This window comes from Cheilinus undulatus, linkage group 9 (assembly GCF_018320785.1).
Source record: "Cheilinus undulatus linkage group 9, ASM1832078v1, whole genome shotgun sequence".
In the NCBI taxonomy this organism is placed as follows: domain Eukaryota; kingdom Metazoa; phylum Chordata; class Actinopteri; order Labriformes; family Labridae; genus Cheilinus; species Cheilinus undulatus.
The window spans coordinates 385175-529353 of record NC_054873.1 but is presented as its reverse complement, the minus strand read 5'-3'; the positions used below and the strand labels follow the sequence as shown (position 1 = coordinate 529353).

At 41.4% G+C, this 144179-nt stretch overlaps 4 protein-coding genes across 4 annotated transcripts in view; 1 reads left to right on the top strand and 3 right to left on the bottom strand.

Moving 5' to 3' along the window:
- The window catches only part of nup160 (nucleoporin 160), a 23113-nt gene extending 15708 nt beyond the window's left edge, over window positions 1-7405 (top strand). Inside the window, exons 18-19 of the mRNA XM_041795774.1 lie at window positions 6986-7081; window positions 7158-7405. Of these exons, the coding sequence (XP_041651708.1) occupies window positions 6986-7081; window positions 7158-7241 (180 nt within the window). The 3' untranslated portion in view covers window positions 7242-7405. The remainder of the gene's footprint in view (window positions 1-6985; window positions 7082-7157) is intronic.
- Window positions 7406-12806: 5401 nt separating this feature from the next.
- LOC121514684 (fibroblast growth factor receptor substrate 2-like) lies at window positions 12807-48412 on the bottom strand. The gene is given in 9 exon segments (XM_041794913.1): window positions 12807-13719; window positions 13721-13956; window positions 14517-14680; window positions 15239-15370; window positions 15530-15716; window positions 20478-20568; window positions 25260-25351; window positions 39952-40618; window positions 48012-48412. Coding segments are annotated over 6 exon segments (1455 nt in total). The 5' UTR covers window positions 20544-20568; window positions 25260-25351; window positions 39952-40618; window positions 48012-48412; the 3' UTR covers window positions 12807-13049.
- Window positions 48413-48477: 65 nt separating this feature from the next.
- LOC121514685 (receptor-type tyrosine-protein phosphatase beta-like) lies at window positions 48478-51124 on the bottom strand. The gene is made up of 6 exons (XM_041794914.1): window positions 50982-51124; window positions 50781-50903; window positions 50472-50635; window positions 50257-50392; window positions 48851-49031; window positions 48478-48774 (listed from the first exon to the last, which is right to left on the bottom strand). The coding sequence occupies exons 1-6, from the start codon at window positions 51042-51044 to the stop codon at window positions 48752-48754; spliced, it is 690 nt and encodes a 229-aa protein (XP_041650848.1). The 5' UTR covers window positions 51045-51124; the 3' UTR covers window positions 48478-48751.
- A 3254-nt stretch (window positions 51125-54378) lies between these two features.
- On the bottom strand, window positions 54379-127300 carry LOC121515576 (receptor-type tyrosine-protein phosphatase beta-like). Its single transcript, XM_041796407.1, has 26 exons — window positions 127226-127300; window positions 118287-121024; window positions 117042-117333; window positions 115830-116090; window positions 114685-114948; window positions 114327-114596; window positions 113901-114167; window positions 108383-108649; window positions 102553-102816; window positions 100668-100931; window positions 88145-88408; window positions 86668-86931; window positions 86115-86384; window positions 85673-85936; window positions 85304-85570; window positions 76944-77234; window positions 76547-76825; window positions 69479-69628; window positions 69137-69395; window positions 67079-67191; window positions 64088-64193; window positions 63854-63931; window positions 59810-59827; window positions 59644-59725; window positions 54589-54679; window positions 54379-54479 (listed from the first exon to the last, which is right to left on the bottom strand). The coding sequence occupies exons 1-26, from the start codon at window positions 127272-127274 to the stop codon at window positions 54379-54381; spliced, it is 7833 nt and encodes a 2610-aa protein (XP_041652341.1). The 5' UTR covers window positions 127275-127300.
- Between the last annotated feature and the right edge of the window lie 16879 nt (window positions 127301-144179).

The following is a 144179-nucleotide window of genomic DNA, read 5'->3' as shown; positions in this document are numbered from 1 at the left end:
AGTTATTAGGGTATAAATACTACAGTTATCAGGGTATAAAAACTACAGTTATTAGTGTATAAATACTACAGATTATAGGGTATAAATACTACAGATTATAGGGTATAAATACTACAGATACTAGGGTATAAATACTACAGATACTAGAGTATAAATACTACAGTTATTAGGGTATAAATACTACAGATACTAGGGTATAAATACTACAGTTATTAGGGTATAAATACTACAGATTATAGGGTATAAATACTACAGATACTAGGGTATAAATACTACAGTTATTAGGGTATAAATACTACAGTTATCAGGGTATAAAAACTACAGTTATTAGTGTATAAATACTACAGATTATAGGGTATAAATACTACAGTTATTAGGGTATAAATACTACAGTTATCAGGGTATAAAAACTACAGTTATTAGGGTATAAATACTACAGATTATAGGGTATAAATACTACAGATACTAGGGTATAAATACTACAGTTATTAGGGTATAAATACTACAGTTATCAGGGTATAAAAACTACAGTTATTAGTGTATAAATACTACAGATTATAGGGTATAAATACTACAGTTATCAGGGTATAAAAACTACAGTTATTAGGGTATAAATACTACAGATACTAGGGTATAAATACTACAGTTATTAGGGTATAAATACTACAGTTATTAGGGTATAAATACTACAGTTATTAGGGTATAAATACTACAGATACTAGGGTATAAATACTACAGTTATTAGGGTATAAATACTACAGTTATTAGGGTATAAATACTACAGATACTAGGGTATAAATACTACAGATTATAGGGTATAAATACTACAGATACTAGGGTATAAATACTACAGTTATTAGGGTATAAATACTACAGATTATAGGGTATAAATACTACAGATACTAGGGTATAAATACTACAGATACTAGGGTATAAATACTACAGTTATTAGGGTATAAATACTACAGATACTAGGGTATAAATACTACAGTTATTAGGGTATAAATACTACAGATATTAGGGTATAAATACTACAGTTATTAGGGTATAAATACTACAGTTATTAGGGTATAAATACTACAGTTATTAGGGTATAAATACTACAGTTATTAGGGTATAAATACTACAGATACTAGGGTATAAATACTACAGTTATTAGGGTATAAATACTACAGTTATTAGGGTATAAATACTACAGTTATTAGGGTATAAATACTACAGTTATTAGGGTATAAATACTACAGATTATAGGGTATAAATACTACAGATACTAGGGTATAAATACTACAGTTATTAGGGTATAAATACTACAGATACTAGGGTATAAATACTACAGTAATTAGGGTATAAATACTACAGTTATTAGGGTATAAATACTACAGATACTAGGGTATAAATACTACAGTTATTAGGGTATAAATACTACAGTTATTAGGGTATAAATACTACAGATACTAGGGTATAAATACTACAGATACTAGGGTATAAATACTACAGTTATTAGGGTATAAATACTACAGATACTAGGGTATAAATACTACAGATACTAGGGTATAAATACTACAGTTATTAGGGTATAAATACTACAGTTATTAGGGTATAAATACTACAGATACTAGGGTATAAATACTACAGATACTAGCGTATAAATACTACAGTTATTAGGGTATAAATACTACAGATACTAGGGTTTAAATACTACAGTTATTAGGGTATAAATACTACAGATACTAGGGTATAAATACTACAGATACTAGGGTATAAATACTACAGATACTAGCGTATAAATACTACAGTTATTAGGGTATAAATACTACAGATACTAGCGTATAAATACTACAGTTATTAGGGTATAAATACTACAGATACTAGGGTATAAATACTACAGTTATTAGGGTATAAATACTACAGTTATTAGGGTATAAATACTACAGATACTAGGGTATAAATACTACAGTTATTAGGGTATAAATACTACAGATACTAGGGGTTTAAATACTAGTTATTAGGGTATAAATACTACAGATACTAGGTATAAATACTACAGATACTAGGGTATAAATACTACAGATACTAGCGTATAAATACTACAGTTATTAGGGTATAAATACTACAGATACTAGCGTATAAATACTACAGTTATTAGGGTATAAATACTACAGATACTAGGGTATAAATACTACAGTTATTAGGGTATAAATACTACAGATACTAGGGTATAAATACTACAGTTATTAGGGTATAAATACTACAGTTATTAGTGTAAAAATACTACATATTATAGGGTATAAATACTACAGATATTAGGGTATAAATACTACAGATACTTAGGGTATAAATACTACAGTTATAGGTATAAATACTACAGTTATTAGGCATAAATACTACAGATACTAGGGTATAAACACTACAGATAATTAGGCATAAATACTACAGATATTAGGGTATAAATACTACAGATTAGGGCATAAATACTACAGATTAGGTATAAATACCACAGCTACAGATACTAGGGTATAAATACTACAGTTATTAGGGTATAAATACTACAGTTATTAGGGTATAAATACTACAGTTATTAGGTATAAATACTACAGATACTAGGGCATAAATACTACAGATACTAGGCATAAATACTACAGATACTAGGGCATAAACACACTACAGTTATTAGGGTATAAATACTACAGTTATTAGGCATAAATACTACAGATACTAGGGCATAAATACTACAGATACTAGGGTATAAATACTACAGATACTAGGTATAAATACTACAGTTATTAGGGCTATAAATACTACAGTTATTAGGGTATAAATACTACAGTTATTAGGCATAAATACTACAGATACTACAGATACTAGGGTATAAATACTACAGATACTAGGCATAAATACTACAGTTATTAGGGTATAAATACTACAGTTATTAGGGTATAAATACTACAGATACTAGGGTATAAATACTACAGATATAGGGTATAAATACTACAGTTATTAGGGTATAAATACTACAGTTATTAGGGTATAAATACTCACAGATACTATTAGGGTATAAATACTACAGATACTAGGGTATAAATACTACAGATACTAGGGGTATAAATACTACAGATTACTAGGGTATAAATACTACAGAAATACTACAGTTATTAGGGTATAAATACTACAGATACTAGGTATAAATACTACAGATATTAGGGTATAAATACTACAGTTATTAGGGTATAAATACTACAGTATTAGGGTATAAATACTACAGATACTAGGTATAAATACTACAGATACTAGGCATAAATACTACAGATACTAGGGTATAAATACTACAGTTATTAGGGTATAAATACTACAGATTAGGTATAAATACTACAGTTATTAGGGTATAAATACTATAAATACTACAGATACTAGGGTATAAATACTACAGATACTAGGCATAAATACTACAGTTATTAGGGTATAAATACTACAGTTATTAGGGTATAAATACTACAGTTATTAGGGGTATAAATACTACAGATACTAGGGTATAAATACTACAGTTATTAGGGTATAAATACTACAGATACTAGGCATAAATACTACAGATTATAGGGTATAAATACTACAGATTATAGGCATAAATACTACAGATACTAGGCATAAATACTACAGATACTAGGGTATAAATACTACAGTTATTAGGTATAAATACTACAGTTATTAGGCATAAATACTACAGATTATTAGGGTATAAATACTACAGTTATTAGGGTATAAATACTACAGATTACTAGGGGTATAAATACTACAGATACTAGGGTATAAATACTACAGATATTAGGGGTATAAATACTACAGATACTAGGGTATAAATACTACAGTTATTAGGGTATAAATACTACAGTTATTAGGGGTATAAATACTACAGTTATTAGGTATAAATACTGCAGATATAGGGTATAAATACTACAGTTATTAGGGTATAAATACTACAGAATACTACAGATACTAGGGTATAAATACTACAGATACTAGAGTATAAATACTACAGTTATTAGGGTATAAATACTACAGATACTAGGGTATAAATACTACAGATTAGGGTATAAATACTACAGATTATAGGGCATAAATACTACAGATACTAGGGTATAAATACTACAGTTATTAGGCATAAATACTACAGTTAAGGGTATAAATACTACAGTTATTAGGGTATAAATACTACAGTTATTAGGGTATAAATACTACAGTTATTAGGGTATAAATACTACAGTTATTAGGGTATAAATACTACAGTTATTAGGGTATAAATACTACAGATACTAGGGTATAAATACTACAGATACTAGGGTATAAATACTACAGATACTAGGGTATAAATACTACAGTTATTAGGGTATAAATACTACAGACATAGGGTATAAATACTACAGATACTAGGGTATAAATACTACAGATACTAGGGTATAAATACTACAGTTATTAGGGTATAAATACTACAGATACTAGGGTATAAATACTACAGTTATTAGGGTATAAATACTACAGTTATTAGGGTATAAATACTACAGTTATTAGGGTATAAATACTACAGATACTAGGGTATAAATACTACAGTTATTAGGGTATAAATACTACAGTTATTAGGGTATAAATACTACAGATACTAGGGTATAAATACTACAGATTATAGTGTATAAATACTACACAGTTATTAGGGTATAAATACTACAGTTATTAGGTATAAATACTACAGATACTAGGGTATAAATACTACAGTTATTAGGGTATAAATACTACAGATAATAGGGTATAAATACTACAGATACTAGGGTATAAATACTACAGTTATTAGGGTATAAATAATACAGATACTAGGGTATAAATACTACAGTTATTAGGGTATAAATACTACAGATTATAGGGTATAAATACTACAGATACTAGGGTATAAATACTACAGATACTAGGGTATAAATACTACAGTTATTAGGGTATAAATACTACAGATACTAGGGTATAAATACTACAGTTATTAGGGTATAAATACTACAGATATTAGGGTATAAATACTACAGTTATTAGGGTATAAATACTACAGTTATTAGGTATAAATACTACAGTTATTAGGGCATAAATACTACAGTTATTAGGGTATAAATACTACAGATACTAGGGTATAAATACTACAGTTATTAGGTATAAATACTACAGTTATTAGGCATATACTACAGTTATTAGGGTATAAATACTACAGTTATTAGGGTATAAATACTACAGATTAGGTATAAATACTACAGATACTAGGGTATAAATACTACAGATACTAGGGTATAAATACTACAGTTATTAGGCATAAATACTACAGACTAGGGTATAAATACTACAGTTAGGGTATAAATACTACAGTTATTAGGGTATAAATACTACAGTTATTAGGCATAAATACTACAGTTATTAGGTATAAATACTACAGATACTAGGGTATAAATACTACAGAGATTAGGCATAAATACTACAGATACTAGGGTATAAATACTACAGATTAGGGTATAAATACTACAGATACTAGGGTATAAATACTACAGATATTAGGGTATAAATACTACAGATTAGGGCATAAATACTACAGATACTAGGGTATAAATACTACAGATATTAGGGTATAAATACTACAGATACTAGGGTATAAATACTACAGTTATTAGGCATAAAATACACAGTTATTAGGGTATAAATACTACAGTTATTAGGGTATAAATACTACAGATACTAGGGTATAAATACCACAGATACTAGGGTATAAATACTACAGATATAAATACTACAGTTATTAGGGTATAAATACTACAGTTATTAGGGTATAAATACTACAGATACTAGGTATAAATACTACAGTTATTAGGTATAAATACTACAGTTATTAGGTATAAATACTACAGTTATTAGGCATAAATACTACAGTTATTAGGGTATAAATACTACAGATACTAGGTAAATACTACAGTTATTAGGGTATAAATACCACAGATACTAGGCATAAATACTGACAGAATATTAGGCATAAATACTACAGCCATTAGGGCATAAATACTACAGATACTAGGCATAAATACCACAGATATTAGGGCATAAATACTCACAGATACTAGGCATAAATACTACAGCCATTAGGCATAAATACTACATTAGGCTAATAAATACCACAGATACTAGGGCATAAATACTACAGATACTAGGCATAAATACCACAGATACTAGGCATAAACACTACAGTTATTAGGCATAACACTACAGTCATTAGGCATAAATACTACAGCTATTAGGCATAAACACAGACAATTAGGGCATAAATACAGATACTAGGGCATAAATACTACAGATACTAGGCATAAATACTACAGTTAGCTATTAGGCATAAACACTACAGCCTTAGGCATAAATACTACAGATACTAGGCATAAATACCACAGATACAGGCATAAATACTACAGACAATTAGGCATAAACACTACAGCCATTAGGGCATAAATACCACAGTTATTAGGCATAAATACTACAGATACTAGGCATAAATACTACAGATACTAGGCATAAATACTACAGATACTAGGCATAAATACTCACAGCTATTAGGTATAAATACAGTTATTAGGGTATAAATACTACAGATACTAGGGTATAAATACTACAGATACTAGGGTATAAATACTACAGATACTAGGGTATAAATACTACAGTTATTAGGGTATAAATACTACAGTTATTAGGGTATAAATACTACAGATACTAGGGTATAAATACTACAGATACTAGGGTATAAATACTACAGATACTAGGGTATAAATACTACAGTTATTAGGGTATAAATACTACAGTTATTAGGGTATAAATACTGCAGATACTAGGGTGTCTGTCGTTGATGCGTCCGTTTCATAATGGTTGTTGAACCTTCATGGTCAAACTTGCCGTTGACCAGGCTCCTCCCCCTGTCTTTCAGAGACCTCTGTCAGCCACCTCGTCCTCCGTCTGGTTGCCGTACACGTCCATCGATCAGCTGCTGCACACGCTCAATGAGACGCAGACCAACAGCAGTGTGAGTGTCACTTCCTGTTTACATGTTAACTGTGATGTCACTTCCTGTTTCCTGATGAGCCTGTGTGTGTTTTCAGATCTACCACAGAGTCCGGGAAAAGCTGAACGATTATCACAAACTGGTGGAGCAGACGACCAAACGCCGACTAATTGCTCCCTGAACCAACCAATCAGAGAGCAGCAAACAGCAGATCCTATTTTTGTACTCTGTGAGGTCAAATGTGTTCAGAACGAGTGTTGTTTAAAAAAAAGCTTTTTTTATATTTCTTTTTGTACTTGTGTCGTTTTGTAAATTTTGATCTAAATAAAGTTGAGTGTAAGCAAACGTGTCGTCATTCAGAACAAAAACGACGGTCCACAACGTTACATCATCTTTAGAGGCAAGGATGGAATGTTCAGATTATCTTTGATAATCTCACCTGAAGAGGCAAGGATGGAACATTTAAATCACCTTATCTTAAGAGGCCCCGAGAGAATGTTTCAGTTATCTTTGACATCATCTTATCTATCTGTAGCTGAACCGTGTTCTAGCGGCCTTGCCCAGGGCTCCAACGGGATTCAAACCCCCAATCCTCTACACCAAAGTCCATGTTGTGACCCACTGAGCTATTGAGGCTTGTGTATGAGTGCACACATATTTGAGGGTGTATTCTGTGATCAGTGAATTGTCGTGTTCTGTCGTCACTGCCTCAGTTTTTTAAGATAAAATCTTAATCATAAATTCATGTTTCACTCTATTATTTCCGGGTCAAATATGATTTTAATGATGCCTTAAACTTTGTTTTTAATTTAATCATCTAGAACATTTTCAGGGAGGAAATCAAAATACCAAATTTTGAGATTAAACGAAACTTAAAAGGCTTCAGCTGCTGACATTCAATCAGTAAATCTGATATCTAAAATAAATCTGGGATTATTTGTCATTGAAAATATTTAAATCATCAATCATCGTCTGTACTGAGAACTAAAATGGCTCAACAGCTCCACCATGTGGATGATTCCAAACCTTTTTAATTCCATTATCAGAGATGATCTTGGTTTTTTGTGATGTCACTGATTGGTTCTCTTTGATTGGTTCCCAAGCAACAAGAGGCGGAGCCAGTTTCACAGTGGACATTAAATCACAGTACTTTCATTTTCTTACCTTTTCACGGACCACCAGGTGACGCTTCAGGAAAACATCTTCCTGTCCCATCCTTTCAAAATAAACGTGTTTCCTCAAATCAAAAGTGCCTCCAAAATAAAATGTTACATCTTCCACCTGGTCACACTGAGACTTTGAGTCTAGACTCTTACTTTGAAAGGACATTTTAACATGTTTAGTCACCAGTAAATAGAAATGGGCTTAAACATTTAGACTGATCCTGGTCCTGATCCTGGTCTCTTCAGATTCCTCTCGTGTTTCGACCGTGACACCTGACCGTCCTCAGGAGGTTACACCTGTCAGGTAAATCTGGTCTCTGAATCAGGATTCTGTGTCAGTATAAAAACATGTCTACTGACGTCAGCTGATGCTTCGTCCTGCTCTGATTGGCTGATGATGGTCAGATGATCAATACCCACAGATCTCTGAACCGCTTTAACTTTTCAGTCATTTTTAAATGTTGTCGGAGGTTTTCCACTCAGATCTGTTCAGTCACATCCAGAGTTTTAATCTTATAAAGAATGAAAGGACTGCAGGAGGGCTGACGAAGAGTTAATAAAACCAACAGGATTTCAAAATAAAGTGTCTGTTAAATAAACTTTAAATATTTGATGATGTCTTCAGAAACTTTCTGGTCCCAGAACTAAAAAAATCTCCCAGCAGTAAATTTAACAAACATTTAACCTAGGATCATTTGTTTTGTCTAAAGAACCGGTGTCACGGTTTAACTGGTGTTGGATTAACTGGTGACACATGGTTCAATAATTCTACTTCCTGATTCTGAGGATCTACCAGGACCCGGTTTAAGCAGAGCCATGTTTATTTAAAATACTGAAGGTGGAACTTCAGACTGTGCTTGGGTGTAAAGACAGATCATCTCTGCGGCATGTCCCAACTATTCTGGTTTTATCTTCACTAACGTTCTCCAGCTTTCAAAGAGAGAATCAACATGAAGCAGACCTGGGTCTGACCCTCTCACCTCATCACCCACAGACACCTAGTGGGTGTCTGTAGGTTTATGATCGACAGTGGGACGGCCCTAAACCCTCAGACTTAATGATCGACAGTGGGACGGCCCTAAACCCTCAGACTTAATGATCGACAGTGGGACAGCCCTAAACCCTCAGACTTAATGATCGACAGTGGGACGGCCCTAAACCCTCAGACTTAATGATCGACAGTGGGACGGCCCTAAACCCTCAGACTTAATGACTGACAGTGGGACGGCCCTAAACCCTCAGACTTGATGATCGACAGTGGGACGGCCCTAAACCCTCAGACTTGATGATCGACAGTGGGACGGCCCTAAACCCTCAGACTTAATGATCGACAGTGGGACGGCCCTAAACCCTCAGACTTAATGATCGACAGTGGGACGGCCCTAAACCCTCAGACTTTATGACTGACAGTGGGACGGCCCTAAACCCTCAGACTTAATGATCGACAGTGGGACGGCCCTAAACCCTCAGACTTTATGACTGACAGTGGGACGGCCCTAAACCCTCAGACTTAATGACTGACAGTGGGACGGCCCTAAACCCTCAGACTTAATGATCGACAGTGGGACGGCCCTAAACCCTCAGACTTAATGATCGACAGTGGGACGGCCCTAAACCCTCAGACTTAATGATCGACAGTGGGACGGCCCTAAACCCTCAGACTTAATGACTGACAGTGGGACGGCCCTAAACCCTCAGTCTTAATGATGACAGTGGGGCGGCCTAAACCCTCAGACTTAATGATCGACAGTGGGACGGCCCTAAACCCTCAGACTTAATGATCGACAGTGGGACGGCCCTAAACCCTCAGACTTAATGATCGACAGTGGGACGGCCCTAAACCCTCAGACTTAATGACTGACAGTGGGACGGCCCTAAACCCTCAGACTTAATGATCGACAGTGGGACGGCCCTAAACCCTCAGACTTAATGATCGACAGTGGGACGGCCCTAAACCCTCAGACTTAATGATCGACAGTGGGACGGCCCTAAACCCTCAGACTTAATGATCGACAGTGGGACGGCCCTAAACCCTCAGACTTAATGATCGACAGTGGGACGGCCCTAAACCCTCAGACTTTATGACTGACAGTGGGACGGCCCTAAACCCTCAGACTTAATGATCGACAGTGGGACGGCCCTAAACCCTCAGACTTAATGATCGACAGTGGGACGGCCCTAAACCCTCAGACTTAATGATCGACAGTGGGACGGCCCTAAACCCTCAGACTTAATGATCGACAGTGGGACGGCCCTAAACCCTCAGACTTAATGATCGACAGTGGGACGGCCCTAAACCCTCAGACTTTATGATCGACAGTGGGACGGCCCTAAACCCTCAGACTTAATGATCGACAGTGGGACGGCCCTAAACCCTCAGACTTGATGATCGACAGTGGGACGGCCCTAAACCCTCAGACTTGATGATCGACAGTGGGACGGCCCTAAACCCTCAGACTTAATGATCGACAGTGGGACGGCCCTAAACCCTCAGACTTAATGATCGACAGTGGGACGGCCCTAAACCCTCAGACTTAATGATCGACAGTGGGATGGCCCTAAACCCTCAGACTTTATGATCGACAGTGGGACGGCCCTAAACCCTCAGACTTTATGATCGACAGTGGGACGGCCCTAAACCCTCAGACTTAATGATCGACAGTGGGACGGCCCTAAACCCTCAGACTTAATGATCGACAGTGGGACGGCCCTAAACCCTCAGACTTAATGATCGACAGTGGGACGGCCCTAAACCCTCAGACTTAATGATCGACAGTGGGACGGCCCTAAACCCTCAGACTTAATGATCGACAGTGGGACGGCCCTAAACCCTCAGACTTTATGACTGACAGTGGGACGGCCCTAAACCCTCAGACTTAATGATCGACAGTGGGACGGCCCTAAACCCTCAGACTTTATGACTGACAGTGGGACGGCCCTAAACCCTCAGACTTAATGACTGACAGTGGGACGGCCCTAAACCCTCAGACTTTATGAGTGACGCGCCTCAAAGTTAGTGAGGGTGGACATTGAGACCAGGTCCCAGTCTTGGTGTAGGCTAACTCAGGTGTCTACAGCAGAATGTTTACCATGTATCTCTGTCACACTAAGGATTGTGGGTAGTGGAGTTCTTTTCCATTGGATCATGGGTAAACCAGGTTAGACCAGCTTAGAGGTGACCCTGTAGAGGAGCATCAGTCATGGCTTTAGACCCCGGTCTGCGTGGCCAGTCTCCCTTTCATGGTTGTGACATCACGGCGAGTCACTGACAGATTTACTGCAGGAACTGCGGGGGAGGAGGTGAAGGTTAACTCAGTTTAACTTTACCGTAGATGTACGCACGTAGATAGGTGCAGCTGTGATTGGTCTAAACCAGAGGTTCCTAAACGGGGTCCAGTCTAGGCGTTCTGTGGGAACGTTCTCACTACAGCGGTGCGTCAGCCACTGCAGCGCGTTTAGATAGGCTGTTTTTATGGCTATAGAGAGGGAGTGGCTTAGGCTAAAGAAGATTAAAAACCTCTGTTCTAAACAGAAGTCAGGATCCTGTCAGTATAAACTGACTTATAAACCCTCCAGCTTTTACTGACATTCATTGAGAGCTCTAACCCCTCTCCAAGATGGCCGCCAGTGGGACGGCCCTAAACCAGACTAGCAGCATCTACAGTGGGCATATACCTCAGACTTTCTACAGCACCATCTCTGAACCAGAACCAATCAGACTCGTCTGAGCTCTACCTTGATGACATCACAATGAGCTGACAGAGGGACGGCCCTAAACCCTCAGACTTGTGACAGAGTAGAAATAAAAACAGAGAGACTTTTATTGTGGCGATCTACTGTACATACTGAGCGTGCTCAGTACAGCAGCAGGAAGGGACATTGAGACCAGGTCCCAGTCTTGGTGTAGGCTAACTCAGGTGTCTACAGCAGAATGTTTACCATGTATCTCTGTCACACTAAGGATTGTGGGTAGTGGAGTTCTTTTCCATTGGATCATGGGTAAACCAGGTTAGACCAGCTTAGAGGTGACCCTGTAGAGGAGCATCAGTCATGGCTTTAGACCCCGGTCTGCGTGGCCAGTCTCCCTTTCATGGTTGTGACATCACGGCGAGTCACTGACAGATTTACTGCAGGAACTGCGGGGGAGGAGGTGAAGGTTAACTCAGTTTAACTTTACCGTAGATGTACGCACGTAGATAGGTGCAGCTGTGATTGGTCTAAACCAGAGGTTCCTAAACGGGGTCCAGTCTAGGCGTTCTTAGATAGGCTGTTTTTATGGCTATAGAGAGGGAGTGGCTTAGGCTAAAGAAGATTAAAAACCTCTGTTCTAAACAGAAGTCAGGATCCTGTCAGTATAAACTGACTTATAAACCCTCCAGCTTTTACTGACATTCATTGAGAGCTCTAACCCCTCTCCAAGATGGCCGCCACTCAGGCACCTCACCAGCCTAGCAGCATCTACATGCATATACCTATGTTTCTACAGCACCATCTCTGAACCAGAACCAATCAGATCGTCTGAAGCTCTACCTTGATGACATCACAATCAGCTGACAGAGGGACAGGACGGCGTGTGCACAGAGTAGAAATAAAAACAGAGAGACTTTTATTGTGGCGATCTACTGTACATACTGAGCGTGCTCAGTACAGCAGCAGGAAGTGAACATAGAATAAATGGAATGCTTCAGTAATACTGATCTGACCATATAAGGAAAGAGAGTCTGTGACATCATCACCAGCGTCCAATGGTAGGGTCCGTCTGAGGGAGTACCTGCTCAGGCGAGCTCACAGGAAGTTTGATTATAAACAGCCCGTCGGGGGCGGGGTCACACGGCACTCTTGGTGGGCAGCTCCGTGCTGTTGTGTCTCGTCTTTCGTGACGTGCCGTCGTCCCGCGGCCGTGCTCGCTGCAGGTTGGACATGGCGGCGGTGCGTTCAATGTCAATGAGGGCGTAGAGCTCGGTGCGGCGTGTGGGTGTGGTAGGGGGCAGCGGCGAAGTCGGGGTGCGTGGCGTGTGAGGGTTGCTGCCGTCAGAGGTGCCCTTGTTGGCGCCGCCGTGCTCCATCTCCACCTCGATGTAGTTCAGAGTCTTTGGCGGCTCCGCCTGCCCAGGCAGCGGCGGCCGTCTGAAGTCAAAGTTAAAGATGGTGGGGCCATCGGCATGGCGGCGGGCCGTGTCGGGCCGGTGGGCGCTCAGCGGCGCCGTCACGTTCTCTGTGTTGACGTAGTTGTGCGAGGGCTCGAGGGTGGCCGACAGAGGGTGGGAGTAGGAGTGGTGCAGGGCGCCGTGGTGGTTGTAGCCGTTTAACGACGGCGTCCTCAGTCCGCCGCACACAGGCTCCTCCTCCTCACTGCTGGGCTTCCTGGCCTCCCAGACCGGAGGCAGCGCCGGCAGGTTCTCATAGTCCAGCAGGGCAGTGCGGCGCTGAGCTGAATTGTTGACATTCTGGAGGTCAGGGGTCAGGGGTAGCCGTGGAGGATTGACCACCTCCAATCAGCTGCCTCTGAACGGGGGTGGGGCCTAACACAAAGCGCACGCCCTGAGGCTCCAGCAGCACCTGGGGCTCCGGCTGAGGGGGCGGGGCTGGGGCCTCACTGCGGACCCTTGGGGGAGGAGGAGGAGTGGGAGGGCACTGAGACTGGGGGGAGGCGGGGCTCTCCAAAGGCGTGGTCACGGTCAGAGGGCTGGGCTGGTCCTCCAGGAGACCTGTGGTATTCACGTAGGTGTGCACCTGAGGGGGCGGGGCCACAGCACAACATCAACATGACATCAATGCTTCATCTCAGAATAAGACACAATTATATGCTCAGCTGTTGGTGCATCCTTTCAAAGTAAAAGCCTCCCAGAACAGCCTGATAAACAGATGAGGCTCAGGTCTGGTCTGGGATCAGGTCCACGCTGGGATCTACTGAAACTGAATTAGTCTGATCTTCTTCGATTGGCTGATCTGCAGCGCCATCTGTGGTCGCCTCTGAGCTCACCAGTTACCGCCCACTTCTTTAATTGGCTGTTAACTTCCATAAAAGCAGCTGAGACTCAGGCCCCACCAATCAGAGAAGCCGCTCTTTAAGGGTCAAGAAAACGCATGCTAGTGTCCTCTACACCAGGGGTTCTCGACAGGGGGGTCGGGACCCTCCTGAGGGTCACCAGACACTGACAGGGGTCAGCTGGTAGTTACAGAGAGTCTAAGAATATCTTATTTTGAAAAGCAAGGTGATAATAAATAAACTGGAACACTTTTATTCTGAAGGAGGCTCTGCTGAGTATTCAAACAGGAAGTTAGTGTCTTACCGCATCCTCTGTCACCAGCAGCGGGTGAGTTGACTCCTCCCCCACAGAGGGGAGGCGGGTGCTGGCCACAGACGGGTGACGAGTGGAGGGGTGAGACGGAGCCTCCCCCACTGACGGGATCCTGCTGACGCCGTTAGGAACAGACGGCACCGAGTAACCCAGAGCTACAGAGAGAGAGAGATGGTGATGTCAGCGATGATGTCACACAGATGAGTCACATGACCACGAATCACAGTCATCCTAGAGGTGACGTCACGATGAGTTAGTGGTTCCATCTGAGTGGATGTTTGAGGGAGTCAGTTTTATCCACGATGCACTGCAGCTGTCAGACTCTTCACAGAACATTAGAATCACTCCATCATCATCATCATCACCTGGTTTACAGTCGTTAGCCCAGATCAATGAAAAATACCAGAACCAGCTCCACGGTCCTGGCTGCCCCCTAAAGGCAGATCTGTATGGAGGTCGGTCCTGTTAGGCTCCACACTGGTCAGACTCCAGATCCTCCAGAGAGAGCAGAATCCTCAACTATGAGGCTTTTTCTTTATAAACTCAGACAACAACCTAAATCACCATGACAACAGCAGGAAGGAACGTCTGATGTCATCACACGTGTTGGTTTAATGACCACTGTAGTATAATACAGGTGTGTTTACCTGCAGGTGTGTGTTGTACACAGGTGTGTTTACCTGCAGGTGTGTGTTGTACACAGGTGTGTTTACCTGCAGGTGTGTGCTGGTGCTGTCCAGGCTCCATCACTGCCTCCTCCACCACACTGATGCTGTGACTGTGCATCACCTCCTGCAGCATGTTGAAGATCTCCTCAGCCCGAGGACACTTGAAGGCAAAGATACCTGGGGAGGCGAGGAACGGGGAGGGGTTAAAATAATACACCTTTACTGACCTGAGTGAACCTGAGTTTACCTGGGTTTTAACAGGATGATGACCCACACTTTAGCTGCCTTCAAAAGAACCTCTTCCACTAAAGTCGTTGTGAGTGCGTGCGTGCCTACCTTGTCCCGTCTGGCAACGGCGTCCGCTCTCAAACGAGAACAGGTTGGAGTCGTAACCATAGCGACGCAGGCACAGGTAAGGCCACCTGACGTCGTCTCGGCGATGAGTGTGGAGGACAAGCTCGGCGTCTGTCAGTTCCATCACACCTGAACCAAGCTCGTTCCCATCGTCATCCACATTGATCACCTGATCACAGACAGGTAAACACTCAGATCACAGACAGGTAAACACTCAGATCACAGACAGGTAAACACTCAGATCACAGACAGGTAAACACTCAGAGATCACAGACAGGTAAACACTCAGATCACAGACAGGTAAACACTCAGATCACAGACAGGTAGACACTCAGAGATCACAGACAGGTAAACACTCAGAGATCACAGACAGGTAGACACTCAGATCACAGACAGGTAGACACTCAGATCACAGACAGGTAAACACTCAGATCACAGACAGGTAGACACTCAGATCACAGACAGGTAAACACTCAGAGATAACAGACAGGTAAACACTCAGATCACAGACAGGTAGACACTCAGATCACAGACAGGTAGACACTCAGATCACAGACAGGTAGACACTCAGAGATCACAGACAGGTAAACACTCAGAGATCACAGACAGGTAAACACTCAGATCACAGACAGGTAGACACTCAGAGATCACAGACAGGTAGACACTCAGAGATCACAGACAGGTAAACACTCAGATCACAGACAGGTAGACACTCAGAGATCACAGACAGGTAGACACTCAGATCACAGACAGGTAGACACTCAGATCACAGACAGGTAGACACTCAGATCACAGACAGGTAAACACTCAGATCACAGACAGGTAGACACTCAGATCACAGACAGGTAAACACTCAGAGATCACAGACAGGTAAACACTCAGATCACAGACAGGTAAACACTCAGAGATCACAGACAGGTAAACACTCAGAGATCACAGACAGGTAAACACTCAGAGATCACAGACAGGTAAACACTCAGATCACAGACAGGTAAACACTCAGAGATCACAGACAGGTAGACACTCAGATCACAGACAGGTAAACACTCAGAGATCACAGACAGGTAAACACTCAGAGATCACAGACAGGTAAACACTCAGATCACAGACAGGTAAACACTCAGAGATCACAGACAGGTAGACACTCAGATCACAGACAGGTAAACACTCAGAGATCACAGACAGGTAAACACTCAGAGATCACAGACAGGTAAACACTCAGATCACAGACAGGTAAACACTCAGAGATCACAGACAGGTAGACACTCAGATCACAGACAGGTAAACACTCAGAGATCACAGACAGGTAAACACTCAGATCACAGACAGGTAGACACTCAGATCACAGACAGGTAAACACTCAGATCACAGACAGGTAAACACTCAGATCACAGACAGGTAAACACTCAGAGATCACAGACAGGTAAACACTCAGATCACAGACAGGTAGACACTCAGAGATCACAGACAGGTAAACACTCAGATCACAGACAGGTAAACACTCAGAGATCACAGACAGGTAAACACTCAGAGATCACAGACAGGTAAACACTCAGATCACAGACAGGTAAACACTCAGAGATCACAGACAGGTAAACACTCAGATCACAGACAGGTAAACACTCAGAGATAACAGACAGGTAAACACTCAGATCACAGACAGGTAAACACTCAGAGATCACAGACAGGTAGACACTCAGATCACAGACAGGTAAACACTCAGAGATAACAGACAGGTAAACACTCAGATCACAGACAGGTAAACACTCAGAGATCACAGACAGGTAAACACTCAGATCACAGACAGGTAGACACTCAGATCACAGACAGGTAGACACTCAGATCACAGACAGGTAGACACTCAGAGATCACAGACAGGTAAACACTCAGATCACAGACAGGTAAACACTCAGAGATCACAGACAGGTAAACACTCAGAGATCACAGACAGGTAAACACTCAGAGATCACAGACAGGTAAACACTCAGAGATCACAGACAGGTAAACACTCAGATCACAGACAGGTAGACACTCAGAGATCACAGACAGGTAAACACTCAGATCACAGACAGGTAAACACTCAGAGATCACAGACAGGTAAACACTCAGAGATCACAGACAGGTAAACACTCAGATCCCAGACAGGTAGACACTCAGATCACAGACAGGTAGACACTCAGAGATCACAGACAGGTAAACACTCAGATCACAGACAGGTAGACACTCAGATCACAGACAGGTAGACACTCAGAGATCACAGACAGGTAAACACTCAGATCACAGACAGGTAAACACTCAGATCACAGACAGGTAAACACTCAGAGATCACAGACAGGTAAACACTCAGATCACAGACAGGTAGACACTCAGATCACAGACAGGTAAACACTCAGATCACAGACAGGTAGACACTCAGATCACAGACAGGTAAACACTCAGATCACAGACAGGTAAACACTCAGAGATAACAGACAGGTAAACACTCAGATCCCAGACAGGTAGACACTCAGATCACAGACAGGTAGACACTCAGAGATCACAGACAGGTAAACACTCAGAGATCACAGACAGGTAAACACTCAGAGATCACAGACAGGTAGACACTCAGATCACAGACAGGTAGACACTCAGAGATCACAGACAGGTAAACACTCAGAGATCACAGACAGGTAAACACTCAGAGATCACAGACAGGTAGACACTCAGATCACAGACAGGTAAACACTCAGAGATAACAGACAGGTAAACACTCAGATCACAGACAGGTAAACACTCAGAGATCACAGACAGGTAAACACTCAGATCACAGACAGGTAGACACTCAGATCACAGACAGGTAGACACTCAGAGATCACAGACAGGTAAACACTCAGATCACAGACAGGTAAACACTCAGAGATCACAGACAGGTAAACACTCAGAGATCACAGACAGGTAAACACTCAGAGATCACAGACAGGTAAACACTCAGATCACAGACAGGTAGACACTCAGAGATCACAGACAGGTAAACACTCAGATCACAGACAGGTAAACACTCAGAGATCACAGACAGGTAAACACTCAGAGATCACAGACAGGTAAACACTCAGATCCCAGACAGGTAGACACTCAGATCACAGACAGGTAGACACTCAGAGATCACAGACAGGTAAACACTCAGATCACAGACAGGTAGACACTCAGATCACAGACAGGTAAACACTCAGATCACAGACAGGTAAACACTCAGAGATAACAGACAGGTAAACACTCAGATCCCAGACAGGTAGACACTCAGATCACAGACAGGTAGACACTCAGAGATCACAGACAGGTAAACACTCAGATCACAGACAGGTAAACACTCAGATCACAGACAGGTAAACACTCAGATCACAGACAGGTAAACACTCAGAGATCACAGACAGGTAAACACTCAGAGATCACAGACAGGTAGACACTCAGATCACAGACAGGTAAACACTCAGATCCCAGACAGGTAGACACTCAGATCACAGACAGGTAAACACTCAGATCACAGACAGGTAGACACTCAGAGATCACAGACAGGTAAACACTCAGATCACAGACAGGTAAACACTCAGATCACAGACAGGTAAACACTCAGATCCCAGACAGGTAGACACTCAGATCACAGACAGGTAAACACTCAGATCACAGACAGGTAGACACTCAGAGATCACAGACAGGTAAACACTCAGATCACAGACAGGTAAACACTCAGATCCCAGACAGGTAGACACTCAGATCACAGACAGGTAAACACTCAGATCACAGACAGGTAGACACTCAGAGATCACAGACAGGTAAACACTCAGAGATCACAGACAGGTAGACACTCAGATCACAGACAGGTAAACACTCAGAGATCACAGACAGGTAAACACTCAGAGATCACAGACAGGTAAACACTCAGAGATCACAGACAGGTAGACACTCAGAGATCACAGACAGGTAAACACTCAGATCACAGACAGGTAGACACTCAGATCACAGACAGGTAGACACTCAGAGATCACAGACAGGTAAACACTCAGATCACAGACAGGTAAACACTCAGATCACAGACAGGTAAACACTCAGATCACAGACAGGTAAACACTCAGATCACAGACAGGTAAACACTCAGATCACAGACAGGTAAACACTCAGAGATCACAGACAGGTAAACACTCAGAGATCACAGACAGGTAAACACTCAGAGATCACAGACAGGTAAACACTCAGAGATCACAGACAGGTAGACACTCAGAGATCACAGACAGGTAGACACTCAGATCACAGACAGGTAGACACTCAGAGATCACAGACAGGTAAACACTCAGATCACAGACAGGTAAACACTCAGATCACAGACAGGTAAACACTCAGATCACAGACAGGTAAACACTCAGATCACAGACAGGTAAACACTCAGATCACAGACAGGTAAACACTCAGATCACAGACAGGTAAACACTCAGAGATCACAGACAGGTAAACACTCAGATCACAGACAGGTAAACACTCAGATCACAGACAGGTAAACACTCAGATCACAGACAGGTAAACACTCAGATCACAGACAGGTAAACACTCAGATCACAGACAGGTAAACACTCAGAGATCTGACTTTATCACAGCCAATAGAAATGAAAATGCTGGCGCTGTTCAGCCCATGGTCACCAGAGAAAACGCCATGAGACGGTGATGGACAATGACTAGAGAGTGCTTTTGAACAGTGGGTCTTAACTGGCTGTCTGTGGAGCGCCCCCTACATGTCTCTAAGAAAAACTGAGAGAGAGGCTTACATCCTACCTGAGAGAGAGAGAGGTGTGGTCATGGATGGTGGGGGGTCCAGCAGCTAAGGTCTTTGACCCTTTGGTCTAATCTGACTCAGTGACCATGGTAACAGAAAAAAAACATCATGGCGTCAGAGGAAACTCACCTTAAACTTGCTCTGATGATTATCAGGGATTGACTCTTTCTCTGGACAGCTTAAACAGCTACCCATGATTCTTCACAGCACCATCTGATGTCTGAAACACATCAGCACAGGTGTTAGCACAGGTGTGTCTACATCTACATTAGCACAGGTGTGTCTGTATCTACATTAGCACAGGTGTGTCTACATCTACATTAGCACAGGTGTGTCTGTATCTACATTAGCACAGGTGTGTCTGTATCTACATTAGCACAGGTGTGTCTACATCTACATTAGCACAGGTGTGTCTGTATCTACATTAGCACAGGTGTGTCTGTATCTACATTAGCACAGGTGTGTCTACATCTACATTAGCACAGGTGTGTCTACATCTACATTAGCACAGGTGTGTCTACATCTACATTAGCACAGGTGTGTCTACATCTACATTAGCACAGGTGTGTCTGTATCTACATTAGCACAGGTGTGTCTACATCTACATTAGCACAGGTGTGTCTGTATCTACATTAGCACAGGTGTGTCTGTATCTACATTAGCACAGGTGTGTCTACATCTAGCACAGGTGTGTCTGTATCTACATTAGCACAGGTGTGTCTGTATCTACATTAGCACAGGTGTGTCTACATCTACATTAGCACAGGTGTGTCTACATCTACATTAGCACAGGTGTGTCTACATCTACATTAGCACAGGTGTGTCTACATCTACATTAGCACAGGTGTGTCTGTATCTACATTAGCACAGGTGTGTCTACATCTACATTAGCACAGGTGTGTCTGTATCTACATTAGCACAGGTGTGTCTGTATCTACATTAGCACAGGTGTGTCTGTATCTACATTAGCACAGGTGTGTCTACATCTACATTAGCACAGGTGTGTCTGTATCTACATTAGCACAGGTGTGTCTGTATCTACATTAGCACAGGTGTGTCTGTATCTACATTAGCACAGGTGTGTCTGTATCTACATTAGCACAGGTGTGTCTACATCTACATTAGCACAGGTGTGTCTGTATCTACATTAGCACAGGTGTGTCTGTATCTACATTAGCACAGGTGTGTCTACATCTACATTAGCACAGGTGTGTCTACATCTACATTAGCACAGGTGTGTCTGTATCTACATTAGCACAGGTGTGTCTGTATCTACATTAGCACAGGTGTGTCTACATCTACATTAGCACAGGTGTGTCTACATCTACATTAGCACAGGTGTGTCTGTATCTACATTAGCACAGGTGTGTCTACATCTACATTAGCACAGGTGTGTCTACATCTACATTAGCACAGGTGTGTCTGTATCTACATTAGCACAGCTGTGACTACATCTACATTAGCACAGGTGTGTCTGTATCTACATTAGCACAGGTGTGTCTGTATCTACATTAGCACAGCTGTGTCTACATCTACATTAGCACAGGTGTGTCTGTATCTACATTAGCACAGGTGTGTCTGCATCTACATTAGCACAGGTGTGTCTACATCTACATTAGCACAGCTGTGTCTACATCTACATTAGCACAGGTGTGTCTACATCTACATTAGCACAGGTGTGTCTACATCTACATTAGCACAGGTGTGTCTGTATCTACATTAGCACAGCTGTGTCTACATCTACATTAGCACAGCTGTGTCTACATCTACATTAGCACAGCTGTGTCTACATCTACATTAGCACAGGTGTGTCTGTATCTACATTAGCACAGGTGTGTCTGTATCTACATTAGCACAGGTGTGTCTGTATCTACATTAGCACAGGTGTGTCTACATCTACATTAGCACAGGTGTGTCTACATCTACATTAGCACAGGTGTGTCTGTATCTACATTAGCACAGCTGTGTCTACATCTACATTAGCACAGGTGTGTCTACATCTACATTAGCACAGGTGTGTCTGTATCTACATTAGCACAGGTGTGTCTACATCTACATTAGCACAGGTGTGTCTACATCTACATTAGCACAGGTGTGTCTGTATCTACATTAGCACAGGTGTGTCTACATCTACATTAGCACAGGTGTGTCTGTATCTACATTAGCACAGGTGTGTCTACATCTACATTAGCACAGGTGTGTCTACATCTACATTAGCACAGGTGTGTCTGTATCTACATTAGCACAGGTGTGTCTACATCTACATTAGCACAGGTGTGTCTGTATCTACATTAGCACAGGTGTGTCTGTATCTACATTAGCACAGGTGTGTCTACATCTACATTAGCACAGGTGTGTCTGTATCTACATTAGCACAGGTGTGTCTGTATCTACATTAGCACAGGTGTGTCTACATCTACATTAGCACAGGTGTGTCTGTATCTACATTAGCACAGGTGTGTCTACATCTACATTAGCACAGGTGTGTCTGTATCTACATTAGCACAGGTGTGTCTGTATCTACATTAGCACAGGTGTGTCTGTATCTACATTAGCACAGGTGTGTCTCTACATTAGCACAGGTGTGTCTACATCTACATTAGCACAGGTGTGTCTGTATCTACATTAGCACAGGTGTGTCTGTATCTACATTAGCACAGGTGTGTCTACATCTACATTAGCACAGGTGTGTCTACATCTACATTAGCACAGGTGTGTCTACATCTACATTAGCACAGGTGTGTCTGCATCTACATTAGCACAGGTGTCTGTATCTACATTAGCACAGGTGTGTCTACATCTACATTAGCACAGGTGTGTCTGTATCTACATTAGCACAGGTGTGTCTGTATCTACATTAGCACAGGTGTGTCTACATCTACATTAGCACAGGTGTGTCTGTATCTACATTAGCACAGGTGTGTCTGTATCTACATTAGCACAGGTGTGTCTACATCTACATTAGCACAGGTGTGTCTACATCTACATTAGCACAGGTGTGTCTACATCTACATTAGCACAGGTGTGTCTACATCTACATTAGCACAGGTGTGTCTGTATCTACATTAGCACAGGTGTGTCTACATCTACATTAGCACAGGTGTGTCTGTATCTACATTAGCACAGGTGTGTCTGTATCTACATTAGCACAGGTGTGTCTACATCTACATTAGCACAGGTGTGTCTGTATCTACATTAGCACAGGTGTGTCTGTATCTACATTAGCACAGGTGTGTCTACATCTACATTAGCACAGGTGTGTCTACATCTACATTAGCACAGGTGTGTCTGTATCTACATTAGCACAGGTGTGTCTACATCTACATTAGCACAGGTGTGTCTGTATCTACATTAGCACAGGTGTGTCTGTATCTACATTAGCACAGGTGTGTCTGTATCTACATTAGCACAGGTGTGTCTACATCTACATTAGCACAGGTGTGTCTACATCTACATTAGCACAGGTGTGTCTACATCTACATTAGCACAGGTGTGTCTACATCTACATTAGCACAGGTGTGTCTGTATCTACATTAGCACAGGTGTGTCTACATCTACATTAGCACAGGTGTGTCTGTATCTACATTAGCACAGGTGTGTCTGTATCTACATTAGCACAGGTGTGTCTACATCTACATTAGCACAGGTGTGTCTGTATCTACATTAGCACAGGTGTGTCTGTATCTACATTAGCACAGGTGTGTCTACATCTACATTAGCACAGGTGTGTCTACATCTACATTAGCACAGGTGTGTCTACATCTACATTAGCACAGCTGTGTCTACATCTACATTAGCACAGGTGTGTCTACATCTACATTAGCACAGGTGTGTCTGTATCTACATTAGCACAGCTGTGTCTACATCTACATTAGCACAGGTGTGTCTGTATCTACATTAGCACAGGTGTGTCTGTATCTACATTAGCACAGCTGTGTCTACATCTACATTAGCACAGGTGTGTCTACATCTACATTAGCACAGGTGTGTCTGCATCTACATTAGCACAGGTGTGTCTACATCTACATTAGCACAGCTGTGTCTACATCTACATTAGCACAGGTGTGTCTACATCTACATTAGCACAGGTGTGTCTACATCTACATTAGCACAGGTGTGTCTGTATCTACATTAGCACAGGTGTGTCTACATCTACATTAGCACAGCTGTGTCTACATCTACATTAGCACAGCTGTGTCTACATCTACATTAGCACAGGTGTGTCTGTATCTACATTAGCACAGGTGTGTCTGTATCTACATTAGCACAGGTGTGTCTGTATCTACATTAGCACAGGTGTGTCTGTATCTACATTGGCACAGGTGTGTCTACATCTACATTAGCACAGGTGTGTCTACATCTACATTAGCACAGGTGTGTCTACATCTACATTAGCACAGGTGTGTCTGTATCTACATTAGCACAGGTGTGTCTACATCTACATTAGCACAGGTGTGTCTGTATCTACATTAGCACAGGTGTGTCTACATCTACATTAGCACAGGTGTGTCTGTATCTACATTAGCACAGGTGTGTCTACATCTACATTAGCACAGGTGTGTCTACATCTACATTAGCACAGCTGTGTCTGCATCTACATTAGCACAGCTGTGTCTACATCTACATTAGCACAGGTGTGTCTGTATCTACATTAACACAGGTGTGTCTACATCTACATTAGCACAGGTGTGTCTGTATCTACATTAACACAGCTGTGTCTACATCTACATTAGCACAGCTGTGTCTGTATCTACATTAGCACAGCTGTGTCTGCATCTACATTAGCACAGGTGTGTCTGTATCTACATTAACACAGCTGTGTCTACATCTACATTAGCATAGGTGTGTCTACATCTACATTAGCACAGGTGTGTCTACATTAATCAATCATGGAGCATAGAGCTTTCTCACCTAGATCCTGCCTCCAGTAGCCCTGCTCCCATCCTCAGAGCCTGATGGACTCTCATTCTTCTGTAGTGATTCTGTGGACATGGACAGCAGCTCTGGACAAACAGACAGCACCAGTCAGACGTTCTGTTTTAGATAAACCAGGATCTTATAGAAACAGTGTACTGAGGGCAGAGCTACAGAGCTATGGGTGCAGAGGACGGCTGTTTAATACTTTGAGAAACCAACACAGTCTCAGTTAAAATGATGGAGAAGCACTACAACCGTTCTAAAGACGACCTCTTTGTCATGAGTAAGCTGTGTAGGAGTCTCTACTGTTATTCTTTATCTGCTGTTAGACCTGAGGGAGGCAGTCCGGAAGCTGAGCTCTCCAGTAAATATGGTTCTGTTTGTTTCCTGGCTGTTGTACTCTATGTGAACTAGTAAACATTAGGAGCATACAGGTGTGTAGGAGAGGGTTAAACCCATCAAGACTGCACACTTTTAAAGGTGCACCAACATTGGCAACCTTTGAAGGAGACGGTGCAGCTAGAGCTGAGGTTTTGTGCATAGCTAAGATCAAGCACAAATACACCCAGAACTTTGACCTGGTTCCTCTCCAGCTCCTGTTTGTCAGAAACTTCCCAACATGTTTGAGCAACTCTAACAGCATATTCTCTCTACTGTCATCTTGTTTGTGTTGATGTTTTCAGGTCCTTTAGTTTGATTCTTCAGCACTAAGAAGGACTTTCTAAAACATGTGTAAACGTGCCTAATAAAAATTAACTGTCTTTTCAGAAACTTGACAGTACCAGAGCATCACACAACTTTGAAAATGTGACATAAGACCGAATCGTCCATTTTTTAGGGCCCTTTCATTTCTTCGTAAACAGAATCACAGAATTGGCCGATAAAAACGGAATCTACTATTTAACAAAGAGGAACATATATCTGGGGAATATGTTCTGGGGGAACACTAAAGCGGGGCACAACTTGTGCCTCACTTCTCAAACACTCACGCTGCCCCCTCCTAAACAATAACAGCACGTCTAACAGCTGCAAACATCACGTAGCTCAACACGGGGCAGTACAGGGCGACATAATGTTCCCCTACAAGAAGGCTGTGTCCAGCATCTCTCCCTGTTCACCACAGAGTGAATACGCCATGTTGTAGTGGTGTCTGAATTCTGAGTCAGCATTTTTATTCACTATGTGCACTCATTCTATCCCACAATGCATTGTGAAAAGTAGTGAACAACCGATGCTCACTAGCCCAGCAGTATTTCCCATCATGCATCACGGTTGCTGCTGTCAAACGTGTCGGATGAACGAGAGGAGCACAGGAACACAGAGACATTTTTTTGAAGCTTTTTGTTGGTTGGTTTAACCACATCTGTGAGAAAATGTTAAGGATTTAAAACAGAGTACCTCTGAGGATTACAAGACATGAGACCACCATCTTTACGCAAAAATAAGTGACAACACACACAAAAATGTAGACTATTGTCTCACTAAAGTAGGGATGGGGGATATGGACTAAAACATTTATCACAATATTTTCTGTATTTATAGCGATAACAATAAATCACAACAAAAACAGCACCATTCAACACAACCTTTGTGGCTAAGTAAAATGTATGAAATGGCTGCTGAACTACACCAGCTACAGGTAGATTAGTGAAGGGTACTGCCACTGATCCTGAATCAATTCAATTCTGAGTTTTTCTCAAGGCCCCGATTCCATTCAGTTCTCAATATCAATTCATGTTGGGATATTTTAGTTAAAAAAAACTCAAGTGCTTCTACATTTAAGAGATTCAAAGAGAAATTTAGTTGGAAATAGTACAAAGAATGTTCCAACTAGGCATATTATTTGAAAAATATGAGGGTTTGCATTAAAAACGGACCCTAAACTGTAAGTCTTTATGTCACTATTTTAGCTCCATGTGGCACTCCTGGATATGTCCAGCCTGCCTCTATCTCTAGTGTCTGAATCCAGAATACAGTCTGATATCCTCTTTTAAGTCAGGAGGGTCCTTCAGAGCTGCCAGGCTCCACCATCTTTGTTTGCACACAGATAAGTCACTGACTGCCAGTCCAAGCTGAAACTCTTGTTGTTAAATTAATAAAAGATAAAAACAAATAAATTTGATCCATCATTTTTAACTGAGTTTGATTAAGTCTGTGATGTATAATGACACTGAAGCTTGTAGTGTGGTAGTAGTAATAGTCAGATATAGGACATACAGTGTGGTTCTTTAATGTTCATCTGTCCCTCCATCACACACCTCTGTCTGTCTGTGAGGTGTGAACTATAGACACACACCTGTGCTCTTTAAGTAGAACCCACAGCACTGATAAAAACAAGCATGCATAATGTTATCTATTTTATCATGTACATTCTATGTTGTTGTAAATGTTATATTATGCTAACTTTATAGAAAATCTACATGAGATGTGAGTTTATCACTCATGTATTTCTAAATATTAGACTAAGCGCTTATTTCCTGGTGGGGCCGTGTGTGAGCTGTGAAACGGTGAATAGGAGGTGGTAAAATAAAGAACTCTGTTAATGACCGCTGTCTGCTCCACGTCTGATTTCCTCCAGATCATGGCGGTAACAAAGTCATCCTCTGTTTCAGCTCCGTCTTCCGCCATGTTTGTTATGCTTCTGCATGCGAGTTAAGAGTGCGTGGCAGTGATGACGTGTGTTTGCGACGGTTGCACACAAACACACGTCATCAACCATAGTTATCATTATCGGTGAATGCCCTTTTCTAGTGATGCACGATAACTATTTTTCTGAACCGATACCGATAACCGATAATTTCCTACTCCCGATAACCAATAACCCATATATTTTTTTCAATTGTTGATTTAACAAAAGAAGTTTATTTGATGTGCTTATGCACATCTGGGGGAAAGAAGGGGTTAATATGTAGTGAGCAAAGATATTTATAACTAGTTTTAACTAATATCACTCATGCTTTTCAAAAACAGAGAACTATTCTGACTTTATAACTGTTATTATAGTTCACTGTTTTTAGTTAAATATTTGTGTACCAAGTACAGCAGACACAAACAGCTGACAGACAGTTTACCCTCATAAAACCAGATGATAACAGGCTGTTATGATTAACAGATGGAGATATTTGGGGGTCTGGGTTTTTTTTGTTTTTGTTTTTTGCTTAAGCCAGAATTAAAGCGAGCTGATGTTTGACATACAGATTAAAAATATGCACTGCCATCAGTCATATCAGAGATAGGTTAAGGATGTGAAGTCCTCCGTGGTCTGTGGCTAACTTCTGTTCCTAACGTGGATCAGACTGAATGAAACCACGTCAACCAGAGCAGGCAGGTCTACGTCTATGAAAGCAGTGATGGATCAGGAGACTGTCAGACTGATTTTGTTATTATAGCGTTGGGCCTTTTGGCTCTGGCAAGCTTTCTGCAGTTTTCAACGCCTGCTAATGCCCGCTGAGGCTAGTGGCTGCTGCCGCTTCGTTTTAACGTCGTTAGGATGATGACTATCAGTGACTTAGAAGATCCGTCGAGGACTTCTTTCTACTCTTTGGGAGCTTTGCAGATTCTACACACATGGTCGTGTTATCCTCCCTGTAAACACTGAATAACGCCACCGTGTTGTTAGCATTTTAGCACAGGGTCTGCTACTTTCTCTTCTTCTTTGGTGCTTTAATAGCAGGTCGTGTACTGCGGCGCCACCTGCTGTTTCGGAATGTGTAGTCTCCTGAGAAAGAAAACAAACACCAGCACTGCCGTACTGACAAAAATATAGATGTTATCGGGACTCGTAGTAATGATATCAGACCGATAAGAATGACGTAATAATTTCCTGTTATCGGCCCGATAGTTATCGTGCACCCCTACCCTTTTCTCATCAAGGAAAGTTTTTTTTTTTGCGGTATATCACAAACGGTAAGATATCGCCCATTCCTACACCAAAGACACAAAACTTTTTATCTGTTAGTAATTTTTATGTTTTGTGAAAGTACGTTACCTTCAGTATCAGTTTTCAGTCAAATTGTACCGCTCATGTCGATCCTCAGCCGTTGTCATGGAAATCTACCAGAGGTTGATGCTAAACCCTTAAACTGTGAGACGGCGATGGCGGCATTGCTCACGGCTGGAGTAGTGTCTGAAATCATTTTAGTGGTCTGTAGCTGAGTCCAGGGCTGCACTAATCAAGTACTCTATTGATTCTTCTGATGAGTGCTCTACTGAGAAATAGAGCTTTTTTTAATCAGTCACTTTTGCTTTTTTTAAGAGAAGTAGTGCTAGGCTTCAAACTTGATTCGGATGGACCCAAGATTTCATTAAGTCCTGCAGTCTAGATATCGTTCCGTTCTAGTAACAGTTTTCTTAGTTCCTCCTGTAGATGCTGTAGGTCCCTTTGGTTGTTAATGAGCCAACACGTGTCTGCATTAACGTAGCGCTCTGATAGAGGCAGGCGGACAGACGGCGAGGATGGAGAGAGACGAGAGAACCGTTACAGTCAGGAGGAGAACAATGCAGCATCATTTACAGGTTTACTTTAAGCTTTCAACTTTAATGTGGCCTTCTTATTAAGTCACTATCAGTCTGTGTTTGAGAGAACATTTCCATAAACATCAGTTAGGATGTGATTACACACCTGGATGTGTCTGAGAGTGCTGGAGGTATCTGTCAGACTGGTTAGAGTTATTTTATATCAGGGTTATCCAAACAATGGCTCCTGGGCCAACTGTGGCCCTTTTTCAATAAATTTAAGGTTATTTCTATTTAATTAGTGAACATTTGATTCATTTACATAAACAGGATGCTCTTTTATGGTAAAATTAGTGGAAAGGTTAAAAACAGAATTAGGACAAAACCAAAGAGATTTCCCAGGGCCCTCGTTTCTGGTGATTTCTAGATTCTAGTGCCCAGAGATGGCTGACATAGTCCCACAGAAATGCAGATACTCCTCTGTGGCTGAAGATGCTCGTGTCCAGACTAACCTGCAGAAACACTCTGGCAGATGTTAGGAGCTAGAGTGTTGGCGGTGTTTTTGTTAGGGTGCTGTACCAAAGAGGAGAGAGCTCTGGTTAGCAGAAATACACCAGAGATGTTTAGAAACAGAGGTTAAAGTCTTTGACACGCGCTCATTCTTCTTTTCAGTTATAATGCCGACAGACGGTTGTTACCTGCCTAAACGACACAAATATCAACCAGAACCCATGTGATTTAGTTTCTATCATTCAGAAATGCTGACAGAGCACTAAAGATAGCCTGGTCTAGTCTACCAGTCTGACAAAAACAGCTGGAATATTCTGGTACCAGACCACGTTTACATCACATGTAGCCACCAGGCAGGCACACTTCCACGCTTCTGGGTGATTCATATATCTTTAAAAATGAGATTTCTAGGTTTAAGGAGCTTTTACTCTAGAAAGTGCTGACAGACATCGGCACATTTCGGTCCCAGAGAAGATTGAGTCGCCCAGTTTTGGTTCATTTGTCATTCTTAGATTCCAAAAATTACTAACACACTTGAACAAAACAGCAGCGATGTTTTGGTGCAGATCATTAGGAAGGTGAAGTATTTTTTACCAGTATTGAGAGACTAAAGTCCAGCTGAGTAGCAGAAACATAGGATTACTTCCTGAAGTCCTGGACACCCAGGACCGGGCTGCCCCAGCTTTATCCTCACGTTGTGCTGTTTCATTCACGTTTCTGAAGGTCCAACACAAGTTTACAGTGGTTTATAAATAAAGTTTCTCTTATTAATCCATAACTGAGGAGAACACTGCTGTTAAATCAAGAAGGTTGATGGAGAATGGTTGTGAATGTTTGTAACATTATATGAAGGAGGATTAACCTCATATTAAGTACATAAAGTCAGATTTTTAGCCTTAAAAGGCGACGCTGGACCGCAGAAATACACCAGCACCAGTATGTAGAGCCCAGGTCACACAATGAGAGGATTTATTTAAAAATGAAAAAGATTTAAAAGGTGAAAAATATGAAAATGATCAACATAACTGATACATGTGGAGTGTAAATAATGACATGTACATTTTGAGAAAATGTTTTACATGTAATCTGTGAATTCTGACACTTTTTTCCTACATGCCATGATATTCAACAAAAATCTCTGAAAATCTCCCACTGTTTAACAAAATCAGGGTTGATCTGCTTTTAAACCTGGTGGTGCTTCCAGCCAATGGTAAAGTGTTCTTTAACTTAGAGAAAACTCAGAAACATGATCAGAACTTTATGTAAGAAAGGAACTCCTGTTTAAATAGATCTGAACACTAAAAGAACCAGCCGGAACGTGACGAAGAACGTGTTTAAACAACTAGAACAACAGCCAATCAGCCAGGTTTCTTTCAACTATGGCGAGATAAAACCAGGACGAATTATCATCATAATCATCATCATCTCTCCTCATCCATCGTGGCCGTACTGGGCTGGCAGGACCCAAAAGAACCTAAATATGAACTATAACCAAGGCTTTAGTACCACAGACATTTATAAACAGTCTAAATATGAACTATAACCAAGGCTTTACTACCACAGACATTTATAAACAGTCTAAATATGAACTATAACCAAGGCTTTAGTACCACAGACATTTATAAACAGTCTAAATATGAACTATAACCAAGGCTTTACTACCACAGACATTTATAAACAGTCTAAATATGAACTATAACCAAGGCTTTACTACCACAGACATTTATAAACAGTCTAAATATGAACTATAACCAAGGCTTTACTACCACAGACATTTATAAACAGTCTAAATATGAACTATAACTAACGCTTTAGTACCACAGACATTTATAAACAGTCTAAATATGAACTATAATCAAGGCTTTAGTACCACAGACATTTATAAACAGTCTAAATATGAACTATAACTAACGCTTTACTACCACAGACATTTATAAACAGCCTAAATATGAACTATAACTAACGCTTTAGTACCACAGACATTTATAAACAGTCTAAATATGAACTATAACTAACGCTTTAGTACCACAGACATTTATAAACAGTCTAAATATGAACTATAACTAACGCTTTACTACCACAGACATTTATAAACAGTCTAAATATGAACTATAACTAACGCTTTAGTACCACAGACATTTATAAACAGTCTAAATATGAACTATAACTAACGCTTTAGTACCACAGACATTTATAAACAGTCTAAATATGAACTATAACCAATGCTTTACTACCACAGACATTTATAAACAGTCTAAATATGAACTATAACTAACGCTTTAGTACCACAGACATTTATAAACAGTCTAAATATGAACTATAACTAACGCTTTAGTACCACAGACATTTATAAACAGTCTAAATATGAACTATAACCAACGCTTTACTACCACAGACATTTATAAACAGTCTAAATATGAACTATAACTAACGCTTTAGTACCACAGACATTTATAAACAGTCTAAATATGAACTATAACAAAGGCTTTACTACCACAGACATTTATAAACAGTCTAAATATGAACTATAACCAAGGCTTTACTACCACAGACATTTATAAACAGTCTAAATATGAACTATAACTAACGCTTTAGTACCACAGACATTTATAAACAGTCTAAATATGAACTATAACAAAGGCTTTACTACCACAGACATTTATAAACAGTCTAAATATGAACTATAACAAAGGCTTTACTACCACAGACATTTATAAACAGTCTAAATATGAACTATAACCAAGGCTTTACTACCACAGACATTTATAAACAGTCTAAATATGAACTATAACTAACGCTTTAGTACCACAGACATTTATAAACAGTCTAAATATGAACTATAACTAACGCTTTACTACCACAGACATTTATAAACAGTCTAAATATGAACTATAACTAACGCTTTAGTACCACAGACATTTATAAACAGTCTAAATATGAACTATAACTAACGCTTTAGTACCACAGACATTTATAAACAGCCTAAATATGAACTATAACCAACGCTTTAGTACCACAGACATTTATAAACAGTCTAAATATGAACTATAACCAACGCTTTACTACCACAGACATTTATAAACAGTCTAAATATGAACTATAACCAAGGCTTTACTACCACAGACATTTATAAACAGTCTAAATATGAACTATAACCAAGGCTTTACTACCACAGACATTTATAAACAGTCTAAATATGAACTATAACTAACGCTTTAGTACCACAGACATTTATAAACAGTCTAAATATGAACTATAACCAACGCTTTACTACCACAGACATTTATAAACAGTCTAAATATGAACTATAACCAAGGCTTTACTACCACAGACATTTATAAACAGTCTAAATATGAACTATAACCAAGGCTTTACTACCACAGACATTTATAAACAGTCTAAATATGAACTATAACTAACGCTTTAGTACCACAGACATTTATAAACAGTCTAAATATGAACTATAACAAAGGCTTTACTACCACAGACATTTATAAACAGCCTAAATATGAACTATAACCAAGGCTTTACTACCACAGACATTTATAAACAGTCTAAATATGAACTATAACCAAGGCTTTACTACCACAGACATTTATAAACAGTCTAAATATGAACTATAACAAAGGCTTTACTACCACAGACATTTATAAACAGTCTAAATATGAACTATAACCAAGGCTTTACTACCACAGACATTTATAAACAGTCTAAATATGAACTATAACCAAGGCTTTACTACCACAGACATTTATAAACAGTCTAAATATGAACTATAACTAACGCTTTAGTACCACAGACATTTATAAACAGTCTAAATATGAACTATAACTAACGCTTTACTACCACAGACATTTATAAACAGTCTAAATATGAACTATAACTAACGCTTTAGTACCACAGACATTTATAAACAGTCTAAATATGAACTATAACTAACGCTTTAGTACCACAGACATTTATAAACAGTCTAAATATGAACTATAACTAACGCTTTAGTACCACAGACATTTATAAACAGTCTAAATATGAACTATAACCGCTTTACTACCACAGACATTTATAAACAGTCTAAATATGAACTATAACCAAGGCTTTACTACCACAGACATTTATAAACAGTCTAAATATGAACTATAACCAAGGCTTTACTACCACAGACATTTATAAACAGTCTAAATATGAACTATAACTAACGCTTTAGTACCACAGACATTTATAAACAGTCTAAATATGAACTATAACAAAGGCTTTACTACCACAGACATTTATAAACAGTCTAAATATGAACTATAACCAAGGCTTTACTACCACAGACATTTATAAACAGCCTAAATATGAACTATAACCAAGGCTTTACTACCACAGACATTTATAAACAGTCTAAATATGAACTATAACCAAGGCTTTACTACCACAGACATTTATAAACAGTCTAAATATGAACTATAACAAAGGCTTTACTACCACAGACATTTATAAACAGCCTAAATATGAACTATAACCAAGGCTTTACTACCACAGACATTTATAAACAGTCTAAATATGAACTATAACCAAGGCTTTACTACCACAGACATTTATAAACAGTCTAAATATGAACTATAACTAACGCTTTAGTACCACAGACATTTATAAACAGTCTAAATATGAACTATAACTAACGCTTTAGTACCACAGACATTTATAAACAGTCTAAATATGAACTATAACTAACGCTTTAGTACCACAGACATTTATAAACAGTCTAAATATGAACTATAACTAACGCTTTAGTACCACAGACATTTATAAACAGTCTAAATATGAACTATAACTAACGCTTTAGTACCACAGACATTTATAAACAGTCTAAATATGAACTATAACTAACGCTTTAGTACCACAGACATTTATAAACAGTCTAAATATGAACTATAACCAACGCTTTAGTACCACAGACATTTATAAACAGCCTAAATATGAACTATAACCAACGCTTTAGTACCACAGACATTTATCAACGGTCTAAATATGAACTATAACCAACGCTTTAGTACCACAGACATTTATAAACAGCCTAAATATGAACTATAACCAACGCTTTACTACCACAGACATTTATAAACAGTCTAAATATGAACTATAACTAACGCTTTACTACCACAGACATTTATAAACGGCCTAAATATGAACTATAACCAACGCTTTAGTACCACAGACATTTATAAACAGCCTAAATATGAACTATAACCAACGCTTTACTACCACAGACATTTATAAACAGTCTAAATATGAACTATAACCAACGCTTTACTACCACAGACATTTATAAACGGCCTAAATATGAACTATAACCAACGCTTTACTACCACAGACATTTATAAACAGTCTAAATATGAACTATAACCAACGCTTTACTACCACAGACATTTATAAACGGCCTAAATATGAACTATAACTAACGCTTTAGTACCACAGACATTTATAAACGGTCTAAATATGAACTATAACTAACGCTTTAGTACCACAGACATTTATAAACATTCTAAATATGAACTATAACTAACGCTTTAGTACCACAGACATTTATAAACAGTCTAAATATGAACTATAACTAACGCTTTAGTACCACAGACATTTATAAACAGTCTAAATATGAACTATAACCAACGCTTTAGTACCACAGACATTTATAAACAGTCTAAATATGAACTATAACCAACGCTTTAGTACCACAGACATTTATAAACAGTCTAAATATGAACTATAACCAACGCTTTAGTACCACAGACATTTATAAACGGCCTAAATATGAACTATAACCAACGCTTTAGTACCACAGACATTTATAAACGGCCTAAATATGAACTATAACTAACGCTTTAGTACCACAGACATTTATAAACAGCCTAAATATGAACTATAACTAACGCTTTAGTACCACAGACATTTATAAACAGTCTAAATATGAACTATAACCAACGCTTTAGTACCACAGACATTTATAAACGGCCTAAATATGAACTATAACCAAGGCTTTACTACCACAGACATTTATAAACAGTCTAAATATGAACTATAACTAACACTTTAGTACCACAGACATTTATAAACAGTCTAAATATGAACTATAACCAACGCTTTAGTACCACAGACATTTATAAACGGCCTAAATATGAACTATAACCAACGCTTTAGTACCACAGACATTTATAAACGGCCTAAATATGAACTATAACTAACGCTTTAGTACCACAGACATTTATAAACAGCCTAAATATGAACTATAACTAACGCTTTAGTACCACAGACATTTATAAACAGTCTAAATATGAACTATAACCAACGCTTTAGTACCACAGACATTTATAAACGGCCTAAATATGAACTATAACCAAGGCTTTACTACCACAGACATTTATAAACAGTCTAAATATGAACTATAACCAACGCTTTAGTACCACAGACATTTATAAACAGTCTAAATATGAACTATAACCAACGCTTTAGTACCACAGACATTTATAAACAGTCTAAATATGAACTATAACCAACGCTTTACTACCACAGACATTTATAAACGGCCTAAATATGAACTATAACCAACACTTTAGTACCACAGACATTTATAAACAGTCTAAATATGAACTATAACCAACGCTTTAGTACCACAGACATTTATAAACAGCCTAAATATGAACTATAACTAACGCTTTAGTGCCACAGACATTTATAAACAGTCTAAATATGAACTATAACCAACGCTTTAGTACCACAGACATTTATAAACAGCCTAAATATGAACTATAACTAACGCTTTAGTACCACAGACATTTATAAACAGTCTAAATATGAACTATAACCAACGCTTTAGTACCACAGACATTTATAAACGGCCTAAATATGAACTATAACCAAGGCTTTACTACCACAGACATTTATAAACAGTCTAAATATGAACTATAACTAACGCTTTAGTACCACAGACATTTATAAACAGTCTAAATATGAACTATAACCAACGCTTTAGTACCACAGACATTTATAAACGGCCTAAATATGAACTATAACCAACGCTTTAGTACCACAGACATTTATAAACGGCCTAAATATGAACTATAACTAACGCTTTAGTACCACAGACATTTATAAACAGCCTAAATATGAACTATAACTAACGCTTTACTACCACAGACATTTATAAACAGTCTAAATATGAACTATAACCAACGCTTTAGTACCACAGACATTTATAAACAGTCTAAATATGAACTATAACCAACGCTTTAGTACCACAGACATTTATAAACGGCCTAAATATGAACTATAACCAAGGCTTTACTACCACAGACATTTATAAACAGTCTAAATATGAACTATAACCAACGCTTTAGTACCACAGACATTTATAAACAGTCTAAATATGAACTATAACCAACGCTTTAGTACCACAGACATTTATAAACGGCCTAAATATGAACTATAACCAACGCTTTAGTACCACAGACATTTATAAACGGCCTAAATATGAACTATAACTAACGCTTTAGTACCACAGACATTTATAAACAGCCTAAATATGAACTATAATCAAGGCTTTAGTACCACAGACATTTATAAACGGCCTAAATATGAACTATAACTAACGCTTTAGTACCACAGACATTTATAAACGGTCTAAATATTAACTATAACCAAGGCTTTAGTACCACAGACATTTATAAACAGCCTAAATATGAACTTTAACTAACGCTTTACTACCACAGACATTTGTTTTACATCCTGACACCCTTAGATAAACTTGAGCTGATGAAACAGAATATTTTACATCAATCTGACTGTGATAAGATGGTAAAATGTGAAATGTGAGCTGAATGACAGAAAGGTACTTAAATAATTAAAAAGCCTGATAAGCAGGAGAGATCAGTAAAGTAGAAGTCCTAGGTACAGATCAGGTTCTCATTCATATGCTCTTGGTTATCCAAACCTGTCTCAAAGGGGAACTGGACTGTTCAGGAACCTTAATCAGGTCTAGCTGCCCCCTTGATGAAGATTTGAGCGGTCTGCTGTTTTCAGTCGTCCAATGTTGCACCTACAGAGCTGTAAACTGCCCAAAATGGACGGTATGAAACATAACGAATGTTTTAACATCACTGAGACGGACTGAACATTCTGACAGCCTTTACTAAACTTCTGTCTCTTCTTCTTGGATGATCAATCAGACATTTAACAGACTGTAAAATTAGTCACGTGAGCTGAAAATGACAGAGATTTACTTTCCTGAATGAAAACAAAAAACTATCAATACAATAACGGCCCTAGACGCCTAATAGTGAGCAGCCATAGTCTTATAACCAGCTTAAATTACACAAATATGTTGTGTTGTGATGTATTTTACATTTTGATACCCATCAGTCATCATCCCTTTCTTACTGGGGACTGTCCTGAGTTGATTAAACAGAATATCTTCAGAAGTCCAGGACATCAACGTAAGACCATTCCTCCTTTTTATTTCCCCAAAACTGCAGGAAAAATCTGGCATTGTGTCTGAACGGCATAAATATGTTGGAAACTTTTGGACAAATGTAAACATGGTGTTGTAAACCACCCTAACTGCCTGAATATGACACATAACCGATGTTTTAGTGCCACTGACCTGGATTTGACTTTGTCAAACCGTTCAGTTATATCGTGTCTTTATTTTAGATTGTCCTGAGAAAAATTAGATTAATCTGACTTTTATAAGACTGTGAAATGAGCTGAAAATGACTTAAAATAATGGTTAAATAATGGTTATTCAGCAGGAGAGGTGTCAAGAATCATAAAACAGAAGTTCTAAAGCCAGAATAACGTGGTATCTTGATTTCAAATGCAGCCATAGTCTAGTAACCTGCCTGAAGGGCAAACACATGAAACAGAACCAATGTTTTAGTGCTAGAGATGTATTTTACATGTTAACAGCCTTCTGTCTCTCTATTTAAGCTGTCCTGGGGTAAAGAAACAGAATAATCTGACCTTTATAAGACTGTATAATGACTGTTATGAGCTGAATATGACTGAGGTGTATTTTAATGATTAAATAAAGACTAATAATCATTAAAATAGCAGTCCCTGACAGCCAATAACAGCCCGTATCTGTCAGTCAGCCACCAACATTTGTGATCATAGAGTTGTAAACTGCCTACATTGCTCACATATGAACTTCAACCAATGTTTTAGTAGCACAGAGATGTTTTACACCATGACACCCTTAAATAAAGCTCTGTCTCCAACACAATGATGTGACTTTTATAAGACTGTAATATGGACTGAAAGGTTTAAAGTTTAAAAACATAATAATAATGAGCAGAGAGAGAATAATCAGTGGTCTAGTCATACTGTGGGGATTGTTTTAACGTGTTTTAAAGAGTTTAGTGATGAACTGCTGATTTAACTCTGACTTAACCTTCACTAAGAGTTAACTAAACTAACTCACTCAGTCTGAAGCTATGAACTAACACACACCCCTCCATAGGAGCAGAATAACTCGGGTTAACCCAGGAAGAGTGAGGTCTGTGTTGGTGTAATGGCAGCTAGTTAGCTCGGAGCTAATCTGTCCTATCTGAATAAGCTAACACTGATTTCAGCTAACTAATTAGCTCCGAGGCTAACTCGGAGTCAGAAGTCTGAGGTTATTCCTGCTCTTAGCTCTGCCGTCGGACTGAATAACTGTGGTTTTATTAACATGATCCATACTTACTGAAGTCGGTCTCCAGGATGAATTGAAGCTCCTCTGGCTCCGGCTGAAGCCGCTCTGCTGAGTCCGTAAACTGGAGCTAGCTTCGGTTAGCCTCCGCTGCTACACCCGCAGAGCCTCCATCTTTCCTCCAGAGCGCCAAAAAAACAATCACAACTTCTTTCAAACGCTTTTAACGCCGCTGTTAGCGCGAATTACAGGCAGAAAAACCGGGTGAATCCATCGGCAGGCCTCCGTGCTTCACTGTGTGCTGGTTGTTTCGGCGCTAACGCGTTTTTTCCTCCTTTTTAACCAACTTTAACTCCTCACGGCGTCTTTTCTGCTGCTAGCCTCCGAGCTAACTCTCTGACACTTAGCTAAACTTCCCACAGTTCAGCCTCTCGATGTGTGGACACGCGCCGCTCTGCGCATGCGCGGGCCCTGTGGTTTGGGACAGCCGGGGCCTCTCCCAGCGGAGCCATAATGAATGACTAACAGAGTCATCTAAAATACATAATTAACTGTTTTATTCCAACACCCACGTACCTGCGTCATCAGGAGCCCAGAGACAGAGGAGGAGGGACGGATCGATCACCCCGATCAGCTCCGGTCCTCCCTGATACAGAGGTGATTGATCAGGAAGGAGACATTCCTGTAGACTGAGTTTACAGTCATGTTGGAGCAGGTCAGCCTGGGTACGGATGAAAAACCAGCCAGTCTCTGAGACCGGGACCTGAGACCGGGACCTGTCTCTGAGACCGGGACACGAGACCGGGGCCAGTCTCTGAGACTGGGACCTGAGCCCGGGACCAGTCTCTGAGACCGGGACACGAGACCGGGGCCAGTCTCTGAGACTGGGACACGAGACCAGGGCAAGTCTCTGAGACTGGGACCTGAGACCAGGACCAGTCTCTGAGACCGAGACACGAGACAGGGACCAGTCTCTGAGACCGGGACACGAGACCGGGGCCAGTCTCTGAGACTGGGACACGAGACCAGGGCCAGTCTCTGAGACTGGGACCTGAGACCAGGACCAGTCTCTGAGACCGGGACCTGTCTCTGAGACCAGGACCTGAGACCGGGACCTGTCTCTGAGACCGGGACCTGAGACCGGGACCTGTCTCTGAGACCGGGACCTGAGACCGGGACCTGTCTCTGAGACCGGGACCTGAGCCCGGGACCAGTCTCTGAGACCGGGACACGAGACCGGGGCCAGTCTCTGAGACTGGGACCTGAGCCCGGGACCAGTCTCTGAGACCGGGACACGAGACCGGGGCCAGTCTCTGAGACTGGGACACGAGACCAGGGCAAGTCTCTGAGACTGGGACACGAGACCGGGGCCAGTCTCTGAGACTGGGACACGAGACCAGGGCCAGTCTCTGAGACTGGGACCTGAGACCAGGACCAGTCTCTGAGACCGGGACCTGTCTCTGAGACCAGGTCCCAGGACCAGTCTCTGAGACCGGGACACGAGACCAGGGCCAGTCTCTGAGACCAGGTCCCAGGACCAGTCTCTGAGACCGGGATCAGTCTCTGAGACCGGGACACGAGACCAGGACCAGTCTCTGAGACCGGGACATGAGACCGGGACCAGTCTCTGAGACCAGGACACGAGACCAGGACCAGTCTCTGAGACCGGGACATGAGACCGGGACCAGTCTCTGAGACCAGGACATGAGACAGGGACCAGTCTCTGAGACCGGGACACGAGACCGGGGCCAGTCTCTGAGACTGGGACACGAGACCAGGGCCAGTCTCTGAGACTGGGACCTGAGACCAGGACCAGTCTCTGCGACCGGGACCTGAGACCGGGACCTGTCTCTGAGACCAGGTCCCAGGACCAGTCTCTGAGACCGGGACACGAGACCAGGGCCAGTCTCTGAGACCAGGTCCCAGGACCAGTCTCTGAGACCGGGATCAGTCTCTGAGACCGGGACACGAGACCGGGACCAGTCTCTGAGACCGGGACATGAGACCGGGACCAGTCTCTGAGACCAGGACACGAGACAGGGACCAGTCTCTGAGACCGGGACACGAGACCGGGACCAGTCTCTGAGACAGAGACATGAGACCGGGACCAGTCTCTGAGACCGGGACATGAGACCGGGACCAGTCTCTGAGACCAGGACACGAGACAGGGACCAGTCTCTGAGACAGGGACACGAGACCGGGACCAGTCTCTGAGACCGGGACACGAGACCGGGGCCAGTCTCTGAGACTGGGACACGAGACCAGGACCAGTCTCTGAGACCAGGTCCCAGGACCAGTCTCTGAGACCGGGACACGAGACCAGGGACCTGTCTCTGAGACCGGGACCTGAGACCGGGACCAGTCTCTGAGACCGGGACACAAGACCGGGACCAGTCTCTGAGACCAGGACACGAGACAGGGACCAGTCTCTGAGACCGGGACACGAGACCAGGGCCAGTCTCTGAGACCGGGACCTGAGACCGGAACCAGTCTCTGAGACCGGGACCTGAGACCGGAACCAGTCTCTGAGACCGGGACACGAGACCAGGGCCAGTCTCTGAGACCGGGACACGAGACCGGGACCTGTCTCTGAGACCGGGACACGAGACCGGGGCCAGTCTCTGAGACCGGGACACGAGACCGGGGCCAGTCTCTGAGACTTGGACACGAGACCAGGGCCAGTCTCTGAGACTGGGACCTGAGACCAGGACCAGTCTCTGAGACCAGGACCTGAGACCGGGGCCAGTCTCTGAGACCGGGACCTGAGACCAGGACCAGTCTCTGAGACCAGGACACGAGACAGGGACCAGTCTCTGAGACCGTGACACGAGACCGGGACCAGTCTCTGAGACCGAGACATGAGACCGGGACCAGTCTCTGAGACCGGGACACGAGACGGGGACCAGTCTCTGAGACCGGGACACGAGACCGGGGCCAGTCTCTGAGACTGGGACACGAGACCAGGACCAGTCTCTGAGACCAGGTCCCAGGACCAGTCTCTGAGAACGGGACACGAGACCAGGGCCAGTCTCTGAGACCAGGTCCCAGGACCAGTCTCTGAGACTGGGACACGAGACCAGGACCAGTCTCTGAGACCGAGACATGAGACCGGGACCAGTCCCTGAGACCGGGACATGAGACCGGGACCAGTCTCTGAGACCGAGACATGAGACCGGGACCAGTCTCTGAGACCGGAACCTGAGACCGGGACCTGTCTCTGAGACCGGGACACGAGACCGGGGCCTGTCTCTGAGACCGGGACACGAGACCGGGGCCAGTCTCTGAGACCGGGACACGAGACCGGGGCCAGTCTCTGAGACCAGGACCTGAGACCGGGACCTGTCTCTGAGACCGGGACACGAGACCGGGGCCAGTCTCTGAGACCAGGACCTGAGACCGGGACCTGTCTCTGAGACCGGGACACGAGACCGGGGCCAGTCTCTGAGACTGGGACACGAGACCAGGGCCAGTCTCTGAGACTGGGACCTGAGACCAGGACCAGTCTCTGAGACCGGGACAAGAGACCGGGACCAGTCTCTGAGACCGGGACACGAGACCAGGGCCGGTCTCTGAGACCAGGTCCCAGGACCAGTCTCTGAGACCGGGATCAGTCTCTGAGACCGGGACACGAGACCGGGACCAGTCTCTGAGACCGGGACATGAGACCGGGACCAGTCTCTGAGACCAGGACACGAGACAGGGACCAGTCTCTGAGACCGGGACACGAGACCGGGACCAGTCTCTGAGACCGAGACATGAGACCGGGACCAGTCTCTGAGACCGGGACATGAGACCGGGACCAGTCTCTGAGACCAGGACACGAGACAGGGACCAGTCTCTGAGACAGGGACATGAGACCGGGACCAGTCTCTGAGACCGGGACACGAGACCGGGGCCAGTCTCTGAGACTGGGACACGAGACCAGGACCAGTCTCTGAGACCAGGTCCCAGGACCAGTCTCTGAGACCGGGACACGAGACCAGGGCCAGTCTCTGAGACCGGGACCTGAGACCGGGACCAGTCTCTGAGACCGGGACACGAGACCGGGACCAGTCTCTGAGACCAGGACACGAGACAGGGACCAGTCTCTGAGACCGGGACACGAGACCAGGGCCAGTCTCTGAGACCGGGACCTGAGACCGGGACCAGTCTCTGAGACCGGGACCTGAGACCGGAACCAGTCTCTGAGACCAGGACACGAGACCAGGGCCAGTCTCTGAGACCGGGACCTGAGACCGGGACCTGTCTCTGAGACCGGGACATGAGACCGGGGCCAGTCTCTGAGACCGGGACACGAGACCGGGGCCAGTCTCTGAGACTTGGACACGAGACCAGGGCCAGTCTCTGAGACCGGGACCTGAGACCAGGACCAGTCTCTGAGACCAGGACACGAGACCGGGGCCAGTCTCTGAGACCGGGACCTGAGACCAGGACCAGTCTCTGAGACCAGGACACGAGACAGGGACCAGTCTCTGAGACCGTGACACGAGACCGGGACCAGTCTCTGAGACCGAGACATGAGACCGGGACCAGTCTCTGAGACCGGGACACGAGACGGGGATTAGTCTCTGAGATCGGGACACGAGACCGGGGCCAGTCTCTGAGACTGGGACACGAGACCAGGACCAGTCTCTGAGACCAGGTCCCAGGACCAGTCTCTGAGAACGGGACACGAGACCAGGGCCAGTCTCTGAGACCAGGTCCCAGGACCAGTCTCTGAGACTGGGACACGAGACCAGGACCAGTCTCTGAGACCAGGACACGAGACCGGGACTAGTCTCTGAGACCGAGATATGAGACCGGGACCAGTCCCTGAGACCGGGACATGAGACCGGGACCAGTCTCTGAGACCGAGACATGAGACCGGGACCAGTCTCTGAGACCGGAACCTGAGACCGGGACCTGTCTCTGAGACCGGGACAGGAGACCGGGGCCAGTCTCTGAGACCAGGACCTGAGACCAGGACCTGTCTCTGAGACCGGGACACGAGACCAGGGCCAGTCTCTGAGACTGGGACACGAGACCAGGGCCAGTCTCTGAGACTGGGACCTGAGACCAGGACCAGTCTCTGAGACCGGGACAAGAGACCGGGACCAGTCTCTGAGACCGGGACACGAGACCAGGGCAAGTCTCTGAGACCGGGACCTGAGACCGGAACCAGTCTCTGAGACCATGACACGAGACGGGGACCAGTCTCTGAGACCGGGACACGAGACGGGGACCAGTCTCTGAGACCGGGACACGAGACCGGGACCAGTCTCTGAGACCGGGACACGAGACCAGGACCAGTCTCTGAGCCTAGACCACAAGACCAGGTCCAGTCTCTGAGACCGGGACACGAGACGGGGACCAGTCTCTGAGCCTAGACCACAAGACCAGGGCCAGTCTCTGAGACCGGGACACGAGACGGGGACCAGTCTCTGAGACCGGGACACGAGACCGGGACCAGTCTCTGAGACCGAGACACGAGACCGGGACCAGTCTCTGAGACCGGGACACGAGACCGGGGCCAGTCTCTGAGACCGGGACAAGAGACCGGGACCAGTCTCTGAGACCGGGACACGAGACCGGGAACAGTCTCTGAGACCGATACATGAGACCGGGACCAGTCTCTGAGACCGGGACAAGAGACCGGGACCAGTCTCTCAGACCGGGACAGAAGACCAGGACCAGTCTCTGAGCCTAGACCACAAGACCAGGGCCAGTCTCTGAGACTGGGACCTGAGACCAGGACCAGTCTCTGAGACCGGGACACGAGACCGGGACCAGTCTCTGAGACTGGGACAAGAGACCGGGACCAGTCTCTGAGACCGGGAGAAGAGACTGGGACCAGTCTCTGAGACCGGGACAAGAGACCGGGACCAGTCTCTGAGACCGGGACATGAGACCATGGCCAGTCCCTGAGACCGGGACTTGAGACCAGGGCCAGTCTCTTAGAACAGGTCCGGAGACCAGGGCCAGTCTCTGAGACCGGGAAACGAGGCCAGGACCAGTCTCTGAGACCGGGACACGAGACCAGGACCTTTCTCTGAGACCGGGACACGAGACCAGGGCCAGTCTCTGAGACCGGGACACGAGACCAGGGCCAGTCTCTGAGACCAGGACACGAGACCAGGGCCAGAAATCTAAGAAGGAAATCTAGTCTAAGAACTCTCCAGAACAGTCTAGACACACCTGAGAGCTGATATGTCAGGATGAGTATAATCAATAATCTGCCCTCATCAGCACTCGGACCTGCTAGATTTAAAATGAATCAATAAAATATACTTTTAAGTATTTTTTATGACATTTTTTTCAAATTAAATGCAGTAGTTAAAATTCTTCTACCAGGGCTCTCAACCCAACCAATGACATAATATGACGAGTACAGACCAGCTTTGCCCATTTCCACTGTTTACTTCCTGTTTTGAACTGAGGACCCTTTTTAGAATTGTCCCCTCATTCATTCAGTTCTCATAATGAAGGAGAAAAGATGTTAAAAAGGCACTTCCAGTTTCAGGCTGGAGGTGAACCCAGCATGTGGTCTGGCATCACCTCCAGTCTGAGCATGGAGGTCCACCTTTAACAGCTTTTCTCCCTCATTATGATAAATCAAAGAATGAAAGACAAAGGTTTGTCTGTGTAGGAAGTAGACAGTGGAGCTGCTCTGAGATGATTCTATGAACAGGAAGTAGACAGTGGAGCTGCTCTGAGATGACTCTATGAACAGGAAGTAGACAGTGGAGCTGCTCTGAGATGACTCTATGAACAGGAAGTAGACAGTGGAGCTGCTCTGAGATTATTCTATGAACAGGAAGTAGACAGTGGAGCTGCTCTGAGATGACTCTATGAACAGGAAGTAGACAGTGGAGCTGCTCTGAGATGACTCTATGAACAGGAAGTAGACAGTGGAGCTGCTCTGAGATTACTCTATGAACAGGAAGTAGACATTGGAGCTGCTCTGAGATTATTCTATGAACAGGAAGTAGACAGTGGAGCTGGTCTGAGATGATTCTATGAACAGGAAGTAGACAGTGGAGCTGCTCTGAGATTATTCTATGAACAGGAAGTAGACAGTGGAGCTGCTCTGAGATTATTCTATGAACAGGAAGTAGACAGTGGAGCTGCTCTGAGATTATTCTATGAACAGGAAGTAGACAGTGGAGCTGCTCTGAGATTATTCTATGAACAGGAAGTAGACAGTGGAGCTGGTCTGAGATTATTCTATGAACAGGAAGTAGACAGTGGAGCTGCTCTGAGATGACTCTATGAACAGGAAGTAGACATTGGAGCTGCTCTGAGATTATTCTATGAACAGGAAGTAGACAGTGGAGCTGGTCTGAGATGATTCTATGAACAGGAAGTAGACAGTGGAGCTGCTCTGAGATGATTCTATGAACAGGAAGTAGACAGTGGAGCTGCTCTGAGATGACTCTATGAACAGGAAGTAGACAGTGGAGCTGCTCTGAGATGACTCTATGAACAGGAAGTAGACAGTGGAGCTGCTCTGAGATTATTCTATGAACAGGAAGTAGACAGTGGAGCTGCTCTGAGATGACTCTATGAACAGGAAGTAGACAGTGGAGCTGCTCTGAGATGACTCTATGAACAGGAAGTAGACAGTGGAGCTGCTCTGAGATTACTCTATGAACAGGAAGTAGACATTGGAGCTGCTCTGAGATTATTCCATGAACAGGAAGTAGACAGTGGAGCTGGTCTGAGATGATTCTATGAACAGGAAGTAGACAGTGGAGCTGCTCTGAGATTATTCTATGAACAGGAAGTAGACAGTGGAGCTGCTCTGAGATGACTCTATGAACAGGAAGTAGACAGTGGAGCTGCTCTGAGATGATTCTATGAACAGGAAGTAGACAGTGGAGCTGGTCTGAGATTACTCTATGAACAGGAAGTAGACATTGGAGCTGCTCTGAGATTATTCTATGAACAGGAAGTAGACAGTGGAGCTGGTCTGAGATGATTCTATGAACAGGAAGTAGACAGTGGAGCTGCTCTGAGATTATTCTATGAACAGGAAGTAGACAGTGGAGCTGCTCTGAGATTATTCTATGAACAGGAAGTAGACAGTGGAGCTGCTCTGAGATTATTCTATGAACAGGAAGTAGACATTGTTTTACCATTTATTTGAATTTGGATGCTCCTGATATCCTCCTCTCCTGTGTGCCCTCCGTGTTTGCACACTGCCCTGCAGTCTCATGTCCTTATATGGGCGTTTCTTTAAGAAAAACAACTTAAGAGCATGAGAGTACATTTCAGCAGTGTGAGAACATTTCATGAATGTTCCTCTGAGACTTTAAGAACCAGTCTGAGGGAGAGGTGAGATGGTCCGGAGTTTACTGCAGTAAATGTTTGAATAGAAGGACCATGATCAGAGATTAAGGGGGTGCTTTCACACCAGGGGACAATCTGGATCTGAGGACCCTTGACCCCAGAGTCCAGTTATATCTGGTCAGTGTGAACAAAAGTGGACTCAGCTACCGTGGTCTCAGACGTGTGCTCTGCTGCAGACGTTTCTTCACTGTCATACACTCACCAAACTCACAGATGTCTGTAAACATGAGCAAAGACACCTTAATGCCAAACTGATCAGAAATCCTTTATCATGGATCAATACATGAACAGTCATCATCATCATCGTCATCATCATCATCATCATCATCCTCATGGCTGCAGCATCAGAGATACAGGAGCCTGTAGAGTAACTGATAGAGCATCCTCTAAAGGGGAGTATATACAGAGATAGAGGTTTATGTACAGGCTCTCAGATCATCATATAAATAATCATAAAGTTTGTCTGAAATATAAACATTAGTACAAAAATAAAACTTCACGTTCCCTGCAGTGATCAGTGAAACCTTTACCGTCTGCTGCCCAGCATCTCTGAAAACAAAGATCAATACATCCGATTAGCACAGATTCACCACCACTGCCAGCTGGCTGTGGGTCCAGCACTCACCTCTCTGGGAGCTGTAGTTCTGGGAGCTGTAGTTCTGGGAGCTGTAGTTCTGGGAGCTGTAGTTCTGGGAGCTGAAGTTCACATTCTCATAGATGGGACAGAGGAGGAGCTCTTGCTCGCTGCGCAGCTTCCTGGCTCGGAGAACATCCCGTACACACTGATGGAGGTAAGAATACTGACCCTGGGGAGGAGAGGAGTCGGTCAGGGGTCCGTACGTGGACATTTCTGGTTTTACCCTTCTGCTTTCAAACTTAGCTACTTTTTATGTTGGCATTTATGTATGGAGTCATTATTGTTTCAAAACTCTAGAGCTCATTTTAACATTCTGAGATCATGACGGATTGATTTTGGGCTCAGATTTTTCTTCAGTCCTTCATTCTAAACTCTAAACTGCCCCCTAGTTCATCCTGTATCAGAGAGGTCTGAATCAGAGAGGTCTGAATCAGAGAGGTCTGTATCAGAGAGGTCTGAATCAGAGAGGTCTAAATCAGAGAGGTCTGAATCAGAGAGGTCTGAATCAGAGAGGTCTGAATCAGAGAGGTCTGTATCGGAGAGATCTGTATCAGAGAGGGTTTATCATAGGGGTTTGCTCTCTGATTCAGACCTCTCTGATTCAGACCTCTCTGATACAGACCTCTCTGATACAGACCTCTCTGATACAGACCCCTCTGCTACAGCCCTCTCTGATACAGACCCCTCTGCTACAGCCCTCTCTGATTCAGACCTCTCTGCTACAGACCTCTCTGACACAGACCTCTCTTAAACAGACCTCTAGTCAGCAACCAAAAGCCACGCCCCTTTGAGATGGTCGGTGTCTAATTTTCTAAATAAAAAAACCTTTCTGGTTGCATTCTGTTCATTTTTGGTTATTTTTAATTTACTGTTTCAAATTAAATTGAGAAGAAATATTTCTAATTTTCAAAATTAAAGATCATGTCTTGTTGCACAAAATGTACTTTTATGTAATTTTAAAATAATTTTTCATTTTTAATTTAGACAGTAAACTTGGCTTTATATACATTTATGCAAATTTGTACATAGATATTTCATAGTAACAGTAATGATTTGGTTTAATTTTAAACTGTAACATAAAAGCAGGACTGAAAATAATATAAAATGGGAATACAGCTATAAACATTAAGAACTCATTATCATACAACAACATGGCTAAAACAGTCATATTTATTTATTTGCAGTTACTGATCACTGATAAAACTTTTATTTTTGGGGGGGTTCCGCTCTCACAGTTTTTGTCTCTTCGTGAGAAATGAACAACTCTTCCTCCTCCTCTCTGTTTCTCTCTCCAGCCTGCTCTTCGTCTTCCTCTAGTGCTCAGATATCATTCTCTCTTTTCTTTCCTGTGTCTACAGACTCAAACTCCCATGATGCTTTGCTGCCAGTCCTACCTCTGTCTGCACCATGTGTGAGCGGTGCAGCCTCAGGTCAAACACTGAGCCGTAGACGTCCACCGTGTCTTTACTGTCGATCTGCTGGAGGACTCGATCCAGGACGATGAAGGTTCCTGTCCGACCCACGCCGGCGCTGAGGCGTACACAAAACTACGGTAAACAAACGGCTCATTTCACTTTAAATTCTTATTCTGTGTGCTTAGTGAACCTACCTGCAGTGGACCACGGTGGGTCCAGATCCAGGAGTCCTGTTGACATAGTCCCTGACAGTACGGACAAACTGGATCAGGGACTGCGTGGTCTCTGGGACGCCGTGATCCGGCCACACGGTGTAGTGAAACTGACGGACTAGACGAGAGAAGGCCAGATGTTCCTCCTGATAACAAAGACAGAGAGATGACCAGAGGTCAGTTTCCTGAGCCATGGAATAACCACAAGAGGGCAGAGTGGGCGTGGCCTACTTCCAGTCATGTTTAATCATCACGGTGTCATGTGACTAGAGAGGTAGGGGCATGTCGTACGCTGCAGATGTTGAACTCTCGTATGGTCCACTCAGGTAGAACGGACTCTGACACCATCCTGACGATCAGGTCTCCGTAGTACAGCGGGTCCTGGTCCAAGGGCCAGTAATGATCACACTTCACCTGGAGAACAACATGACATCACATGACCCACAGATAAGGTAAAGGGTTAAAGCTGCTCAGGTAAGAACAGGTACCCACCCTGCCTTTCTCCACACACTGAGTCACCATCACCACGTTGTGAACATTCTGCTCCCAAACCATCTTCCAGAAATCATCTTTAGTCCCGGGTAGAGGACCCTGGGTGGCGATGTACTCCCTCCGAGACGAGGTACCCTGGAAGACACACAGATCAGACTCACAGCTGTCCCACTCATCAGTCCGGGATTGTAACCGGATACAGACCTCTCTGATTCAGACCTCTCTGATACAGACCACTCTGATTTAGACCTCTCTGATACAGACCTCTCTGATTCAGACCTCTCTGATTTAGACCTCTCTGATACAGACCACTCTGATTTAGACCTCTCTGATACAGACCTCTCTGATTCAGACCTCTCTGATACAGACCACTCTGATACAGACCTCTCTGATTTAGACCTCTCTGATACAGACCATTCTGATTCAGACCTCTCTGATACAGACCACTCTGATTCAGACCACTCTGATTCAGACCACTCTGATACAGACCTCTCTGCTACAGACCTCTCTGATACAGACCTCTCTGATACAGACCTCTCTGATTCAGACCACTCTGATTCAGACCACTCTGATTCAGACCTCTCTGATACAGACCACTCTGATTCAGACCACTCTGATTCAGACCACTCTGATACAGACCTCTCTGCTACAGACCTCGCTGATACAGACCACTCTGATACAGACCACTCTGATTCAGACCACTCTGATTCAGACCACTCTGATACAGACCTCTCTGCTACAGACCACTCTGATTCAGACCACTCTGATACAGACCACTCTGATACAGACCTCTCTGCTACAGACCTCGCTGATACAGACCACTCTGATACAGACCTCTCAGATTCAGACCTCTCTGATACAGACCACTCTGATTCAGACCACTCTGATTCAGACCTCTCTGATACAGACCACTCTGATTCAGACCACTCTGATTCAGACCACTCTGATACAGACCTCTCTGCTACAGACCACTCTGATTCAGACCTCTCTGATACAGACCACTCTGATACAGACCTCTCTGCTACAGACCTCGCTGATACAGACCACTCTGATACAGACCTCTCAGATTCAGACCTCTCTGATACAGACCTCTCTGATTCAGACCTCTCTGATACAGACCACTCTGATTTAGACCTCTCTGATACAGACCTCTCTGATTCAGACCTCTCTGATTTAGACCTCTCTGATACAGACCACTCTGATTTAGACCTCTCTGATACAGACCTCTCTGATTCAGACCTCTCTGATACAGACCACTCTGATACAGACCTCTCTGATTTAGACCTCTCTGATACAGACCATTCTGATTCAGACCTCTCTGATACAGACCACTCTGATTCAGACCACTCTGATTCAGACCACTCTGATACAGACCTCTCTGCTACAGACCTCTCTGATACAGACCTCTCTGATTCAGACCACTCTGATTCAGACCACTCTGATTCAGACCACTCTGATTCAGACCACTCTGATACAGACCTCTCTGCTACAGACCTCGCTGATACAGACCACTCTGATACAGACCTCTCAGATTCAGACCTCTCTGATACAGACCACTCTGATTCAGACCACTCTGATACAGACCTCTCTGCTACAGACCTCGCTGATACAGACCACTCTGATACAGACCTCTCAGATTCAGACCTCTCTGATACAGACCACTCTGATTCAGACCACTCTGATTCAGACCTCTCTGATTCAGACCTCTCTGATTCAGACCTCTCTGATTTAGACCTCTCTGATACAGACCTCTCTGATACAGACCTCTCTGATTCAGACCTCTCTGATACAGACCTCTCTGATACAGACCTCTCTGATACAGACCTCTCTGATTCAGACCTCTCTGATACAGACCACTCTGATTTAGACCTCTCTGATAAAGACCACTCTGATTTAGACCTCTCTGATAAAGACCACTGTGATTTAGACCTCTCTGATTTAGACCTCTCTGATACAGACCTCTCTGATTTAGACCTCTCTGATACAGACCTCTCTGATACAGACCTCTCTGATACAGACCTCTCTGATTCAGACCTCTCTGATACAGACCTCTCTGATACAGACCTCTCTGATTTAGACCTCTCTGATACAGACCACTCTGATTCAGACCTCTCTGATACAGACCACTCTGATACAGACCTCTCAGATTCAGACCTCTCTGATACAGACCACTCTGATACAGACCTCTCAGATTCAGACCTCTCTGATACAGACCTCTCTGATTCAGACCACTCTGATTCAGACCACTCTGATTCAGACCTCTCTGATTCAGACCTCTCTGATTTAGACCTCTCTGATACAGACCTCTCTGATACAGACCTCTCTGATACAGACCTCTCTGATACAGACCTCTCTGATTCAGACCTCTCTGATACAGACCACTCTGATTTAGACCTCTCTGATACAGACCTCTCTGATTTAGACCTCTCTGATACAGCCCTCTCTGATTCAGACCTCTCTGATTCAGACCTCTCTGATACAGACCTCTCTGATTTAGACCTCTCTGATACAGACCACTCTGATACAGACCTCTCTGATTTAGACCTCTCTGATAAAGACCACTCTGATTTAGACCTCTCTGATTTAGACCTCTCTGATACAGACCTCTCTGATTTAGACCTCTCTGATAAAGACCACTCTGATATAGACCTCTCTGATTTAGACCTCTCTGATACAGACCTTTTTGATACAGACCTCTCTGATTCAGACCTCTCTGATACAGCCCTCTCTGATGCAGACCTCTCTGCTACAGACCACTCTGATACAGCCCTCTCTGATACAGCCCTTTTTGATACAGACCTCTCTGATTCAGACCTCTCTGATACAGCCCTCTCTGATGCAGACCTCTCTGATTCAGACCTCTCTGATACAGCCCTCTCTGATGCAGACCTCTCTGATTTAGACCTCTCTGATAAAGACCACTGTGATTTAGACCTCTCTGATTTAGACCTCTCTGATACAGACCTCTCTGATGCAGACCTCTCTGCTACAGACCTCTCTGATACAGCCCTTTTTGATACAGACCTCTCTGATTCAGACCTCTCTGATACAGCCCTCTCTGATGCAGACCTCTCTGCTACAGACCTCTCTGATACAGCCCTTTTTGATACAGACCTCTCTGATTCAGACCTCTCTGATACAGCCCTCTCTGATGCAGACCTCTCTGATTCAGACCTCTCTGATACAGACCTCTTTGATACAGCCCTTTTTGATACAGACCTCTCTGATTCAGACCTCTCTGATACAGCCCTCTCTGATTCAGACCTCTCTGATTCAGATGATCTGATGATGATGACCTTGATACTCACAGATGTAGCTGGCATTGATTCAGACCTCTGAACACTGATCGTCTCTGATTAGACCTTCTGGTAGAGTCATCTGAACAGAAACCATAGAATCAGAGTGAGGATGATGATGATGATGGAAGGTAAAACAGATTGGGTAAAGGTGTTTTAGACTTCTCTGACTGTGGTACAGGATGTACTCTGGTAGAGTCATCTGAACAGAAACCATAGAATCAGAGTGAGGATGATGATGATGAGGAAGGTAAAACAGATTGGGTAAAGGTGTTTTCGTCTTCTCTGACTGTTTACTGTAGATAACTCACATGGTAGGATGTTGTTGTATCGGTTCTTTCCTCGGTTCTCCGGCAGCAGAGCTGAATCCAACGACTGACTCCGACCCACATCCTTCAGATCCTGATCAACAGAGAAACGGCATCACTGAGATCCTATCGACTACTAATGTCTGCATCACTGACTGTATAGGAGAGATCCTATCGACTACTAATGTCTACATCACTGACTATATAGGAGAGATCCTATCGACTACTAATGTCTACATCACTGACTGTATAGGAGAGATCCCATCGACTACTAATGTCTACATCACTGACTGTATAGGAGAGATCCCATCGACTACTAATGTCTACATCACTGACTGTATAGGAGAGATCCCATCGACTACTAACGTCTACATCACTGACTGTATAGGAGAGATCCCATCGACTACTAATGTCTACATCACTGACTGTATAGGAGAGATCCTATCGACTACTAATGTCTACATCACTGACTGTATAGGAGAGATCCCATCGACTACTAATGTCTACATCACTGACTGTATAGGAGAGATCCCATCGACTACTAATGTCTACATCACTGACTGTATAGGAGAGATCCCATCGACTACTAATGTCTACATCACTGACTGTATAGGAGAGATCCCATCGACTACTAATGTCTACATCACTGACTGTATAGGAGAGATCCTATCGACTACTAATGTCTACATCACTGACTGTATAGGAGAGATCCTATCGACTACTAATGTCTACATCACTGACTGTATAGGAGAGATCCTATCGACTACTAATGTCTACATCACTGACTGTATAGGAGAGATCCTATCGACTACTAATGTCTACATCACTGACTGTATAGGAGAGATCCTGATCGACTACTAATGTCTACATCACTGACTGTATAGGAGAGATCCTGATCGACTACTAATGTCTACATCACTGACTGTATAGGAGAGATCCTGATCGACTACTAATGTCTACATCACTGACTGTATAGGAGAGATCCTGATCGACTACTAATGTCTACATCACTGACTGTATAGGAGAGATCCTATCGACTACTAATGTCTACATCACTGACTGTATAGGAGAGATCCTATCGACTACTAATGTCTACATCACTGACTGTATAGGAGAGATCCTATCGACTACTAATGTCTACATCACTGACTGTATAGGAGAGATCCTGATCGACTACTAATGTCTACATCACTGACTGTATAGGAGAGATCCTATCGACTACTAATGTCTACATCACTGACTGTATAGGAGAGATCCCATCGACTACTAATGTCTACATCACTGACTGTATAGGAGAGATCCCATCGACTACTAATGTCTACATCACTGACTGTATAGGAGAGATCCTATCGACTACTAATGTCTACATCACTGACTGTATAGGAGAGATCCCATCGACTACTAATGTCTACATCACTGACTGTATAGGAGAGATCCTATCGACTACTAATGTCTACATCACTGACTGTATAGGAGAGATCCTGATCGACTACTAATGTCTACATCACTGACTGTATAGGAGAGATCCTATCGACTACTAATGTCTACATCACTGACTGTATTCTGAGTTTTGTTGTAATGTTGTTGTTTCCATGGAAACCAATAATAACCAACTGCAGCCATGGCCACTGTACAAACCACACCCCCTACAATAGACGCATACTTGTGCTCTTAGCTTAGCTTTAGCATTTGAGTTTCCGCTGGTTAGGTTTAGGGGTAGCTCATTGGGGTAGGCGTGGTTTGTATGGGGCTTGGTTTGTACAAGGCGTGGTTTGTATGGGGCGTGTTTTGTAAGGGGCGTGGTTTGTATGGGGCGTAGTAAGTACTGGGTGTGGATTGAACGGGGTGTGGTTTGTATGGGGCGTGGTTTGTATGGGGCGTGTTTTGTACGGGGCACGGTTTGTACGAGGCGTGGTTTGTATGGGGCGTGTTTTGTAAGGGGCGTGGTTTGTATGGGGCGTAGTAAGTACTGGGTGTGGATTGAACGGGGTGTGGTTTGTATGGGGCGTGGTTTGTATGGGGCTGGTTTTGTATGGGGCGTGGTTTGTACGGGGCGTGGTTGGTAAGGGGTGTGGTTTGTACGGGGCGTGGTTGGTAAGGGGTGTGTTTTGTAGGGGGTGTGGTTTTTTTACGAGGCGTGTTTTGAACGGGGCGTGGTTTGTATGGGGTGTGGTTTGTATGGGGCGGGTTTTGTACGGGGCGTGGTTTGTCTGGGGTGTGGTTTGTATGGGGCGGGTTTTGTACGGGGCGTGGTTTGTCTGGGGTGTGGTTTGTATGGGCCGTGTTTTGTACGGGGCGTGGTTTGTATGGGGTGTGGTTTGTATGGGGCAGGTTTTGTACGGGGCGTGGTTTGTACGGGGCGTGGTTGGTAAGGGGTGTGGTTTGTACGGGGCGTGGTTGGTAAGGGGTGTGTTTTGTAGGGGGTGTGGTTTTTTTACGAGGCGTGGTTTGTATGGGGTGTGGTCTGTATGGGGCGGGTTTTGTACGGGGCGTGGTTTGTATGGGGTGGGTTTTGTACGGGGCGTGGTTTGTATGGGGCGGGTTTTGTACGGGGTGTGGTTTGTATGGGGCGGATTTTGTACGGGGTGTGGTTTGTATGGGGTGTGGTTTGTACGGGGCGTGGTTTGTACGGGGCGTGGTTTGTATGGGGAGTGGTTTGTATGGGGCGTGGTTTGTACGGGGCGTGGTTTGTACGGGGCTTGGTTTGTATGGGGTGTGGTTTGTATGGGGCGTGGTTTGTACAAGGCATGGTTTGTATGGGGCGTGTTTGTATGCGGGTGTGGTTTTTCTGGGGTGTGGTTTGTATGGGGCGTGGTTTGTACGGGGCGTGGTTTGTATGGGGAGTGGTTTGTATGGGGTGTGGTTTGTATGGGGCGTGGTTTGTACAAGGCGTGGTTTGTATGGGGCGTGTTTTGTAAGGGGCGTGGTTTGTATGGGGCATGGTTTATACGGGGCGTGGTTTGTACGGGGCGTGGTTGGTAAGGGGTGTGGTTTGTACGGGGCGTGGTTGGTAAGGGGTGTGTTTTGTAGGGGGTGTGGTTTTTTTATGAGGCGTGTTTTGTACGGGGCGTGGTTTGTATGGGGCGTGGTTTGTACGGGGCGTGGTTTGTATGGGGCGTGGTTTGTATGGGGTGTGGTTTGTATGGGGCGTGGTTTGTATGGGGCGTGTTTTGTACGGGGCACGGTTTGTACGAGGCGTGGTTTGTATGGGGCGTGTTTTGTAAGGGGCGTGGTTTGTATGGGGCGTAGTAAGTACTGGGTGTGGATTGAACGGGGTGTGGTTTGTATGGGGCGTGGTTTGTATGGGGCAGGTTTTGTATGGGGCGTGGTTTGTACGGGGCGTGGTTGGTAAGGGGTGTGGTTTGTACGGGGCGTGGTTGGTAAGGGGTGTGTTTTGTAGGGGGTGTGGTTTTTTTACGAGGCGTGTTTTGAACGGGGCGTGGTTTGTATGGGGTGTGGTTTGTATGGGGCGGGTTTTGTACGGGGCGTGGTTTGTCTGGGGTGTGGTTTGTATGGGGCGGGTTTTGTACGGGGCGTGGTTTGTCTGGGGTGTGGTTTGTATGGGGCGTGTTTTGTACGGGGCGTGGTTTGTATGGGGTGTGGTTTGTATGGGGCAGGTTTTGTACGGGGCGTGGTTTGTACGGGGCGTGGTTGGTAAGGGGTGTGGTTTGTACGGGGCGTGGTTGGTAAGGGGTGTGTTTTGTAGGGGGTGTGGTTTTTTTACGAGGCGTGGTTTGTATGGGGTGTGGTCTGTATGGGGCGGGTTTTGTACGGGGCGTGGTTTGTATGGGGTGGGTTTTGTACGGGGCGTGGTTTGTATGGGGCGGGTTTTGTAAGGGGTGTGGTTTGTATGGGGCGTTTTTTGTAAGGGGTGTGGTTTGTATTGGGTGTGGTTTTTAAGGTGCTTGTTTTGTACGGGGCGTGGTTTGTATGGGGAGTGGTTTGTATGGGGCGTGGTTTGTACGGGGCGTGGTTTGTACGGGGCTTGGTTTGTATGGGGTGTGGTTTGTATGGGGCGTGGTTTGTACAAGGCATGGTTTGTATGGGGCGTGTTTTGTACGGGGTGTGGTTTGTATGGGGTGTGGTTTGTATGGGGCGTGGTTTGTACGGGGCGTGGTTTGTATGGGGAGTGGTTTGTATGGGGTGTGGTTTGTATGGGGCGTGGTTTGTACAAGGCGTGGTTTGTATGGGGCGTGTTTTGTAAGGGGCGTGGTTTGTATGGGGCATGGTTTATACGGGGCGTGGTTTGTACGGGGCGTGGTTGGTAAGGGGTGTGGTTTGTACGGGGCGTGGTTGGTAAGGGGTGTGTTTTGTAGGGGGTGTGGTTTTTTTATGAGGCGTGTTTTGTACGGGGCGTGGTTTGTATGGGGCGTGGTTTGTACGGGGCGTGGTTTGTATGGGGCGTGGTTTGTATGGGGTGTGGTTTGTATGGGGCATGGTTTGTATGGGGCGGGTTTTGTACGGGGCGTGGTTTGTACGGGGCTTGGTTTGTATGGGGTGTGGTTTGTATGGGGCGTGGTTTGTACAAGGCATGGTTTGTATGGGGCGTGTTTTGTACGGGGTGTGGTTTGTATGGGGTGTGGTTTGTATGGGGCGTGGTTTGTACAAGGCGTGGTTTGTATGGGGCGTGTTTTGTAAGGGGCGTGGTTTGTATGGGGCATGGTTTATACGGGGCGTGGTTTGTACGGGGCGTGGTTGGTAAGGGGTGTGGTTTGTACGGGGCGTGGTTGGTAAGGGGTGTGTTTTGTAGGGGGTGTGGTTTTTTTATGAGGCGTGTTTTGTACGGGGCGTGGTTGGTAAGGGGCGTGTTTTGTACGGGGCGTGGTTTGTATGGGGCGTGGTTTGTACGGGGCGTGGTTTGTATGGGATGTGGTTTGTACGGGGCGTGGTTTGTACGGGGCGTGGTTTGTATGGGGTGTGGTTTGTATGGGGCGTGTTTTGTACGGGGCGTGGTTTGTATGGGGCGTGGTTTGTATGGGCGTGGTTTGTACGGGGCGTGGTTTGTAGTGGCTGCAGCTAGACCCGTCTTATGGAAACAGTCTTGGCCAGCTGACTGACCTCGTACTCCTGAGACAGCAGGTAGTGAGAGTCGGCCTGAAGCTTGATCAGGTGACTCTCAAAGTTCTGGACCTTTATGGGACTGAAAAACATGTAGGGAAAGGTTAAAAAGTCCTGGTCACTATGGAAACGAGAGAAAACAGCTGAAGATGTTTGATCTACTCACCTGGAGATACGACGGTTCCTACCAGAGACAAAAGCAGAGACCGTGGTCAGAAGATAAAGACGAGTATGACATGACAAAGGATCAATGATTATCAGTTTCTACTGGAGCATGGCTGCAGCACTGCTGAAGGAGGAACTGAAGTTACCCTTGGTTGGGTCTCTGATTGGTCCACTAACCCTCCAATCAGAAAGCCCCTGTTAGGGCAGCGTTTATTGAACTACTTCCTGTCAGACGGACTTCCTCCAGGGCCGAGTCTCTCCAGTGCTGAGGGGTGACATGACCTTAATGTGGTTCCTGATCTCCACATTCTAATCAGGGGCATTGATCCTCCTGTTTCATGAATTTATGAAAAACTCCTTCTTCAGATCTGACTTTGAGGATGACCACACTGAAAAATCAACCATCGACCACACTGAGAATTCTACCATCAACCAAACTGAGGGTTCAACCATCAACCACACTAAGAATTCTACCATCAACCATCAACCACACTGAGAATTCTACCATCAACCAAACTGAGGGTTCAACCATCAACCACACTAAGAATTCTACCATCAACCATCAACCACACTGAGAATTCTACCATCAACCAAACTGAGGGTTCAACCATCAACCACACTAAGAATTCTACCATCAACCATCAACCACACTGAGAATTCAACCATCAACCATCAACCACACTAAGAATTCTACCATCAACCATCAACCACACTGAGAAATCAACCATCAACCACACTGAGAATTCAACCATCAACCACACTGAAAATTCAACCATCAACCATCAACCACACTAAGAATTCTACCATCAACCATCAACCACACTGAGAATTCAACCATCAACCACACTAAGAATTCTACCATCAACCATCAACCACACTGAGAATTCTACCATCAACCACACTGAGAATTCAACCATAAACCACACTAAGAATTCTACCATCAACCATCAACCACACTGAGAATTCAACCATCAACCACACTGAGAATTCTACCATCAACCAAACTGAGGATTCAACCATCAACCACACTGAGAATTCAACCATCAACCAAACTGAGAATTCAACCATCAACCAAACTGAGAATTCAACCATCAACCAAACTGAGAATTCAACCATCAACCACACTGAAAATTCAACCATCAACCACACTGAGAAATCTACCATCAACCATCAACCACACTAAGAATTCTACCATCAACCATCAACCACACTGAAAATTCAACCATCAACCACACTGAGAATTCAACCATCAACCACACTGAAAATTCAACCATCAACCAAACTGAGAATTCAACCATCAACCACACTGAAAATTCAACCATCAACCATCAACCACACTGAGAAATCTACCATCAACCATCAACCACACTAAGAATTCTACCATCAACCATCAACCACACTGAAAATTCAACCATCAACCACACTGAGAATTCAACCATCAACCACACTGAAAATTCAACCATCAACCATCAACCACACTGAGAAATCTACCATCAACCATCAACCACACTAAGAATTCTACCATCAACCATCAACCACACTGAAAATTCAACCATCAACCACACTGAGAATTCAACCATCAACCACACTGAAAATTCAACCATCAACCAAACTGAGTATTCAACCATCAACCACACTGAGAATTCAACCATCAACCACACTGAAAATTCAACCATCAACCATCAACCACACTGAGAAATCTACCATCAACCATCAACCACACTGAGAAATCTACCATCAACCATCAACCACACTGAGAAAACTACCATCAACCATCAACCACACTGAGAATTCAACCATCAACCATCAACCACACTGAGAATTCAACCATCAACCACACTAAGAATTCTACCATCAACCATCAACCACACTGAGAATTCAACCATCAACCATCAACCACACTGAGAATTCAACCATCAACCAAACTGAGGATTCAACCATCAACCAAACTGAGGTCTTAACCATCAACCACACTGAGAAATCAACCATCAACCAAACTGAGTATTCAACCATCAACCATCAACCACACTGAGAATTCAACCATCAACCAAACTGAGGATTCAACCATCAACCATCAACCACATTGAAAATTCAACCATCAACCACACTGAGAATTCAACCATCAACCACACTGAGAATTCAACCATCAACCAAACTGAAAATTCAACCATCAACCACACTGAGAATTCAACCATCAACCAAACTGAAAATTCAACCATCAACCACACTGAGAATTCAACCATCAACCAAACTGAGAATTCAACCATCAACCACACTGAGAAATCAACCATCAACCAAACTGAGTATTCAACCATCAACCATCAACCACACTGAAAATTCAACCATCAACCACACTGAGAATTCAACCATCAACCAAACTGAGGATTCAACCATCAACCATCAACCACACTGAAAATTCAACCATCAACCACACTGAGAATTCAACCATCAACCAAACTGAGAATTCAACCATCAAACACACTGAGAAATCAACCAGTGACCACACAGACTGAGGCTAATCAAAGAACTGGATCAGTTAAACAGACTGATCACCAGGAGTAACAAGGGGACCAAGGTAGGAGGAAACTAGAGACCAGAGACTCAGTCTGAACAGGAACAGTAACCGAGGGGCGGGGCTTAGTAAATATTAAATTTGCGGTTGTAGTCGTGTTGAGTGTTCTAGTATTTAGTGTTTAAACAGTAATCTCATTGTAGTAGTAATCGTAGAAGTATCAGTAGTAGTTTTGCAGTAATAATTGGAGTAGTATCAGTAATATTGCAGTAGTATTGAAGTAGTGCTGCAGTAGTAATAGTAGTTTTGCAGTAGTAGTAGTAGTATTGCAGTAGTATTGCAGTAGTAGCAGAAATATTGCAGTAGTATTGCAGTAGTAGCAGAAATATTGCAGTAGTATTGCAGTAGTATCGCAGTAGTAGCAGAAATATTGCAGTAGTATTGCAGTAGTATCGCAGTAGTTGCAGAAATATTGCAGTAGTATTGCAGTAGTATTGTAGTAGTTGCAGAAATATTGCAGTAGTATTGCAGTAGTATTGCAGTAGTAGCAGAAATATTGCAGTAGTATTGCAGTAGTAGCAGAAATATTGCAGTAGTATTGCAGTAGTAGCAGAAATATTGCAGTAGTATTGCAGTAGTATCGCAGTAGTAGCAGAAATATTGCAGTAGTATTGCAGTAGTATCGCAGTAGTAGCAGAAATATTGCAGTAGTATTGCAGTAGTATTGCAGTAGTAGCAGAAATATTGCAGTAGTATTGCAGTAGTATCGCAGTAGTAGCAGAAATATTGCAGTAGTATTGCAGTAGTAGCAGAAATATTGCAGTAGTATTGCAGTAGTATTGCAGTAGTAGCAGAAATATTGCAGTAGTATTGCAGTAGTAGCAGAAATATTGCAGTAGTATTGCAGTAGTATTGCAGTAGTAGCAGAAATATTGCAGTAGTATTGCAGTAGTAGCAGAAATATTGCAGTAGTATTGCAGTAGTAGCAGAAATATTGCAGTAGTATTGCAGTAGTATCGCAGTAGTAGCAGAAATATTGCAGTAGTATTGCAGTAGTAGCAGAAATATTGCAGTAGTATCGCAGTAGTAGCAGAAATATTGCAGTAGTATTGCAGTAGTAGCAGAAATATTGCAGTAGTATTGCAGTAGTATCGCAGTAGTAGCAGAAATATTGCAGTAGTATTGCAGTAGTATCGCAGTAGTAGCAGAAATATTGCAGTAGTATTGCAGTAGTATTGCAGTAGTAGCAGAAATATTGCAGTAGTATTGCAGTAGTATCGCAGTAGTAGCAGAAATATTGCAGTAGTATTGCAGTAGTAGCAGAAATATTGCAGTAGTATTGCAGTAGTAGCAGAAATATTGCAGTAGTATTGCAGTAGTATCGCAGTAGTAGCAGAAATATTGCAGTAGTATTGCAGTAGTAGCAGAAATATTGCAGTAGTATTGCAGTAGTATTGCAGTAGTAGCAGAAATATTGCAGTAGTATTGCAGTACTACTGCAGTAGTAGTAGTAATACTGTAGTAGTGTCTGACCCTCTGACAGCGCTGTGAGCTCCAGCTGTGGTCCTCTCTCTCCTCACACTCATCCTCACTGTTGCTCGCTCGTCCACGCTGAAGGAAGTGAGAAAGTTTAGGATTATAGTATTACAGTAAAATAAAGGTGCTACTGACAGGAAGCATCCTGACGCTGTGTCAGAGTCATGTAGAGGGATCAGGTGAAGGCTCTGTGTTTGATGGTCCTGTCATGTTCTTCATGGTCATACTCACACTTTTCGAGCCTTCTGCCTGCAGACGAGCAGAGCGGTGACCCCGACCACCATGGCGATGAGGAAGATTCCAGCACTGACACCCTCGATCACCCCGTTCAACGGCTCTACACGACCACATACACCACCATCAATACATTCAGATGTAAAAATATAGTTGATTATCTCTGCTCTGGTAACTCCATGTACTATTGACACATACATGTAGACGTGACTCTCCCTCCAGTTAAAGAAGGGCTTCACTGATACTGCAGAAGGGTGTGTATGGAGTCATTATTGCTACAAAACTATAGAGCACATTTAACTATTCAGAGATCATGACAGATTAATTAGGGCCAGAGCACCGCCCCGGCCTTGGAGCGAGGACCCTATTGTATTTCGTTTGTCAAAAAAATTATTATTATTCCAACACTTCGCGCTCGATTTTGGGGCCCTTAAACCCCCTAAAAAGTCCTGGATTTTTGCTCATCTCATCAGGACCCGCGAAAAATTTCGTACTCTAGTGTTGCCAGACTTTGCCCTCCAAAAATGGCCGCTAGGGGGCGCCAAAACCAACAAATCGGCAGCCCCGCCCACAAGTTTGTCCAACATGCATGAAAATCGGTACACATATGTATCATGACTAGACGAACAAAAAATCCTCTTGGGGCCATCCTCTAAAATGCACCAGAAGTGATGAAATCAGCAAAAACTGGCCATTTTTGCCCATTTTTGGCAAATTTGCAGTCCTCGCATTTGAACGAACACTGCCTTGAGGATTTAACTGATTGACTACAGTGGTTTCTCCTGAAAGTAGACAAGATAGAGATCTTAAGTTGTACAAATGGTGAGTTTTTGACGGGGGGCTGGGCCGTTATAAGGCACCAAACTTTGATGAGCACTTTTTACACCATTTTTCTCTGAAAAAATGGGGTAAAAACAACAATTATTGTCCATAACTTTTGAGTGCTTACACCAGTCATCACCAAACTTCTCACAGATGATCACACATGGAGGCTCTATCAAGTCATGCACCAACATCAGAAATCAATAACTCCGTTGTGACATCACAATATTGAATTTTGCACTTTTTCTACTTTTCTCACTTTAAAAATTCACCAAAAATACACCTTTGAACTTAGGCAGATGATCTTTGGTCTGCACATGCACCATGATCCCACCTACAAAAAGCCTCTTGGCCCCATGCCAAAATCCGAACAGGAAGTCCACCAGCTTCATTGCAAATCTTACACAAATTTCATGTGCTTGATAACAGTCCAGGCTAGAACATGTCCATGTTTTAAAATTTTGAAAGATCTTGCAGCGCCCTCTATGGCAACAGAAAGTAACTTTCACATTCCAGTTCCTACATGGTTGGCCAAATCATGCTGAAATTTGCTCAGGTTGTTCTCAAGGAGTTGACATTACACCTATGCAAGGGACAAAAAAATTACGCTAGACGGTGTTGCCCTGGCGATTTTTTGTTTGCCGTGAAACAGGAAGTAGAATTTTCAGGGGCTTGTGATACTCGTAAAGCAATAAAACTAGGTGAGAAAATTCACTTAGGCATGCCGAGATAATTCATGTGATGTTTGTTGGTGGGTGTGGCCTACTGGCTCAATGGCGTCCCCTACAAATTTTCAAAAATTCAGCAAACCCAGCTGGTTCAACCCAGGCTTATGAATTTCCGTGTGCATATAGGTCATCTTCAGACCTACAAAAAAGCCTCTTGGACCCATATCATAACTCAAACAGGAAGTCGGCCATTTTCATTTTTTAATTTTGCTTTTCGTAAATCTAAGGGTCGTATTTGAACGAACTCATCCGAGGGATTTTATCTGACTGACTCCAGATTTTGTTTTAACTCAAACTAGACATCCTTGAGACCCCAGGTTTATGCTCCGCGTGAGTTTTCACCATAGGGTGGTGATGTTATCAGCGCCCAAACTTTTCTGCATTTTGCTCTTTTTTTCACTGTGAAATTACAGCATTATTGCCTTATAACTTTTTAGTGTTTCTTTCAATCATCACCAAACAACCATGCATCAATATCATCTTTTTGTCACAGCGCCTCCTTCTGCCAGGTGAACATTTACACCATTGATTTTTCATGTCTGTTTTATGGGTTGCCACAAAAAAATTCACCAAAAATACATCGTTCATCTTAAGCGTATGATTTTCGCTTTGCATGTGGATCATCATCAGCCGTTTGGACCCATGCCAAAATCCCAACAGGAAGTCCACCAGCTCCGCCCCAATTTCTAAACAAGGTAATGTCTTGGACAATTAAAAAATGAAAACTGATGTAACTTTGGGGGATATCATTCTGTGGTCTTCACATCATTATGGCAACACAACAGTATCACATTGAACACGCCCACGTAAAAAACTGCTCATCATGGCGCCCTCTACTGCCAACAGGGAGTGATACAAATGGGTCATTTCTGGATTATTCTTACTGTGTTGAACCCATCATGCACTGATTTTGACCTGAACTCCTCACTGTCGGTTCCAACATGGACATGCTTCATTCCCGGATGACCCAGTGGCCATGGTGGACATTTTGATCCTTCGCCACGAGACAGAAAGTGGGTGTAACTGTCATATGAACCACCCGATTGCCTTAAAATTTCACATGTATGATCAGGGTCTGCCTCTCTACAAATTTCAGTAAATGGTCTGTCCCTCATCACCTCTACATGTCCACCTCCACCTTTGACATTCTGCCACCAACTGTTGAGGGGAAGTACTACATCATATACAAAGTGCACCATCCTGAATTTTTTTCAGGATGTTGCACCACACCCCGAGTTGTGCCAGGGTGCGAGGGCCCTCCAGTGCTGCTTGCAGCCCTAGTTTTTTATAATCTTCACTTTGCCCTATAACTCCACCCCAGCTCTTCCTACAGACTTCATCCTGGCTTTAAAACTAGAACCAGTAAGTCATGATCTCAGAACGTTAAAATGTGCCAGGGTTTGCGACGATACTGACTCCATAGCGCTTTTCCTCTCACCGGCCTCAGTGACGACGGGCAGAGATAGGAACGTGTCGGTGAACAAAGGAGCGCTGCCACTCGATCCCAGCTTTTCTTTGTCAAACAGCTGAGTGAATGCTCGGACGCTGAGCCTGCAGACAAAAACACAGGGCACAGGAAACCCACAGTCAACATATCAAACATACTGGTGAATTTATCTGATCATTGTCAGATTTAAACAAATGTAAAGTTTATTGTTTTATTCTACGTTTTTACATCCTAGAAAATGACATGAACTATCTGACAGAACAGATTTAGTCCAACTTTTTCACAGATTTCTTTTTAGTGTCTCATGTATTTATTTAAAATTTGATTCATATTCTGGTTTAAACTGAACTCTTAGGACAAATATATAAACACTAACATTTTTCAAATATTGGAAAGAATTAAAATAAAAATATGACACAAAGAATATTCATTCACTTGATTCATTTTTCATCATGACCACTTTATTTATTTTTCTTTTTTATGTTTCTATTTATTATTTGTTCATATTTGTATCTTTTTTATTATTCATCTATTTTGTCTATATTTGTATTTGTTATGTTTATTAATAGTAATCAATTTGTTTGTTTGTTTTATAATTTGGCTGTTTATTTTATTTATTGATTTCAATTCAATTCAATTCAATTCAACTTTATTTGTATAGCAGATTTCATACAGGCGTAAACTCAAAGACCACTCTTAAACGAACTTAAAGTGTCTACTGACCTCAGGTCAGTTGGCAGCTTATTCCACAGAACAGCACCATAGTGGCTAAATGCACCTTCCCCTGATTTGCATTTGACTTTAGGCACATTTAGAAGGCCCATACCTGAAGATCTGAGCAACCTGGTTGGGTGATAGTGAGTGAGCATGTGCCATACCATTCAGTGATTTATAAACAAGAAGTAGCACTTTAAAATTGATTCTATATTGGACGGGAAGCCAGTGAAGATTTGTCGGGATGGGTGTGATGTGTTCTGTTTTCTGTGTTCCTGTTAGAATGCGGGCTGCAGTGTCTGGATGAGTTAGAGGGGGTTTATTGTCTTTTTTGGAAGTCCAGCATAGAGAGTTACAGTAATCTGATCTGTTGGATATGAATGCATGGACCAGTTTTTCTGAATCAGACTGAGACGTGACTGACTGAAGTCTGGAAATGTTTTTAGATGGTAGAAGGCTGTTTGGGTGATGGCAGGTATATGTTGTTGAAAGTTTAATCTGAATCAATGATAACTCCAAGATTTCTGACGTGCTCACTGAGCTGAAAAGGAAATGAAGGTAGAAGCGAAATGAGTTCTAGTCTGTTAATCTGTTTATTTTTATTCATTTATTAGTTTTTATTTATTATTTGTTTCAAATGTTGATTTTTTTTTTCTCATTTCAATAATTTGTAAAGTTCTTTGAATTACAGCTCTTACATGAAAAATGCTTCAGAATCCATCAGATTGATTGTTTCATTGATTGATTGATTGATTCACTGATTGATTGATTGATCGATTGGTTGATTGATTGATTGATTGATTGATCGATCGATTGGTTGATTGATTGATTGATTGATTCACTGATTGATTGATTGATCGATTGGTTGATTGATTGATTGATTGATTGATCGATCGATCGATCGATCGGTTGATTGATTGATTGATTGATTGATTGATTGATTGATTGATTGATTGATTGATTGATTGATTGATTGATATAGTCGAGTGTTTTTCTGACTGGTAATGAAACTGTGTTTGAAATAGTTTGATATTCTCTATCAGGACATTCATTAGTGATTAAAGAGAGTGAGGTCGGTTTTTAGGTTATTGATAAACATAAATGTCCCATTGATCACTGATTGACTAAATAGGGCTTTATGATTTTGATGATTTTTCAGCCAAATCAAAATGACTAAAGGACATAAACAAGGTTGTTTTCACATCATGTAGCTCATTTTTATCAGACCGTGATTTTGTCTTCATCCTGTGCTACGAAATGTGATTAAATAAATCAGAATTGATGATTCCAACATTCCACCCTGTCGCGTTTAGCCCTGTCCTCCGTCTTCAGTACCTGTACGCCGTCTTAGGTTTCAGCGGTCCATCACAGAACATGTCGCCAGCGCTCTCCAGGTCTCTGTGGTCACATGACCCTCCCAGTAGGTCCATCCCCGTCCCCAGATTCATCTGGAATCCCACGGACTCGCTGTCGGGACCCTCGGTGCAGCGACTCGGGAAGAATGCCGTCTGATAGGACGTGATGGAGCTGTTGGACTTATAGTGCAGGTAGGAGGGCAGGGGGTGGAGATTCTGAGGCTGCTCGTCATCCACGCCTTCAACCAATTAAGAGATATCAAACACAGACCTCAGACAATGAGACGGTGCTACTGTGGTGACATCACAGTGAAATCATTACCTTCAGACTCAGTCACCACCACGGTGAAGAACCTGATGGCCCCGTTGACGTCACTGAACCAGCTGCAGTTAAAGGTGAAGACAATGGAGGACGTGGTGACCACAGCGGTCCGATCACTGACCCGGGTACTGAGGGCGGGCACCGGAGGACCTGCAGGAGGGACAGCGTGTTGATTACAAAAAAAAAAACTTTATTTAAAAAGATCCAAACTTTAGTGATCAGAACCAGGACAGACAGAAAACGAAGTTAATTAATAATGAGGATAATGAGGTTGGAATATAGGTTTATATGGTTAATTAACACAGGTTATAAAGGTTAACGAGCAGGTAAATGAGGTCATAAGGACAGGACAACATGGTTAATTAGGACAGGTTAACGAGGTTTATGAGGACAGGTTCATGAGGTTCATGAGGATAGGTTAACAATGTTAATGAGGACAGGTTATTGAGGTTTATGAGGACAGGGTAATGAGGTTCATGAGGACAGATTAATAAGGTTTATGAGGACAGGGTAATGAGGTTCATGAGGACAGATTAATAAGGTTTATGAGGACAGGGTAATGAGGTTCATGAGGACAGGTTAATGAGGTGTATGAGGACAGGGTAATGAGGTTCATGAGGACAGGTTAATGAGGTGTATGAGGACAGGTTATTGAGGTTTATGAGGACAGGGTAATGAGGTTCATGAGGACAGGTTAATGAGGTGTATGAGGACAGGGTAATGAGGTTCATGAGGACAGGTTAATGAGGTGTATGAGGACAGGTTATTGAGGTTTATGAGGACAGGGTAATGAGGTTCATGAGGACAGATTAATAAGGTTTATGAGGACAGGGTAATGAGGTTCATGAGGACAGGTTAATGAGGTGTATGAGGACAGGGTAATGAGGTTCATGAGGACAGGTTAATGAGGTGTATGAGGACAGGGTAATGAGGTTTATGAGGACAGGGTAATGAGGTTCATGAGGACAGATTAAAAAGGTTTATGAGGACAGGGTAATGAGGTTCATGAGGACAGATTAATAAGGTTTATGAGGACAGGGTAATGAGGTTCATGAGGACAGGTTAATGAGGTGTATGAGGACAGGGTAATGAGGTTCATGAGGACAGGTTAATGAGGTGTATGAGGACAGGTTAATGAGGTGTATGAGGACAGATTAATAAGGTTTATGAGGACAGGGTAATGAGGTTCATGAGGACAGGTTAATGAGGTGTATGAGGACAGGGTAATGAGGTTCATGAGGACAGGTTAATGAGGTGTATGAGGACAGGTTATTGAGGTTTATGAGGACAGGGTAATGAGGTTCATGAGGACAGATTAAAAAGGTTTATGAGGACAGGGTAATGAGGTTCATGAGGACAGGTTAATGAGGTGTATGAGGACAGGGTAATGAGGTTCATGAGGACAGGTTAATGAGGTGTATGAGGACAGGTTATTGAGGTTTATGAGGACAGGGTAATGAGGTTCATGAGGACAGATTAATAAGGTTTATGAGGACAGGGTAATGAGGTTCATGAGGACAGATTAATAAGGTTTATGAGGACAGGGTAATGAGGTTCATGAGGACAGGTTAATGAGGTGTATGAGGACAGGGTAATGAGGTTCATGAGGACAGGTTAATGAGGTGTATGAGGACAGGTTAATGAGGTGTATGAGGACAGATTAATAAGGTTTATGAGGACAGGTTAATGAGGTTTATGAGGACAGGTTAACGAGGTTTATGAGGACAGGGTAATGAGGTTCATGAGGACAGATTAATAAGGTTTATGAGGACAGGGTAATGAGGTTCATGAGGACAGGTTAATGAGGTGTATGAGGACAGGGTAATGAGGTTCATGAGGACAGGTTAATGAGGTGTATGAGGACAGGTTAATGAGGTGTATGAGGACAGTGTAATGAGGTTCATGAGGACAGATTAATAAGGTTTATGAGGACAGGTTAATGAGGTTTATGAGGACAGGTTAACGAGGTTTATGAGGACAGGGTAATGAGGTTCATGAGGACAGATTAATAAGGTTTATGAGGACAGGGTAATGAGGTGTATGAGGACAGGGTAATGAGGTTCATGAGGACAGGTTAATGAGGTGTATGAGGACAGGGTAATGAGGTTCATGAGGACAGGTTAACGAGGTTTATGAGGACAGGTTAATGAGGTTTATGAGGACAGGTTATTGAGGTTTATAAGGACAGGTTAATGAGGTTTATGAGGACAGATTAACAATGTTGATGAGGACAGGTTAATGAGGTTTATGAGGACAGATTAACAATGTTAATGAGGACAGGTTAACAATGTTAATGAGGACAGGTTATTGAGGTCTATGAGGACAGGTTAATGAGGTTTATGAGGACAGGTTAACAATGTTTATGAGGACAGGTTATTGAGGTTTATAAGGACAGGTTAATGAGGTTCATGAGGACAGATTAATAAGGTTTATGAGGACAGGGTAATGAGGTTCATGAGGACAGGTTAATGAGGTGTATGAGGACAGGGTAATGAGGTTCATGAGGACAGGTTAATGAGGTGTATGAGGACAGGGTAATGAGGTTCATGAGGACAGGTTAACGAGGTTTATGAGGACAGGTTAATGAGGTTTATGAGGACAGGTTAACGAGGTTTATGAGGACAGGTTAATGAGGTTTATGAGGACAGATTAATGAGGGTTATGAGGACAGGTTAATGAGGTTTATGAGGACAGGTTAATGAGGTTTATGAGGACAGATTAACAATGTTGATGAGGACAGGTTAATGAGGTTTATGAGGACAGATTAACAATGTTAATGAGGACAGGTTAACAATGTTAATGAGGACAGGTTATTGAGGTCTATGAGGACAGGTTAATGAGGTTTATGAGGACAGGTTAACAATGTTTATGAGGACAAGTTATTGAGGTTTATAAGGACAGGTTAATGAGGTTTATAAGGACAGATTAACAATGTTAATGAGGACAGGTTAACAATGTTAATGAGGACAGGTTATTGAGGTTTATGAGGACAGGGTAATGAGGTTCATGAGGACAGGTTAATAAGGTTTATGAGGACAGGTTAATGAGGTTAATCAGGACAGGTTAATGAGGTTTATGAGGACAGGTTAATGAGGTTCATGAGAACAGGTTCATGAGGTTCATGAGGACAGGTTATTGAGGTTTATGAGGACAGGTTAATGAGGTTTATGAGGACAGATTAATGAGGTTTATGAGGACTGATTAACAATGTTAATGAGGACAGGTTCATGAGGTTTCTGAGGACAGGTCAATGAAGTTTTTGAGGACAGGTTAACAATGTTGATGAGGACAGGTCAATGAGGTTTATGAGGACAGGTTAATGAGGTTTATGAGGACAGGTTAATGAGGTTCATGAGGACAGGTTAATGAGGTTCATGAGGACAGGTTAATGAGGTTTATGAGGACAGGTTAATGAGGTGTATGAGGACAGATTAACAATGTTAATGAGGACAGGTTATTGAGGTTTATGAGGACAGGTTCATGAGGTTCATGAGGACAGGTTAATGAGGTTCATGAGGACAGGTTAATGAGGTTTATCAGGACAGGTTAATGAGGTTCATGAGAACAGGTTCATGAGGTTCATGAGGACAGGTTAATGAGGTTCATGAGGACAGGTTAATGAGGCTTATGAGGACAGGTTAATGAGGTTTATGAGGACAGGTTAATGAGGTTCATGAGGACAGGTTAATGAGGCTTATGAGGACAGGTTAATGAGGTTCATGAGGACAGATTAATGAGGTTCATGAGGACAGATTAATGAGGTTTATGAGGACAGGTTATTGAGGTTTATGAGGACAGGTTAGTGAGGTTTATGAGGACAGGTTAATGAGGTTCATGAGGACAGGTTAATGAGGTTCATGAGGACAGGTTAATGAGGTTCATGAGGACAGGTTAATGAGGTTTATGAGGACAGGTTATTGAGGTTTATGAGGACAGGTTAGTGAGGTTTATGAGGACAGGTTCATGAGGTTCATGAGGACAGGTTAATGAGGTTCATGAGGACAGGTAAATGAGGTTTATGAGGACAGGTTAATGAGGTTTATGAGGACAGGTTAATGAGGTGTATGAGGACAGGTTAATGAGGTTTATGAGGACAGGTTAATGAGGTTCATGTGGACAGGTTAATTAGGTTCATGAGGACAGGTTAATGAGGTTTATGAGGACAGGTTATTGAGGTTTATGAGGACAGGTTAATGAGGTTTATGAGGACAGGTTAATGAGGTTTATGAGGACAGGTTAACAATGTTAATGAGGACAGGTTAATGAGGTTCATGAGGACAGGGTAATGAGGTTTATGAGGACAGGTTATTGAGGTTTATGAGATCAGGTTAATGAGGCTTATGAGGACAGATTAACAAGGTTTATGAGGACAGGTTAATGAAGTTTATGAGGACAGGTTAATGAGGTTTATGAGGACAGATTAATGAGGTTTATGAGGACAGATTAATGAGGTTTATGAGGACAGGTTAATGAGGTTTATGAGGACAGGTTAATGAGGTTTATGAGGACAGATTAATGAGGTTTATGAGGACAGATTAACAAGGTTTATGAGGACAGGTTAATGAGTTTTATGAGGACAGGTTAGTGAGGTTTATGAGGACAGATTAACAATGTTAATGAGGACAGGTTAACAATGTTAATGAGGACAGGTTATTGAGGTCTATGAGGACAGGTTAATGAGGTTTATGAGGACAGGTTAACAATGTTTATGAGGACAGGTTATTGAGGTTTATAAGGACAGGTTAATGAGGTTTATGAGGACAGGTTAACAATGTTTATGAGGACAAGTTATTGAGGTTTATAAGGACAGGTTAATGAGGTTTATAAGGACAGATTAACAATGTTAATGAGGACAGGTTAACAATGTTAATGAGGACAGGTTATTGAGGTTTATGAGGACAGGGTAAAGAGGTTCATGAGGACAGGTTAATAAGGTTTATGAGGACAGGTTAATGAGGTTAATCAGGACAGGTTAATGAGGTTTATGAGGACAGGTTAATGAGGTTCATGAGAACAGGTTCATGAGGTTCATGAGGACAGGTTATTGAGGTTTATGAGGACAGGTTAATGAGGTTTATGAGGACAGATTAATGAGGTTTATGAGGACAGATTAACAATGTTAATGAGGACAGGTTCATGAGGTTTCTGAGGACAGGTCAATGAAGTTTTTGAGGACAGGTTAACAATGTTGATGAGGACAGGTCAATGAGGTTTATGAGGACAGGTTAATGAGGTTTATGAGGACAGGTTAATGAGGTTCATGAGGACAGGTTAATGAGGTTCATGAGGACAGGTTAATGAGGTTTATGAGGACAGGTTAATGAGGTGTATGAGGACAGATTAACAATGTTAATGAGGACAGGTTATTGAGGTTTATGAGGACAGGTTCATGAGGTTCATGAGGACAGGTTAATGAGGTTCATGAGGACAGGTTAATGAGGTTTATCAGGACAGGTTAATGAGGTTCATGAGAACAGGTTCATGAGGTTCATGAGGACAGGTTAATGAGGTTCATGAGGACAGGTTAATGAGGCTTATGAGGACAGGTTAATGAGGTTTATGAGGACAGGTTAATGAGGTTCATGAGGACAGGTTAATGAGGCTTATGAGGACAGGTTAATGAGGTTCATGAGGACAGATTAATGAGGTTCATGAGGACAGATTAATGAGGTTTATGAGGACAGGTTATTGAGGTTTATGAGGACAGGTTAGTGAGGTTTATGAGGACAGGTTAATGAGGTTCATGAGGACAGGTTAATGAGGTTCATGAGGACAGGTTAATGAGGTTCATGAGGACAGGTTAATGAGGTTTATGAGGACAGGTTATTGAGGTTTATGAGGACAGGTTAGTGAGGTTTATGAGGACAGGTTCATGAGGTTCATGAGGACAGGTTAATGAGGTTCATGAGGACAGGTAAATGAGGTTTATGAGGACAGGTTAATGAGGTTTATGAGGACAGGTTAATGAGGTGTATGAGGACAGGTTAATGAGGTTTATGAGGACAGGTTAATGAGGTTCATGTGGACAGGTTAATTAGGTTCATGAGGACAGGTTAATGAGGTTTATGAGGACAGGTTATTGAGGTTTATGAGGACAGGTTAATGAGGTTTATGAGGACAGGTTAATGAGGTTTATGAGGACAGGTTAACAATGTTAATGAGGACAGGTTAATGAGGTTCATGAGGACAGGGTAATGAGGTTTATGAGGACAGGTTATTGAGGTTTATGAGATCAGGTTAATGAGGCTTATGAGGACAGATTAACAAGGTTTATGAGGACAGGTTAATGAAGTTTATGAGGACAGGTTAATGAGGTTTATGAGGACAGATTAATGAGGTTTATGAGGACAGGTTAATGAAGTTTATGAGGACAGGTTAATGAGGTTTATGAGGACAGATTAATGAGGTTTATGAGGACAGATTAATGAGGTTTATGAGGACAGGTTAATGAGGTTTATGAGGACAGGTTAATGAGGTTTATGAGGACAGATTAATGAGGTTTATGAGGACAGATTAACAAGGTTTATGAGGACAGGTTAATGAGTTTTATGAGGACAGGTTAGTGAGGTTCATGAGGACAGGTTAATGAGGTTTATGAGGACAGGTTAATGAGTTTTATGAGGACAGATTAATGAGGTTTATGAGGACAGATTAACAAGGTTCATGAGGACAGATTAACAATGTTAATGAGGACAGGTTAATGAGGTTTATGAGGACAGATTAATGAGGTTTATGAGGACAGATTAACAAGGTTTATGAGGACAGGTTAATGAGTTTTATGAGGACAGGTTAGTGAGGTTTATGAGGACAGGTTAATGAGGTTTATGAGGACAGATTAATGAGGTTTATGAGGACAGATTAACAAGGTTTATGAGGACAGGTTAATGAGGTTTATGAGGACAGGTTAGTGAGGTTCATGAGGACAGGTTAATGAGGTTTATGAGGACAGGTTAATGAGGTTTATGAGGACAGGTTAATGAGGTTTATGAGGACAGATTAATGAGATTTATGATGACGGGTTCAAGGTTAAAGGTCAAGGTCAGGGGATTTTTTCTGTAGGGGCCCTACGGTCAATCATTGTGACCACGCTCTCCTTGGCCTCCTCGCTGGTTGTCCCATCAGAGATGACCTTGACGGAGATGGTGTAGCGTTTGTGCGGCTCCAGGTGTGAGATGACGTATCCGCAGGATTCCCGTCCAGTTCGTCTGGAGTAGACCAGGACCTGGGAGTCCTGGTGGAGACACTCAATGGAGTAGGAGTCGTAGTCAGCCTCTGGGGGGCCCCAGGAGCAGGAGATGGCGGTGGAGCTCTGAGGACGACAGTGAAGGCCATGGACTCGCCCTGGCTCTGCAGGACAACACAACCAACCCGAGTCTATCAGCCATCTTAGAAACACTCAGGTCTACCCACCAACACCAGCCCTCCCTTTGTGTCAAGACTGTTAGTCAGAAATACCGCCACCTACTGGTTCGGATGCTCTTGTGGATAGCGGTGCTGAAGGTGGCTTTGCCGTCTGGCTCCATGGCCCCGCTGACGGTACAGAGGCTGAAGGTGTACAGCCGTCCTGGAAACATCCCCCTGAGGATGCGGTTACCTGACGTCCGGCTATGGTACGGGTTGATGACAGACAGCTGGTCCTGAGGAGTCCACTGAAGGTCAAAGTCATCGTAGTCTGAGTCTACGGGGCTGGTCCAGGTGATCTCCAGGGACGTGTTGGTGACGCCCCTAAACAGAAAGGAGGAGGGAGGGGTGGGAGCTGGGGGGCAGAGAGACAAAGAGAGGAGACAACGGAGACATTTATCTTTGTCTTCAGAACTTTCAGACATCTCTGATTTACACAGAGCTCTACGGAGACCCCCCACTACATCTGTGGTTCTGGTCCCTGAAGTCAACTTCTCCATCAGTGTTAAAATCCATGAGCCAAGGGAGCCGGATACCTCAGAATTCATGACAGTAGGACATTTGATTAAAAAAGACAGGATTGGAAAACAGTAAGAAAAAAAATGAACAAATGTTAACATGATGTTCTATAGGAGGAGTATTCCAGGATTATTCAAGGACTACTCCAGGATTATTCAAGGACAACTCGGGGATTATTCCAGGATTATTCCAGGAGTATTCAAGGACTACTCCGGGATTATTCCAGGATTATTCCAGGAGTATTCAAGGACTACTCCAGGGTTATTCCAGGATCACTCCAGGATTATTCCAGGATTACTCCAGGAGTATTCCAGGATTATTCCAGGATTATTCAAGGACTACTCCAGGATTATTCCAGAATTATTCCAGGAGTATTCAAGGACAACTCCAGGATTATTCCTGGATCACTCCAGGATTACTCCAGGATTATTCCAGGATTACTCCAGGAGTATTCCAGGATTACTCCAGGAGTATTCCAGGTCTATTCCAGAAGTATTCCAGGATCACTCCAGGAGTATTTCAAGGTTGTTCTAGGGGTATTCCAGGAGAATTCCAGGAGTATTCAAGGACTACTCCAGGGTTATTCCAGGATCACTCCAGGATTATTCCAGGATTACTCTAGGAGTATTCCAGGATTACACCAGGATTATTCCAGAATTATTCCAGGAGTATTCAGGGACTACTCCAGGATTATTCCAGAATTATTCCAGGAGTATTCAAGGACAACTCCAGGATTATTCCAGGATCACTCCGGGATTATTCCAGGATAACTCCAGGAGTATTCCAGGATTACTCCAGGAGTATTCCAGGAGTATTCCAGGATCACTCCAGGTGTATTTCAAGGTTATTCCAGGAGTGTTCCAGGAATATTCCAGGAGTTTTCCAGGTTTACTCCAGTAGTATTCCTGGAGTATTAGAGGACTACTCCAGGGTTTTTCCAGGATCAATCCAGGATTATTCCAGGATTATTCCAGGAGTATTCAAGGACTACTCCAGGGTTATTCCAGGATCACTCCAGGATTATTCCAGGATTACTCCAGGAGTATTCCAGGATTATTCCAGGATTATTCAAGGACTACTCCAGGATTATTCCAGAATTATTCCAGGAGTATTCAAGGACAACTCCAGGATTATTCCTGGATCACTCCAGGATTACTCCAGGATTATTCCAGGATTACTCCAGGAGTATTCCAGGATTACTCCAGGAGTATTCCAGGTCTATTCCAGAAGTATTCCAGGATCACTCCAGGCGTATTTCAAGGTTGTTCTAGGAGTATTCCAGGAGAATTCCAGGAGTATTCAAGGACTACTCCAGGGTTATTCCAGGATCACTCCAGGATTATTCCAGGATTACTCTAGGAGTATTCCAGGATTACACCAGGATTATTCCAGAATTATTCCAGGAGTATTCAGGGACTACTCCAGGATTATTCCAGAATTATTCCAGGAGTATTCAAGGACAACTCCAGGATTATTCCAGGATCACTCCGGGATTATTCCAGGATAACTCCAGGAGTATTCCAGGATTACTCCAGGAGTATTCCAGGAGTATTCCAGGATCACTCCAGGTGTATTTCAAGGTTATTCCAGGAGTGTTCCAGGAATATTCCAGGAGTTTTCCAGGTTTACTCCAGTAGTATTCCTGGAGTATTAGAGGACTACTCCAGGGTTTTTCCAGGATCAATCCAGGATTATTCCAGGATTATTCCAGGAGTATTCCAGGATTACACCAGGATTATTCCAGGATTATTCCAGGAGTATTCAAGGACTAATCCAGGATTATTCCAGAATTATTCCAGGAGTATTCAAGGACTACTCCAGGATTATTCCAGGATCACTCCAGGATTACTACAGGATTATTCCAGGATTACTCCAGGAGTATTCAAGGACAACTCCAGGATTATTCCAGGATCACTCCAGGATTACTCCAGGATTATTCCAGGATTATTCCAGGATCACTCCAGGATTACTCCAGGAGTATTCCAGGTCTATTCCAGGAGTATTCCAGGATCACTCCAGGAGTATTTCAAGGTTATTCCAGGAGTATTCCAGGTCTATTCCAGGATCACTCCAGGTGTATTTCAAGGTTATTCCAGGAGTGTTCCAGGAATATTCCAGGATTATTCCAGGCTCACTCCAGGATTACTCCAGGATTATTCCAGGACAACTCCAGGAGTATTCAAGGACAACTCCAGGATTATTCCAGGATCACTCCAGGATTATTCCAGGATTACTCCAGGAGTATTACAGGTCTATTCCAGGAGTATTCCAGGATCACTCCAGGAGTATTTCAAGGTTATTCCAGGAGTATTCCAGGAATATTCCAGGAGTTTTCCAGGTTTACTCCAGGATTATTCCAGGAGTATGCCAGGAGTATTCAAGGACTACTTCAGGGTTATTCCAGGATCACTCCAAGATTATTCCAGGATTACTCCAGGAGTATTCCAGGATTACACCAGGATTATTCCAGGATTATTCCAGGTGTATTCAAGGACTACTCCAGGATTATTCCAGGATCACTCCAGGATTATTCCAGGATTACTCCAGGAGTATTCCAGGATTACTCCAGGAGTATTACAGCTCTATTCCAGGAGTATTCCAGGATCACTCCAGGAGTATTTCAAGGTTATTCCAGGAGTATTCCAGGAGAATTCCAGGATTATTCCAGGATTATTCCAGGATCACTCCAGGATTACTCCAGGATTATTCCAGGATTACTCCAGGAGTATTCAAGGTCTATTCCAGGAGTATTCCAGGATCACTCCAGGTGTATTTCAAGGTTATTCCAGGAGTGTTCCAGGAATATTCCAGGAGTTTTCCAGGTTTACTCCAGTAGTATTCTGGGAGTATTAGAGGACTACTCCAGGGTTATTCCAGGATCAATCCAGGAATATTCCAGGATCACTCCAGGAGTATTCCAGGATTACACCAGGATTACACCAGGATTATTCCAGGATTATTCCAGGAGTATTCAAGGACTACTCCAGGATTATTCCAGAATTATTCCAGGAGTATTGAAGGACTACTCCAGGATTATTCCAGGATCACTCCAGGATTACTCCAGGATTATTCCAGGATTACTCCAGGAGTATTCAAGGACAAGTCCAGGATTATTCCAGGATCACTCCAGGATTACTCCAGGATCATTCCAGGAGTATTCCAGGATTACTCCAGGAGTATTCCAGGTCTATTCCAGGAGTATTCCAGGATCACTCCAGGAGTATTTCAAGGTTATTCCAGGAGTATTCCAGGAATATTCCAGGAGTTTTCCAGGTTCACTCCAGGATTATTCCAGGAGTATGCCAGGAGTATTCCAGGTCTATTCCAGGAGTATTCCAGGATCACTCCAGGATTATTCCAGGAGTATTCAAGGACTACTCCAGGATTATTCCAGAATTATTCCAGGAGTATTCAAGGACTACTCCAGGATTATTCCAGGATCACTCCAGGATTACTCCAGGATTATTCCAGGATTACTCCAGGAGTATTCAAGGACAAGTCCAGGATTATTCCAGGATCACTCCAGGATTACTCCAGGATCATTCCAGGATTACTCCAGGAGTATTCCAGGATTACTCCAGGAGTATTCCAGGTCTATTCCAGGAGTATTCCAGGATCACTCCAGGAGTATTTTAAGGTTATTCCAGGAGTATTCCAGGAATATTCCAGGAGTTTTCCAGGTTCACTCTAGGATTATTCCAGGAGTATGCCAGGAGTATTCAAGGACTACTCCAGGGTTATTCCAGGATTACTCCAGGATTATTCCAGGATTACTCCAGGAGTATTCCGGGATTACACCAGGATTATTCCAGGAGTATTCAAGGACTACTCCAGGATTATTCCAGAATTATTCCAGGAGTATTCCAGGATTATTCCAGGATTATTCCAGGATCACTCCAGGATTACTCCAGGATTATTCCAGGATTACTCCAGGAGTATTGAAGGACAACTCCAGTATTATTCCAGGATCACTCCAGGATTACTCCAGGATTATTCCAGGATTACTCCAGGAGTATTCCAGGATTACTCCAGGAGTATTCCAGGTCTATTCCAGAAGTATTCCAGGATCACTCCAGGAGTATTTCAAGGTTGTTCTAGGAGTATTCCAGGAGAATTCCAGGAGTATTCAAGGACTACTCCAGGGTTATTCCAGGATCACTCCAGGATTATTCCAGGATTACTCTAGGAGTATTCCAGGATTACACCAGGATTATTACAGAATTATTCCAGGAGTTTTCCAGGGACTACTCCAGGATTATTCCAGAATTATTCCAGGAGTATTCAAGGACAACTCCAGGATTATTCCTGGATCACTCCAGGATTACTCCAGGATTATTCCAGGATTACTCCAGGAGTATTCCAGGATTACTCCAGGAGTATTCCAGGTCTATTCCAGGAGTACTCCAGGTGTATTTCAAGGTTATTCCAGGAGTGTTCCAGGAATATTCCAGGAGTTTTCCAGGTTTACTCCAGTAGTATTCCAGGAGTATTAGAGGACTACTCCAGGGTTTTTCCAGGATCAATCCAGGATTATTCCAGGATTATTCCAGGAGTATTCCAGGATTACACCAGGATTATTCCAGGATTATTCCAGGAGTATTCAAGGACTAATCCAGGATTATTCCAGAATTATTCCAGGAGTATTCAAGGACTACTCCAGGATTATTCCAGGATCACTCCAGGATTACTCCAGGATTATTCCAGGATTATTCCAGGATCACTCCAGGATTACTCCAGGAGTATTCCAGGTCTATTCCAGGAGTATTCCAGGATCACTCCAGGAGTATTTCAAGGTTATTCCAGGAGTATTCCAGGTCTATTCCAGGATCACTCCAGGTGTATTTCAAGGTTATTCCAGGAGTGTTCCAGGAATATTCCAGGATTATTCCAGGCTCACTCCAGGATTACTCCAGGATTACTCCAGGAGTATTACAGGTCTATTCCAGGAGTATTCCAGGATCACTCCAGGAGTATTTCAAGGTTATTCCAGGAGTATTCCAGGAATATTCCAGGAGTTTTCCAGGTTTACTCCAGGATTATTCCAGGAGTATGCCAGGAGTATTCAAGGACTACTTCAGGGTTATTCCAGGATCACTCCAAGATTATTCCAGGATTACTCCAGGAGTATTCCAGGATTACACCAGGATTATTCCAGGATTATTCCAGGTGTATTCAAGGACTACTCCAGGATTATTCCAGGATCACTCCAAGATTATTCCAGGATTACTCCAGGAGTATTCCAGGATTACTCCAGGAGTATTACAGCTCTATTCCAGGAGTATTCCAGGATCACTCCAGGAGTATTTCAAGGTTATTCCAGGAGTATTCCAGGAGAATTCCAGGATTATTCCAGGATTATTCCAGGATCACTCCAGGATTACTCCAGGATTATTCCAGGATTACTCCAGGAGTATTCAAGGTCTATTCCAGGAGTATTCCAGGATCACTCCAGGTGTATTTCAAGGTTATTCCAGGAGTGTTCCAGGAATATTCCAGGAGTTTTCCAGGTTTACTCCAGTAGTATTCTGGGAGTATTAGAGGACTACTCCAGGGTTATTCCAGGATCAATCCAGGATTATTCCAGGATTATTCCAGGAGTATTCCAGGATTACACCAGGATTACACCAGGATTATTCCAGGATTATTCCAGGAGTATTCAAGGACTACTCCAGGATTATTCCAGAATTATTCCAGGAGTATTGAAGGACTACTCCAGGATTATTCCAGGATCACTCCAGGATTACTCCAGGATTATTCCAGGATTACTCCAGGAGTATTCAAGGACAAGTCCAGGATTATTCCAGGATCACTCCAGGATTACTCCAGGATCATTCCAGGAGTATTCCAGGATTACTCCAGGAGTATTCCAGGTCTATTCCAGGAGTATTCCAGGATCACTCCAGGAGTATTTCAAGGTTATTCCAGGAGTATTCCAGGAATATTCCAGGAGTTTTCCAGGTTCACTCCAGGATTATTCCAGGAGTATGCCAGGAGTATTCCAGGTCTATTCCAGGAGTATTCCAGGATCACTCCAGGATTATTCCAGGAGTATTCAAGGACTACTCCAGGATTATTCCAGAATTATTCCAGGAGTATTCAAGGACTACTCCAGGATTATTCCAGGATTACTCCAGGAGTATTCAAGGACAAGTCCAGGATTATTCCAGGATCACTCCAGGATTACTCCAGGATCATTCCAGGATTACTCCAGGAGTATTCCAGGATTACTCCAGGAGTATTCCAGGTCTATTCCAGGAGTATTCCAGGATCACTCCAGGAGTATTTCAAGGTTATTCCAGGAGTATTCCAGGAATATTCCAGGAGTTTTCCAGGTTCACTCCAGGATTATTCCAGGAGTATGCCAGGAGTATTCAAGGACTACTCCAGGGTTATTCCAGGATTACTCCAGGATTATTCCAGGATTACTCCAGGAGTATTCCGGGATTACACCAGGATTATTCCAGGAGTATTCAAGGACTACTCCAGGATTATTCCAGAATTATTCCAGGAGTATTCCAGGATTATTCCAGGATTATTCCAGGATCACTCCAGGATTACTCCAGGATTATTCCAGGATTACTCCAGGAGTATTGAAGGACAACTCCAGTATTATTCCAGGATCACTCCAGGATTACTCCAGGATTATTCCAGGATTACTCCAGGAGTATTCCAGGTCTATTCCAGGAGTATTCCAGGATCACCCCAGGAGTATTTCAAGGTAATTCCAGGAGTATTCCAGGAATATTCCAGTAGTTTTCCAGGTTTACTCCAGGATTATTCCAGGAGTATGCCAGGAGTATTCAAGGACTACTCCAGGGTTATTCCAGGATCACTCCAGGATTATTCCAGGATTACTCCAGGAGTATTCCAGGATTACACCGGGATTATTCCAGGATTATTCCAGGAGTATTCAAGGACTACTCCAGGATTATTCCAGGATCACTCCAGGATTATTCCAGGATTACTCCAGGAGTATTCCAGGATTACATCAGGATTATTCCAGGATTATTCCAGGTGTATTCAAGGACTACTCCAGGATTATTCCAGGATTACTCCAGGAGTATTCCAGGATTACTCCAGGAGTTTTCCAGGTCTATTCCAGGAGTATTCCAGGATCACTCCAGGAGTATTTCAAGGTTTTTCCAGGAGTATTCAAGGATTACTCCAGGATTATTCCAGAATTATTCCAGGAGCATTCCAGGATTATTCCAGGATTATTCCAGGATCACTCCAGGATTACTCCAGGATTATTCCAGGATTACTCCAGGAGTATTCAAGGACAACTCCAGTATTATTCCAGGATCACTCCAGGATTACTCCAGGATTATTCCAGGATTACTCCAGGAGTATTCCAGGTCTATTCCAGGAGTATTCCAGGATCACCCCAGGAGTATTTCAAGGTAATTCCAGGAGTATTCCAGGAATATTCCAGTAGTTTTCCAGGTTTACTCCAGGATTATTCCAGGAGTATGCCAGGAGTATTCAAGGACTACTCCAGGGTTATTCCAGGATTACTCCAGGACTAATCCAGGATTACTCCAGGAGTATTCCAGGATTACACCAGGATTATTCCAGGATTATTCCAGGAGTATTCAAGGACTACTCCAGGATTATTCCAGGATTACTCCAGGAGTATTCCAGGATTACTCCAGGAGTTTTCCAGGTCTATTCCAGGAGTATTCCAGGATCACTCCAGGAGTATTTCAAGGTTATTCCAGGAGTATTCCAGGATTATTCCAGGAGTTTTCCAGGTTTACTCCAGGAGTATTCCAGGAGTATTCCAGGATCACTCCAGGAATATTCCAGGAGTATTCAAGGATCCCTCCAGGAGTATTCCAGGAGTTTTCCAGGAGTATGCCAGGAGTATTCCAGGATATTTTTCAAACATATAGCTAAGGTTTTCACCTGTTCGGCCCAGTGTTCTGGCTTGGTTCCTCAGGTCACCGCTCATGCTCAGCAGCTCCACTCGGTACAGACGGCCTGGGACCAGACGTGAGAAGACAGACTCAGTGACCTCTGACCCCAGCTGCTGCAAGGCAAGCTGGGAGCCGTCAACTTTGGAGAGAATCAGCTGGTAACCACTCAGAACACCAGGAGCACGATCCCAGTCCACCAGGAGAATATCAGACTGGTTCCCACTGTGAGCTCGGAGAGACGCCGTGGCCGCTGGGACTGAGGACAGAACAGGAGACAAAGTTGATCATAAAATTACTCACTCACCTGTCCTCACTCACTCACCTGTCCTCACTCACTCACCTGTCCTCACTCACTCACCTGTCCTCGCCCACAGGGTGGTGTGGTTGCTGTATCCCCCGCTGTGCGTCACCACCTCCAGCCTGTAGGGGGCTCCAGGCGTGAGTCCCTGGAAGGAGACGTGCTGGACATTAGGGCGAAGTCGGCGGGTTTCCTGCAGAGAGCCGTCCCGCTGAAACAGAGAGACCTGGTATATCTGGAACTCTCCGTCAGCTGGAGCCCAGATGAAGCTCAGACTGGAGGTGGAGTTAGATTTAACGGACAGGTCAGAGACGGCGGCGGGACCTGAGGGGACGTTAGACTGATAATCAATACTCTGACTTTATTTGGGTCTCTGCTGATGTCAGACTTCTTCTTCCTCTGGTTATTTTACCCATAATCACTTTCATCAATAACTGTCTGATTGGTACATATTCTTTCACAGCTCGTCTTTTATTTTTGAAGTACCAACAGGAAGTCTTACGTGTGCGAGCCTCGGCGCTGACCCCCTGGCTCTGGACCACTCCGCTAAGGGTTTGGACCAGGACTCTGTACTTCTTCCCTGGAGTGAGGCGGTCAAACCTGAAGCTGTTGAGTCCGTACAGCTGAGAGGTGTTCTGGACGAGACTTCCTCTGTCATCCTGGAGCTGCACGGCGTAACCGTCCGCCACTCCCAGCGCCGCCTGCCAGCTCACCTGGAAACTACAGGTGGAGACGAGGTCGTCGACCTGCAGCCCGGTCACTGCGGAGGGAACTGGACACACAAAGACCAGCATCAGAACAGCTTCATGTTCAGATCTGGTTTAATTTTAGAGGAGAGGAGCTCAGGTGAGCCAGATCCAGACTGAAATCTCCAAACCACGACCTACATAGACCAGGTCTTAGACCGTCTCCAGGACTTTGTTCTCAGCTCTTCCTGGACTCTCTCTCTCTGCAGACGTCTTATAAATACATGCATCCTTTAGAACATATTATTGACCAGAAATCTCCACCACAGTGACAGCCGTGGTGGTCAAGCCCCGCCCCCTGCTGTGTACCTGTGCGTCCAGAGGCGGTACTGTTGTTCTGCAGCTCGCCGCTCATCGTCTGCACCATCACGTCGTACGTCTGTCCGGGCTGCAGAGATCCAAACGTCACCTCGTTCTGCTGTTTGAGGACGAGGCGGACGTCCAGGCGTCGGCTCTGTCTGAACAGGAAGACGGAGTAGCCGTCCACGTCGCCATGGCCAGGTGTCCAGCTCACCTGTAGGCTGCTGCTGTCGCCGCCGTTACTCACCTGGATGTTCCTCACTCTGCTGGGAACTAGGAAGGATGAGACACAGTCAGACACAGACACCTCAGTCAAACCCCACCCCCTAACCCCCCAATTAGATCCATGATGCTGACCAATCAGAGCACAGATGAGTTACAGGTTTGGAAAATAGAAAGAAAAGAAAATGAACAAATGTTAACATCATGTTTGGAGTAGTATTCCAGGATTACTCCAGGAGTATTCCAGGATTATTCCAGGAGTATTCCAGAATTATTCCAGAATTACTACAGGAGTATTCCAGGAGTATTCCAGTATCATTCCAGGAGTTTTCCAGGACTATTCCAGGAGTATTCCAGGACTATTCCAGGAGTATTCCAGGAGTACTCCAGGAGTATTCCAGGAGTTTTCCAGGAGTATTTCATGATCCCTCCAGGAGTATTCCAGGAGTTTTCTATGGTCCCTCCAGGAGTATTCCAGGAGTTTTCTATGATCCCTCCAGGATTATTCCAGGAGTAATCCAGGATCACTCCAGGAGTATTCCAGGAGTTTCCATGATCCCTCCAGGAGTATTCCAGGATTATTCCAGGAGTAATCCAGGATCCCTCCAGGAATATTCCAGGATCACTCCAGGAGTATTCCAGGAGTATTCCATGATCCCTCCAGGAGTATTCCAGGAGCATTAGGATATTATCTGATATCACTGCTGAGATCTAGGGTGGACGAGATACTGTCAGACACAGACGCCTCAGTCAAACCCCACCCTCTAACCCTAACCCAGCCAATCAGATCTGTGGTGCTGACCAATCAGAGCACAGATGAGTTACAGAAATTAACAAGATAAAAGTAGAGGTTGTAAAAGTCCCTGGATTTACAGAATAAAGTAATAAAAGTACCTTTGAATTCAAACTGAAGGGATAGATCTTGAACTGATTTAATCGGAATGATAGAAAATGTAACCATTGATTGTTTTATTGATCATTAACATTTTCATCGATTCATAAAGGAACAGAGACTGAGCTGATGAAAATGTGATCTGAATCATTAAGTATCAAAAACATGAATTCAGATATTTTGTGTTGAAAATGTTTGTGAGTAAAAAAACAGTGATAATCCAGAGATCAGATGCCGCGGTTTAGCTATCGTGTTCTTATTGTGATGTCTGTGAAACAGGTCTCAGAGTCCCTCAACTGATTTGAAACCATAAAGGATTCATAAATTCTTCAGAGTAGTCCTGGCGGCGGTTGGCGTTGTCGGCAGGCTCACCTGTGCGTCCCTCAATGAAGCGGGCCTTCTGGTTGGGACCGCTGAACGTGGACACCAGGATCTTGTAGAGGCGTCCCGGCGTTAGAGAGGACAGGACACACCGGTCCACGCCGCTTCCCAGCGTGATGGGAGGAAACACCTTCATGTCGTTGAACAGGAGCTGAACCTCATAGTGATCCACGTCACCTGGAGCCGCCTCCCACCTCACCTGAAGCTCCTCCGTCCCCTGTCCGGCCAGAACCAGGGACCGGACCGCCGCTGGGACTGTGGACGGACAGAGACAGGACAGGATTAAAACTCCTGTACCTCCTAAAAGTACTCAGACTAAAACCTGAGAACTCTTCTGAAAGGTCCTCCAACGTTTCATCACAGAACCATCAGAACCCTGAGTCTGGTTCTGGTCCACGGTTGCTGGAGTCGCCTATTGTTCTGGGAGTCTTTCTTTTACCCCACACGCCTTCACCCAGGAGATTTCACTCACTCAGAACACTCAGACCCTTCATCCAGTCCTAGCAAGAGCACGCCAAAGCTCTACCCGGTCTGTCAGGCGTTCCCAGTCCGGTCTACAAGACATTCAGAGGATCCTTTCAGTTCTGGGCAAAAAGTGGAAATTTGGGGGTGAAAAGGTATTTTTGAGATTAAAACGTCTACAAAAAAACAGACTCAGAATTTCAGAGTTTAAAAGTCTAAAATTTGGACATTCAAATCTCTAAAAATGTCAAGTTTTAAAAAATACATTTACACAATTTAAAAGACAAAAATGTGGAAGAAACCAAACTGAGAACAACGGTTTGATTTTTGATGTTTGATTTAAAAATTAAACGTTTTGGTCCACTAACACTTTTCACTTTTACTGTCAAAAATGACCATTTTTCTCTTAAATCCATGACTTTTTTAACCTGAGAATTTCAACAGATCCTCTTTATTATTATTTTTATGTGGTTCTAATTCCCTGTGATAATAAAAATAAAATTAAAACAATATGATAATAGATCATCCTTATCAACCAGTGTCTGTAGGCCTGATACGTTTGGATCTGGTCAGTAAAATAATTTAAACTGTTGTTTACATTTTTCTGAACCGATACCGATAACCAATAACCCATATATTTTTTTCAATTGTTGATTTAACAAAAGAAGTTTATTTGATGTGTTTATGCACATCTGGGGGTAAGAAGGGGTTAATATGTAGTGAGCAAAGATATTTATAACTAGTTTTAACTAATATCACTCATGCTTTTCAAAAACAGAGAACTATTCTGACTTTATAACTGTTATTATAGTTCACTGTTTTTAGTTAAATATTTGTGTACCAAGTACAGCAGACACAAACAGCTGACAGACAGTTTACCCTCATAAAACCAGATGATAACAGGCTGTTATGATTAACAGATGGAGATATTTGGGGGTCTGGGTTTTTTTTGTTTTTGTTTTTTGCTTAAGCCAGAATTAAAGCGAGCTGATGTTTGACATACAGATTAAAAATATGCACTGCCATCAGTCATATCAGAGATAGGTTAAGGATGTGAAGTCCTCCGTGGTCTGTGGCTAACTTCTGTTCCTAACGTGGATCAGACTGAATGAAACCACGTCAACCAGAGCAGGCAGGTCTACGTCTATGAAAGCAGTGATGGATCAGGAGACTGTCAGACTGATTTTGTTATTATAGCGTTGGGCCTTTTGGCTCTGGCAAGCTTTCTGCAGTTTTCAACGCCTGCTAATGCCCGCTGAGGCTAGTGGCTGCTGCCGCTTCGTTTTACCGTCGTTAGGATGATGACTATCAGTGACTTAGAAGATCCGTCGAGGACTTCTTTCTACTCTTTGGGAGCTTTGCAGATTCTACACACATGGTCGTGTTATCCTCCCCATAAACACTGAATAACGCCACCGTGTTGTTAGCATTTTAGCACAGGGTCTGCTACTTTCTCTTCTTCTTTGGTGCTTTAATAGCAGGTCGTGTACTGCGGCGCCACCTGCTGTTTCGGAATGTGTAGTCTCCTGAGAAAGAAAACAAACACCAGCACTGCCGTACTGACAAAAATATAGATGTTATCGGGACTCGTAGTAATGATATCAGACCGATAAGAATGACGTAATAATTTCCTGTTATCGGCCCGATAGTTATCGTGCACCCCTACATTTTCTAAGGGGTCCTGGGGTGGGGGTAAAGGTCAGGAACCTGTGCTCCAGGTCAAATGGACTAAAGTGTATTTAGTGGGTAGAGAGGGTTCTACCAGAGCTGAAATCTGGGATCCATCACTTCTGACCTGGTCTGATGATTCCAGGTTTGGTGATTCTGGGGCGTTCTGGAGCGTACAGTCTCTGTAAACTGGGCAGAATGGTCCTTCAGGTTTCAGTAGAGTCCTCTCAGATATTCTGATCAATGCTCCACACCAGCAGGGGGCACTAATGCACCAGGGTTGTAGGTAGAGGGCTGAGGATGACCTTGCTCTCTAACATCTGCAGGTCTCCGTGACGACCTTTAGGCCAGCAGTCAGCCCCGTGAGTTTAGATGTTTGGAGCCGTTACTATGGAGACCATCCCTCGCTCCTCTGGTCTGAATGCCACCGCCGTTGGTTCTATGGTTCTATGGTTTCCATGGTTTCTATGGTTCCATGGTTCTATGGTTTCTATGGTTCTATGGTTCTATGGTTCTATGGTTTCTATGGTTCTATGGTTTCTATGGTTCCATGGTTCTATGGTTTCTATGGTTCTATGGTTCTATGGTTCTATGGTTTCTATGTTTCTATGGTTCTATGGTTCTATGGTTTCTATGTTTCTATGGTTTCTATGGTTTCTATATTTTCTATGGTTTCTATGGTTCTATGGTTCTATGGTTTCTATATTTTCTATGGTTCTATGGTTCTATGGTTCTATGTTTTCTATGGTTCTATGTTTCTATGGTTTCTATGGTTTCTATATTTTCTATGGTTCTATGGTTTTATGGTTTCTATGTTTTCTATGGTTCTATGGTTCTATGGTTTCTATGGTTCTATGGTTTTTATGTTTTCTATGGTTTCTATGGTTTCTATATTTTCTATGGTTTCTATGGTTCTATGGTTTCTATGGTTCTATGGTTTTTATGTTTTCTATGGTTCTATGTTTCTATGGTTTCTATGGTTTCTATGGTTCTATGGTTTATATGGTTCTATGTTTTCTATGGTTCTATGTTTCTATGGTTTCTATGGTTTCTATGGTTCTATGGTTTATATGGTTCTATGTTTTCTATGGTTCTATGGTTTCTATGTTTTCTATGGTTCTATGTTTCTATGGTTTCTATGGTTTCTATGGTTCTATGGGTTCTATGTTTTCTATGGTTCTATGTTTCTATGGTTTCTATGGTTTCTATGGTTTTATGGTTTCTATATTTTCTATGGTTTCTATGGTTCTATGGTTTCTATGGTTCTATGGTTCTATGGCTCTATGGTTCTATGGTTTCTATGGTTCTATGGTTTCTATGGTTCTGTGGTTCTATGGTTTCTATGGTTCTATGGCTCTATGGTTCTATGGTTTCTATGGTTTCTATGGTTCTATGGTTTCTATGGTTCTATGGTTCTATGGCTCTATGGTTCTATGGTTTCTATGGTTCTATGGTTCTATGGTTTCTATATTTTCTATGGTTTCTATGGTTCTATGGTTTCTATGGTTCTATGGTTCTATGGCTCTATGGTTCTATGGTTTCTATGGTTCTATGGTTTCTATGTTTCTATGGTTCTATGGTTCTATGGTTCTATGGCTCTATGGTTCTATGGTTTCTATGGTTCTATGGTTTCTATGGTTTCTATGTTTCTATGGTTCTATGGTTCTATGGCTCTATGGTTCTATGGTTTCTATGGTTTCTATGGTTTTATGGTTCTATGGTTTCTATGGTTCTATGGTTTCTATGGTTTCTATGGTTCTATGGTTTCTATGGTTCTATGGTTCTATGTTTCTATGGTTTCTATGGTTTCTATGGTTCTATGGTTTCTATGGTTTCTTTATTTTCTATGGTTTCTATGGTTCTATGGTTCTATGGTTTCTATATTTTCTATGGTTCTATGGTTCTATGGTTCTATGTTTTCTATGGTTCTATGTTTCTATGGTTTCTATGGTTTCTATATTTTCTATGGTTCTATGGTTTTATGGTTTCTATGTTTTCTATGGTTCTATGGTTCTATGGTTTCTATGGTTCCATGGTTTTTATGTTTTCTATGGTTTCTATGGTTTCTATATTTTCTATGGTTTCTATGGTTCTATGGTTTCTATGGTTCTATGGTTTTTATGTTTTCTATGGTTCTATGTTTCTATGGTTTCTATGGTTTCTATGGTTCTATGGTTTATATGGTTCTATGTTTTCTATGGTTCTATGTTTCTATGGTTTCTATGGTTTCTATGGTTCTATGGTTTATATGGTTCTATGTTTTCTATGGTTTCTATGTTTTCTATGGTTCTATGTTTCTATGGTTTCTATGGTTTCTATGGTTCTATGGGTTCTATGTTTTCTATGGTTCTATGTTACTATATTTTCTATGGTTTCTATGGTTCTATGGTTTCTATGGTTCTATGGTTCTATGGCTCTATGGTTCTATGGTTTCTATGGTTCTATGGTTTCTATGGTTCTATGGTTCTATGGTTTCTATGGTTCTATGGTTCTATGGTTCTATGGCTCTATGGTTCTATGGTTTCTATGGTTCTATGGCTCTATGGTTCTATGGTTTCTATGGTTTCTATGGTTCTATGGTTTCTATGGTTCTATGGTTCTATGGCTCTATGGTTCTATGGTTTCTATGGTTCTATGGTTCTATGGTTTCTATATTTTCTATGGTTTCTATGGTTCTATGGTTTCTATGGTTCTATGGTTCTATGGCTCTATGGTTCTGTGGTTTCTATGGTTCTATGGTTTCTATGTTTCTATGGTTCTATGGTTCTATGGCTCTATGGTTCTATGGTTTCTATGGTTCTATGGTTTCTATGGTTTCTATGTTTCTATGGTTCTATGGTTCTATGGCTCTATGGTTCTATGGTTTCTATGGTTTCTATGGTTTTATGGTTCTATGGTTTCTATGGTTCTATGGTTTCTATGGTTTCTATGGTTCTATGGCTCTATGGTTCTATGGTTTCTATGGTTCTATGGCTCTATGGTTCTATGGTTTCTATGGTTCTATGGCTCTATGGTACTATGGTTTCTATGGTTGTATGGTTTCTATGGTTCTATGGTTTCTATGGTTTCTATGGTTCTATGGTTTCTATGGTTCTATGGTTTCTATGGTTCTATGGTTCTATGGTTTCTGTGTTTTCTATGGTTCTATGGGTTCTATGTTTTCTATGGTTCTATGTTTCTATGGTGTCTATGGTTTCTATGGTTTTATGGTTTCTTTGGTTCTATGGTTCTATTGTTTCTATATTTTCTATGGTTTCTATAGTTCTATGGGTTCTATGGTTCTATGGTTTCTATATTTTCTATGGTTTCTATGGTTCTATGGTTTCTATGGTTCTATGGTTCTATGGCTCTATGGTTCTATGGTTTCTATGGTTCTATGGTTTCTATGTTTCTATGGTTCTATGGTTCTATGGTTCTATGGCTCTATGGTTCTATGGTTTCTATGGTTCTATGGTTTCTATGGTTTCTATGTTTCTATGGTTCTATGGTTCTATGGCTCTATGGTTCTATGGTTTCTATGGTTTTATGGTTCTATGGTTTCTATGGTTCTATGGTTTCTATGGTTTCTATGGTTCTATGGTTTCTATGGTTCTATGGTTCTATGGTTCTATGTTTCTATGGTTTCTATGGTTTCTATGTTTCTATGGTTTCTATGGTTTCTATATTTTCTATGGTTTCTATGGTTCTATGGTTCTATGGTTTCTATATTTTCTATGGTTCTATGGTTCTATGGTTCTATGTTTTCTATGGTTCTATGTTTCTATGGTTTCTATGGTTTCTATATTTTCTATGGTTCTATGGTTTTACGGTTTCTATGTTTTCTATGGTTCTATGGTTCTATGGTTTCTATGGTTCTATGGTTTTTATGTTTTCTATGGTTTCTATGGTTTCTATATTTTCTATGGTTTCTATGGTTCTATGGTTTCTATGGTTCTATGGTTCTATGGTTCTATGGCTCTATGGTTCTATGGTTTCTATGGTTCTATGGCTCTATGGTTCTATGGTTTCTATGGTTTCTATGGTTCTATGGTTTCTATGGTTCTATGGTTCTATGGCTCTATGGTTCTATGGTTTCTATGGTTCTATGGTTCTATGGTTCTATGGTTTCTATATTTTCTATGGTTTCTATGGTTCTATGGTTTCTATGGTTCTATGGTTCTATGGCTCTATGGTTCTGTGGTTTCTATGGTTCTATGGTTTCTATGTTTCTATGGTTCTATGGGTTCTATGTTTTCTATGGTTCTATGTTTCTATGGTGTCTATGGTTTCTATGGTTTTATGGTTTCTTTGGTTCTATGGTTCTATTGTTTCTATATTTTCTATGGTTTCTATGGTTCTATGGTTTCTATGGTTCTATGGTTCTATGGCTCTATGGTTCTGTGGTTTCTATGGTTCTATGGTTTCTATGTTTCTATGGTTCTATGGTTCTATGTTTTCTATGGTTCTATGTTTCTATGGTTTCTATGGTTTCTATATTTTCTATGGTTCTATGGTTTTACGGTTTCTATGTTTTCTATGGTTCTATGGTTCTATGGTTTCTATGGTTCTATGGTTTTTATGTTTTCTATGGTTTCTATGGTTTCTATATTTTCTATGGTTTCTATGGTTCTATGGTTTCTATGGTTCTATGGTTCTATGGTTCTATGGCTCTATGGTTCTATGGTTTCTATGGTTCTATGGCTCTATGGTTCTATGGTTTCTATGGTTCTATGGTTCTATGGTTCTATGGCTCTATGGTTCTATGGTTTCTATGGTTCTATGGTTTCTATGGTTTCTATGTTTCTATGGTTCTATGGTTCTATGGCTCTATGGTTCTATGGTTTCTATGGTTTTATGGTTCTATGGTTTCTATGGTTCTATGGTTTCTATGGTTTCTATGGTTCTATGGGTTCTATGGTTCTATGGTTCTATGTTTCTATGGTTTCTATGGTTTCTATGGTTTCTATATTTTCCATGGTTTCTATGGTTCTATGGTTCTATGGTTTCTATATTTTCTATGGTTCTATGGTTCTATGGTTCTATGTTTTCTATGGTTCTATGTTTCTATGGTTTTATGGTTTCTATATTTTCTATGGTTCTATGGTTTTATGGTTTCTATGTTTTCTATGGTTCTATGGTTCTATGGTTTCTATGGTTCTATGGTTTTTATGTTTTCTATGGTTTCTATGGTTTCTATATTTTCTATGGTTTCTATGGTTCTATGGTTTCTATGGTTCTATGGTTTTTATGTTTTCTATGGTTCTATGTTTCTATGGTTTCTATGGTTTCTATGGTTCTATGGTTTATATGGTTCTATGTTTTCTATGGTTCTATGGTTCTATGGTTCTATGGCTCTATGTTTCTATGGTTTCTATGGTTCTATGGTTTCTATGGTTTCTAGGGTTCTATGGTTCTATGGTTTCTATGGTTTCTATGGTTCTATGGCTCTATGGTTCTATGGTTTCTATGGTTCTATGGCTCTATGGTACTATGGTTTCTATGGTTGTATGGTTTCTATGGTTCTATGGTTTCTATGGTTTCTATGGTTCTATGGTTTCTATGGTTTCTATGGTTCTATGGGTTCTATGTTTTCTATGGTTCTATGTTTCTATGGTGTCTATGGTTTCTATGGTTTTATGGTTTCTTTGGTTCTATGGTTCTATGTTTTCTATGTTTTCTATGGTTCTATGGTTTCTATGGTTCTATGGTTCTATGGTTTCTATGGTTCTATGGTTTCTATGGTTTCTATGTTTCTATGGTTCTATGGTTCTATGGCTCTATGGTTCTATGGTTTCTATGGTTTCTATGGTTTTATGGTTCTATGGTTTCTATGGTTCTATGGTTTCTATGGTTTCTATGGTTCTATGGTTCTATGGTTTCTATGGTTCTATGGTTCTATGTTTTCTATGGTTTCTATGGTTCTATGGTTTCTATGGTTCTATCTTTTCTATGGTTCTACGGTTTCTATGGTTCTATGGCTCTATGTTTTCTATGGTTCTATGGTTCTATGGTTCTATGGTTTCTATGGTTCTATGGTTCTATGGTTTCTATGGTTCTATGGTTTTATGGTTTCTATGGTTCTATGGTTTATATGGTTCTATGTTTTCTATGTTTTCTATGGTTCTATGGTTTCTATGGTTTCTATGGTTCTATGGTTTCTATGGTTCTATGGCTCTATGGTTCTATGGTTTCTATGGTTTCTATGGTTCTATGGTTTCTATGGTTTTATGGTTTCTATGGTTTCTATGGTTCTATGGTTCTATGTTTTCTATGTTTTCTATAGTTCTATGGTTCTATGGTTTCTATGGTTTCTATGGTTTCTATGGTTCTATGGTTCTATGGTTTCTATGGTTCTATGTTTTCTATGGTTCTATGGTTCTATGTTTTCTATGGTTCTATGGTTCTATGGTTTCTATGGTTCTATGGTTCTATGGTTTCTATGGTTCTATGGTTTTATGGTTTCTATGGTTCTATGGTTTATATGGTTCTATGTTTTCTATGTTTTCTATGGTTCTATGGTTTCTATGGTTTCTATGGTTCTATGGTTTCTATGGTTTCTATGGTTCTATGGTTTCTATGGTTCTAAGGTTCTAAGGTTTCTATGGTTCTAAGGTTCTAAGGTTTCTATGGTTCTATGGCTCTATGGTTCTATGGTTCTATGGTTTCTATGGTTCTACGGTTTCTATGGTTCTATGGTTTCTATGGTTCTATGGTTCTATGGTTCTATGTTTTCTATGGTTTCTATGGTTCTACAGTTTCTATGGTTCTAAGGTTCTAAGGTTTCTATGGTTCTATGGTTCTATGTTTTCTATGGTTTCTATGGCTCTATTTTTTCTATGGTTCTACGGTTTCTATGGTTCTATGGTTTCTATGGTTTCTATGGTTCTATGTTTTCTATGGTTCTACGGTTTCTATGGTTCTATGGTTCTATGTTTTCTATGGTTCTACAGTTTCTATGGTTCTGTGGTTTTATGTTTTCTATGGTTTCTATGGTTCTATGGTTCTATGTTTTCTATGGATCTATGGTTCTATGTTTTCTATGGTTCTATGGTTCTATGTTTTCTATAGTTTCTATGGCTCTATGTTTTCTATGGTTCTACGGTTTCTATGGTTCCATGGTTCTATGTTTTCTATGGGTTCTATAGTTCTATGTTATCTATGGTTCTATGGTTCTATGTTTTCTATGGTTTCTATGGTTCTATGGTTTCTATGGTTCTATCTTTTCTATGGTTCTACGGTTTCTATGGTTCTATGGCTCTATGTTTTCTATGGTTCTATGGTTCTATGGTTTCTATGGTTCTATGGTTCTATGGTTTCTATGGTTCTATGGTTTTATGGTTTCTATGGTTCTATGGTTTCTATGGTTCCATGGTTTCTATGGTTCTATGGTTTTATAGTTTCTATGGTTCTATGGTTTTATGGTTCTTAGGTTTCTATGGTTCTATTGTTTCTATGGTTCTATGGTTTCTATGGTTCTATGGTTCTAAGGTTTCTATGGTTCTAAGGTTCTAAGGTTTCTATGGTTCCAAGGTTCTATGGTTCCAATGGTTCTATGGCTCTATGGTTCTATGTTTTCTATGGTTTCTATGGTTCTATGGTTTCTATGGCTCTATGTTTTCTATGGTTCTACGGTTTCTATGGTTCTATGTTTTCTATGGTTTCTATGGTTCTATGGTTTCTATGGTTTCTATGGTTCTATGGTTTCTATGGTTCTATGGTTTCTATGGTTCTAAGGTTTCTATGGTTCTATGGTTTCTATGTTTCTATGGTTCTATGGTTTCTATGGTTCTAAGGTTTCTATGGTTCTATGGTTTCTATGGTTCTAAGGTTTCTATGGTTCTATGGTTTCTATGGTTCTATGGTTTTATGGTTCTATGTTTGTATGGTTTCTATGGTTTCTATGGTTCTATGGTTTCTATGGTTCTATGGTTCTATGGTTTCTATGGTTCTATGGTTTTATGGTTTCTAGGGTTCTAAGGTTTCTATGGTTCTATGTTTCTATGGTTCTATGGTTTCTATATTTTCTATGGTTTCTATGGTTCTATGGTTTCTATGGTTCTATGGTTTTTATGTTTTCTATGGTTCTATGTTTCTATGGTTTCTATGGTTCTATGGTTTATATGGTTCTATGTTTTCTATGGTTCTATGGTTTCTATGTTTTCTATGGTTCTATGTTTCTATGGTTTCTATGGTTTCTATGGTTCTATGGGTTCTATGTTTTCTATGGTTCTATGTTTCTATGGTTTCTATGGTTTCTATGGTTTTATGGTTTCTATGTTTCTATGGTTCTATGGTTTCTATATTTTCTATGGTTTCTATGTTTCTATGGTTTCTATGGTTCTATGGTTCTATGGTTTCTATGGTTCTATGGTTTCTATGTTTCTATGGTTTCTATGGTTCTTAGGTTTCTATGGTTCTATGGTTTCTATGGTTTCTATGGTTCTTAGGTTTCTATGTTTCTATGGTTTCTATGGTTCTTAGGTTTCTATGGTTCTATGGTTTCTATGGTTCTATGGTTTTATGGTTTCTATGTTTCTATGGTTCTATGGTTTCTATATTTTCTATGGTTTCTATGTTTCTATGGTTTCTATGGTTTCTATGTTTCTATGGTTCCATGGTTTCTTTGGTTCTATGGTTTCTATGTTTCTATGGTTCTATGGTTTCTATGGTTTCTATGTTTCTATGGTTCTATGGTTTCTATGGTTCTATGGTCTCTACATTTCTATGGTTCTATGGTTTCTATGGTTTCTATGGTTCTATGGTTCTAAGGTTTCTATGGTTCTAGGGTTTTAACGGTTGTATGATTTTGCTGAGATGTAGGGCGCTTTAATAGCAGGCCCAGTTGTTTCACTGTTACGATTCTTGCCCCCCCCCCCCGTGATTTTACCCTTGCATCATCGATCCATGCCCGGGCCCACTTGTGTATTTACTGTCTGAAACAGCAGGTGGCGGTATGCATGTAGCCAGTTTACAACCCCAACAAGGAGGAGAGAGAAGATGCCACCATGGCAACCACTGGGGTCATGACTACTTTTGCTTTGACCCAGATTAAAGTCCATCCTGCAGCCATGGATGATTAAAATCAGGTTTCAGATGGTAGTTCTTCTCTCCTCATATCTGCACATCTACTACAGCTCAGAGGAAACGGGCTCACGCTGCGCTGACACAGCGGTTTCTGAGGTGACAGGAGACTTTAATGCCTTTGCTCCTCCTCTCACTGACTCCACCTAGTGTTCATCTGTAAGGTGAGTCACAGCAGACCGTTTATGACTGGATTCTGATGATTTCCCTTTATTGAGGAAACATGTGAACAAACTGCCGCGCTGTGGAAAGAAGTTTAGTTTTTACGATGATGTCATAAAGCTGATAGGGCGCTCTGTCCCGTACCGAGCATGGTTGCATTCACATCTCATCTGAACTGAGCCAGAGTCCACTTGAATCGCGCCCGAGACCACCTCCCCATGTGGGCCCGGGCCCGGGCTCGTTTGCATTCACACTACCCGAACGAACCGAACTTTGGGCTCAAGTGCACTCTGATCCGGGTCCGGGGCCCTAATATGAAAGCCACCTTAAGACTGAAGACACCCGTTCATCCACTGCGAGGCAGTTTAGGACGTCAAAGCGGTTCTCACATCATTTCTTTTTACTAGAATCAGAGATTTCACCCGAATATCCCTGATCTCAATAAAAATCTCAGTCCCAGTCCTGATCCAGAATCCAGGGCTCCATTCCAATAGTCCATTTAGCTTAGGAAGGTTCCTAACCTAAAGTATTTTAGTGTGGGCCATGATAAAAGTAAGGAGCTTCAATACTTCCTTTATTCTCTCCTTTAGCCTAGGAAACACTGGAGCATCCTTTAACAAAGGAGAGATGTAAAAATGACCCACAATGCTTTGCGTCAGCTTCATTTAAAGTGACACACCTGTTGACTGCTCGTCAGAACAAGTGATCACTTCGACTGTATCTTTACTAACCACCATTTAAACTGTTGAATTCACCATCAAACCTCCTATCCTCCTACTCCCTCCTTTCCTTTCCTATCCACCTACTCCCTCCTTTCCTTTCCTATCCACCTACTCCCCCCTTTCCTTTCCTATCCACCTACTCCCCCCTTTCCTATCCTATTACTCCCTCCTTTCCAATCCTCTTACTCCCTCCTTTCCTATCCTCTTACTCCCTCCTTTCCTATCCTCTTACTCCCTCCTTTCCTGTCCTCTTACTCCCTACTTTCCTATCCTCTTACTCCCTCCTTTCCTGTCCTCTTACTCCCTACTTTCCTTGACCCTGTGACCTTTTTCCCCGGGGTTAAGGAGAAGTGGATAGGAAAGGACTTTGGAGGTAATTTTTGGACCTTTTGAATGACCCCAGGTCTTTTAGAGCATCAGAGGCATCAGAGGTCACTCACGGGTCCGTCCATGCGTGGAGACGCTGCTCTGGTACGTCCCGCTGTGCGTGGTGACCTGGACGGTGTAGAGTCTACCGGGGACCAGGCCGTGGAACACGCACTCGTTCTGGGTCTTCAGCAGGGTCTGGTTCTGCAGGAACACATTGTTGTGTTTGATGAACACCTGGTACGAGTCCACGTCACCTGCAGCCGCACGCCAGTACACCTTCAGGTAGTCATCCCTCGCCGAGTGGGTCGCTGTGGGGCTCTGGACCTGGGCGGGCTCTGGGGGGGTCAGAACAGAGACATGTAAACACTTCTATGAACATGTCAGGTACAGGTGATCAGCTGTCAGGTGTCCTCTCCTGGATGTGGGCGTGGCCAAATGATGGATGAACAGGTGAATGGTCTAAAAACCTGAGTGTGAATGAAAGAAGATTTAGGAAGGAATGAGAGATTAAAATGACAGAGGGCCTGGTCCATCCTCTACCTGTCTCCTATTGGCCGGTCCATCCTCTACCTGTCTCCTATCGGCTGGTCCATCCTCTGCCTGTTTCCTATTGGCCGGTCCATCCTCTGCCTGTCTCCTATCGGCTGGTCCATCCTCTGCCTGTTTCCTATTGGCCGGTCCATCCTCTGCCTGTTTCCTATTGGCCGGTCCATCCTCTACCTGTTTCCTATTGGCCGGTCCATCCTCTACCTGTCTCCTATTGGCCGGTCCATCTTCTACCTGTCTCCTATTGGCCGGTCCATCTTCTACCTGTCTCTTATTGGCCGGTCCATCTTCTACCTGTCTCCTATTGGCCGGTCCATCTTCTACCTGTCTCTTATTGGCCGGTCCATCTTCTACCTGTCTCCTATTGGCCGGTCCATCTTCTACCTGTCTCTTATTGGCCGGTCCATCTTCTACCTGTCTCCTATTGGCCGGTCCATCTTCTACCTGTCTCTTATTGGCTGGTCCATCTTCTACCTGTCTCTTATTGGCCGGTCCATCTTCTACCTGTCTCCTATTGGCTGGTCCATCTTCTACCTGTCTCCTATTGGCCGGTCCATCTTCTACCTGTCTCTTATTGGCCGGTCCATCTTCTACCTGTCTCTTATTGGCTGGTCCATCTTCTACCTGTCTCTTATTGGCCGGTCCATCTTCTACCTGTCTCTTATTGGCCGGTCCATCCTCTACCTGTCTCCCATTGGCTGGTCCATCCTCTACCTGTCTCCTATTGGCTGGTCCATCCTCTACCTGTCTCCCATTGGCCAGTCCATCCTCTACCTGTCTCCTATTGGCCGGTCCATCTTCTACCTGTCTCCTATTGGCCGGTCCATCTTCTACCTGTCTCCTATTGGCCGGTCCATCCTCTACCTGTCTCCCATTGGCTGGTCCATCCTCTACCTGTCTCTTATTGGCCGGTCCATCTTCTACCTGTCTCCTATTGGCCGGTCCATCTTCTACCTGTCTCCTATTGGCCGGTCCATCTTCTACCTGTCTCCTATTGGCCGGTCCATCTTCTACCTGTCTCTTATTGGCTGGTCCATCTTCTACCTGTCTCTTATTGGCCGGTCCATCTTCTACCTGTCTCTTATTGGCCGGTCCATCTTCTACCTGTCTCCTATTGGCTGTTTCAGTGTTTAAAGGGCCAGTCAGACATTTAGAGGAAATCTCAGAACAAGGAGGCAGGAGAGTTCAGAATGAAGGACTAAAGAAAAACCTGAGACCAGATTAAAGAGGTCTTGATCTCAGAACCTTAGCCAGAGCTCCAGAGGTTTGTAACAATAATGACTCCATAGGGCGTTCTCTCCTGGGTGTGGCTGTGGTTAAATAAATGAGAGAAGCTCATTGGTTAACATCTCTATCATGTCAGAATGGATCAATGATGAATGATTGATGGTGTAAAGCTTAGCGTCTCACGTGTTCTCTCCTGGACGTAGGTGTAGTTGTGGGCGGAGCCACTGCGGGCGCTGATAGAGATGTTGTAGAGGCGTCCTGGTGTCAGAGACTTGAACACGCACTCAGGACTGGATTTAGAGACGGACACGGTGTGCAGCGTCTTCTCACTGTCGCTCAGGGTTACCTGGTAAGTTTCCACCTCACCTTCAGACGGTCGCCACGACACGCTCAGGAAGTCTGACCGCCCATTATTACTGACCGTCACCTCGCCAACCGCAGCGGGAACTGAGGAGAGAGTGGAGGGAAGAGTGATGAAGGACACAGGACAGCTAGAATCAGAGGTCATAGGTCAGCAGCTTTATATTTAGAGACTATGGTGGCGTTATGATCAGACCTGAACCCTTCTCAAATCTCTGGACCCAGATCCACCCTTCATAAAGAACAGCAGCATCTGTCTGAGCTCAGTAGAGCTGAGCATGCTCACTACCTCCCTCTGACTCCTCACCCTGATTGGTCGGCACTGATTATGACAGGCATTTGTCCAATCACAGAGTCCTGCCCTTCACAAACCCTCTAGAGCAGTGATACTCAACGGGTGGCTCTGTAGTGATGATCTGTGGCTCTGTAGTGATGATCTGTGGCTCTGTAGTGATGATCTGTGGCTCTGTAATGATGATCTGTGGCTCTGTAGTGATGATCTGTGGCTCTGTAATGATGATCTGTGGCTCTGTAATGATGATCTGTGGCTCTGTAGTGATGATCTGTGGCTCTGTAGTGATGATCTGTGGCTCTGTAGTGATGATCTGTGGCTCTGTAATGATGATCTGTGGCTCTGTAGTGATGATCTGTGGCTCTGTAATGATGATCTGTGGCTCTGTAATGATGATCTGTGGCTCTGTAGTGATGATCTGTGGCTCTTTAATGATGATCTGTGGCTCTGTAATGATGATCTGTGGCTCTGTAATGATGATCTGTGGCTCTGTAATGATGATCTGTGGCTCTGTAGTGATGATCTGTGGCTCTGTAATGATGATCTGTGGCTCTGTAGTGATGATCTGTGGCTCTGTAATGATGATCTGTGGCTCTGTAATGATGATCTGTGGCTCTGTAGTGATGATCTGTGGCTCTTTAATGATGATTTGTGGCTCTTTAATGATGATTTTTGGCTCTTTAATGATGATCTGTGGCTCTGTAGTGATGATCTGTGGCTCTGTAGTGATGATCTGTGGCTCTGTAATGATGATCTGTGGCTCTGTAATGATGATTTGTGGCTCTTTAATGATGATTTTTGGCTCTTTAATGATGATCTGTGGCTCTGTAGTGATGATCTGTGGCTCTGTAGTGATGATCTGTGGCTCTTTAATGATGATTTGTGGCTCTTTAATGATGATCTGTGGCTCTGTAGTGATGATCTGTGGCTCTGTAATGATGATCTGTGGCTCTGTAGTGATGATCTGTGGCTCTTTAATGATGATTTGTGGCTCTTTAATGATGATCTGTGGCTCTGTAATGATGATCTGTGGCTCTGTAGTGATGATCTGTGGCTCTGTAATGATGATCTGTGGCTCTGTAATGATGATTTGTGGCTCTTTAATGATGATTTTTGGCTCTTTAATGATGATCTGTGGCTCTGTAGTGATGATCTGTGGCTCTGTAGTGATGATCTGTGGCTCTGTAGTGATGATCTGTGGCTCTGTAGTGATGATCTGTGGCTCTGTAGTGATGATCTGTGGCTCTGTAATGATGATCTGTGGCTCTGTAGTGATGATCTGTGGCTCTGTAGTGATGATCTGTGGCTCTGTAATGATGATCTGTGGCTCTGTAATGATGATCTGTGGCTCTGTAATGATGATCTGTGGCTCTGTAATGATGATCTGTGGCTCTGTAATGATGATCTGTGGCTCTGTAGTGATGATCTGTGGCTCTTTAATGATGATCTGTGGCTCTTTAATGATGATCTGTGGCTCTGTAATGATGATCTGTGGCTCTGTAGTGATGATCTGTGGCTCTGTAGTGATGATCTGTGGCTCTGTAATGATGATCTGTGGCTCTGTAATGATGATCTGTGGCTCTGTAATGATGATCTGTGGCTCTGTAATGATGATCTGTGGCTCTGTAATGATGATCTGTGGCTCTGTAATGATGATCTGTGGCTCTGTAGTGATGATCTGTGGCTCTGTAGTGATGATCTGTGGCTCTGTAGTGATGATCTGTGGCTCTTTAATGATGATCTGTGGCTCTGTAATGATGATCTGTGGCTCTGTAATGATGATCTGTGGCTCTGTAGTGATGATCTGTGGCTCTTTATTTATGATCTGTGGCTCTTTAATGATGATCTGTGGCTCTGTAATGATGATCTGTGGCTCTGTAATGATGATCTGTGGCTCTGTAGTGATGATCTGTGGCTCTGTAGTGATGATCTGTGGCTCTGTAGTGATGATCTGTGGCTCTGTAATGATGATCTGTGGCTCTGTAATGATGATCTGTGGCTCTGTAGTGATGATCTGTGGCTCTTTAATGATGATCTGTGGCTCTTTAATGATGATCTGTGGCTCTGTAGTGATGATCTGTGGCTCTGTAGTGATGATCTGTGGCTCTGTAGTGATGATTTGTGGCTCTTTAATGATGATTTTTGGCTCTTTAATGATTTGTGGCTCTTTAATGATGATTTGTGGCTCTTTAATGATGATCTGTGGCTCTGTAGTGATGATTTGTGGCTCTTTAATGATGATCTGTGGCTCTGTAGTGATGATCTGTGGCTCTGTAGTGATGATCTGTGGCTCTGTAGTGATGATCTGTGGCTCTGTAGTGATGATCTGTGGCTCTGTAATGATGATCTGTGGCTCTGTAGTGATGATTTGTGGCTCTTTAATGATGATTTGTGGCTCTTTAATGATGATTTTTGGCTCTTTAATGATTTGTGGCTCTTTAATGATGATTTGTGGCTCTTTAATGATGATCTGTGGCTCTGTAGTGATGATTTGTGGCTCTGTAGTGATGATTTGTGGCTCTTTAATGATGATTTTTGGCTCTTTAATGATTTGTGGCTCTTTAATGATGATTTGTGGCTCTTTAATGATGATTTGTGGCTCTTTAATGATGATCTGTGGCTCTGTAGTGATGATCTGTGGCTCTGTAGTGATGATCTGTGGCTCTGTAGTGATGATTTGTGGCTCTGTAGTGATGATTTGTGGCTCTTTAATGATGATTTTTGGCTCTTTAATGATTTGTGGCTCTTTAATGATGATTTGTGGCTCTTTAATGATGATCTGTGGCTCTGTAGTGATGATTTCTGGCTCTTTAATGATGATCTGTGGCTCTGTAGTGATGATCTGTGGCTCTGTAGTGATGATCTGTGGCTCTGTAGTGATGATCTGTGGCTCTGTAGTGATGATCTGTGGCTCTGTAATGATGATCTGTGGCTCTGTAGTGATGATTTGTGGCTCTTTAATGATGATTTGTGGCTCTTTAATGATGATTTTTGGCTCTTTAATGATTTGTGGCTCTTTAATGATGATTTGTGGCTCTTTAATGATGATCTGTGGCTCTGTAGTGATGATTTGTGGCTCTGTAGTGATGATTTGTGGCTCTTTAATGATGATTTTTGGCTCTTTAATGATTTGTGGCTCTTTAATGATGATTTGTGGCTCTTTAATGATGATCTGTGGCTCTGTAGTGATGATCTGTGGCTCTGTAGTGATGATCTGTGGCTCTGTAATGATGATCTGTGGCTCTGTAATGATGATCTGTGGCTCTGTAATGATGATCTGTGGCTCTTTAATGATGATCTGTGGCTCTGTAGTGATGATCTGTGGCTCTTTAATGATGATCTGTGGCTCTTTAATGATGATCTGTGGCTCTGTAGTGATGATCTGTGGCTCTGTAGTGATGATCTGTGGCTCTGTAGTGATGATCTGTGGCTCTGTAATGATGATCTGTGGCTCTGTAGTGATGATCTGTGGCTCTGTAATGATGATCTGTGGCTCTGTAGTGATGATTTGTGGCTCTGTAGTGATGATCTGTGGCTCTTTAATGATGATCTGTGGCTCTGTAGTGATGATTTGTGGCTCTGTAATGATGATCTGTGGCTCTGTAGTGATGATTTGTGGCTCTGTAGTGATGATCTGTGGCTCTGTAATGATGATCTGTGGCTCTGTAGTGATGATTTGTGGCTCTGTAGTGATGATCTGTGGCTCTTTAATGATGATTTGTGGCTCTGTAGTGATGATTTGTGGCTCTGTAGTGATGATCTGTGGCTCTTTAATGATGATTTGTGGCTCTTTAATGATGATTTGTGGCTCTTTAATGATGATTTGTGGCTCTTTAATGATGATCTGTGGCTCTTGATGATTTTGTTCCCCACTCTTGTACAGCTGGCTTAAATATTCAACCTTTATTTGTGTTCGTATATTTCCATTGCCCTTATTTACAATTTTTCCTCCTTTTTGCTACTTTACATCTTTTTTCCTTTACAGCTTTTTAAGCCTGAGTTTCAGCCTAAGTCTTCTGCAACTTGTTGCCAGTTTTTGCCATTTTTGTCCTGCTTTATGCTATTTTTTTTTTCCACTTTTTTGTAATGTTTTGCCTCTTCTCACCCTTTTAAGCTGCCTTTTTCCATTTTTGCCACTCTTGCCCATCTGAGTCACTCATATTTTGCCACATTTTTACCTTTTTTGACCATTTTGACACTTTTTCTCCCCATTGTTGCCATTTTCAACCAGTGTTTGCACCTTTTATCCTTTTTGCTTTGCTCTGTTTTTACCACTTGAATTAATTTTTAATCCATTTTGCTGCTTTTTCTCACCATTTATGCCAACTTTCACCCATTTTTTTGCCACTTCTCTGCCGCTCTTGGACCATTTTACCACTTGTGCTCATCTTTATTGCCACTTTAACCCATTCTCACCAGTTTCAGCTCTTAGGTTGTGGCTCTATTTAAGGTATTTTTGAATAATTTGTCTCTTTGTTTGAGTAACGCTGCTCTATGGGAATGTAAAGATCTATCTGGAAGTGGAGCAGCAGAAAAACACCTGACAGAACATTCCTGAACATCATTCAGAGACATGGTCAGTGAGGGGACCTGGTCTACGGTCCAGTTTAGCCCTACCCCGGTTCAGGGCCAGCCTTAGTTTGGATGTTAGCGGGCTCATTAAACTCTGAGTTCACTTTTGTGTTCTTGAGATTCTTCAGAGACGATTGAATTTTTCTCCTCCGTGATGAGCGTGACTCGCTCTTCCTCTTCCTGTCTTTGATCTGAAATCCTCCGAGTCACTGAAGCAGACTTTACAGACCACTTCCTGTTCAACAAAGAAGACTCACATCCAGGAGGGATGTCTGCTTTGTCCACACTTCCGGAACATTCCTGACAGATTCCTGCTTTTCAACAATATGCCGCTCCCCACCAACATGGAGGTCTGCCAGGGGATCCACACTTGGACTGGGACTGGGACTGGGTCTGGGTCTGGGTCTGGGTCAGGGACACTGCTGCACGCCATTAGAGCTTCATGAACGTACGATGTAGAAGAACAAACAGGTTTACCACCTCAGGACTGACTAATAAAGACTTAGACCGGCCCAGATACAGAGAGACTAAATCCACAGCAGAATCCAGAACAATCCAGAACACAACAAATCCAGATCTTTGAAAGGATCACAGAAGATCGGTTTAAATCCAGGACTTCATGTGTTCTACATCAGAGCATACATATTCAGACAGACATGAACACACCTGAAGGTCTGGTTTATCACCTGGACATAAGAGCTGATGATGGTGGGTATAAAACCAGGACCTTAGACCCTCAGGGGCTACAGTTGGGCCCGTTAAATGATTGATCATGTCAGGTGATGTTACCTGTCCGTCCCTTGGTGATGCTCTGTGTGGAGGCGTGGCCTCCTCTGATCGTAGTCACTACCACCCCGTACAGGGCCCCGGGTCGTAGGCCTGTGAATCGGATGCTGGTGGTGTCTGGTGTCAGACTCTGGTTCTTGATGACGCTGCTGTCATGGACCAGTTGGACGCTGTACGAGTCCACCTCTCCAGATACTCGATCCCAAACCACCGTCAGACTGTCAGTGCTGCCGCCATTAGACACCTGGAGCCCGCCCACCTGAGCCGGAGCTGTAGAGAGAAACAAGGGGAAGACAAGGAAGATAACAGGACAGCAAGAGGGTACCAAGATCTACCAGGACAACAAGAGGGTACCAAGATCTACCAGGACAGCAAGAGGGTACCAAGATCTACCAGGACAGCAAAAGGGGAACCAAGATCTACCAGGACAGCAAGAGGGTACCAAGATCTACCAGGACAGCAAGAGGGTACCAAGATAAACCACGAGGACAGCAAGAGGGTACCAAGATAAACCAGGACAGCAAGAGAGTACCAAGATAAACCACGAGGACAGCAAGAGGGTACCAAGATCAACCAGGACAACAAGAGGGTACCAAGATCTACCAGGACAGCAAGAGGGTACCAAGATCTACCAGGACAACAAGAGGGTACCAAGATCTACCAAGACAGCAAGAGGGTACCAAGATCTACCAGGACAGCAAAAGGGGAACCAAGATCTACCAGGACAGCAAGAGGGTACCAAGATCTACCAGGACAGCAAGAGGGTACCAAGATAAACCACGAGGACAGCAAGAGGGTACCAAGATAAACCAGGACAGCAAGAGAGTACCAAGATAAACCACGAGGACAGCAAGAGGGTACCAAGATCAACCAGGACAACAAGAGGGTACCAAGATCTACCAGGACAGCAAGAGGGTACCAAGATCTACCAGGACAACAAGAGGGTACCAAGATCTACCAGGACAACAAAAGGGTACCAAGATCTACCAGGACAGCAAGAGGGTACCAAGATCTACCAGGACAACAAAAGGGTACCAAGATCTACCAGGACAGCAAAGGGGGTAACAAGATAAACCAGGACAGCAAGAGGGTACCAAGATAAACCAGGAGGCCAGCAAGAGGGTACCAAGATAAACCAGGAGGCCAGCAAGAGGGTACCAAGATAAAGCAGGAGGACAGCAAGAGGGTACCAAGATAAACCAGGAGGACAGCAAGAGGGTACCAAGATAAACCAGGACAGCAAGAGGGTACCAAGATAAAGCAGGAGGACAGCAAGAGGGTACCAAGATAAACCAGGACAGCAAGAGGGTACCAAGAAAAAGCAGGAGGACAGCAAGACGGTACCAAGATAAACCAGGAGTACAGCAAGTGGGTACCAAGATAAACCACGAGGACAGCAAGAGGGTACCAAGATAAACCAGGACAGCAAGAGGGTACCAAGAAAAACCAGGAGGACAGCAAGATGGTACCAAGATAAACCAGGAGTACAGCAAGTGGGTACCAAGATAAACCACGAGGACAGCAAGAGGGTACCAAGATAAACCAGGCCAGCAAGAGGGTACCAAGATCTACCAGGACAGCAAGGGGGTACAAAAATATACCAGGACAGGCAGAGGGTACCAACATAAACCAGGACAGCAAGAGGGAACCAAGATACACCAGGACAGCAAGAGGGTACCAAGATAAACCAGGAGGCCAGCAGAGGGTACCAAGATAGACCAGGACAGGCAGAGGGTGCCAACATAAACCAGGAGGCCAGCAAGAGGGTACCAAGATATACCAGGAGGCCAGCAAGAGGGTACCAAGATAAACCAGGACAGCAAGAGGGTACCAAGATAAGCCAGGAGGCCAGCAAGAGGGTACCAAGATTTACCAGGATAGCAAGAGGGTACCAAGATAAACCAGGACAGCAAGGGGGTACAAAAATATACCAGGACAGGCAGAGGGTGCCAACATAAACCCCTGTCAGCAAGCGGGTACCAAGATACACCAGGACAGCAAGAGGGTACCAAGATAAACCACGAGGACAGCAAGAGGGTACCAAGATAAACCAGGACAGCAAGAGGGTACCAAGATACACAAGGACAGCAAGGGGCTACAAAAATATACCAGGACAGGCAGAGGGTACCAACATAAACCAGGACAGCAAGAGGGTACCAAGATACACCAGGACAGCAAGAGGGTACCAAGATAATTCAGGACAGCAAGAGGGTACCAAGATAATTCAGGACAGCAAGAGGGTAATAAGATAAACCACGACAGCAAGAGGGTACCAAGATACACCAGGAGGCCAGCAAGAGGGTACCAAGATAAACCAGGACAGCAAGAGGGTACAAAGATAAACCAGGAGTACAGCAAGAGGGTATCAAGATAAACCACGAGAACAGCAAGAGGGTACCAAGATAAACCAGGACAGCAAGAGGGTACCAAGATAAAGCAGGAGGCCAGCAAGAGGGTACCAAGATAAAGCAGGAGGACAGCAAGAGGGTACCAAGATAAACCAGGACAGCAAGAGGGTACCAAGAAAAACCAGGAGGACAGCAAGAGGGTACCAAGATACACCACAAGGACAGCAAGAGGGTACAAAGATAAAACAAGGAGCCCAGAAAGAGGGTACCAAGATAAACCGGGACAGCAAGAGGGTACCAAGATAAAGCAGGAGGCCAGCAAGAGGGTACCAAGATAAACCAGGACAGCAAGAGGGTACCAAGATAAACCAGGAGGCCAGCAAGAGGGTACCAAGATAAACCACGAGGACAGCAAGAGGGTACCAAGATAAACCAGGACAGCAAGAGGGTACCAAGATAAAGCAGGAGGACAGCAAGAGGGTACCAAGATAAAGCAGGAGGACAGCAAGAGGGTACCAAGATAAACCAGGACAGCAAGAGGGTACCAAGATACACAAGGACAGCAAGGGGGTACAAAAATATACCAGGACAGGCAGAGGGTACCAACATAAACCAGGACAGCAAGAGGGTACTAAGATACACCAGGACAGCAAGAGGGTACCAAGATAATTCAGGACAGCAAGAGGGTACCAAGATAATTCAGGACAGCAAGAGGGTACCAAGATAAACCACGACAGCAAGAGGGTACCAAGATACACCAGGAGGCCAGCAAGAGGGTACCAAGATAAACCAGGACAGCAAGAGGGTACAAAGATAAACCAGGAGTACAGCAAGAGGGTATCAAGATAAACCACGAGAACAGCAAGAGGGTACCAAGATAAACCAGGACAGCAAGAGGGTACCAAGATAAAGCAGGAGGACAGCAAGAGGGTACCAAGATAAACCAGGACAGCAAGGGGGTCCAAAGAAAAACCAGGAGGACAGCAAGAGGGTACCAAGATCAACCACAAGGACAGCAAGAGGGTACAAAGATAAAACAAGGAGCCCAGAAAGAGGGTACCAAGATAAACTGGGACAGCAAGAGGGTACCAAGATAAAGCAGGAGGCCAGCAAGAGGGTACCAAGATAAACCAGGACAGCAAGAGGGTACCAAGATAAACCAGGAGGCCAGCAAGAGGGTACCAAGATAAACCACGAGGACAGCAAGAGGGTACCAAGATAAACCAGGACAGCAAGAGGGTACCAAGATACACAAGGACAGCCAGGGGGTACAAAAATATACCAGGACAGGCAGAGGGTACCAACATAAACCAGGACAGCAAGAGGGTACCAAGATACACCAGGACAGCAAGAGGGTACCAAGATAATTCAGGACAGCAAGAGGGTACCAAGATAATTCAGGACAGCAAGAGGGTACTAAGATAAACCACAACAGCAAGAGGGTACCAAGATACACCAGGAGGCCAGCAAGAGGGTACCAAGATAAACCAGGACAGCAAGAGGGTACAAAGATAAACCAGGAGTACAGCAAGAGGGTATCAAGATAAACCACGAGAACAACAAGAGGGTACCAAGATAAACCAGGACAGCAAGAGGGTACCAAGATAAAGCAGGAGGCCAGCAAGAGGGTACCAAGATAAACCACGAGGACAGCAAGAGGGTACCAAGATAAACCAGGACAGCAAGAGGGTACCAAGAAAAACCAGGAGGACAGCAAGAGGGTACCAAGATACACCACAAGGACAGCAAGAGGGTACAAAGATAAAACAAGGAGCCCAGAAAGAGGGTACCAAGATAAACCGGGACAGCAAGAGGGTACCAAGATAAAGCAGGAGGCCAGCAAGAGGGTAACAAGATAAACCAGGACAGCAAGAGGGTACCAAGATAAACCAGGAGGCCAGCAAGAGGGTACCAAGATAAACCACGAGGACAGCAAGAGGGTACCAAGATAAACCAGGACAGCAAGAGGGTACCAAGATACACCACGAGGACAGCAAGAGGGTACCAAGATAAACCAGGACAACAAGAGGATACCAAGAAAAACAAGGAGCCCAGAAAGAGGGTACCAAGATACACCACAAGGACAGCAAGAGGGTACAAAGATAAAACAAGGAGCCCAGAAAGAGGGTACCAAGAAAAACCAGGAGGACAGCAAGAGGGTACAAAGATAAAACAAGGAGCCCAGAAAGAGGGTACCAAGAAAAACCAGGAGGACAGCAAGAGGGTACCAAGATACACCACAAGGACAGCAAGAGGGTACAAAGATAAACCAGGAGAACAGCAAGAAGGTACCAAGATAAACCAGGACAGCAAGGGGTACAAAAATATACCAGGACAGCAAGAGGGTACCAAGATAAACCACAAGAACAGCAAGAGGGTACCAAGATAAACCAGGACAGCAAGGGGGTACAAAAATATACCAGGACAGGCAGAGGGTGCCAACATAAACCCGGAAAGCAAGAGGGTACCAACATAAACCAGTATAGCAAGAGGGTACCAAGATAAACAGGAGGACAGCAAGAGGATACCAAGATAAACAGGAGGACAGCAAGAGGGTACCAAGATATACCAGAAGGCCAGGAAGAGCGTACCAAGATAAAACAAGGAGCCCAGAAAGAGGGTCCCAAGAAATACCAGGAGGCCAGCAAGAGGGTACCAAGATACACCAGGACAGCAAGAGGGTACCAAGATAAACCAGGTTAGCAAGAGGATACCAAGATAAACTAGGAGGACAGCAAGAGGGTACAAAGATAAAGCAGGAGGACAGCAAGAGGGTACAAAGATAAACCAGGACAGCAAGAGGGTACCAAGATAAACCAGGACAGCAAGAGGGTACAAAGATAAACCAGGACAGCAAGAGGGTACCAAGATAAACCAGGACAGCAAGTGGGTACCAAGATACACCAGGACAGCAAGAGGGTACCAAGATAACCCAGGACAGCAAGGGGGTACAAAAATATACCAGGACAGGCAGAGGGTACTAAGATAAAACAAGGAGGCCAGAAAGAGGGTACCAAGAATTACCAGGAGGCCAGTAACAGGGTACCAAGATAAACCAGGACAGCAAATGGTTCCAAGATAAACCACGAGGACAGGAAGAGGGTACCAAGCCCCCTCAGGTCTTTCTTGGTTGATCTAAGGTTAGTCCGAGAGTGGTTTTTTTTATGACATACCTGTGCGTGCTGTCACGGAGGCGGAGCTGCTCATGTTGCCACTGATGGTTGTCACTGTGATGGTGTACAGGCGTCCTGGTGTGAGGAGGTTGAAGGTGCAGTCCGTGGCCTCCCAGGTTAAGACCCGCTGAGTCAGCAGGGCAGGGGGGTTGGCCTGTCTGAGGGCCACAGTGAAACTGTCCCACTCCCCACGGGGTCGATTCCAGAGCACGCTCAGAGCGGTCTCTTCAGCACGGCGGACCTTCAGCTGCTGGACGGTGCTGGGTGCTAAAGGAACACAGTTTATCAGTGTTAGATTTTATATATTCATGATTTTATTAAGTCTGTTTTATTTCAAACATCTGTTTTATTGATAACACTCAGATAAAGAGAGCATTTGAACGTCATACATTCTATTAAAAAAAAAACAGGTAAACATGAACTGACCCAGTCGTCCCTCACAGGACGCCGTGTTACCCAGAATGCCGCTGTGCGTGGTGACCTCAGCCTGGTAAAGTCGACCTGGCAGCAGAGCGAGGCCAGAGAATATTGTCCCAGTACTGAATTTACCGACGGTCCGGTTCATCAGGACCTCTGAGCCGTTCTTCAGCAGTACACTGTAGTTCTCCCAGTCTCCTCTGGGGGGCGACCAGCTGACCATCAGAGCCCCGCCCACACCAGATGAAAACACAGAGAGAGCAGACACCTGCTCAGGTACTGAAACAGAAGGAGGAGGGGCTTAAACTTTATGAGTTTTGATGTTATCATAGAGGATTAATAGTATTGAAAACGCCCGGTCCTGTACCTGTTCTGCTGCTGGTCATGGTCTCTGTGCTCTGCCCTCCTGATGATGTCATCACCCTGAGCTGGTACTTGCGTCCAGGTACCAGACCACCAAACAGGTGCTCGGTGATGTTTGGAGGGAGGTGGCGCTCCCGAGGGCGTGATCCCTGGGCCGACAGGGTCAGCAGGTAGAGCTCCACCCCCCCCTCAGGTGACACCCAGGAAGCCTGCAGACTGTGTGAGCTGTCACCGTGGTCGAGGGTCAGCTGAGTGACAGCCATAGGGACTGAAGGGGCGGGGTCAGAGAATGAAGAATGTTAACAGGTGGACAGGTGAAACAGAAAAAACATCAACCAATAAAAGAACCAATCCAACATTGTTCACAGTGTTTACAGAAGAAAGCCTCGCTCCTCACCAGATCTGTCTACGGGGTTGACAAGAACGGCCCTCTGAAAAAATATGGAGATAGAAAGAGCCCAACATCCCCAGCTTTATGAACATTCCATCCTTAGCATTTTTATAATGATGTCGGCAGAGCCCATACAACAAGCTAATAAAACATTCCATCCTCTGCCTATAATGATGATGTCATCAAGGCTCATAAAACATTCCATCCTCTGCCTATAATGATGATGTCATCAAAGCTCATAAAACATTCCATCCTCTGCCTATAATGATGATGTCATCAAGGCTCATAAAACATTCCATCCTCTGCCTATAATGATGATGTCATCAAGGCTCATAAAACATTCCATCCTCTGCCTATAATGATGATGTCATCAAGGCTCATAAAACATTCCATCCTCTGCCTATAATGATGATGTCATCAAAGCTCATAAAACATTCCATCCTCTGCCTATAATGATGATGTCATCAAGGCTCATAAAACATTCCATCCTCTGCCTATAATGATGATGTCATCAAGGCTCATAAAACATTCCATCCTCTGCCTATAATGATGATGTCATCAAGGCTCATAAAACATTCCATCCTCTGCCTCTAATGATGATGTCATCAAAGCTCATAAAACATTCCATCCTCTGCCTCTAATGATGATGTCATCAAAGCTCATAAAACATTCCATCCTCTGCCTTAAAGATGATGTCATCAAAGCTCATAAAACATTCCATCCTCTGCCTCTAAAGATGATGATGTAAATAAACCCACCTGTGACAGCCTGTGTGGAGGTGGAGCTCTGCAGGCCCACCGCCTCCGTAACCACGGTGACGTTGTACGAGGTCCCAGGCAGCAGATGGTCCAGCTGAGCCCACCTCTTTGTCTTTGGGACGGTGATGTTCTTCAGCAGAACGCCGCCCTGATCCATCAGCAGAATCCTGAACCGCTCCACTCTGCCAGGACCGTCTCGCCAGGACACGCCCAGACTGTGAGAGGAGGACGCCACCTGCAGGCCAAGGACGGATGATGGAGCTGCGGAACAGGCATGAGAACATAAATGAAGGGTGGTGCTTACGCTGCCTTTAAACAGAATAGCGATAGCCGCTGAGTCGTGACCCTGAAGTTTTAGACCTGTTTGGTTAGATGTGGTGAACACCTTCAGAGGAGGGCGTCGGTGTGTCTTTTCTTGGAAACACGGTGAAAATGACCCCATGAAGATGGACCATCAGTTCTGAGATTACTGCTCAAAGATGGCCTTTTGGTCTCTAGGATCTATTCTAGAGACCTGAGTGACCAAATCACCACCAGGGGGAGGATGGACAGGACATTCTCTCCAGCCCCTCCTTCATGTCCAAATATGGTCACTTCCCTTGACATTACAAGCTGAAAACACGAGCATCCATCTTCACAGAGATAAACAGGTATAGATTATATAACCCAGTTTTAGTTTCAGTCTTCCATCAGCTCCTCCTTTCTCTCTTGGCTGTCTTTCACAAACACAGCTCTGCATCCTGCTGCTGCACGCAAACAATCACAGGACGGAAATCTGAGTCTGTGTGTGTGTGTGTGTGTCTGTGTGTGTATGTGTGTGTGTGGAGACCATTGTTAGAGAGCTCAGGTCATGGCGGCCTCTCTGACTCTACCTCTGAATAGTTTTAGTTTGTTGACTTCCTCACTAAGTTGTCAAAAAGTACAACCACCCCGCCATTTTCACGCCTGCTTTCCTTCAGCCTACGACAGACTGTCCTTAAACCTTCATGCGGGCTTTGCTCACGTGGGTCACGTGGGTCACGTAGGCAGGGGCGACAGGTGAGGGAACCCTCACTCCTCGCCAGATCAACCCTATGATTAAAAAGTTGCCAACTACGCCCTACTGTTGGAGGGAAAAGCCCCCAACATCCCCAGCTTCACCAATGTTCCTACCTCTGCTTTGAGCTTGCTGTCAGCTAAAGGACTGTAGCGTCTTACTCTGCGTGTTCTGACCTGTTCGTATGGTCACGCTGCTCATCTCTCCGTCCTTCCTCGCCATCACTGTGATTCTGTGGATCCTCCCAGGTATCAGACCAGAGATCAGACACCTGAACTCTGTCTTGGACTCTACATCGGGTTCATGTTGGGTGTGGTCACAGTGGGCGGGGCCAGTATTGGGGTCATCAGTGAGCATGGTGAAGTTACAGGAGAGCGCGGCGGTACTGAACCTGACCACGGCTGACTCTGAGCTCGAGCTGGTCTCTGTGATGTTCATGGAGCAGCGAGGAGATGCAGTGGATCGCACCTGAAACAGGAAGTGATGTCACAACAGGTATATATACACATAGATGACACCTGGGCCTCTACTGTTCACACAAGTGATATTTCTACGAGGACGCCATATTGGAGGGGCGGCCAAGACTCTAAAGGTCTGTAAGTCTATGACAGTAGGAGGTCTACTCATGATTACATGTTGATGAGTCCATGTTCTAGACCACTTATCCTGGACTGGTCGCCAGCCAATCACAGGGCTGACACACAGAGAAATTCTCACACCTAGGGCCTGACAAGCCTGTCTTTGGTCTGTGGGAGGAAGCTGGGTACCCGGAGAGAGCGCATGCATGGACGGGACAACACCCAGACTCTCCACACGGTAGAAATGTTCAGGTTAAGTAGTGAACCACTTCCTGTTTAATGGCAACCAATAAAATTTGACAGCCCGTCACCACCCCACCCTTTGGTCCTGTGCACAAGCTGAAGAAATGTCTTTTTACTAGAGCTACACCAGATTTAGAGTGGGCTGGATTGACTTTTTTTTTAAAAAGTTCCACGTTCTTCCAGGGTAAGACATGAATCTTTAAAGAGCTGCTGTGGCCACGCCCTTTGAGTTTCATACATGAGCCAATTAGCTCTTTTCCATGATGGTCTCTAGCAGCAGACCAAAATTCATGCAGATCCTCTGAACCCCCTTAGAAGAGTTAATCTTGGAACAATCTATGGAAATGACTACTTTTTTTTTAACCTGCATCTTAAAATGGTAAACTTCCTGTTTATTTGGCCATATGGCTCCAAAAGGGTTTTCTCTGTAGGTCCTGGCATGCTGAGTAAGTGTTCCAAATTTCAAAATCCTATAACCACTGTTCAACCACTTTACCTTCTGATACAAACTACTTCCTGCTTAATGGCAAAAAAAACCCTCCCCATGGCTAACACTGGGCAAAAGTCATAACGTCAGAGTGGAGACCCAGGTGTACTCACAGCTGTGGTGGAGGCTTCAGGTGAGGTGGTATCTGGGGGAGCAGTTGAGGTTGTTCTGGTGGTAGTAGCTGCAGGTGGTGATGTACTGATGGAGGCTTGGATGGTTGTTGTTACAGTGGTGTTTAGAGCAGGAACCATTGTGGTTGGAGCAGGGATGGTCGTGGTTGGAACAGGGATGGTCGTGGTTGGAATGGGGTTGGTCGTGGTTAGAGCGGGGATGGTCGTGGTTGGAACGGGGTTGGTCATGGTTAGAGCGGGGATGGTCGTGGTTGGAACAGGGATGGTCGTGGTTGGAATGGGGTTGGTCGTGGTTAGAGCGGGGATGGTCGTGGTTGGAACGGGGTTGGTCATGGTTAGAGCGGGGATGGTCGTGGTTGGAACGGGGATGGTCGTGGTTGGAATGGGGTTGGTCGTGGTTAGAGCGGGGATGGTCGTGGTTGGAGTGGGGATTGTTGTGGTTGGAGCGGGGTTTTTCATGGTCGGAGCGGGGTTGGTCGTGGTTGGAGCATGGTTAGTCGTGGTTGGAGTGGGGTTAGTCGTGGTTGGAGCATGGTTAGTCGTGGTTGGAGTGGGGTTAGTCGTGGTTGGAGCACGGTTAGTTGTGGTTGGAGCCGGGTTAGTTGTGGTTGGAGCATGGTTAGTCGTGGTTGGAGTGGGGTTAGTCGTGGTTGGAGCACGGTTAGTTGTGATTGGAGAGGGGTTAGTTGTGGTTGGAGCGGGGTTAGTTGTGGTTGGAGCGGGGTTAGTTGTGGTTGGAGCACGGTTAGTTGTGGTTGGAGCGGGGTTAGTTGTGGTTGGAGCGGGGTTAGTTGTGGTTGGAGCCGGGTTAGTTGTGGTTGGAGCGGGGTTGGTCGTGGTTGGAGCACGGTTAGTTGTGGTTGGAGCACGGTTAGTTGTGGTTGGAGCGGGGTTGGTCGTGGTTGGAGCACGGTTAGTTGTGGTTGGAGCACGGTTAGTTGTGGTTGGAGTGGGGTTGGTCGTGGTTGGAGCACGGTTAGTTGTGGTTGGAGTGGGGTTGGTCGTGGTTGGAGCACGGTTAGTTGTGGTTGGAGCACGGTTAGTTGTGGTTGGAGTGGGGTTGGTCGTGGTTGGAGCACGGTTAGTTGTGGTTGGAGCACGGTTAGTTGTGGTTTGAGTGGGGTTGGTCGTGGTTGGAGCACGGTTAGTTGTGGTTGGAGCACGGTTAGTTGTGGTTGGAGCGGGGGCGGAGGCAAATACTGAGGTTGTTTTGGCTTCTGTATCAGAGGCTGATGGTAAAGCAGTCGGTCTGGTTGTTGGTGTGATAGATGGTGCAGGTGTAGTTGTGTTTGTCTGAATTCCTGGTGGGGCTGTCGGAGCAGGTTTGGTCTCCAGGTCTGTGGTTGTTTTGGTTCTAGGTTCAGTGGGTGGATGTACTTTAGTAGGAGTAGTTGTAGGATTGATGGATGATGTTGGAGTGGTTGAGTTTATCCGACCAGTAGTTGGAGCTGTAGAGGTGGGGACAGCCACCATGACTGTCATTGGAGCAGGGTTGGTCCCTACAGCTGTGGTTGTTTTGGTTCTTATCTCAGTGGGTGAAGCTGGTGTAGAAGGTGTGGTTGTGTTTTTCACAGGTGTAGAAGGCGTAGTTGTGTTTTTCACAGGTGTAGAAGGTGTAGTTGTGTTTTTCACAGGTGTAGAAGGTGTAGTTGTGTTTTTCACAGGTGTAGAAGGTGTGGTTGTGTTTTTCACAGGTGTAGAAGGTGTGGTTGTGTTTTTCACAGGTGTAGAGGGTGTGGTTGTGTTTTTCACAGGTGTAGAAGGTGTGGTTGTGTTTTTCACAGGTGTAGAAGGTGTGGTTGTGTTTTTCACAGGTGTAGAGGGTGTGATTTTGTTTATCTGAGCAGTGGTTAGGGCTGTGGAGGAGGAGGTGTTGACTCCTCCTGTAAAAGTCTCCTCGGCTGACGGAGAAGTAGATGCCGCCTCACTGACGGCGGTGTAGGAGGAGTGTTCTGTAGCCTGGGTGGAGGAGGCGTACTGGGATGTTTCTGCAGTCAGAGGTGGAGTCTGAGGCGTGGATGGAGGATCTGTGGGTGTCACTGGGATGGAGGTGGGCTCAGCAGTAGGTGTTAACGGTGTCCTGTAAACTCCACCTGTGTTTGAGGATGTGGAGGAGGAGCTTGATGCTTCCTCAGTCCTGGTTGTCCTCTCTGATTGGTCAACTATGGTGGAGGTCTGGGTGGAGGAGACAACATGGCTGCTCTCTGATGGCGCCTCAGAGAGTAAGGAGGGTGGAGCTCTGCTGACGCCGTTCAGGTTTGGTGATACTACGTCAGGTGTTGATGGGTGGAGCCCTAAGGTAGATTCTGATGCTGATTGGTGGAATTCCGAGGTAGAGCTGGGTATTGATTGGTGGGGTCTTGAGGTGGAGGCTCTTGTTGACAGGTGCAGTGCAGAGGTTGAGTCAGGTATTGATGGGTGGAGTCTGGAGGTGGATTCCTGTGTTGATGGTTGAAGTCCCAAGGTGGAGGCTTTTGGCGATGGATGGAGTCTGGAGGTGGAGTTCGGTATGGGCAGATGTACTTCGGTGGCTGAAGTGGGTATCAGTGGTTGTAGTTCTGAGGTGGAGTTGGGTATCGAGGGTTGAAGTCCCAAGGTGGAGGTTCTTGGTGATGGATGGACTCTGGTTGTGGACCTGGGCCCATCTCCTGTGTGTATGGTCTCTGTGAGATCTGAGTCTTCAGTGAAGGGTGGAGGACCAATGGAGGGATCAGACGAGTCTGAAAACAGAAGCAACAACAAAAAACAGCTGTTATTGTCTCTAAACGAGCCTCCACTGTCCTCCATGAACACAACGTCTGTGTGTGTGTGTGTGTGTGTGTGTGTGTGTGGGGCATTAAAACTGTCAATCTTCAGTATTTGGTCCAAACAAGTGTCTATGAAAGTCTAAAGCTGTCATGATTACAGCGACATCAGAGAATAGCGCCTCCTGTTGGTCGTATTCTAAAGCAGGGGTTCCCAAACAGAAGAGCTGAGGCCCCCCAGGACCCTCTGGAGAAAAGGCTGATATCCTGAACAAGCATCACTTTAACCGTCTGAACGGCCATATCCACACAGGACCAGCCAAACGTCTGAACCCTTCACGTGATTCTCCTGGTTTTTACTTTATAGGACGGCAGACAGACCCCTGAAACCTCTGGACCCCCAAGAGGGTCTGGGACTCAGGTTGAGAACCAGTTTTATTAGGGGCAGAGAGCTGTGCCTCTGTAGGTGTGTGAAGGTGGTGGTTGTGTGTGAAGGTGGTGGTTGTGTTGGCTCGCTGTCAGACAGGATGTTCATCCTTGACATTCTTCCTGAAATCCACTGAAATCCTGATGGACCCTCAGGACAAGGTAGGCATTAGCATGTTAGCAGGGTAAGCACTGGTGCTAACGATGGCAATGCTAGCATACAATACAACTATAATCAATATAATAACCATGGTAGTATTAGAGCTAGTGATTGATCTATAATCAATATAATAACCATGGTAGTATTAGAGCTAGTGATTGATCTATAATCAATATAATAACCATGGTAATATTAGAGTTAGTGATTGATCTATAATCAATATAATAACCATGGTAGTATTAGAGTTAGTGATTGATCTATAATCAATATAATAACCATGGTAGTATTGATTAGTGATTGATCTATAATCAATATAATAACCATGGTAGTATTAGAGTTAGTGATTGATCTATAATCAATATAATAACCATGGTAGTATTAGAGTTAGTGATTGATCTATAATCAATATAATAACCATGGTAGTCTTAGTGTTAGTGATTGATCTATAATCAATATAATAACCATGGTAGTATTAGAGTTAGTGATTGATCTATAATCAATATAATAACCATGGTAGTATTAGAGTTAGTGATTGATCTATAATCAATATAATAACCATGGTAGTATTAGAGTTAGTGATTGATCTATAATCAATATAATAACCATGGTAGTATTGATTAGTAATTGATCTATAATCAATATAATAACCATGGTAGTATTAGAGTTAGTGATTGATCTATAATCAATATAATAACCATGGTAGTATTGATTAGTGATTGATCTATAATCAATATAATAACCATGGTAGTATTAGAGTTAGTGATTGATCTATAATCAATATAATAACCATGGTAGTATTAGAGTTAGTGATTGATCTATAATCAATATAATAACCATGGTAGTATTGATTAGTGATTGATCTATAATCAATATAATAACCATGGTAGTATTAGAGCTAGTGATTGATCTATAATCAATATAATAACCATGGTAGTATTAGAGCTAGTGATTGATCTATAATCAATATAATAACCATGGTAGTATTAGAGCTAGTGATTGATCTATAAACAATATAATAACCATGGTAGTATTGATTAGTGATTGATCTATAATCAATATAATAACCATGGTAGTATTAGAGTTAGTGATTGATCTATAATCAATATAATAACCATGGTAGTATTAGAGTTAGTGATTGATCTATAATCAATATAATAACCATGGTAGTATTAGAGTTAGTGATTGATCTATAATCAATATAATAACCATGGTAGTATAAGAGTTAATGATTGATCTATAATCAATATAATAACCATGGTAGTATTAGAGTTAGTGATTGATCTATAATCAATATAATAACCATGGTAGTATTAGAGTTAGTGATTGATCTATAATCAATATAATAACCATGGTAGTATTAGAGTTAGTGATTGATCTATAATCAATATAATAACCATGGTAGTATAAGAGTTAATGATTGATCTATAATCAATATAATAACCATGGTAGTATTAGAGCTAGTGATTGATCTATAATCAATATAATAACCATGGTAGTATTAGAGTTAGTGATTGATCTATAATCAATATAATAACCATGGTAGTATTAGAGTTAATGATTGATCTATAATCAATATAATAACCATGGTAGTATTAGAGTTAATGATTGATCTATAATCAATATAATAACCATGGTAGTATTGATTAGTGATTGATCTATAATCAATATAATAACCATGGTAGTATTGATTAGTGATTGATCTATAATCAATATAATAACCATGGTAGTATTAGAGTTAGTGATTGATCTATAATCAATATAATAACCATGGTAGTATTAGAGTTAGTGATTGATCTATAATCAATATAATAACCATGGTAGTATTAGAGTTAGTGATTGATCTATAATCAATATAATAACCATGGTAGTATTAGAGTTAGTGATTGATCTATAATCAATATAATAACCATGGTAGTATTAGAGTTAGTGATTGATCTATAATCAATATAATAACCATGGTAGTATTGATTAGTGATTGATCTATAATCAATATAATAACCATGGTAATATTAGAGTTAGTGATTGATCTATAATCAATATAATAACCATGGTAGTATTGATTAGTGATTGATCTATAATCAATATAATAACCATGGTAGTATTGATTAGTGATTGATCTATAATCAATATAATAACCATGGTAATATTAGAGTTAGTGATTGATCTATAATCAATATAATAACCATGGTAGTATTAGAGTTAGTGATTGATCTATAATCAATATAATAACCATGGTAGTATTAGAGTTAGTGATTGATCTATAATCAATATAATAACCATGGTAGTATTAGAGTTAGTGATTGATCTATAATCAATATAATAACCATGGTAGTATTGATTAGTAATTGATCTATAATCAATATAATAACCATGGTAGTATTAGAGTTAGTGATTGATCTATAATCAATATAATAACCATGGTAGTATTGATTAGTGATTGATCTATAATCAATATAATAACCATGGTAGTATTAGAGTTAGTGATTGATCTATAATCAATATAATAACCATGGTAGTATTAGAGTTAGTGATTGATCTATAATCAATATAATAACCATGGTAGTATTGATTAGTGATTGATCTATAATCAATATAATAACCATGGTAGTATTAGAGTTAATGATTGATCTAAAATCAATATAATAACCATGGTAGTATTGATTAGTGATTGATCTATAATCAATATAATAACCATGGTAGTATTGATTAGTGATTGATCTATAATCAATATAATAACCATGGTAGTATTAGAGTTAGTGATTGATCTATAATCAATATAATAACCATGGTAGTATTAGAGTTAGTGATTGATCTATAATCAATATAATAACCATGGTAATATTAGAGTTAGTGATTGATCTATAATCAATATAATAACCATGGTAGTATTAGAGTTAGTGATTGATCTATAATCAATATAATAACCATGGTAGTATTGATTAGTGATTGATCTATAATCAATATAATAACCATGGTAGTATTAGAGTTAATGATTGATCTAAAATCAATATAATAACCATGGTAGTATTGATTAGTGATTGATCTATAATCAATATAATAACCATGGTAGTATTAGAGTTAGTGATTGATCTATAATCAATATAATAACCATGGTAGTATTAGAGATTGATTTATCTAAAATCAATATAATAACCATGGTAGTATTGATTAGTGATTGATCTATAATCAATATAATAACCATGGTAGTATTAGAGTTAGTGATTGATCTATAATCAATATAATAACCATGTTAGTATTGATTAGTGATTGATCTATAATCAATATAATAACCATGGTAGTATTAGAGTTAGTGATTGATCTATAATCAATATAATAACCATGGTAGTATTGATTAGTGATTGATCTATAATCAATATAATAACCATGGTAATATTAGAGTTAGTGATTGATCTATAATCAATATAATAACCATGTTAGTATTGATTAGTGATTGATCTATAATCAATATAATAACCATGGTAATATTAGAGTTAGTGATTGATCTATAATCAATATAATAACCATGGTAGTATTGATTAGTGATTGATCTATAATCAATATAATAACCATGGTAGTATTAGAGTTAGTGATTGATCTATAATCAATATAATAACCATGGTAGTATTAGAGTTAGTGATTGATCTATAATCAATATAATAACCATGGTAGTATTAGAGTTAGTGATTGATCTATAATCAATATAATAACCATGGTAGTATTAGAGTTAGTGATTGATCTATAATCAATATAATAACCATGGTAATATTAGAGTTAGTGATTGATCTATAATCAATATAATAACCATGGTAGTATTAGAGTTAGTGATTGATCTATAATCAATATAATAACCATGGTAGTATTGATTAGTGATTGATCTATAATCAATATAATAACCATGGTAGTATTAGAGTTAGTGATTGATCTATAATCAATATAATAACCATGGTAGTATTAGAGTTAGTGATTGATCTATAATCAATATAATAACCATGGTAGTATTGATTAGTGATTGATCTATAATCAATATAATAACCATGGTAGTATTAGAGTTAGTGATTGATCTATAATCAATATAATAACCATGGTAGTATTAGAGTTAGTGATTGATCTATAATCAATATAATAACCATGGTAATATTAGAGCTAGTGATTGATCTATAATCAATATAATAACCATGGTAGTATTAGAGTTAGTGATTGATCTATAATCAATATAATAACCATGGTAGTATTGATTAGTGATTGATCTATAATCAATATAATAACCATGGTAGTATTAGAGTTAGTGATTGATCTATAATCAATATAATAACCATGGTAGTATTGATTAGTGATTGATCTATAATCAATATAATAACCATGGTAGTATTAGAGTTAGTGATTGATCTATAATCAATATAATAACCATGTTAGTATTAGAGTTAGTGATTGATCTATAATCAATATAATAACCATGGTAAGTATTAGAGTTAGTGATTGATCTATAATCAATATAATAACCATGGTAGTATTGATTAGTGATTGATCTATAATCAATATAATAACCATGGTAGTATTAGAGTTAGTGATTGATCTATAATCAATATAATAACCATGGTAGTATTGATTAGTGATTGATCTATAATCAATATAATAACCATGGTAGTATTAGAGTTAGTGATTGATCTATAATCAATATAATAACCATGGTAGTATTGATTAGTGATTGATCTATAATCAATATAATAACCATGGTAATATTAGAGTTAGTGATTGATCTATAATCAATATAATAACCATGGTAGTATTAGAGTTAGTGATTGATCTATAATCAATATAATAACCATGGTAGTATTGATTAGTGATTGATCTATAATCAATATAATAACCATGGTAGTATTAGAGTTAGTGATTGATCTATAATCAATATAATAACCATGGTAGTATTAGAGTTAGTGATTGATCTATAATCAATATAATAACCATGGTAGTATTAGAGTTAGTGATTGATCTATAATCAATATAATAACCATGGTAGTATTGATTAGTGATTGATCTATAATCAATATAATAACCATGGTAGTATTGATTAGTGATTGATCTATAATCAATATAATAACCATGGTAATATTAGAGTTAGTGATTGATCTATAATCAATATAATAACCATGGTAGTATTAGAGTTAGTGATTGATCTATAATCAATATAATAACCATGGTAGTATTGATTAGTGATTGATCTATAATCAATTATAATAACCATGGTAATATTAGAGTTAGTGATTGATCTATAATCAATATAATAACCATGGTAATATTAGAGTTAGTGATTGGTCTATAATCAATATAATAACCATGGTAGTATTAGAGTTAGTGATTGATCTATAATCAATATAATAACCATGGTAGTATTGATTAGTGATTGATCTAAAATCAATATAACAACCATGGTAGTATTGATTAGTGATTGATCTAAAATCAATATAACAACCATGGTAGTATTGATTAGTGATTGATCTAAAATCAATATAACAACCATGGTAGTATTGATTAGTGATTGATCTAAAATCAATATAATAACCATGGTAGTATTGATTAGTGATTGATCCTACCTGTGGATCTGAGTGTGAGGCAGAGAGCGATCAGGATCAGTGCGTCCATGTTGGAACCTCCTGCTGAATGTTGAGCTGAAGGGAAGAGTGTAACGCTGAGGTGTGTGTGAGGAAGTGTGTGTTTTTGGAGAGTGTGTGTGTGTGGGTGGGTGTGTGAGTATGTGAGGAGGAAAGAGGCGAGCAGCAGGACTTCCTTCAATTCAACGAGTCCAAGAGAGAGAACGAGTCCTAGAGCAGCAAACACTCAACTGTCGGAAATACCACGGGACATTACACACAAACACACACACACACACACACACACACAATAATACACACAATAACACAACATTATGGACACATAAATACCAGAGAACATCCACAGAAACAAACAGTAATACAAATAAAAATGAAACAATAAAAGACAAAAAATAAGACAATAGAACAAAAAAATAAAAAATAAATGAAAAAACATGAGAATAAAAAAATAACATGACAATGAAAAAAACATATATGACAAAGAAACAAAACAAACAAAAACATAAAAACACAATAAATGACAAAAATAGGAGATATTAAAACACAAAGATACCCTGAAAAAAGACAAACTATATAAGACAATAAAACAGGAAAATACCACAATAAATGACACAAATATAAGATCATGAAACACAGGAAAAAAAAACACGATGTAGATGGTGATACCTTCACTAACAGTAGATAGTGATACCTTCACTAACAGTAGATGGTGATACCTTCACTAACAGTAGATGGTGATACCTTCACTAACAGTAGATGGTGATACCTTCACTAACAGTAGATAGTGATACCTTCACTAACAGTAGATAGTGATACCTTCACTAACAGTAGATGGTGATACCTTCACTAACAGTAGATGGTGATACCTTCACTAACAGTAGATAGTGATACCTTCACTAACAGTAGATGGTGATACCTTCACTAACAGTAGATGGTGATACCTTCACTAACAGTAGATGGTGATACCTTCACTAACAGTAGATAGTGATACCTTCACTAACAGTAGATGGTGATACCTTCACTAACAGTAGATGGTGATACCTTCACTAACAGTAGATGGTGATACCTTCACTAACAGTAGATAGTGATACCTTCACTAACAGTAGATGGTGATACCTTCACTAACAGTAGATAGTGATACCTTCACTAACAGTAGATGGTGATACCTTCACTAACAGTAGATGGTGATACCTTCACTAACAGTAGATAGTGATACCTTCACTAACAGTAGATGGTGATACCTTCACTAACAGTAGATAGTGATACCTTCACTAACAGTAGATGGTGATACCTTCACTAACAGTAGATGGTGATACCTTCACTAACAGTAGATGGTGATACCTTCACTAACAGTAGATGGTGATACCTTCACTAACAGTAGATGGTGATACCTTCACTAACAGTAGATAGTGATACCTTCACTAACAGTAGATGGTGATACCTTCACTAACAGTAGATAGTGATACCTTCACTAACAGTAGATGGTGATACCTTCACTAACAGTAGATGGTGATACCTTCACTAACAGTAGATGGTGATACCTTCACTAACAGTAGATAGTGATACCTTCACTAACAGTAGATGGTGATACCTTCACTAACAGTAGATGGTGATACCTTCACTAACAGTAGATAGTGATACCTTCACTAACAGTAGATGGTGATACCTTCACTAACAGTAGATAGTGATACCTTCACTAACAGTAGATAGTGATACCTTCACTAACAGTAGATGGTGATACCTTCACTAACAGTAGATAGTGATACCTTCACTAACAGTAGATAGTGATACCTTCACTAACAGTAGATGGTGATACCTTCACTAACAGTAGATAGTGATACCTTCACTAACAGTAGATGGTGATACCTTCACTAACAGTAGATGGTGATACCTTCACTAACAGTAGATGGTGATACCTTCACTCCTGTCCTCTGGACATTGTTGATGATGTCACTAACAGAGAATTGTGACAACATGACGGAGAAAAGTGGTTAAGGTGGCACTGGTGTCCGGTTAGCTGGTGGCTAATTGGCCCCCATTCATTTCTTTGTGTCAGTAGTTTTACTCCACAGCATGCTGGGATACCAGGCCCCCAGGTCATGTGTGTTAATAATGCCTCATCAGTCTTAATGGTCAATAATCAATAATCAGATGAATGAAGAAAAAACAAACAGAGAAACAGACTGTTACAGTGATTTACCTCTGTGTTAGAGCAGGAAGCCCCACCTCAACAGGAAGTGTCAGCTGTTTAACCCTGAAACAACCAAACAGACAAAGAGCAGGGCTGGAACAGCAGAGAGAAACAAAACTACTTTGTATAGACATTAGAAAATACACAGAGGGCCGAGTATCTAATATTTGAATGATTAAAGTTAAAGAGCAAACCTCTACTCAGACATCACCGTGACGGAACATGAGGAGGAGGTGAAATAAAAAAGGTTAAATATGATAAAGTCTCACTGAAGACTCAGGTTAAAGGCTCATGATAGCTCTGGTGGTTTGGCAGAGTGAGGGCCGGCCTCAGGTGGACCTGGTTTATAAAGAATTACGACTAGTGATGTACTCAAGACTACACTATCTGAGACCAGAGTGCACCGAGACCAAGACCATAAGAATCATTTTTTAAAAACCATGACAAGGTTGAACAGTTAAAGAGCATTCTCTCGTTAATTCGAGTTTTCTTTTGAAAAAATCTGACAGATAAAAACAAGAGTCTGACACTCTAAGGAACAGCTGGCAAAAATTTCAAATCTATAGGTTAAAGGATGTTTTTAAAATACAAGGATGGAATGTTTGATCAGTGTTATAGGATGTTTTTAAAATACAAGGATGGAATGTTTGATCAGTGTTATAGGATGTTTTTAAAATACAAGGATGGAATGTTTGATCAGTGTTATAGGATGTTTTTAAAATACAAGGATGGAATGTTTGATCAGTGTTATAGGATGTTTTTAAAATTCAAGGATGGAATGTTTGATCAATGTTATAGGATGTTTTTCAGGGATGGAATGTTTGATCAGTGTTATAGGATGTTTTTAAAATACAAGGATGGAATGTTTGATCAGTGTTTTTAAAATACAAGGATGGAATGTTTGATCAGTGTAATAGGATGTTTTTAAAATTCAAGGATGGAATATTTGATCAATGTTATAGGATGTTTTTCAAGGATGGAATGTTTGATCAGTGTTATAGGATGTTTTTCAAGGATGGAATGTTTGATCAGTGTTATAGGATGTTTTTAAAATTCAAGGATGGAATGTTTGATCAGTGTTATAGGATGTTTTTAAAATTCAAGGATGGAATGTTTGATCAATGTTATAGGATGTTTTTAAAATACAAGGATGGAATGTTTGATCAGTGTTATAGGATGTTTTTAAAAATACAAGGATGGAATGTTTGATCAGTGTTATAGGATGTTTTTAAAATTCAAGGATGAAATGTTTGATCAATGTTATAGGATGTTTTTAAAATACAAGGATGGAATGTTTGATCAGTGTTATAGGATGTTTTTAAAATACAAGGATGGAATGTTTGATCAGTGTTATAGGATGTTTTTAAAATACAAGGATGGAATGTTTGATCAGTGTTATAGGATGTTTTTAAAATTCAAGGATGGAATGTTTGATCAATGTTATAGGATGTTTTTCAAGGATGGAATGTTTGATCAGTGTTATAGGATGTTTTTAAAATACAAGGATGGAATGTTTGATCAGTGTTTTTAAAATACAAGGATGGAATGTTTGATCAGTGTAATAGGATGTTTTTAAAATTCAAGGATGGAATGTTTGATCAATGTTATAGGATGTTTTTCAAGGATGGAATGTTTGATCAGTGTTATAGGATGTTTTTCAAGGATGGAATGTTTGATCAGTGTTATAGGATGTTTTTCAGGGATGGAATGTTTGATCAGTGTTATAGGATGTTTTTCAAGGATGGATTGTTTGATCAGTGTAATAGGATGGTTTTACAAAAAAGGATGGAATGTTTGATCAGTGTTATAGGATGGTTTTAAAATAAAAGGATGGAATGTTTGATCAGTGTTATAGGATGGTTTTCAGGGATGGAATGTTTGATCAGTGTTATAGGATGATTTTCAGGGATGCAATGTTTGATCAGTGTTATAGGATGATTGTCAGGGATGGAATGTTTGATCAGTGTTATAGGATTGTTATACAAAAAAGGATGGAATATTTGATCAGTGTTATAGGATGGTTTTAAAATAAAAGGATGGAACGTTTGATCAGTGTTACAGGATGTTTTTCAGGGATGGAATGTTTGATTAGTGTTACAGGATGTTTTTCAGGGATGGAATGTTTGATTAGTGTTATAGGATGATTGTCAGGGATGGAATGTTTGATCAGTGTTATAGGATGGTTTTTCAGGGATGGAATGTTTGATTAGTGTTATAGGATGATTGTCAGGGATGGAATGTTTGATCAGTGTTACAGGATGTTTTTCAGGGATGGAATGTTTGATTAGTGTTATAGGATGATTGTCAGGGATGGAATGTTTGATCAGTGTTATAGGATGGTTTTTCAGGGATGAAATGTTTGATCAGTGTTATAGGATGTTTTTCAGGGATGGAATGTTTGATCAGTGTTATAGGATGATTGTCAGGGATGGAATGTTTGATCAGTGTTATAGGATGTTTTTCAGGGATGGAATGTTTGATCAGTGTTATAGGATGTTTTTCAGGGATGGAATGTTTGATCAGTGTTATAGGATGATTGTCAGGGATGGAATGTTTGATCAGTGTTATAGGATATTTTTCAGGAATGGAATGTTTGATCAGTGTTATAGGATGGTTTTAAAATAAAAGGATGGAATGTTTGATCAGTGTTATAGGATGTTTTTCAGGGATGGAATGTTTGATCAGTGTTATAGGATGGTTTTACAAAAAAGGATGGAATGTTTGATCAGTGTTATAGGATGTTTTTCAGGAATGGAATGTTTGATCAGTGTTATAGGATGTTTTCTTCAAGGATGGAATGTTTGATCAGTGTTATAGGATGTTTTTCAGGGATGGAATGTTTGATCAGTGTTATAGGATGTTTTTCAGGGATGGAATGCTTGATCAGTGTTATAGGATGATTGTCAGGGATGGAATGTTTGATCAGTGTTATAGGATGGTTTTAAAATAAAAGGATGGAATGTTTGATCAGTGTTATAGGATGTTTTTAAAATAAAAGGATGGAACGTTTGATCAGTTATAGGATGTTTTTCAGGAATGGAATGTTTGATCAGTGTTATAGGATGTTCTTCAAGGATGGAATGTTTGATCAGTGTAATAGGATGGTTTTAAAATACAAGGATGGAATGTTTGATCAGTGTTATAGGATGGTTTTAAAATAAAAGGATGGAATGTTTGATCAGTGTTATAGGATGTTTTTCAGGGATGGAATGCTTGATCAGTGTTATAGGATGTTTTTCAGGGATGGAATGCTTGATCAGTGTTATAGGATGTTCTTCAAGGATGGAATGTTTGATCAGTTTAATAGGATGGTTTTAAAATACAAGGATGGTATGTTTGATCAGTGTTATAGGATGTTTTTAAAATAAAAGGATGGAATGTTTGATCAGTGTTATAGGATGGTTTTTCAGGGATGGAATGTTTGATTAGTGTTATAGGATGATTGTCAGGGATGGAATGTTTGATCAGTGTTATAGGATGGTTTTTCAGGGATGAAATGTTTGATCAGTGTTATAGGATGTTTTTAAGGGATGGAATGTTTGATCAGTGTTATAGGATGTTTTTCTGGGATGGTTTGTTTGATCAGTGTTACAGTTTGTTTTTCATGTTTGGACTGTTTGATCAGTGTTATAGGATGATTGTCAGGGATGGAATGTTTGATCAGTGTTATAGGATGTTTTTCAGGGATGGAATGTTTGATCAGTGTTATAGGATGTTTTTCAGGGATGGAATGTTTGATCAGTGTTATAGGATGATTGTCAGGGATGGAATGTTTGATCAGTGTTATAGGATGTTTTTCAGGGATGGAATGTTTGATCAGTGTTATAGGATGTTTTTCAGGGATGGAATGTTTGATCAGTGTTATAGGATGTTTTTCAGGGATGGAATGTTTGATCAGTGTTATAGGATGATTGTCAGGGATGGAATGTTTGATCAGTGTTATAGGATTCTTTTTAAATAAAAGGATGGAATGTTTGATCAGTGTTATAGGATGTTTTTCAGGGATGGAATGTTTGATCAGTGTTATAGGATGGTTTTACAAAAAAGGATGGAATGTTTGATCAGTGTTATAGGATGTTTTAAAATAGGGATGGAATGTTTGATCAGTGTTATAGGCTGTTTTTCATTGATGGTATGTTTGATCAGTGTTATAGGATGATTTTCAGGGATGGAATGTTTGATCAGTGTTATAGGATGTTTTTCAGGGATGGAATGTTTGATCAGTGTTATAGGATGATTGTCAGGGATGGAATGTTTGATCAGTGTTATAGGATGTTTTTCAGGGATGGAATGTTTGATCAGTGTTATAGGATGTTTTTCAGGGATGGAATGTTTGATCAGTGTTATAGGATGTTTTTCAGGGATGGAATGTTTGATCAGTGTTATAGGATGATTGTCAGGGATGGAATGTTTGATCAGTGTTATAGGATGTTTTTCAGGGATGGAATGCTTGATCAGTGTTATAGGATGATTGTCAGGGATGGAATGTTTGATCAGTGTTATAGGATGATTGTCAGGGATGGAATGTTTGATCAGTGTTATAGGATGTTTTTCAGGGATGGAATGTTTGATCAGTGTTATAGGATGGTTTTACAATAAAGGATGGAATGTTTGATCAGTGTTATAGGATGTTTTTCAGGAATGGAATGTTTGATCAGTGTTATAGGATGGTTTTACAAAAAAGGATGGAATGTTTGATCAGTGTTATAGGATGTTTTTCAGGAATGGAATGTTTGATCAGTGTTATAGGATGTTTTTCAGGGATGGAATGTTTGATCAGTGTTATAGGATGATTGTCAGGGATGGAATGTTTGATCAGTGTTATAGGATGTTTTTCAGGGATGGAATGCTTGATCAGTGTTATAGGATGATTGTCAGGGATGGAATGTTTGATCAGTGTTATAGGATGGTTTTAAAATAAAAGGATGGAATGTTTGATCAGTGTTATAGGATGTTTTTCAGGGATGGAACGTTTGATCAGTTATAGGATGTTTTTCAGGAATGGAATGTTTGATCAGTGTTATAGGATGTTCTTCAAGGATGGAATGTTTGATCAGTGTAATAGGATGGTTTTAAAATACAAGGATGGAATGTTTGATCAGTGTTATAGGATGGTTTTAAAATAAAAGGATGGAATGTTTGATCAGTGTTATAGGATGTTTTTCAGGGATGGAATGCTTGATCAGTGTTATAGGATGTTTTTCAGGGATGGAATGCTTGATCAGTGTTATAGGATGATTGTCAGGGATGGAATGTTTGATCAGTGTTATAGGATGGTTTTAAAATAAAAGGATGGAATGTTTGATCAGTGTTATAGGATGTTTTTCAGGGATGGAATGTTTGATCAGTGTTACAGGATGTTTTTCAGGGATGGAATGTTTGATCAGTGTTATAGGATGATTGTCAGGGATGGAATGTTTGATCAGTGTTATAGGATGTTTTTCAGGGATGGAATGTTTGATCAGTGTTATAGGATGTTTTTCAGGGATGGAATGTTTGATCAGTGTTATAGGATGATTGTCAGGGATGGAATGTTTGATCAGTGTTATAGGATGTTTTCTTCAAGGATGGAATGTTTGATCAGTGTTATAGGATGTTTTTCAGGGATGGAATGTTTGATCAGTGTTATAGGATGTTTTTCAGGGATGGAATGTTTGATCAGTGTTATAGGATGTTTTTCAGGGATGGAATGTTTGATCAGTGTTATAGGATGATTGTCAGGGATGGAATGCTTGATCAGTGTTATAGGATGGTTTTAAAATAAAAGGATGGAATGTTTGATCAGTGTTATAGGATGTTTTTCAGGGATGGAATGTTTGATCAGTGTTATAGGATGTTTTTCAGGGATGGAATGTTTGATCAGTGTTATAGGATGATTGTCAGGGATGGAATGCTTGATCAGTGTTATAGGATGGTTTTAAAATAAAAGGATGGAATGTTTGATCAGTGTTATAGGATGTTTTTCAGGGATGGAATGCTTGATCAGTGTTATAGGATGATTGTCAGGAATGGAATGCTTGATCAGTGTTATAGGATGGTTTTAAAATAAAAGGATGGAATGTTTGATCAGTGTTATAGGATGTTTTTCAGGGATGGAATGTTTGATCAGTGTTATAGGATGTTTTTCAGGGATGGAATGTTTGATCAGTGTTATAGGATGTTTTTCAGGGATGGAATGTTTGATCAGTGTTATAGGATGATTGTCAGGGATGGAATGTTTGATCAGTGTTATAGGATGTTTTTCAGGGATGGAATGTTTGATCAGTGTTATAGGATGATTGTCAGGGATGGAATGTTTGATCAGTGTTATAGGATGTTTTTCAGGGATGGAATGTTTGATCAGTGTTATAGGATGATTGTCAGGGATGGAATGTTTTATCAGTGTTATAGGATGTTTTTCAGGGATGGAATGTTTGATCAGTGTTATAGGATGATTGTCAGGGATGGAATGTTTGATCAGTGTTATAGGATGTTTTTCAGGGATGGAATGCTTGATCAGTGTTATAGGATGATTGTCAGGGATGGAATGCTTGATCAGTGTTATAGGATGATTGTCAGGGATGGAATGTTTGATCAGTGTTATAGGATGATTGTCAGGGATGGAATGTTTGATCAGTGTTATAGGATGGTTTTAAAATAAAAGGATGGAATGTTTGATCAGTGTTATAAGATGGTTTTAAAATAAAAGGATGGAATGTTTGATCAGTGTTATAGGATGTTTTTCAGGGATGGAATGTTTGATCAGTGTTATAGGATGTTCTTCAAGGATGGAATGTTTGATCAGTGTTATAGGATGTTTTTCAAGGACGGAATGTTAGTGAAGCTGGGATGTTGTGAAAACAGTTTAAACTCATAGAAAACTTTAAGACACTAATTTCTGATGTTTAGATCTTTAGTAAGGTCTGGATCCGGGACAGGTCCGGGTCTACTCTCTGTTTAAAATCAGGGCTCTGACTTAATCCACAGCTTGTTAATGGGGGGGCCTGGACATGGACCTGGACCCAGACGGGGTCCTTGACGTGGACCCATGACGTGTTTCCCTGGCGGGCTCCGCCTCCTCCTACGGACAGGTCACACCATCTATCTGTCATTGGCCAGTCAGAGGTCAGAGTCTGGGCGTGTGTTCAAGGTCCTACTCTCTGATTGGCTGAGGCTCTGAGGTTTCCTGAGCAGAAGGCGAGCAGGAAGAGCTTTATGAGTGTGTGACTCTGAGAGGTCATTGTTGATGTTGGCGTGTCCTCGAACACTGATGAGTGGGCAGCAGGATGTGGAGCTGCTGCTCTCACTGCACATGCTCAGTCACCACACACAGATATATTTATACACACATATATATCTGTGTATATAGATACAGAGCTTAACAAATGTATCAGACCAGCGGTCATCTCTGTCTCAGAGACCATCCAGCATCATGAAGGGCTTTAATGCGGACTCTTTCATTTTCAGTCAGCTCTCCATGTTTTACCATTTTGAACAGGAATGAGGAATTTCAAACTGAATTCACCCAAATGTGAGCCGACTCACTGGGCTTCTCTGAGAAGTCAGAAAATGAATCAAGCATAACATTCAACCACTAAAACTCATTTTTCTCTTCAGGAATGACAGTAAATAACTATAATCTGAGACACTCATCAGAAATATTCATGTGCTTTAAAAAAAAATTTCAGGATAACAATAATAATTCTATTTTAGCATTAAAAATATCATGTGGGTTAAAGAGCTTCTACATATTGGTGTATTAACCATTGCAGAAACAAAAAAATGATTTTGGTAATTACCAATGCTGTTAATTTAGGGCAGCTGTGGCAGAAACCTGACTGTGGTTAGGGTTAGGGTGGGCTGATACATTTGTTAAGCTCTATATATCATAGATTTATATGTTTTTACAGATTTATATATTTATATCAAATATTTCTATTTTTATTTCAGCTTTAAATATTTGTATCAGATGTATATATTTATAACAGATTTTTATTTTCATATCAAATGTATATCTTTATTCACTCCTGACCAACAGTTTTAGAGCAGCTGGAAACACCAAGAATCTTTATTTATATCATAGAGTTAAATATTAAAATAGATTTATATATTAATATAGATTTATATATTAATATCATAGATTTATATATTAATATAGATTTATATATTAATATAGATTTATATATTAATATAGATTTATATATTAATATCATAGATTTATATATTAATATAGATTTATATATTAATATAGATTTATATATTAATATCAGAGATTTATATATTAATATCATAGATTTATATATTAATATAGATTTATATATTAATATCATAGATTTATATATTAATATAGATTTATATATTAATATCAGAGATTTATATATTAATATAGATTTATATATTAATATAGATTTATATATTAATATAGATTTATATATTAATATCATAGATTTATATATTAATATAGATTTATATATTAATATAGATTTATATATTAATATCATAGATTTATATATTAATATAGATTTATATATTAATATAGATTTATATATTAATATAGATTTATATATTAATATAGATTTATATATTAATATCATAGATTTATATATTAATATAGATTTATATATTAATATAGATTTATATATTAATATCAGAGATTTATATATTAATATAGATTTATATATTAATATAGATTTATATATTTATATAGATTTATATATTAATATAGATTTATATATAAATATCAGAGATTTATATATTAATATCAGAGATTTATATATTAATATAGATTTATATATTAATATAGATTTATATATTAATATAGATTTATATATTAATATAGATTTATATATTATATAGATTTATATATTAATATAGATTTATATATTAAATATCAGAGATTTATATATTAATATAGATTTATATATTAATATAGATTTATATATTAATATAGATTTATATATTAATATAGATTTATATATTTATATATATTTATATATTAATATAGATTTATATATTAATATAGATTTATATATAAATATCAGAGATTTATATATTAATATCAGAGATTTATATATTAATATAGATTTATATATTAATATCAGAGATTTATATATTAATATAGATTTATATATTTATATAGATTTATATATTAATATAGATTTATATATTAATATCAGAGATTTATATATTAATATAGATTTATATATTAATATCAGAGATTTATATATTAATATAGATTTATATATTAATATCAGATTTATATATTAATATAGATTTATATATTTATATAGATTTATATATTAATATAGATTTATATATAAATATCAGAGATTTATATATTAATATCAGAGATTTATATATTAATATAGATTTATATATTAATATAGATTTATATATTAATATAGATTTATATATTAATATCATAGATTTATATATTAATATAGATTTATATATATATTTATATAGATTTATATATTAATATAGATTTTATATATAAATATCAGAGATTTATATATTAATATCAGATTTATATATTAATATAGATTTATATATTAATATAGATTTATATATTAATATAGATTTATATATTAATATAGATTTATATATAAATATAGATTTATATATTAATATAGATTTATATATTAATATAGATTTATATATTAATATAGATTTATATATTAATATAGATTTATATATAAATATCAGAGATTTATATATTAATATCAGAGATTTATATATTAATATAGATTTATATATTAATATCAGAGATTTATATATTAATATAGATTTATATATTAATATAGATTTATATATAAATATCAGAGATTTATATATTAATATCATAGATTTATATATTAATATAGATTTATATATTAATATATATTTATATATTAATATAGATTTATATATTAATATAGATTTATATATTAATATCATAGATTTATATATTAATATAGATTTATATATTAATATAGATTTATATATTAATATAGATTTATATATTAATATCATAGATTTATATATTAATATAGATTTATATATTAATATAGATTTATATATTAATATCATAGATTTATATATTAATATAGATTTATATATTAATATAGATTTATATATTAATATAGATTTATATATTAATATAGATTTATATATTAATATCAGAGATTTATATATTAATATAGATTTATATATTAATATAGATTTATATATTAATATCAGAGATTTATATATTAATATAGATTTATATATTAATATAGATTTATATATTTATATAGATTTATATATTAATATAGATTTATATATAAATATCAGAGATTTATATATTAATATCAGAGATTTATATATTAATATAGATTTATATATTAATATAGATTTATATATTAATATCATAGATTTATATATTAATATAGATTTATATATTTATATAGATTTATATATTAATATAGATTTATATATAAATATCAGAGATTTATATATTAATATCAGAGATTTATATATTAATATAGATTTATATATTAATATAGATTTATATATTAATATAGATTTATATATTTATATATATTTATATATTAATATAGATTTATATATTAATATAGATTTATATATAATATATCAGAGATTTATATATTAATATCAGAGATTTATATATTAATATAGATTTATATATTAATATCAGAGATTTATATATTAATATAGATTTATATATTTATATAGATTTATATATTAATATAGATTTATATATTAATATCATAGATTTATATATTAATATAGATTTATATATTTATATAGATTTATATATTAATATAGATTTATATATAATATATCAGAGATTTATATATTAATATCAGAGATTTATATATTAATATAGATTTATATATTAATATAGATTTATATATTAATATAGATTTATATATTAATATCATAGATTTATATATTAATATAGATTTATATATTTATATAGATTTATATATTAATATAGATTTATATATAAATATCAGAGATTTATATATTAATATCAGAGATTTATATATTAATATAGATTTATATATTAATATAGATTTATATATTAATATAGATTTATATATTAATATAGATTTATATATAAATATCAGAGATTTATATATTAATATCAGAGATTTATATATTAATATAGATTTATATATTAATATAGATTTATATATTAATATAGATTTATATATAAATATCAGAGATTTATATATTAATATCAGAGATTTATATATTAATATAGATTTATATATTAATATCAGAGATTTATATATTAATATAGATTTATATATTAATATAGATTTATATATAAATATCAGAGATTTATATATTAATATCAGAGATTTATATATTAATATAGATTTATATATTAATATCAGAGATTTATATATTAATATAGATTTATATATTAATATAGATTTATATATAAATATCAGAGATTTATATATTAATATCAGAGATTTATCTGTAAGGTAGATGTTTTTATGTTTGTTGTATCAGATATATTCACATCAGGGATCTATTTTTCATGATTAATATATCTTTATCAGATTTATAGATATATATTTCAATCGTACATTTGTATGTGATTTCTTATTAATATCAGCTGTTTCTACATAAGATAGATTTATTGTTTCCTGGATTTAGACATCCATATCCGATCAGTATAATCATCAGAATTATAGATTTAGTAGCTTTCTCACTGTCTTCCACCAGATGGCGCCATTGTCCCCCACTGTAGTCTATGCCCTGCCCCCATATACCAGACAGAACGGTGGCATTACCTCCGTCTAACAGCCCTGACAGACCCTGGACAACAGCTCCATGTTTTTATGACCTCTCACATTCATCATGAGCAGGGCCGGTTCTAGGCGAGCACACATGAGGGGGCGGCATGCGTACACATCATGCTCCAGCATATTGTTTGTTGTTGTTGTCTGTGAGGTACCAGCAGCATCACTGCTACTGGTACAGGCAGGAGCAGCACTTTTAAAAGCTCTGAAAAATGGATGCATCATGCAGAACTGAAGGAAACTTTAAGTCCGATGGCAAAATTGTGTTTCATGCTTCGCTGTCATGATCAGTTTGAGTTTGTAGAAAATGGATGCAGAAACACACATGAAGCTCTTTCTGAGCCGCTGAAAGCAGTGGGAATGGATGAGAGTAAACGTTTTGTAAAAATTACTGTGATTATTATCATTATTATCATCATCAAACCAGCACGCAGAACTAGAGACTGGGTGGGGCTTTCTGTAGCAGGCATGGAAACGGGTCAGAACGGTATGAATGTATAATAAAGTATCTATATGCTATAAGAAATGAGACTGGCAGCTTCTCTCATGAACTGCACAACAGCACAGCTTTAATGTAGTCGCTCAGATGTGCAGATGGCCTGTCAGTGTCATCATCAAGCACAGACCCTGACCCTGACAACCCTCAGACCACACTTATGTATGACAGGCCATGTGCTAACCAGCCACGCCCCAGCCACAGCTCACTGCGCATCAGTGTTTCCAGATACAGCTGATAGTTTCCAGCACAAAACTTCTCCAAAAGCCGCCAGAATGCACAAAAAACAGCCAATAATCAATATTTAGTGCTTTTCTTTTGATGAACGAACAAAACTCCATAAAAGTCCACTGACAGCTTAAGTACACCAAAAATAACTCCTAGCAACAACAACCGTCACAACACACTGATTTCAGGAGCATGACCTCCACCTGCATCTCTGTTCCTCCAAACACAGCAGATCTTATGAAGCTCAACAACGTAACAGGACTAATCTGTTTATTTCATTTCATCATACAGCAGCTGGTTAGGGTTAAACACACACTCCACTTTCAGAGAGATGAACACACCAACCACAGTTATTATAGTTTACAGGAGACAGACATGGCTGTACTATCTCTCCTTTAGATGCTGAGGTTTCTCCTTCAACACCTGAAGAGCACAGAAACACCTGACGCTAACATCTGTCTACATCTGTCTGTGTGACAGCTGGGTGTGCAGTTCAGTAACATGAGGCTAACTCAGGACAGCTCTCACCAGGATGTTTAGCTATAATGTATGAAACTGCAGTGTTGGACTTCTTGTTGATCGGGACTCCACTCCTCCTGTACAACGGGACGTTTCCCAGCTTTGTCTGAGCTTTGGCTAACTCAGTGCAGGCGACTGTGGGCCAACGCCAAAAACATCCAAATTTGCCGTTTTTATTGGTCTCCGAGGGTTTAGCTCTCTTGCAGACACGCACATAAAAACACGCACGGCACGACGTGCACAACCATCTCTCGCTCGCGCGCTCCCTCCCCTGAACCCTCCAGGACTCTCAGAGTGACTGACAGGTGTTTCCTGGGGGAGGGTCTCCGCTGACTGACAGTAGGACCCACACAGCCACCCGAGCCAGCAGGAGCGGAGAGAGCGATGATTTGTTTGAGGGCGTTGCCCCCTCTTGCCCCTGCCTATAGCCGGCCCGACCATGAGGAGGCTGTTGACCCTTCCATGCAGCAGTGGGCTCAAAGATGACCCCAGCGGTTGTTTTTTGTTGATATCTTTGTAATTTCAGTTTTTCATGGTTTAATCTTCCATGTATGTACGCCCTGAACGCCGTTGATTTTTTTCCGCATTCCTGACTTTTTATCTGATTATTTTGACTTTTTCTACATTTTATGACAAGGATGTTTGAAATACTCAAGGCTAAGTTTAGGTTTTTATACTGGAGGAAATCTGCAGACCTTACTGGGCCAGGTAGACCTGGACCTGGGGCCTGTACGATGAAGCTGGATTTTCTCTTATCCAGATAACTTCAGGATTAACCCTGGATTTTCTGTATGACGACGCTGGTTCACTTCTTACCGGGATAAATCACCGTGGTAACTTATACTGAACGGCTAACCTGCTCCGGAGCAGGTTATGTTCTGGATAAGAGATCAGCGAGTATAAAAGCCCCGCCTCCTGACCAATCAGCTCTCTAGGAAAATGGCCTGCCCATTCTTAGAAGATCCTGGTTGGTGCACGGAAGAAGAGAAGAAGCTTTAGGGGTAGATGAGAGATAACTCCGGTGATTTCATCCATCCAGCAGAGCCAGTGTGGAGAAACTTGCTCACCCTCACCGGAGCCCTGAAACCTCACTTTAAACACCAAAGTTTGCTCAATTATTATGTGGACATAAACCATGGAAGTATAACTGATAGATGGGTGATAGGTGATTCAGATCAGCGCCTGTTGCTTTCTCTCTCTCTCACTCACCCCCGTCCAACTCCTCCCTCTCTCCCACTCCCGAAACCTCACTTTAAACCCGGTAGTCTGCAGGTGTGTGATGGATATCAGCTATGGAAATATAACAGATAAAGAGGCCACATTAGCCTACTCACAGCTCCAGCTCGTCTCTGCGCTCTGACGCATGCGCAGGAGCTGAATGGAGCTCTGTGTCAGGATGGATCAGCGGGATTTAAAGGAGTGACAGAGACGCAGGCTCACAGTACTAAACTATTTACCACCTTTTACCAATTTTCGCAGTGAAGCCAAATAGAAACGCTTCAGACCCAGTGTGTAAAGACCTTTACTGCAGAAACACGGATTAAAGGAACACACAACTCCTCACGCCAGGAATTAATATTACAACACAAAATTCAGTGAGGAGGCTCCGCCCCAAACATCTGTGCCGTAATAAAGTCAAACTGAGTGATCAGAGTGCTGTCTGTTTATATTGTCCCATGAATTAATTTTGTATAACCTGACAAATTTACGCATTAACAGAGATGG

Bases quoted from the DNA above. Each gene is read 5' to 3' on its own strand.
- LOC121515576 (XM_041796407.1), bottom strand. From the start codon at position 127,274: ATGGACGCACTGATCCTGATCGCTCTCTGCCTCACACTCAGATCCACA. The intron at 100,932-102,552 runs GTGAGACGCTAA...TGACCCCCCCAG, and splicing joins CTACGTCCAGGAGAGAACAC to AGCCCGCCCAGGTCCAGAGC. The intron at 76,826-76,943 runs GTAGGTGGCGGT...GTTGTCCTGCAG, and splicing joins CCACAAGAGCATCCGAACCA to AGCCAGGGCGAGTCCATGGC.
- LOC121514685 (XM_041794914.1), bottom strand. From the start codon at position 51,044: ATGGTTTGGGAGCAGAATGTTCACAACGTGGTGATGGTGACTCAGTGT. The intron at 50,636-50,780 runs GTACGACATGCC...CTTTGTTATCAG, and splicing joins GAGAGTTCAACATCTGCAGC to GAGGAACATCTGGCCTTCTC. The intron at 50,393-50,471 runs GTAGGTTCACTA...TGTACGCCTCAG, and splicing joins CCCACCGTGGTCCACTGCAG to CGCCGGCGTGGGTCGGACAG.